The following is a 144179-nucleotide window of genomic DNA, read 5'->3' on the forward strand; positions in this document are numbered from 1 at the left end:
AGTTTACAAGTGAAAAGAAACTTTGTGTTCCCAACAACCAATGTGAAGGCGGCTTTCACACACAATTATCTCTCAGAACTGATCATGTGGAGAGACGTTCTTTCATCTAGCACCAAGATAAAGGTTTGCAGGAGAAACTTTTACTCTGGTTTCTCAGTCTGTTTCCTAGTGCCGGTTTGATGTTCCTGAACTTTTCAGTGTAAACCAGAGTTGGAGCTAGAACCTCCCCTTATATATGTATGGAGTGGAGTTTGCAACTGAAAAGAAACATTGTGTTCCCAACAAGCTAGGTGAAGGACGGCTTTCACAGACACTTATCTCTCAGAACTGAGCATGTGGAGAGACGATCGTTCATATAGCACCAAGGGAACGGTTTGCAGGAGAAATTTTACTCTGGGTTCTCAGGATGTTTCATAGTGCCGGACGGAAATTCCTGCAGATTTCACTGTAAAATCGAGTTGGGGCTTGTTCCTCCCCATATATAAGTATGGAGTGGAGTTGGCAACTGAAAAGATACTTTGTGTTCCCAACAAACTACGTGAAGGACGGGTTTCACACATACTTATCTCTGAGAACTGAGCATGTGGAGAGACGTTCGTTCATCTAGCACAAAGGGAACTGGTTGCAGGAGAAATATTTCCTCTGGTTTCTCAGTCTGTTTCATAGTGCCGGTATGAAGTTCCTGCAGTTTTCACTCTAAAAACGAGATGGAGCTTGTACCACACCATATATATGTATGGATTGGATTTTGCAACTGAAAAGATTCTTTCTGTTCCAAACAAGCTTGTTGAAGGACGGCTTTCACACACACTTATCTCTCTGAACTGAGCATGTGGAGAGACGTTCGTTCATCTAGCACCAAGGGAACGGTTTGCAGGAGAAACTTTTACTCTATTTTCTCAGTCTGTTTCCTAGTGCCGGTTTGAAGTTCCTGCAGTTTTCACTGTAAAACCGAGTTGGAGCTTGTACCTCCCCATATATATGTATAGAGTGGTGTTTTCAACAGAAAAGAATCTTTCTCTTCCCAACAAGCTAGGTGAAGTCCGGCTTTCACACACAATTATCTCTCAGAACTGAGCATGTGGAGAGACGTTCGTTCATCTAGCACCTAGGGAACGGGTTGCAGGAGAAACTTTTACTTTAATTTCTCAGACAGTTTCCTAGAGCCGGTTTGAAGTTCCTGCAGTTTTCACTGTAAAACCGAGTTGGAGCTATACCACCCCATATATATGTATGGTGAGGAGTTTGCAACTGAAAAGAAACTTTGTGTTCCCAATAAGCTAGGTGAAGGAAGGCTTTCACACACCCTTATCTCTCGGATCTGAACATGTGCAGAGACGTTCTTTCACCTAGCAACAATGGAACGGTTTGCAGGAGAAACTTTTACTCTGGTTTCTCAGTATGATTCCTAGTACTGGTTTGAAGTTCCTGCCGTTTTCACTGTATAACCGAGTTGGAGCTAGAACTTCCCCATACATATGTATGGAGTGGCGTTTCCAACTGAAAATAATCATTGTGTTCCCAACAAGCAATGTGAAGGACGGCTTTCACATACACTTATATCTCAGAAATGAGCATGTGGAGATAATTTCGTTCAAATAGCAGAAAAGAACGAGTTGCAGGAGAAACTTTTACTCTGGTTTCTCAGTCTGTTTCATAGTGCCGGTTTGAAGTTCCTGCAGTTTTCACTGTAAAATCCAGTTGGAGCTAGTACCTCCCCATATACATGTATGGAGTAGAGTTTCAACTGAAAGGAACTTTGTGTTCCCAACAATCTTGGTGAAGGACGACTTTCAAACACACTTATCTCTCAGAACTGAGCATGTGGAGAGACGTTCGTTCATCTAGCACCAAGGGAACGGGTTGCAGGAGAAACTTTTACTCTGGTTTCTCAGTCTGTTTCCTAGTGCCGGTTGGTAGTTCCAGCAATTTACACTGTAAAACAGATTTGGAGCTGGTACCTCCCCATATATATGTATGGAATGGTGTTTGCAAGTGAAAAGAAACTTTGTGTTCCCAACAAACTTGGTGAAGGACGGCTTTCACACACACATATCTCTCAGAACTGAGCATGTGGAGATACGTTCATTCATCTAGCACCAAGGGAACCGGTTGCAGGAGAAACTTTTACTCTGGTTTCTCAGTCTGATTCCTAGTACCGGTTTGAAGTTCCTGCCGTTTTCACTGTAAAACCGAGTTGGAGCTAGAACCTCCCCATACATATGTATGGAGTGGAGTTTCTACTGAAAATAATCATTGTGTTCCCAACAAGCAATATGAAGGACGGCTTTCCCATACACGTATACCTTAGAAATGAGCATGTGGTGATACTTTCATTCAAATAGCAGAACAGAACGAGTTGCAGGAGAAACATTTACTCTGGTTTCTAAGTCTGTTTTAGTGCTGGTTTGAAGTTCCTGCTGTTTTCACTGTAAAAAGAGTTAGAGCTAGTACCTCCCAATATATATTTATGGAGTGGATTTTGCAAGAGAAAAGAAACTTTGTGTTCCCAACAAGCAAGTTGAAGGCGGCTTTCACATACAATTATCTCAGAACTGATCATGTGGAGAGACGTTCTTTCATCTATCACCAATGGAACGGTTTGCAGGAGAAACTTTTACTCTGGTTTCTCAGTCTGTTTCCTAGTGCCGGTTTGAAGTTCCTGCAGTTTACACTGTAAAACCGAGTTGGAGTTTGTACCACCTCAAAAATATGTATGGAATGGAGTTTGCAACTGAAAAGATACTGTGTGTTCCCAACAAGCAAAGTAAAGGACGGCTTTCACAAACACTTATCTCTCAGAACTGAGCATGTGGATAGACGTTCGTTCATCTAACACCAAGTGAACGGTTTGCAGGACAAACTTTTACTCTGATTTCTCAGTCTGTTTCCTAGTGCCGGTTTGATGTTCCTGAAGTTTTCACTGTAAACCAGAGTTGGAGCTAGTAACTTCCCATATAGATGTATGGAGTGGAGTTTGCAACAGAAAAGAAACTTTGTGTTCCCAACAAGCTATGAGATGTACGGCTTTCACACACACTTATCTCTCAGATCTGAGCATGTGGAGAGACGTTCGTTCATCTAGAACCAAAGGAACGGGTTGCAAGGGAAATTTTACTCTTGTTTCTCAGTCTGTTTCATAGTGCCGGTCTGAAGTTCCTGCTTATTTCACTGTAAAACCGAGTTGGAGCTTGTACCTCCCCATATATATGTATGGAGTGGAGTTGGCAACTGAAAAGATACTTTGTGTTCCCAATAAACTACGTGAAGGACGGGTTTCACACATACTTATTTCTGAGAACTGAGCATGTGGAGAGACGGTCGTTCATCTAGCACCAAAGGAAAGGGTTGCAGGAGAAACTTCTACTCTGGTTTCACAGTCTGTTTCCTAGTGCCGGTTTGAAGTTCCTGCAGTGGTCACAGTAAAACAGAGTTGGAGCTAGTACCTCCACATATATATGTATGGAACGGTATTTGCAAGTGAAAAAATTTTTGTGTTTCCAACAAAATTGGTCAAGGACGGCTTTCACACACAATTATCTCTCAGAACTGAGCCTGTGGATAGACGTCCGTTCATCTAGCACCAAGGGAACGAGTTGCAGGGCAAACTTTTACTCTGGTTTCTCAGTCTGTTTCCTAGTGCCGGTTTGAAGTTCCTGCAGTTTTCACTGTAAAACCGTGTTGGAGCTAGTACCTCCCCATATATATGTATGGAGTGGATTTTGCAACTGAAAAGAAACTTTGTGTTCCCAACAAGCTAGGTGAAGGACGGCTTTCACACACACTTATCTCTCAGAACTGAGCATGTGGAGAGACGTTCGTTCACCTAGCATCAAGGGAACGGTTTGCAGGAGAAACTTTTACTCTGGTTTCTCAGTCTGATTCCTAGTGCCGTGTTGAAGTTCCTGCAGTTTTCACTGTAAAACCGAGTTGGAGCTTGTACCTCCCCATATATATGTATAGAGTGGTGTTTTCAACAGAAAAGAAGCTTTCTCTTCCCAACAAGCTAGGTGAAGGCCGGCTTTCACACACAATTATCTCTCAGAATTGAGCATATGGAGAGATGTTCTTTCATTTAGTACCAAGGGAACGGGTTGCAGGAGAAACTTTTACTCTAATTTCTCAGACTGTTTCCTAGAGTCGGTTTGAAGTTCCTGCAGTTTTCACTGCAAAACCGAGTTGGAGCTATACCACCCCATATATATGTATGGAGAGGAGTCTGCAACTGAAAAGAACTTTGTGTTCCCAATAAGCTAGGTGAAGGAAGGCTTTCACACACACTTATCTCTCGGAACTGAACATGTGCAGAGACGTTCGTTCACCTAGCAACAATGGAACGGTTTGCAGGAGAAACTTTTACTCTGGTTTCTCAGTCTGATTCCTAGTACCGGTTTGAAGTTCCTGCCGTTTTCACTGTAAAACCGAGTTGGAGCTAGAACCTCCCCATACATATGTATGGAGTGGAGTTTCAACTGAAAATAATCATTGTGTTCCCAACAAGCAATGTGAAGGACGGCTTTCACATACACGTATATCTCAGAAATGAGCATGTGGAGATACTTTCGTTCAAATAGCACAACAGAACGAGTTGCAGGAGAAACTTTTACTCTGGTTTCTCAGTCTGTTTCCTAGTGCCGGTTTGAAGTTCCTGCTGTTTTCACTATAAAACGAGTTAGAGCTTGTACCTCCCAATATATATTTATGGAGTGGAGTTTGCAAGAGAAAAGAAACTTTGTGTTCCCAACAAGCAAGTTGAAGGCGGCTTTCACATACAATTATCTCTCAGAACTGATCATGTGGAGAGACGTTCTTTCATCTATCACCAATGGAACGGTTTGCAGGAGAAACTTTTACTCTGGTTTCTCAGTCTGTTTCCTAGTGCCGGTTTGAAGTTCCTGCAGTTTACACTGTAAAACCGAGTTGGAGTTTGTACCTCCTCAAAAATATGTATGGAATGGAGTTTGCAACTGAAAAGAAACTGTGTGTTCCCAACAAGCAAAATAAAGGACGGCTTTCACAAACACTTATCTCTCAGAACTGAGCATGTGGATAGACGTTCGTTCATCTAACACCAAGGGAACGGTTTGCAGGACAAATTTTTACTCTGGTTTCTCAGTCTGTTTCCTAGTGCTGGTTTGATGTTCCTGAAGTTTTCACTGTAAACCAGAGTTGGAGCTAGTAACTTCCCATATAGATGTATGGAGTGGAGTTTGCAACAGAAAAGAAACTTTGTGTTCCCAACAAGCTATGAGAAGTACGGCTTTCACACACACTTATCTCTCAGATCTGAGCATGTGGAGAGACGTTCGTTCATCTAGAACCAAAGGAACGGTTTGCAAGGGAACTTTTACTCTGGTTTCTCAGTCTGTTTCATAGTGCCTGTCTGAAGTTCCTGCTTATTTCACTGTAAAACCGAGTTGGAGCTTGTACTTCCCCATATATATGTATGGAGTGGAGTTGGCAACTGAAAAGATACTTTGTGTTCCCAACAAACTACGTGAAGGACGGGTTTCACACATACTTATCTCTGAGATCTGAGCATGTGGAGAGACGGTCGTTCATCTAGCACCAAAGGAAAGGGTTGCAGGAGAAACTTTTACTTTGGTTTCTCAGTCTGTTTCCTAGTGCTGGTTGGAAGTTCCTGCATTTTTCACTGTAAAACCGAGTTGGAGCTAGTACCCACTCATATATATATATATAGTATATTTTGCAAGTGAATAGAATCTTTGTGTTCCCAACAAGCTTGTGAAGGACGGCTTTCACACACACTTATCTCTCAGAAATGAGCATGCGGAGAGACGTTCGTTCATATATCACAAAGAGAATGGTTTGCAGGACAAACTTTTACTCTGGTTTCACAGTCTGTTTCCTAGTGCCGGTTTGAAGTTCCTGCAGTTGTCACAGTAAAACAGAGTTGGAGCTAGTACCTCCCCATATATATGAATGGAACGGTGTTTGCAAGTGAAAAAATTTTTGTGTTTCCAACAAAATTGGTGAAGGACGGCTTTCACACACAATTATCTCTCAGAACTGAGCCTGTGGATAGACGTCCGTTCATCTAGCACCAAGGGAACGGGTTGCAGGGCAAACTTTTACTCTGGTTTCTCAGTCTGTTTCCTAGTGCCGGTTTGAATTTCCTGCAGTTTTCACTGTAAAACCGTGTTGGAGCTAGTACTTCCCAATATATATGTATAGAGTGGTGTTTTCAACAGAAAAGAAGCTTTCTCTTCCCAACAAGCTAGGTGAAGGCCGGCTTTCACACACAATTATCTCTCAGATCTGAGCAGGTGGGGAGACTTTTTTTCATCTAGCACCAAGGGAACGGGTTGCAGGAGAAACTTTTACTCTAATTTCTCAGACAGTTTCCTAGAGCCGGTTTGAAGTTCCTGCAGTTTTCACTGTAAAATCGAGTTGGAGCTATACCTCCCCATATATATGTATGGTGAGGAGTTTGCAACTGAAAAGAAACTTTGTGTTCCCAATAAGCAAGGTGAAGGAAGGCTTTCACAGACACTTATCTCTCGGAACTGAACATGTGCAGAGACGTTCGTTCACCTAGCAACAATGGAACGGTTTGCAGGAGAAACTTTTACTCTGGTTTCTCAGTCTGTTTCCTAGTGCCGGTTTGAAGTTCCTGCAGTTTACACTGTAAAAGCGAGTTGGAGTTTGTACCTCCTCAAAAATATGTATGGAATGGAGTTTGCAACTGAAAAGAAACTGTGTGTTCCCAACAAGCAAAATAAAGGACGGCTTTCACAAACACTTATCTCTCAGAACTGAGCATGTGGATAGACGTTCGTTCATCTAACAACAAGGGAACGGTTTGCAGGACAAATTTTTACTCTGGTTTCTCAGTCTGTTTCCTAGTGCCGGTTTGAAGTTCCTGCTGTTTTCACTATAAAACGAGTTAGAGCTTGTACCTCCCAATATATATTTATGGAGTGGAGTTTGCAAGAGAAAAGAAACTTTGTGTTCCCAACAAGCAAGTTGAAGGCGGCTTTCACATACAATTATCTCTCAGAACTGATCATGTGGAGAGACGTTCTTTCATCTATCACCAATGGAACGGTTTGCAGGAGAAACTTTTACTCTGGTTTCTCAGTCTGTTTCCTAGTGCCGGTTTGAAGTTCCTGCAGTTTACACTGTAAAACCGAGTTGGAGTTTGTACCTCCTCAAAAATATGTATGGAATGGAGTTTGCAACTGAAAAGAAACTGTGTGTTCCCAACAAGCAAAATAAAGGACGGCTTTCACAAACACTTATCTCTCAGAACTGAGCATGTGGATAGACATTCGTTCATCTAACACCAAGGGAACGGTTTGCAGGACAAATTTTTACTCTGGTTTCTCAGTCTGTTTCCTAGTGCCGGTTTGATGTTCCTGAAGTTTTCACTGTAAACCAGAGTTGGAGCTAGTAACTTCCCATATAGATGTATGGAGTGGAGTTTGCAACAGAAAAGAAACTTTGTGTTCCCAACAAGCTATGAGAAGTACGGCTTTCACACACACTTATCTCTCAGATCTGAGCATGTGGAGAGACGTTCGTTCATCTAGAACCAAAGGAACGGTTTGCAAGGGAACTTTTACTCTGGTTTCTCAGTCTGTTTCATAGTGCCTGTCTGAAGTTCCTGCTTATTTCACTGTAAAACCGAGTTGGAGCTTGTACTTCCCCATATATATGTATGGAGTGGAGTTGGCAACTGAAAAGATACTTTGTGTTCCCAACAAACTACGTGAAGGACGGGTTTCACACATACTTATCTCTGAGATCTGAGCATGTGGAGAGACGGTCGTTCATCTAGCACCAAAGGAAAGGGTTGCAGGAGAAACTTTTACTTTGGTTTCTCAGTCTGTTTCCTAGTGCTGGTTGGAAGTTCCTGCATTTTTCACTGTAAAACCGAGTTGGAGCTAGTACCCACTCATATATATATATATAGTATATTTTGCAAGTGAATAGAATCTTTGTGTTCCCAACAAGCTTGTGAAGGACGGCTTTCACACACACTTATCTCTCAGAAATGAGCATGTGGAGAGACGTTCGTTCATATATCACAAAGAGAACGGTTTGCAGGACAAACTTTTACTCTGGTTTCACAGTCTGTTTCCTAGTGCCGGTTTGAAGTTCCTGCAGTTGTCACAGTAAAACAGAGTTGGAGCTAGTACCTCCCCATATATATGAATGGAACGGTGTTTGCAAGTGAAAAAATTTTTGTGTTTCCAACAAAATTGGTGAAGGACGGCTTTCACACACAATTATCTCTCAGAACTGAGCCTGTGGATAGACGTCCGTTCATCTAGCACCAAGGGAACGGGTTGCAGGGCAAACTTTTACTCTGGTTTCTCAGTCTGTTTCCTAGTGCCGGTTTGAATTTCCTGCAGTTTTCACTGTAAAACCGTGTTGGAGCTAGTACTTCCCAATATATATGTATAGAGTGGTGTTTTCAACAGAAAAGAAGCTTTCTCTTCCCAACAAGCTAGGTGAAGGCCGGCTTTCACACACAATTATCTCTCAGATCTGAGCAGGTGGGGAGACTTTTGTTCATCTAGCACCAAGGGAACGGGTTGCAGGAGAAACTTTTACTCTAATTTCTCAGACAGTTTCCTAGAGCCGGTTTGAAGTTCCTGCAGTTTTCACTGTAAAACCGAGTTGGAGCTATACCTCCCCATATATATGTATGGTGAGGAGTTTGCAACTGAAAAGAAACTTTGTGTTCCCAATAAGCAAGGTGAAGGAAGGCTTTCACAGACACTTATCTCTCGGAACTGAACATGTGCAGAGACGTTCGTTCACCTAGCAACAATGGAACGGTTTGCAGGAGAAACTTTTACTCTGGTTTCTCAGTCTGATTCCTAGTACCGGTTTGAAGTTCCTGCCGTTTTCACTGTAAAACCGAGTTGGAGCTAGAACCTCCCCATACATATGTAGGGAGTGGAGTTTCCAACTGAAAATAATCATTGTGTTCCCAACAAGCAATGTGAAGGACGGCTTTCACATACACTTATATCTCAGAAATGAGCATGTGGAGATACTTTCGTTCAAATAGCAGAAAAGAACGAGTTGCAGGAGAAACTTTTACTCTGGTTCCTCAGTCTGTTTCCTAGTGCCGGTTTGAAGTTCCTGCAGTTTTCACTGTAAAACCCTGTTGGAGCTAGTACCTCCCCATATATATGTACGGAGTAGAGTTGCAACTGAAAAGGAACTTTGTGTTCCCAACAAGCTTGGTGAAGGACGACTTTCAAACACACTTATCTCTCAGAACTGAGCATGTGGAGAGACGTTCATTCATCTTGCACCAAGGGAACGTTATGCAGGAGAAATTTTTACTCTGGTTTCTCAGTCTGTTTCCTAGTGCCGGTTTGAAGTTCCTGCAATTTACACTGTAAAACAGATTTGGAGCTAGTACCTCCCCATATATATGTATGGAATGGTGTTTGCAAGTGAAAAGAAACTTTGTGTTCCCAACAAACTTGGTGAAGGACGGCTTTCACACACACTTATCTCTCAGAACTGAGCATGTGGAGATACGTTCATTCATCTAGCACCAAGGGAACCGGTTGCAGGAGAAACTTTTACTCTGGTTTCTCAGTCTGTTTCCTAGTGCCGGTTTGAAATTCCTGCAGTTTTCATTGTAAAATCGAATTTTAGCTAGTACCTTCCAATATATATGTATGGAGAGGAGTTTGCAACTGAAAAGAAACTTTGTGTTCCCAGCAAGTTTTGGGAAGTTCGGCTTTCACACACACATATCTCTCAGAACTGAGCATGTGGAGAGACCTTCGTTCAACTAGCTCCAAGGGAACGGGTTGCAGTTGAAACTTTTACTCTGGATTCTCTGTCTGTTTCCTAGTGCCGGGTTGAAGTTCCTGCAATTTACACTGTAAAACAGATTTGGAGCTAGTACCTCCCCATATATATGTATGGAATGGTGTTTGCAAGTGAAAAGAACCTTTGTGTTCCCAACAAACTTGGTGAAGGGCGGCTTTAACACACACTTATCTCTCAGAACTGAGCATGTGGAGATACGTTCGTTCATCTAGCATCAAGGGAACCGGTTGCAGGAGAAACTTTTACTCTGGTATCTCAGTCTGTTTCCTAGTGCCGGCTTGAAGTTCCTGCATTTTTCACTGTAAAACCGAGTTGGAGCTAGTACCTCCCCACATATATATTATGGAGTATAGTTTGCAAGTGAAAAACATTTTTGTGTTCCCAACAAGCTTCGGAAGGACGGCTTTCACACACACTTATTTCTCAGAACTGAGCATGTGGAGAGACGTTCGTTCATCAAGCACCAAGGGAACGGGTTGCAGTTGAAATTTTTACTCTGGATTCTCAGTGTGTTTCCTAGTGCCGGTTTGAAGTCCCTGCAATTTACATTGTAAAACAGAGTTGGAGCTAGTACCTCCCCATATACATGTATGGAATGGTGTTTGCAAGAGAAAAAAACTTTGGGATCCCGACAAACTAGGTGATGGACGGCTTTCACACAAACTTATCTCTCAGAACTGAGCATTTGGAGAGACGTTCGTTCATCTAGCACCAAGGGAACGGGTTGCAGGAGAAACTTTTACTCTGGTTTCTCAGTCTGTTTCCTAGTGCCGGTTTGAATTTCCTGCCGTTTTCACTGTAAAACCGAGTTGGAGCTAGAACCTCCCCATACATATGTATGGAGTGGAGTTTCCAAATGAAAATAATCACTGTTTTCCCAACAAGCAATATGAAGGACGGCTTTCACATACACGTATATCTCAGAAATGAGCATGTGGAGAGACTTTCGTTCAAATAGCAGAAAGGGAACGGGTTGCAGGAGAAACTTTTTCTCTGGTTTCTCAGTCTGTTTCCTAGTGCCGGTTTGAAGTTCCTGCAGTTTTCATTGTAAAATCGAATTTTAGCTAGTACCTTCCAATATATATGTATGGAGAGGTGTTTGCAACTGAAAAGAAACTTTGTGTTCCCAGCAAGCTTTGTGAAGGACGGCTTTCACACACACAATTCTCTCAGAACTGAGCATGTGGAGAGAGCTTCGTTCATCTAGCTCCAAGGGAACGGGTTGCAGTTGAAACTTTTACTCTGGATTCTCAGTCTGTTTCCTAGTGCCTGGTTGAAGTTCCTGCAATTTACACTGTAAAACAGATTTGGAGCTAGTACCTCCCCATATATATGTATGGAATGGTGTTTGCAAGTGAAAAGAAACTTTGTGTTCCCAACAAACTTGGTGAAGGACTGCTTTAACACACACTTATCTCTCAGAACTGAGCATGTTGAGACACGTTCTTTCATCTAGCACCAAGGGAACCGGATGCAGGAGAAACTTTTACTCTGGTATCCCAGTCTGTTTCCTAGTGCTGGCTTGAAGTTCATGCAGTTTTCAATGTAAAACCGTGTTGGAGCTAGTACCTCCCCATATATATGTATGGAACGGTGTTTGCAAGTGAAAAAATTTTTGTGTTTCCAACAAAATTGGTGAAGGACGGCTTTCACACACAATTATCACTCAGAAATGAGCCTGTGGATAGACGTCCGTTCATCTAGCACCATGGGAACGGGTTGCAGTGCAAACTTTTACTCTGGATTCTCAGTCTGTTTCCTAGTGCCGGTTTGAAGTTCCTGCAGTTTTCACTGTAAAACCGTGTTGGAGCTAGTACCTCCCAATATATATGTATGGAGTGGAGTTTACAAGTGAAAAGAAACTTTGTGTTCCCAACAAGCAATGTGAAGGCGGCTTTAACACACAATTCTCTCTCAGAACTGATCATGTGGAGAGACGTTCTTTCATCTAGCACCAAGGGAAAGGTTTGCAGGAGAAACTTTTACTCTGGTATCTCAGTCTGTTTCCTAGTGCCTGTTTGATGTTCCTGAACTTTTCACTGTAAACCCGAGTTGGAGCTAGAACCTCCCCGTATATATGTATGGAGTGGAGTTTGCAACTGAAAAGAAACATTGTGCTCCCAACAAGCTAGGTGAAGGACGGCTTTCACAGACACTTACCTCTCAGAACTGAGCATGTGGAGAGACGATCGTTCATCTAGCACCAAGGGAACGGTTTGCAGGAGAAACTTTTACTCTGGGTTCTCAGTCTGTTTCATAGTGCCGGACGGAAATTCCTGCAGATTTCACTGTAAAACCGAGTTGGGGCTTGTACCTCCCCATATATATGTATGGAGTGGAGTTGGCAACTGAAAAGATACTTTGTTTTCCCAACAAAATACGTGAAGGACGGGTTTCACACATACTTATCTCTGAGAACTGAGCATGTGGAGAGACGTTCGTTCATCTAGCACCAAGGGAACTGGTTGCAGGAGAAATATTTCCTCTGGTTTCTCAGTCTGTTTCCTAGTGCCGGTATGATGTTCCTGCAGTTTTCACTCTAAAAACGAGATGGAGCTTGTACCACACCATATATATTTATGGATTGGATTTTGCAACTGAAAAGATTCTTTCTGTTCCAAACAAGCTTGGTGAAGGACGGCTTTCACACACACTTATCTCTCAGAACTGAGCATGTGGAGAGACGTTCGTTCATCTAGCACCAAGGGAACGGTTTGCAGGAGAAACTTTTACTCTGGTTTCTCAGTCTGTTTCCTAGTGCCGGTTTGAAGTTCCTGCATTTTTCACTGTAAAACCGGGTTGGAGCTAGTACCTCCCAATATATATGTATGGAGTGGAGTTTGCAAGTGAAAAGAATCTTTGTGTTCCCAATAAGCTTGTGAAGGATGGCTTTCAGACACACTTATCTCTCAGAACTGAGCATGTGGAGAGACGTTCGTTCATCTAGCACCAAGGGAACGGGTTGCAGGTGAAACTTTTACTCTGGTTTATCAGTCTGTTTCCTAGTGCCGGTATGAAGTTCCTGCAGTTTTCACTGTAAAATCGAGTTGGAGCTCGTAACTCCCTATATATATGTATGGAGAGGAGTTTGCAACGGAAAAGAATCTTTGTGTTCCCAAAAAGCAAGGTGAAGTAAGGCTTTCACACACACTTATCTCTCAGAACTGAGCATGTGGAGAGACGTTCGTTCACCTAGCATCAAGGGAACGGTTTCCAGGAGAAACTTTTACTCTGGTTTCTCAGTCTGATTCCTAATGCCGGTTTGAAGTTCCTGCAGTTTTCACTCTAAAACCGAGTTGGAGCTAGTACCTCCCCATACATATGTATGGAGTGGAGTTTGCAAATGAGAATAATCATTGTGTTCCCAACAAGCAATGTGAAGGACGGCTTTCACATACACGTATATCTCAGAAATGAGCATGTGGAGATACTTTCGTTCAAATAGCACAACAGAACGAGTTGCAGGAGAAACTTTTACTCTGGTTTCTCAGTCTGTTTCCTAGTGCCGGTTTGAAGTTCCTGCTGTTTTCACTATAAAACGAGTTAGAGATTGTACCTCCCAATATATATTTATGGAGTGGAGTTTGCAAGAGAAAAAAACTTTGTGTTCCCTACAAGCAAGTTGAAGGCGGCTTTCACATACAATTATCTCTCAGAACTGATCATGTGGAGAGACGTTCTTTCATCTATCACCAATGGAACGGTTTGCAGGAGAAACTTTTACTCTGGTTTCTCAGTCTGTTTCCTAGTGCCGGTTTGAAGTTCCTGCAGTTTACACTGTAAAACCGAGTTGGAGTTTGTACCTCCTCAAAAATATGTATGGAATGGAGTTTGCAACTGAAAAGAAACTGTGTGTTCCCAACAAGCAAAATAAAGGACGGCTTTCACAAACACTTATCTCTCAGAACTGAGCATGTGGATAGACGTTCGTTCATCTAACACCAAGGGAACGGTTTGCAGGACAAATTTTTACTCTTGTTTCTCAGTCTGTTTCCTAGTGCCGGTTTGATGTTCCTGAAGTTTTCACTGTAAACCAGAGTTGGAGCTAGTAACTTCCCATATAGATGTATGGAGTGGAGTTTGCAACAGAAAAGAAACTTTGTGTTCCCAACAAGCTATGAGAAGTACGGCTTTCACACACACTTATCTCTCAGATCTGAGCATGTGGAGAGACGTTCGTTCATCTAGAACCAAAGGAACGGTTTGCAAGGGAACTTTTACTCTGGTTTCTCAGTCTGTTTCATAGTGCCTGTCTGAAGTTCCTGCTTATTTCACTGTAAAACCGAGTTGGAGCTTGTACTTCCCCATATATATGTATGGAGTGGAGTGGCAACTGAAAAGATACTTTGTGTTCCCAACAAACTACGTGAAGGACGGGTTTCACACATACTTATCTCTGAGAACTGAGCATGTGGAGAGACGGTCGTTCATCTAGCACCAAAGGAAAGGGTTGCAGGAGAAACTTTTACTTTGGTTTCTCAGTCTGTTTCCTAGTGCTGGTTGGAAGTTCCTGCATTTTTCACTGTAAAACCGAGTTGGAGCTAGTACCCCCTCATATATATGTATGGAGTATATTTTGCAAGTGAATAGAATCTTTGTGTTCCCAACAAGCTTGTGAAGGACGGCTTTCACACACACTTATCTCTCAGAAATGAGCATGTGGAGACACGTTCGTTCATATATCACAAAGAGAATGGTTTGCAGGACAAACTTTTACTCTGGTTTCACAGTCTGTTTCCTAGTGCCGGTTTGAAGTTCCTGCAGTTGTCACAGTAAAACAGAGTTGGAGCTAGTACCTCCCCATATATATGTATGGAACGGTGTTTGCAAGTGTAAAAATTTTTGTGTTTCCAACAAAATTGTTGAAGGACGGCTTTCACACACAATTATCTCTCAGAACTGAGCCTGTGGAGAGACGTCCGTTCATCTAGCACCAAGGGAACGGGTTGCAGGGCAAACTTTTACTCTGGTTTCTCAGTCTGTTTTCTAGTGCCGGTTTGAATTTCCTGCAGTTTTCACTGTAAAACCGTGTTGGAGCTAGTACTTCCCAATATATATGTATAGAGTGGTGTTTTCAACAGAAAAGAAGCTTACTCTTCCCAACAAGCTAGGTGAAGGCCGGCTTTCACACACAATTATCTCTCAGATCTGAGCATGTGGAGAGACTTTTGTTCATCTAGCACCAAGGGAACGGGTTGCAGGAGAAACTTTTACTCTAATTTCTCAGACAGTTTCCTAGAGCCGGTTTGAAGTTCCTGCAGTTTTCACTGTAAAACCGAGTTGGAGCTATACCTCCCCAAATATATGTATGGTGAGGAGTTTGCAACTGAAAAGAAACTTTGTGTTCCCAATAAGCTAGGTGAATGAAGGCTTTCACAGACACTTATCTCTCGGAACTGAACATGTGCAGAGACGTTCGTTCACCTAGCAACAATGGAACGGTTTGCAGGAGAAACTTTTACTCTGGTTTCTCAGCCTGATGCCTAGTACCGGTTTGAAGTTCCTGCCGTTTTCACTGTAAAACCGAGTTGGAGCTAGAACCTCCCCATACATAAGTAGGGAGTGGTGTTTCCAACTGAAAATAATCATTGTGTTCCCAACAAGCAATGTGAAGGACGGCTTTCACATACACTTATATCTCAGAAATGAGCATGTGGAGATACTTTCGTTCAAATAGCAGAAAAGAACGAGTTGCAGGAGAAACTTTTACTCTGGTTCCTCAGTCTGTTTCCTAGTGCCGGTTTGAAGTTCCTGCAGTTTTCACTGTAAAACCCTGTTGGAGCTAGTACCTCCCCATAAATATGTATGGAGTAGAGTTGCAACTGAAAAGGAACTTTGTGTTCCCAACAAGCTTGGTGAAGGACGACTTTCAAACACACTTATCTCTCAGAACTGAGCATGTGGAGAGACGTTCATTCATCTTGCACCAAGGGAACGTTTTGCAGGAGAAACTTTTACTCTGGTTTCTCAGTCTGTTTCCTAGTGCCGGCTTGAAGTTCCTGCAATTTACACTGTAAAACAGAGTTGGAGCTTGTACCTCCCCATATACATGTATGGAATGGTGTTTGCAAGTGAAATAAACTTTGTGTTCCCGACAAAATTGGTGATGGACGGCTTTCACACAAACTTATCTCTCAGAACTGAGCATTTGGAGAGACGTTCGTTCATCTAGCACCAAGGGAACGGGTTGCAGGAGAAACTTTTACTCTGGTTTCTCAGTCTGTTTCCTAGTGCCGGTTTGAATTTCCTGCCGTTTTCTCTGTAAAACCGAGTTGGAGCTAGAACCTCCCCATACATATGTATGGAGTGGAGTTTCCAACTGAAAATAATCACTGTTTTCCCAACAAGCAATATGAAGGACGGCTTTCACATACACGTATATCTCAGAAATGAGCATGTGGAGAGACTTTCGTTCAAATAGCAGAAAGGGAACGGGTTGCAGGAGAAACTTTTTCTCTGGTTTCTCAGTCTGTTTCCTAGTGCCGGTTTGAAGTTCCTGCAGTTTTCATTGTAAAATCGAATTTTAGCTAGTACCTTCCAATATATATGTATGGAGAGGTGTTTGCAACTGAAAAGAAACTTTGTGTTCCCAGCAAGCTTTGTGAAGGACGGCTTTCACACACACAATTCTCTCAGAACTGAGCATGTGGAGAGACCTTCGTTCATCTAGCTCCAAGGGAACGGGTTGCAGTTGAAACTTTTACTCTGGATTCTCAGTCTGTTTCCTAGTGCCTGGTTGAAGTTCCTGCAATTTACACTGTAAAACAGATTTGGAGCTAGTACCTCCCCATATATATGTATGGAATGGTGTTTGCAAGTGAAAAGAAACTTTGTGTTCCCAACAAACTTGGTGAAGGACGGCTTTAACACACACTTATCTCTCAGAACTGAGCATGCGGAGATACGTTCGTTCATCTAGCACCAAGGGAACGGTTTGCAGGAGAAACTTTTACTCTGGGTTCTCAGTCTGTTTCATAGTGCCGGACGGAAATTCCTGCAGATTTCACTGTAAAACCGAGTTGGGGCTTGTACCTCCCCATATATATGTATGGAGTGGAGTTGGCAACTGAAAAGATACTTTGTGTTCCCAACAAACTACGTGAAGGACGGGTTTCACACATACTTATCTCTGAGAACTGAGCATGTGGAGAGACGTTCGTTCATCTAGCACAAAGGGAACTGGTTGCAGGAGAAATATTTCCTCTGGTTTCTCAGTCTGTTTCCTAGTGCCGGTATGAAGTTCCTGCAGTTTTCACTCTAAAAACGAGATGGAGCTTGTACCACACCATATATATTTATGGATTGGATTTTGCAACTGAAAAGATTCTTTCTGTTCCAAACAAGCTTGGTGAAGGACGGCTTTCACACACACTTATCTCTCAGAACTGAGCATGTGGAGAGACGTTCGTTCATCTAGCACCAAGGGAACGGTTTGCAGGAGAAACTTTTACTCTGGTTTCTCAGTCTGTTTCCTAGTGCCGGTTTGAAGTTCCTGCATTTTTCACTGTAAAACCGAGTTGGAGCTAGTACCTCCCCATACATATGTATGGAGTGGAGTTTGCAAATGCGAATAATCATTGTGTTCCCAACAAGAAATGTGAAGTACGGCTTTCACACACACTTATCTCTCAAAACTGAGCATGTGGAGAGACGTTCGTTCATCTAGCACCAAGGGAACGGGTTGCAGGAGAAACTTTTACTCTGGTTTCTCAGTCTGTTTCCTAGTGCCGGGTTGAAGTTCCTGCAGTTTTCACTGTAAAACCGAGTTGGAGCTTGTACCTCCCCATATATATGTATAGAGTGGTGTTTTCAATAGAAAAGAAGCTTTCTCTTCAAAACAAGCTAGGTGAAGGCCGGCTTTCACACACAATTATCTCTCAGAACTGAGCATGTGGAGAGACGTTCGTTCATCTAGCACCAAGGGAACGGGTTGCAGGAGAAACTTTTACTCTGGTTTCTCAGTCTGTTTCCTAGTCCTGGTTTGAAGTTCCAGCAGTTTTCACTGCAAAACCGAGTTGGAGCTATACCACCCCATATATATGTATGGAGAGGAGTCTGCAACTGAAAAGAAACTTTGTGTTCCCTGTAAGCTAGGTGAAGGAAGGCTTTCACACACACTTATATCTCAGAACTGAACATGTGCAGAGACGTTCGTTCACCTAGCAACAATGGAATGGTTGCAGGAGAAACTTTTACTCTGGTTTCTCAGTCTGATTCCTAGTACCGGGTTGAAGTTCCTGCCGTTTTCACTGTAAAACCGAGTTGAAGCTAGAACCTCCCCATACATATGTATTGAGTGGAGTTTCTACTGAAAATAATCATTGTGTTCCCAACAAGCAATATGAAGGACGGCTTTCACATACACGTATATCTCAGAAATGAGCTTGTGGAGATACTTTCGTTCAAATAGCAGAACAGAACGAGTTGCAGGAGAAACTTTTACTCTGGTTTCTCAGTCTGTTTCCTAGTGCCGGTTTGAAGTTCCTGCATTTTTCACTGTAAAACCGAGTTGGAGCTAGTACCCCCTCATATATATGTTTGGAGTATATTTTGCAAGTGAATAGAATCTTTGTGTTCCCAACAAGCTTGTGAAGGACGGCTTTCACACACACTTATCTCTCAGAAATGAGCATGTGGAGAGACTTTCGTTCATATAGCACATAGAGAATGGTTTGCAGGAGAAACTTTTACTCTGGTTTCTCAGTCTGTTTCCTAGTGCCGGTTTGAAGTTCCTGCAGTTGTCACAGTAAAACAGAGTTGGAGCTAGTACCTCCCCATATATATGTATGGAACGGTGTTTGCAAGTGAAAAAATTTTTGTGTTTCCAACAAAATTGGTGAAGGACGGCTTTCACACACAATTATGTCTCAGAACTGAGCCTGTGGATAGACGTTCGTTCATCTAGCACCAGGGAACGTGTTCAGGGCAAACTTTTACTCTGGTTTCTCAGTCTGTTTCCTTGTCCCGGTTTGAAGTTCCTGCAGTTTTCACTGTAAAACCGTGTTGGAGCTAGTACCTCCCAATATATATGTATGGAGTGGAGTTTACAAGTGAAAAGAAACTTTGTGTTCCCAACAAGCAAGGTGAAGGCGGCTTTCACACACAATTATCTCTCAGAACTGATCATGTGGAGAGACGTTCTTTCATCTAGCACCAAGGGAAAGGTTTGCAGGAGAAACTTTTACTCTGGTTTCTCAGTCTGTTTCCTAGTTCCGGTTTGATGTTCCTGAACTTTTCACTGTAAACCCGAGTTGGAGCTAGAACCTCCCCTTATATATGTATGGAGTGGAGTTTGCAACTGAAAAGAAACATTGTGTTCCCAACAAGCTAGGTGAAGGACGGCTTTCACAGACACTTATCTCTCAGAACTGAGCATGTGGAGAGACGATCGTTCATCTAGCACCAAGGGAACGGTTTGCAGGAGAAATTTTACTCTGGGTTCTCAGGCTGTTTCATAGTGCCGGACGGAAATTCCTGCAGATTTCACTGTAAAACCGAGTTGGGGCTTGTACCTCCCCATATATAAGTATGGAGTGGAGTTGGCAACTGAAAAGATACTTTGTGTTCCCAACAAAATACGTGAAGGACGGGTTTCACACATACTTATCTCTGAGAACTGAGCATGTGGAGAGACGTTCGTTCATCTAGCACAAAGGGAACTGGTTCCAGGAGAAATATTTCCTCTGGTTTCTCAGTCTGTTTCCTAGTGCCGGTATGAAGTTCCTGCAGTTTTCACTCTAAAAACGAGATGGAGCTTGTACCACACCATATATATGTATGGATTGGATTTTGCAACTGAAAAGATTCTTTCTGTTCCAAACAAGCTTGTTGAAGGACGGCTTTCACACACACTTATCTCTCTGAACTGAGCATGTGGAGAGACGTTCGTTCATCTAGCACCAAGGGAACGGTTTGCAGGAGAAACTTTTACTCTATTTTCTCAGTCTGTTTCCTAGTGCCGGTTTGAAGTTCCTTCAGTTTTCACTGTATAACCGAGTTGGAGCTAGAACTTCCCCATACATATGTATGGAGTGGCGTTTCCAACTGAAAATAATCATTGTGTTCCCAACAAACAATTTGAAGGACGGCTTTCACATACACTTATATCTCAGAAATGAGCATGTGGAGATAATTTCGTTCAAATAGCAGAAAAGAACGAGTTGCAGGAGAAACTTTTACTCTGGTTTCTCAGTCTGTTTCCTAGTGCCGGTTTGAAGTTCCTGCAGTTTTCACTGTAAAATCCAGTTGGAGCTAGTACCTCCCCATATACATGTATGGAGTAGAGTTGCAACTGAAAAGGAACTTTGTGTTCCCAACAAGCTTGGTGAAGGACGACTTTCAAACACACTTATCTCTCAGAACTGAGCATGTGGAGAGACGTTCGTTCATCTAGCACCAAGGGAACGGGTTGCAGGAGAAACTTTTACTCTGGTTTCTCAGTCTGTTTCCTAGTGCCGGTTGGAAGTTCCAGCAATTTACACTGTAAAACAGATTTGGAGCTTGTACCTCCCCATATATATGTATGGAATGGTGTTTGCAAGTGAAAAGAAACTTTGTGTTCCCAACAAACTTGGTGAAGGACGGCTTTCACACACACATATCTCTCAGAACTGAGCATATGGAGATATGTTCATTCATCTAGCACCAAGGGAACCGGTTGCAGGAGAAACTTTTACTCTGGTTTCTCAGTCTGTTTCCTAGTGCCAGTTTGAAGTTCCTGCAGTTTACACTGTAAAACCGAGTTGGAGTTTGTACCTCCTCAAAAATATTTATGGAATGGAGTTTGCAACTGAAAAGAAACTGTGTGTTCCCAACAAGCAAAGTAAAGGACGGCTTTCACAAACACTTACCTCTCAGAACTGAGCATGTGGATAGACGTTCGTTCATATAACACCAAGGGAACGGTTTGCAGGACAAACTTTTACTCTGGTTTCTCAGTCTGTTTCCTAGTGCCGGTTTGATGTTCCTGAAGTTTTCACTGTAAACCAGAGGTGGAGCTAGTAACTTCCCATATAGATGTATGGAGTGGTGTTTGCAACAGAAAAGAAACTTTGTGTTCCCAACAAGCTATGAGAAGTACGGCTTTCACACACACTTATCTCTCAGATCTGAGCATGTGGAGAGACGTTCGTTCATCTAGAACCAAAGGAACGGGTTGCAGGAGAAACTTTTACTCTGGTTTCTCAGTCTGTTTCATAGTGCCGGTCTGAAGTTCCTGCAGTTTTCACTGTAAAATCCAGTTGGAGCTAGTACCTCCCCATATACATGTATGGAGTAGAGTTGCAACTGAAAAGGAACTTTGTGTTCCCAACAAGCTTGGTGAAGGACGACTTTCAAACACACTTATCTCTCAGAACTGAGCATGTGGAGAGACGTTCGTTCATCTAGCACCAAGGGAACGGTTTGCAGGAGAAACTTTTACTCTGGTTTCTCAGTCTGTTTCCTAGTGCCGGTTTGAAGTTCCTGCAGTTTTCACTGTAAAATCCAGTTGGAGCTAGTACCTCCCCATATACTTGTATGGAGTAGAGTTGCAACTGAAAAGAAACTTTGTGTTCCCTGTAAGCTAGGTGAAGGAAGGCTTTCACACACACTTATCTCTCAGAACTGAACATGTGGAGATACGTTCGTTCATCTAGCATCAAGGGAACCGGTTGCAGGAGAAACTTTTACTCTGTTATCTCAATCTGTTTCCTAGTGCCGGCTTGAAGTTCCTGCATTTTTCACTGTAAAACCGAGTTGGAGCTAGTACCTTCCCATATATATATTTATGGAGTATAGTTTGCAAGTGAAAAAAATTTTTGTGTTCCCAACAAGCTTGGGAAGGACGGCTTTCACACACACTTATTTCTCAGATCTGAGCATGTGGAGAGACTTTCGTTCATCAAGCACCAAGGGAACGGGTTGCAGTTGAAATTTTTACTCTGGATTCTCAGTCTGTTTCCTAGTGCCGGTTAGACGTTCCTGCAGTTTTCACTGTAAAACCGAATTTTAGCTAGTACCTCCCAATATATATGTATGGAGTGGAGTTTGAAAGTGAAAAGAAACTTTGTGTTCCCAACAAGAAAGTTGAAGGACGGCTTTCTCACACAATTATCTCTCAGAACTGATCATGTGGAGAGACGTTCGTTCATCAAGCACAAATAGAACGGGTTGCAGGAGAAACTTTTACTCTGGTTTCTCAGTCTGTTTCCTAGTGCCGTTATGAAGTTCCTGCAGTTTTCACTGTAAAACAGATTTGGACTTAGTACATCCTCATATAAATGTATGGAGTGGAGTTTGCAAGTGAAAAGAAACTTTGTGTTCCCAACAAGCAAGGAGAAGGACGGCTTTCACACACATTTATCTCTCAGAACTGAGAATGTGGAGAGACGTTCATTCACCTAGCAGGAAGGGAACGGGTTGCAGGAGAAACTTTTTCTCTCGTTTCTCAGTCTGTTTCCTAGTGCCGGTTTGAAGTTCCAGCAGTTTTCACTGTAAAACCGAGTTGGAGCTAGTACCTCCCCAAAAATTTGTATGGAATGGAGTTTGCAACTGAAAAGAAACTGTGTGTTCCCAACAAGCAAAATGAAGGACGGCTTTCACACACACATATCTCTCAGAACTGAGCATATGGAGAGAAGTTCGTTCATTAAGCACCAAGGGAACGGTTTGCAGGAGAAACTTTTACTCTGGTTTCTCAGTCTGTTTCCTAGTGCCGGTTTGATGTTCCTGAATTATCACTGTAAACCCGAGTTGGAGCTAGTACCTCCCCATATATATGTATGGAGTGGAGTTTGCAACTTAAAAGAAACTGTGTGTTCCCAACAAGCAAAATGAAGGACGGCTTTCACACACACATATCTCTCAGAACTGAGCATGTGGAGAGACGTTCTTTCATCTAGCACCAAGGGAACGGGTTGCAGGAGAAACTTTTTTTCTAACTTCTCAGTCTGTTTCCTAGTGCCGGATTGAAGTTCCTGCCGTTTTCACTGTAAAACCGATTTGGGGCTAGTACCTCCCCATACATATGTAGGGAGTGGAGTTTCCAACTGAAAATAATCATTGGGATCCCAACAAGCAAGGTGAAGTACGGCTTTCACTCACACTTATCTCTCAGAACTGACCATGTGGAGAGACTTTCGTTCATCTAGAACCAAGGGAACGGGTTGCATGAGAAACTTTTACTTTGGTTTCTCAGTCTGGTTCGTAGTGCAGGTTTGAAGTTCCTGCAATTTACACTTTAAAACAAAGTTGGAGCTAGTACCTCCCCATATATATGTATGGAATGGTGTTTGCAAGTGAAAAGGAACTTTGTGTTCCAAACAAACTTGGTGAAGGGCGGCTTTCACACACAATTATCTCTCAGAACTGAGCATGTGGAAAGACGTTCGTTCATCTAGCAGCAACGGAACGGGTTGCAGGAGAAACTTTTACTCTGGTTTCTCAGTCTGTTTCCTAGTGCCGGTTAGACGTTCCTGCAGTTTTCACTGTAAAACCGAATTTTAGCTAGTACCTCCCAATATATATGTATGGAGTGGAGTTTGAAAGTGAAAAGAAACTTTGTGTTCCCAACAAGAAAGTTGAAGGACGGCTTTCTCACACAATTATCTCTCAGAACTGATCATGTGGAGAGACGTTCGTTCATCAAGCACAAATAGAACGGGTTGCAGGAGAAACTTTTACTCTGGTTTCTCAGTCTGTTTCCTAGTGCCGTTATGAAGTTCCTGCAGTTTTCACTGTAAAACAGATTTGGACTTAGTACATCCTCATATAAATGTATGGAGTGGAGTTTGCAAGTGAAAAGAAACTTTGTGTTCCCAACAAGCAAGGAGAAGGACGGCTTTCACACACATTTATCTCTCAGAACTGAGAATGTGGAGAGACGTTCATTCACCTAGCAGGAAGGGAACGGGTTGCAGGAGAAACTTTTTCTCTCGTTTCTCAGTCTGTTTCCTAGTGCCGGTTTGAAGTTCCAGCAGTTTTCACTGTAAAACCGAGTTGGAGCTAGTACCTCCCCAAAAATTTGTATGGAATGGAGTTTGCAACTGAAAAGAAACTGTGTGTTCCCAACAAGCAAAATGAAGGACGGCTTTCACACACACATATCTCTCAGAACTGAGCATATGGAGAGAAGTTCGTTCATTAAGCACCAAGGGAACGGTTTGCAGGAGAAACTTTTACTCTGGTTTCTCAGTCTGTTTCCTAGTGCCGGTTTGATGTTCCTGAATTATCACTGTAAACCCGAGTTGGAGCTAGTACCTCCCCATATATATGTATGGAGTGGAGTTTGCAACTTAAAAGAAACTTTGTGTTCCCAACAAGCTAGGTGAAGGACGGATTTCACACACATTTATCTCTCAGAACTTAGCATGTGGAGAGACGTTTGTTCATCTAGAACCAGGGGAACGGGTTGCAATAGGAACTTTTACACTGGTTTCTCAGTCTGTTTCCTAGTGCAGGTCTGAAGTTCCTGCAGATTTCACAGTAAAACCGAGTTGGAGCTTGTACCTCCCCATATATATATATGGAGTGGAATTTGCAACTGAAAAGGAACTTTGTCTTCCCAACAAGCTAGGTGAAGGACGGCTTTCACACACACATATCTCTCAGAACTGAGCATGTGGAGAGACGTTCGTTCACCTAGCACAAATGGAACAGTTTGCAGGAAAAAGTTTTACTCTGGTTTCTCATTCTGATTCCTAGTTCCGGTTTGAAGTTCCTGCCGTTTTCACTGTAACACCGAGTTGGAGCTAGTACCTCCCCTTACATATTTATGGATTGGAGTTTCCAACTGAAAATACTCATTGTGTTCCCAAAATGCAAGTTGAAGGACGGCTTTCACACACACTTATCTCTCAGAACTGAGCATGTGGAGAGACTTTCGTTCAAATAGCACAAAGGGAACGGTTGCAGGAGAAACTTTTACTCTGGTTTCTCAGTCTGTTTCCTTGTGCCGGTTTGAAGTTCCTTCAGTTTTCACTGTAAAACAGAGTGGGAGCTTGTACCTCCCCATATATATGTATGGAGTAGAGTTTGCAAATGAAAAGGAACTTTGTGTTCCCAACAAGCTTGGTGAAGGACGACTTTTAAACACAATTATCTCTCAGAACTGAGCATGTGGAGAGACCTTCGTTCATCTAGCACCAAGGGAACGGTTGGCAGGAGAAACTTTTTCTCTGGATTCTCAGTCTGTTTCCTACTGCCGGTTTGACGTTCCTGTAGTTTTCAAGGTAAAACCGAATTTTAGCTAGTACCTCCCAATATATATGTATGAAGAGGAGTTTGCAAGTGAAAAGAAACTTTGTGTTCCCAACAAGAAAGTTGAAGGACGGCTTTCTCACACAATTATCTCTCAGAACTGATCATGTGGAGAGACGTTCGTTCATCAAGCACAAATAGAACGGGTTGCAGGAGAAACTTTTACTCTGGTTTCTCAGTCTGTTTCCTAGTGCCGTTATGAAGTTCCTGCAGTTTTCACTGTAAAACAGATTTGGACTTAGTACATCCTCATATAAATGTATGGAGTGGAGTTTGCAAGTGAAAAGAAACTTTGTGTTCCCAACAAGCAAGGAGAAGGACGGCTTTCACACACATTTATCTCTCAGAACTGAGAATGTGGAGAGACGTTCATTCACCTAGCAGGAAGGGAACGGGTTGCAGGAGAAACTTTTTCTCTCGTTTCTCAGTCTGTTTCCTAGTGCCGGTTTGAAGTTCCAGCAGTTTTCACTGTAAAACCGAGTTGGAGCTAGTACCTCCCCAAAAATTTGTATGGAATGGAGTTTGCAACTGAAAAGAAACTGTGTGTTCCCAACAAGCAAAATGAAGGACGGCTTTCACACACACATATCTCTCAGAACTGAGCATATGGAGAGAAGTTCGTTCATTAAGCACCAAGGGAACGGTTTGCAGGAGAAACTTTTACTCTGGTTTCTCAGTCTGTTTCCTAGTGCCGGTTTGATGTTCCTGAATTATCACTGTAAACCCGAGTTGGAGCTAGTACCTCCCCATATATATGTATGGAGTGGAGTTTGCAACTTAAAAGAAACTGTGTGTTCCCAACAAGCAAAATGAAGGACGGCTTTCACACACACATATCTCTCAGAACTGAGCATGTGGAGAGACGTTCTTTCATCTAGCACCAAGGGAACGGGTTGCAGGAGAAACTTTTTTTCTAACTTCTCAGTCTGTTTCCTAGTGCCGGATTGAAGTTCCTGCCGTTTTCACTGTAAAACCGAATTGGGGCTAGTACCTCCCCATACATATGTAGGGAGTGGAGTTTCCAACTGAAAATAATCATTGGGATCCCAACAAGCAAGGTGAAGTACGGCTTTCACTCACACTTATCTCTCAGAACTGACCATGTGGAGAGACTTTCGTTCATCTAGAACCAAGGGAACGGGTTGCATGAGAAACTTTTACTTTGGTTTCTCAGTCTGGTTCGTAGTGCAGGTTTGAAGTTCCTGCAATTTACACTTTAAAACAAAGTTGGAGCTAGTACCTCCCCATATATATGTATGGAATGGTGTTTGCAAGTGAAAAGGAACTTTGTGTTCCAAACAAACTTGGTGAAGGGCGGCTTTCACACACAATTATCTCTCAGAACTGAGCATGTGGAAAGACGTTCGTTCATCTAGCAGCAACGGAACGGGTTGCAGGAGAAACTTTTACTCTGGTTTCTCAGTCTGTTTCCTAGTGCCGGTTAGACGTTCCTGCAGTTTTCACTGTAAAACCGAATTTTAGCTAGTACCTCCCAATATATATGTATGGAGTGGAGTTTGAAAGTGAAAAGAAACTTTGTGTTCCCAACAAGAAAGTTGAAGGACGGCTTTCTCACACAATTATCTCTCAGAACTGATCATGTGGAGAGACGTTCGTTCATCAAGCACAAATAGAACGGGTTGCAGGAGAAACTTTTACTCTGGTTTCTCAGTCTGTTTCCTAGTGCCGTTATGAAGTTCCTGCAGTTTTCACTGTAAAACAGATTTGGACTTAGTACATCCTCATATAAATGTATGGAGTGGAGTTTGCAAGTGAAAAGAAACTTTGTGTTCCCAACAAGCAAGGAGAAGGACGGCTTTCACACACATTTATCTCTCAGAACTGAGAATGTGGAGAGACGTTCATTCACCTAGCAGGAAGGGAACGGGTTGCAGGAGAAACTTTTTCTCTCGTTTCTCAGTCTGTTTCCTAGTGCCGGTTTGAAGTTCCAGCAGTTTTCACTGTAAAACCGAGTTGGAGCTAGTACCTCCCCAAAAATTTGTATGGAATGGAGTTTGCAACTGAAAAGAAACTGTGTGTTCCCAACAAGCAAAATGAAGGACGGCTTTCACACACACATATCTCTCAGAACTGAGCATATGGAGAGAAGTTCGTTCATTAAGCACCAAGGGAACGGTTTGCAGGAGAAACTTTTACTCTGGTTTCTCAGTCTGTTTCCTAGTGCCGGTTTGATGTTCCTGAATTATCACTGTAAACCCGAGTTGGAGCTAGTACCTCCCCATATATATGTATGGAGTGGAGTTTGCAACTTAAAAGAAACTTTGTGTTCCCAACAAGCTAGGTGAAGGACGGATTTCACACACATTTATCTCTCAGAACTTAGCATGTGGAGAGACGTTTGTTCATCTAGAACCAGGGGAACGGGTTGCAATAGGAACTTTTACACTGGTTTCTCAGTCTGTTTCCTAGTGCAGGTCTGAAGTTCCTGCAGATTTCACAGTAAAACCGAGTTGGAGCTTGTACCTCCCCATATATATATATGGAGTGGAATTTGCAACTGAAAAGGAACTTTGTCTTCCCAACAAGCTAGGTGAAGGACGGCTTTCACACACACATATCTCTCAGAACTGAGCATGTGGAGAGACGTTCGTTCACCTAGCACAAATGGAACAGTTTGCAGGAAAAAGTTTTACTCTGGTTTCTCATTCTGATTCCTAGTTCCGGTTTGAAGTTCCTGCCGTTTTCACTGTAACACCGAGTTGGAGCTAGTACCTCCCCTTACATATTTATGGATTGGAGTTTCCAACTGAAAATACTCATTGTGTTCCCAAAATGCAAGTTGAAGGACGGCTTTCACACACACTTATCTCTCAGAACTGAGCATGTGGAGAGACTTTCGTTCAAATAGCACAAAGGGAACGGTTGCAGGAGAAACTTTTACTCTGGTTTCTCAGTCTGTTTCCTTGTGCCGGTTTGAAGTTCCTTCAGTTTTCACTGTAAAACAGAGTGGGAGCTTGTACCTCCCCATATATATGTATGGAGTAGAGTTTGCAAATGAAAAGGAACTTTGTGTTCCCAACAAGCTTGGTGAAGGACGACTTTTAAACACAATTATCTCTCAGAACTGAGCATGTGGAGAGACCTTCGTTCATCTAGCACCAAGGGAACGGTTGGCAGGAGAAACTTTTTCTCTGGATTCTCAGTCTGTTTCCTACTGCCGGTTTGACGTTCCTGTAGTTTTCAAGGTAAAACCGAATTTTAGCTAGTACCTCCCAATATATATGTATGAAGAGGAGTTTGCAAGTGAAAAGAAACTTTGTGTTCCCAACAAGAAAGTTGAAGGACGGCTTTCTCACACAATTATCTCTCAGAACTGATCATGTGGAGAGACGTTCGTTCATCAAGCACAAATAGAACGGGTTGCAGGAGAAACTTTTACTCTGGTTTCTCAGTCTGTTTCCTAGTGCCGTTATGAAGTTCCTGCAGTTTTCACTGTAAAACAGATTTGGACTTAGTACATCCTCATATAAATGTATGGAGTGGAGTTTGCAAGTGAAAAGAAACTTTGTGTTCCCAACAAGCAAGGAGAAGGACGGCTTTCACACACATTTATCTCTCAGAACTGAGAATGTGGAGAGACGTTCATTCACCTAGCAGGAAGGGAACGGGTTGCAGGAGAAACTTTTTCTCTCGTTTCTCAGTCTGTTTCCTAGTGCCGGTTTGAAGTTCCAGCAGTTTTCACTGTAAAACCGAGTTGGAGCTAGTACCTCCCCAAAAATTTGTATGGAATGGAGTTTGCAACTGAAAAGAAACTGTGTGTTCCCAACAAGCAAAATGAAGGACGGCTTTCACACACACATATCTCTCAGAACTGAGCATATGGAGAGAAGTTCGTTCATTAAGCACCAAGGGAACGGTTTGCAGGAGAAACTTTTACTCTGGTTTCTCAGTCTGTTTCCTAGTGCCGGTTTGATGTTCCTGAATTATCACTGTAAACCCGAGTTGGAGCTAGTACCTCCCCATATATATGTATGGAGTGGAGTTTGCAACTTAAAAGAAACTGTGTGTTCCCAACAAGCAAAATGAAGGACGGCTTTCACACACACATATCTCTCAGAACTGAGCATGTGGAGAGACGTTCTTTCATCTAGCACCAAGGGAACGGGTTGCAGGAGAAACTTTTTTTCTAACTTCTCAGTCTGTTTCCTAGTGCCGGATTGAAGTTCCTGCCGTTTTCACTGTAAAACCGAATTGGGGCTAGTACCTCCCCATACATATGTAGGGAGTGGAGTTTCCAACTGAAAATAATCATTGGGATCCCAACAAGCAAGGTGAAGTACGGCTTTCACTCACACTTATCTCTCAGAACTGACCATGTGGAGAGACTTTCGTTCATCTAGAACCAAGGGAACGGGTTGCATGAGAAACTTTTACTTTGGTTTCTCAGTCTGGTTCGTAGTGCAGGTTTGAAGTTCCTGCAATTTACACTTTAAAACAAAGTTGGAGCTAGTACCTCCCCATATATATGTATGGAATGGTGTTTGCAAGTGAAAAGGAACTTTGTGTTCCAAACAAACTTGGTGAAGGGCGGCTTTCACACACAATTATCTCTCAGAACTGAGCATGTGGAAAGACGTTCGTTCATCTAGCAGCAACGGAACGGGTTGCAGGAGAAACTTTTACTCTGGTTTCTCAGTCTGTTTCCTAGTGCCGGTTAGACGTTCCTGCAGTTTTCACTGTAAAACCGAATTTTAGCTAGTACCTCCCAATATATATGTATGGAGTGGAGTTTGAAAGTGAAAAGAAACTTTGTGTTCCCAACAAGAAAGTTGAAGGACGGCTTTCTCACACAATTATCTCTCAGAACTGATCATGTGGAGAGACGTTCGTTCATCAAGCACAAATAGAACGGGTTGCAGGAGAAACTTTTACTCTGGTTTCTCAGTCTGTTTCCTAGTGCCGTTATGAAGTTCCTGCAGTTTTCACTGTAAAACAGATTTGGACTTAGTACATCCTCATATAAATGTATGGAGTGGAGTTTGCAAGTGAAAAGAAACTTTGTGTTCCCAACAAGCAAGGAGAAGGACGGCTTTCACACACATTTATCTCTCAGAACTGAGAATGTGGAGAGACGTTCATTCACCTAGCAGGAAGGGAACGGGTTGCAGGAGAAACTTTTTCTCTCGTTTCTCAGTCTGTTTCCTAGTGCCGGTTTGAAGTTCCAGCAGTTTTCACTGTAAAACCGAGTTGGAGCTAGTACCTCCCCAAAAATTTGTATGGAATGGAGTTTGCAACTGAAAAGAAACTGTGTGTTCCCAACAAGCAAAATGAAGGACGGCTTTCACACACACATATCTCTCAGAACTGAGCATATGGAGAGAAGTTCGTTCATTAAGCACCAAGGGAACGGTTTGCAGGAGAAACTTTTACTCTGGTTTCTCAGTCTGTTTCCTAGTGCCGGTTTGATGTTCCTGAATTATCACTGTAAACCCGAGTTGGAGCTAGTACCTCCCCATATATATGTATGGAGTGGAGTTTGCAACTTAAAAGAAACTTTGTGTTCCCAACAAGCTAGGTGAAGGACGGATTTCACACACATTTATCTCTCAGAACTTAGCATGTGGAGAGACGTTTGTTCATCTAGAACCAGGGGAACGGGTTGCAATAGGAACTTTTACACTGGTTTCTCAGTCTGTTTCCTAGTGCAGGTCTGAAGTTCCTGCAGATTTCACAGTAAAACCGAGTTGGAGCTTGTACCTCCCCATATATATATATGGAGTGGAATTTGCAACTGAAAAGGAACTTTGTCTTCCCAACAAGCTAGGTGAAGGACGGCTTTCACACACACATATCTCTCAGAACTGAGCATGTGGAGAGACGTTCGTTCACCTAGCACAAATGGAACAGTTTGCAGGAAAAAGTTTTACTCTGGTTTCTCATTCTGATTCCTAGTTCCGGTTTGAAGTTCCTGCCGTTTTCACTGTAACACCGAGTTGGAGCTAGTACCTCCCCTTACATATTTATGGATTGGAGTTTCCAACTGAAAATACTCATTGTGTTCCCAAAATGCAAGTTGAAGGACGGCTTTCACACACACTTATCTCTCAGAACTGAGCATGTGGAGAGACTTTCGTTCAAATAGCACAAAGGGAACGGTTGCAGGAGAAACTTTTACTCTGGTTTCTCAGTCTGTTTCCTTGTGCCGGTTTGAAGTTCCTTCAGTTTTCACTGTAAAACAGAGTGGGAGCTTGTACCTCCCCATATATATGTATGGAGTAGAGTTTGCAAATGAAAAGGAACTTTGTGTTCCCAACAAGCTTGGTGAAGGACGACTTTTAAACACAATTATCTCTCAGAACTGAGCATGTGGAGAGACCTTCGTTCATCTAGCACCAAGGGAACGGTTGGCAGGAGAAACTTTTTCTCTGGATTCTCAGTCTGTTTCCTACTGCCGGTTTGACGTTCCTGTAGTTTTCAAGGTAAAACCGAATTTTAGCTAGTACCTCCCAATATATATGTATGAAGAGGAGTTTGCAAGTGAAAAGAAACTTTGTGTTCCCAACAAGCAAGTTGAAGGACGGCTTTCACACACAAATATCTCTCAGAACTGATCATGTGAAGAGGCGTTCTTTCATCTAGCACAAATGGAACGGGTTGCAGGAGAAACTTTTACTCTGGTTTCTCAGTCTGTTTCCTAGTGCCGTTATGAAATTCCTGCAGTTTTCACTGTAAAAAAGATTTTGACCTAGTACATCCCCATATAAATGTATGGAGTGGAGTTTGCAAATGAAAAGAACCTTTGTGTTCCCAAAAAGCTTGGTGAAGTACGGCTTTCACACACACTTATCTCTCAGAACTGAGCATGTGGAGAGACGTTCGTTCATCTAGCACCAAGGGAACGGGTTGCAGGAGAAACTTTTAGTCTGGTTTCTCAGTCTGTTTCCTAGTGTCGGTTTGAAGTTCCTGTATTTTTCACTGTAAAACCGAGTTGGAGCTAGTACCTCCCCAAAAATATGTATGGAATGGAGTTTGCAACTGAAAAGAAACTGTGTGTTCCCAACAAGCAAAGTGAAGGACGGCTTTCACAAACACTTATCTCTCAAAACTGAGCATGTGGAGAGACGTTCGTTCATCTAGCATAAAGGGAACTGGTTGCAGGAGAAACTTTTACTCTGCTTTCTCAGTCTGTTTCCTAGTGCCGGTTTGAAGTTCATGCAGTTTTCACTGTAAAACCGAGCTGGAGGTAGTACCTCCCCATATATATGTATGGAGTGGAGTTTGCAACTGAAAAGAAACTTTGTGTTCCCAACAAGCAAATTGAAGGACGCCTTTCACACACACATATCTCTCAGAACTGAGCATGTGGAGAGACGTTCGTTCATCTAGCACCAAGGGAACTAGTTGCAGGTGAAACTTTTATTCTAGTTTCTCAGTCTGTTTCCTAGTGCTGGATTGAAGTTCCTGCCGTTTTAAGTGTAAAACCGAATTGGGGCTAGTACCTCCCCATACATATGTATGGAGTGGAGTTTCCAACTGAAAATAATCATTGGGATCCCAACAAGCAAGTTGAAGTACGGCTTTCACTCACACTTATCTCTCAGAACTGAGCATGTGGAGAGAATTTCGTTCAAATAGCACAAAGGAAACGGGTTGCAGGAGAAACTTTTACTCTGGTTTCTCAGTCTGTTTCCTAGTGCTGGTTTGCAGTCCCTGCAGTTTTCACTGTAAAACAGAGTTGGAGCTAGTACCTCCCCGTATATATGTATGGAGTAGAGTTTGCAACTGAAAAGTAACTTTTTGTTCCCAACAAGCTTGGTGAAGGACGACTTTCACACACACTTATACCTCAGAACTGAGCATGTGGAGAGACTTTCGTTCATCTGGCACCAATGAAACGGGTTGCAGGAGAAACTTTTTCTCTGGTTTCCCAGTATGTTTCCTAGTGCCGGTGTGAAGATCCTGCAATTTAAACTGTAAAACAATGTTGGAGCTATTACCTCCCCAAATATATGTATGGAATGGTGTTTGCAAGTGAAAAGAAACTTTGTGTTCCCAACAAACTTGTTGAAGGACGGCTTTCACACACACTTATCTCTCAGAACTGAGTCTGTGGAGAGACGTTCGTTCATCTAGCACCAATGGAACGGGTTGCAGGAGAAATTTTTACTCTGGATTCCCAGTCTGTATCCTAGTGCCGGTTTGAAGTTCCTGCAGTTTTCACTGTAAAACCGAATTTTAACAAGTACCACCCAATATATATGTATGGAGTGGAGATTGCAAGTGAAAAGTAACTTTGTTTTCCCAACAAGCAAGTTGAAGGACGGCTTTCACACACAATTATCTCTCAGAACTGATCATGTGAAGAAACGTTCGTTCATCTAGCATAAATGGAACGGTTTGCAGGAGATACTTTTACTCTGGATTCTCAGTCTGTTTCCTAGAGTCGGTTTGAATTCCTGCAATTTACACTGTAAAACAGAGTTGAAGCTAGTACCTCCCCATACATATGTAAGAAACGGTGTTTGCAAGTGAAAAAAACTTTGTGTTCCCAACAAACTTGGTGAAGGACCGCTTTCACACAAAATTATCTCTCAGAACTGAGCATGTGGAGAGACGTTCTTTCATCTAGCACCAAGGGAACGGGTTGCAGGGGAAACTATTACTCTGGATTCTCAGTCTGTTTCCTAGTGCCGGTTTGAAGTTCCTGCAATTTTCACTGTAAAACGAGTTGGAGCTAGTACCTCCCAATATATATGTATGGAGTTGAGTTTGCAAGTGAAAACAAACTTTGTGTTCCCAACAAGCAAGTTGAAGGCGGCTTTCACACACAATTATCTCTAAGAACTGATCATGTGGAGAGACGTTCTTTCATCTAGCACCAAGGGAACGGGTTGCAGGAGAAACTTTTATTCTAGTTTCTCAGTCTGTTTCCTAGTGCCGGATTGATGTTCCTGCCGTTTTCACTGTAAAAACGAATTGGGGCTAGTACCTCCCCATACATATGTATGGAGTGGAGTTTCCAACTGAAAATAGTCATTGGGATCACAACAAGCAAGGTGAAGTACGGCTTTCACTCACACTTATCTCTCAGAACTGAGCATGTGGAGAGAATTTCGTTCAAATAGCACAAAGGGAACGGGTTGAAGGAGAAATTTTTACTCTGGATTCTCAGTCTGTATCCTAGTGCCGGTTTGAAGTTCCTGCAGTTTTCACTGTAAAACCGAATTTTAGCAAGTACCTCCCAATATATATGTATGGAGTGGAGATTGCAAGTGAAAAGTAACTTTGTTTTCCCAACAAGCAAGTTGAAGAACGGCTTTCACACACAATTATCTCTCAGAAATTTTCATGTGAAGAAACGTTCGTTCATCTAGCATAAATGGAACGGTTTGCAGGAGAAACTTTTACTCTGGTTTCTCAGTCTGTTTCCTAGTGCCGTTATGAAGTTCCTGCAGTTTTCACTGTAAAACAGATTTGGACTTAGTACATCCTCATATAAATGTATGGAGTGGAGTTTGCAAGTGAAAAGAAACTTTGTGTTCCCAACAAGCAAGGAGAAGGACGGCTTTCACACACATTTATCTCTCAGAACTGAGAATGTGGAGAGACGTTCATTCACCTAGCAGGAAGGGAACGGATTGCAGGAGAAACTTTTTCTCTCGTTTCTCAGTCTGTTTCCTAGTGCCGGTTTGAAGTTCCAGCAGTTTTCACTGTAAAACCGAGTTGGAGCTAGTACCTCCCCAAAAATTTGTATGGAATGGAGTTTGCAACTGAAAAGAAACTGTGTGTTCCCAACAAGCAAAATGAAGGACGGCTTTCACACACACATATCTCTCAGAACTGAGCATATGGAGAGAAGTTCGTTCATTAAGCACCAAGGGAACGGTTTGCAGGAGAAACTTTTACTCTGGTTTCTCAGTCTGTTTCCTAGTGTCGGTTTGAAGTTCCTGTATTTTTCACTGTAAAACCGAGTTGGAGCTAGTACCTCCCCAAAAATATGTATGGAATGGAGTTTGCAACTGAAAAGAAACTGTGTGTTCCCAACAAGCAAAGTGAAGGACGGCTTTCACAAACACTTATCTCTCAAAACTGAGCATGTGGAGAGACGTTCGTTCATCTAGCATAAAGGGAACTGGTTGCAGGAGAAACTTTTACTCTGGTTTCTCAGTCTGTTTCCTAGTGCCGGTTTGAAGTTCATGCAGTTTTCACTGTAAAACCGAGCTGGAGGTAGTACCTCCCCATATATATGTATGGAGTGGAGTTTGCAACTGAAAAGAAACTTTGTGTTCCCAACAAGCAAATTGAAGGACGCCTTTCACACACACATATCTCTCAGAACTGAGCATGTGGAGAGACGTTCGTTCATCTAGCACCAAGGGAACTAGTTGCAGGTGAAACTTTTATTCTAGTTTCTCAGTCTGTTTCCTAGTGCCGGATTGAAGTTCCTGCCGTTTTAAGTGTAAAACCGAATTGGGGCTAGTACCTCCCCATACATATGTATGGAGTGGAGTTTCCAACTGAAAATAATCATTGGGATCCCAACAAGCAAGTTGAAGTACGGCTTTCACTCACACTTATCTCTCAGAACTGAGCATGTGGAGAGAATTTCGTTCAAATAGCACAAAGGGAACGGGTTGCAGGAGAAACTTTTACTCTGGTTTCTCAGTCTGTTTCCTAGTGCTGGTTTGCAGTCCCTGCAGTTTTCACTGTAAAACAGAGTTGGAGCTAGTACCTCCCCGTATATATGTATGGAGTAGAGTTTGCAACTGAAAAGTAACTTTTTGTTCCCAACAAGCTTGGTGAAGGACGACTTTCACACACACTTATACCTCAGAACTGAGCATGTGGAGAGACTTTCGTTCATCTGGCACCAATGAAACGGGTTGCAGGAGAAACTTTTTCTCTGGTTTCCCAGTATGTTTCCTAGTGCCGGTGTGAAGATCCTGCAATTTAAACTGTAAAACAATGTTGGAGCTATTACCTCCCCAAATATATGTATGGAATGGTGTTTGCAAGTGAAAAGAAACTTTGTGTTCCCAACAAACTTGTTGAAGGACGGCTTTCACACACACTTATCTCTCAGAACTGAGCCTGTGGAGAGACGTTCATTCATCTAGCACCAATGGAACGGGTTGCAGGAGAAATTTTTACTCTGGTTTCCCAGTCTGTATCCTAGTGCCGGTTTGAAGTTCCTGCAGTTTTCACTGTAAAACCGAATTTTAACAAGTACCTCCCAATATATATGTATGGAGTGGAGATTGCAAGTGAAAAGTAACTTTGTTTTCCGAACAAGCAAGTTGAAGGACGTCTTTCACACACAATTATCTCTCAGAACTGATCATGTGAAGAAACGTTCGTTCATCTAGCATAAATGGAACGGTTTGCAGGAGATACTTTTACTCTGGATTCTCAGTCTGTTTCCTAGAGTCGGTTTGAATTCCTGCAATTTACACTGTAAAACAGAGTTGAAGCTAGTACCTCCCCATACATATGTAAGAAACGGTGTTTGCAAGTGAAAAAAACTTTGTGTTCCCAACAAACTTGGTGAAGGACCGCTTTCACACAAAATTATCTCTCAGAACTGAGCATGTGGAGAGACGTTCTTTCATCTAGCACCAAGGGAACGGGTTGCAGGGGAAACTATTACTCTGGATTCTCAGTCTGTTTCCTAGTGCCGGTTTGAAGTTCCTGCAATTTTCACTGTAAAACGAGTTGGAGCTAGTACCTCCCAATATATATGTATGGAGTTGAGTTTGCAAGTGAAAACAAACTTTGTGTTCCCAACAAGCAAGTTGAAGGCGGCTTTCACACACAATTATCTCTAAGAACTGATCATGTGGAGAGACGTTCTTTCATCTAGCACCAAGGGAACGGGTTGCAGGAGAAACTTTTATTCTAGTTTCTCAGTCTGTTTCCTAGTGCCGGATTGATGTTCCTGCCGTTTTCACTGTAAAAACGAATTGGGGCTAGTACCTCCCCATACATATGTATGGAGTGGAGTTTCCAACTGAAAATAGTCATTGGGATCACAACAAGCAAGGTGAAGTACGGCTTTCACTCACACTTATCTCTCAGAACTGAGCATGTGGAGAGAATTTCGTTCAAATAGCACAAAGGGAACGGGTTGAAGGAGAAATTTTTACTCTGGATTCTCAGTCTGTATCCTAGTGCCGGTTTGAAGTTCCTGCAGTTTTCACTGTAAAACCGAATTTTAGCAAGTACCTCCCAATATATATGTATGGAGTGGAGATTGCAAGTGAAAAGTAACTTTGTTTTCCCAACAAGCAAGTTGAAGAACGGCTTTCACACACAATTATCTCTCAGAAATGTTCATGTGAAGAAACGTTCGTTCATCTAGCATAAATGGAACGGTTTGCAGGAGAAACTTTTACTCTGGTTTCTCAGTCTGTTTCCTAGTGCCGTTATGAAGTTCCTGCAGTTTTCACTGTAAAACAGATTTGGACTTAGTACATCCTCATATAAATGTATGGAGTGGAGTTTGCAAGTGAAAAGAAACTTTGTGTTCCCAACAAGCAAGGAGAAGGACGGCTTTCACACACATTTATCTCTCAGAACTGAGAATGTGGAGAGACGTTCATTCACCTAGCAGGAAGGGAACGGGTTGCAGGAGAAACTTTTTCTCTCGTTTCTCAGACTGTTTCCTAGTGCCGGTTTGAAGTTCCAGCAGTTTTCACTGTAAAACAGAGTTGGAGCTAGTACCTCCCCAAAAATTTGTATGGAATGGAGTTTGCAACTGAAAAGAAACTGTGTGTTCCCAACAAGCAAAATGAAGGACGGCTTTCACACACACATATCTCTCAGAACTGAGCATATGGAGAGAAGTTCGTTCATTAAGCACCAAGGGAACGGTTTGCAGGAGAAACTTTTACTCTGGTTTCTCAGTCTGTTTCCTAGTGCCGGTTTGATGTTCCTGAATTATCACTGTAAACCCGAGTTGGAGCTAGTACCTCCCCATATATATGTATGGAGTGGAGTTTGCAACTTAAAAGAAACTTTGTGTTCCCAACAAGCTAGGTGAAGGGCGGATTTCACACACATTTATCTCTCAGAACTTAGCATGTGGAGAGACGTTTGTTCATCTAGAACCAGGGGAATGGGTTGCAATAGGAACTTTTACACTGGTTTCTCAGTCTGTTTCCTAGTGCAGGTCTGAAGTTCCTGCAGATTTCACAGTAAAACCGAGTTGGAGCTTGTACCTCCCCATATATATATATGGAGTGGAATTTGCAACTGAAAAGGAACTTTGTCTTCCCAACAAGCTAGGTGAAGGACGGCTTTCACACACACATATCTCTCAGAACTGAGCATGTGGAGAGACGTTCGTTCACCTAGCACAAATGGAACAGTTTGCAGGAAAAAGTTTTACTCTGGTTTCTCATTCTGATTCCTAGTTCCGGTTTGAAGTTCCTGCCGTTTTCACTGTAAAACCGAGTTGGAGCTAGTACCTCCCCTTACATATTTATGGATTGGAGTTTCCAACTGAAAATACTCATTGTGTTCCCAAAATGCAAGTTGAAGGACGGCTTTCACAAACACTTATCTCTCAGAACTGAGCATGTGGAGAGACTTTCGTTCAAATAGCACAAAGGGAACGGTTGCAGGAGAAACTTTTACTCTGGTTTCTCAGTCTGTTTCCTTGTGCCGGTTTGAAGTTCCTTCAGTTTTCACTGTAAAACAGAGTAGGAGCTTGTACCTCCCCATATATATGTATGGAGTAGAGTTTGCAAATGAAAAGGAACTTTGTGTTCCCAACAAGCTTGGTGAAGGACGACTTTTAAACACAATTATCTCTCAGAACTGAGCATGTGGAGAGACCTTCGTTCATCTAGCACCAAGGGAACGGTTGGCAGGAGAAACTTTTTCTCTGGATTCTCAGTCTGTTTCCTACTGCCGGTTTGACGTTCCTGCAGTTTTCAAGGTAAAACCGAATTTTAGCTAGTACCTCCCAATATATATGTATGAAGAGGAGTTTGCAAGTGAAAAGAAACTTTGTGTTCCCAACAAGCAAGTTGAAGGACGGCTTTCACACACAAATATCTCTCAGAACTGATCATGTGAAGAGGCGTTCTTTCATCTAGCACAAATGGAACGGGTTGCAGGAGAAACTTTTACTCTGGTTTCTCAGTCTGTTTCCTAGTGCCGTTATGAAATTCCTGCAGTTTTCACTGTAAAACAGATTTTGACCTAGTACATCCCCATATAAATGTATGGAGTGGAGTTTGCAAATGAAAAGAACCTTTGTGTTCCCAAAAAGCTTGGTGAAGTACGGCTTTCACACACACTTATCTCTCAGAACTGAGCATGTGGAGAGACGTTCGTTCATCTAGCACCAAGGGAACGGGTTGCAGGAGAAACTTTTAGTCTGGTTTCTCAGTCTGTTTCCTAGTGTCGGTTTGAAGTTCCTGTATTTTTCACTGTAAAACCGAGTTGGAGCTAGTACCTCCCCAAAAATATGTATGGAATGGAGTTTGCAACTGAAAAGAAACTGTGTGTTCCCAACAAGCAAAGTGAAGGACGGCTTTCACAAACACTTATCTCTCAAAACTGAGCATGTGGAGAGACATTCGTTCATCTAGCATAAAGGGAACTGGTTGCAGGAGAAACTTTTACTCTGGTTTCTCAGTCTGTTTCCTAGTGCCGGTTTGAAGTTCATGCAGTTTTCACTGTAAAACCGAGCTGGAGGTAGTACCTCCCCATATATATGTATGGAGTGGAGTTTGCAACTGAAAAGAAACTTTGTGTTCCCAACAAGCAAATTGAAGGACGCCTTTCACACACACATATCTCTCAGAACTGAGCATGTGGAGAGACATTCGTTCATCTAGCACCAAGGGAACTAGTTGCAGGTGAAACTTTTATTCTAGTTTCTCAGTCTGTTTCCTAGTGCCGGATTGAAGTTCCTGCCGTTTTAAGTGTAAAACCGAATTGGGGCTAGTACCTCCCCATACATATGTATGGAGTGGAGTTTCCAACTGAAAATAATCATTGGGATCCCAACAAGCAAGTTGAAGTACGGCTTTCACTCACACTTATCTCTCAGAACTGAGCATGTGGAGAGAATTTCGTTCAAATAGCACAAAGGGAACGGGTTGCAGGAGAAACTTTTACTCTGGTTTCTCAGTCTGTTTCCTAGTGCTGGTTTGCAGTCCCTGCAGTTTTCACTGTAAAACAGAGTTGGAGCTAGTACCTCCCCGTATATATGTATGGAGTAGAGTTTGCAACTGAAAAGTAACTTTTTGTTCCCAACAATCTTGGTGAAGGACGACTTTCACACACACTTATACCTCAGAACTGAGCATGTGGAGAGACTTTCGTTCATCTGGCACCAATGAAACGGGTTGCAGGAGAAACTATTTCTCTGGTTTCCCAGTATGTTTCCTAGTGCCGGTGTGAAGATCCTGCAATTTAAACTGTAAAACAATGTTGGAGCTATTACCTCCCCAAATATATGTATGGAATGGTGTTTGCAAGTGAAAAGAAACTTTGTGTTCCCAACAAACTTGTTGAAGGACGGCTTTCACACACACTTATCTCTCAGAACTGAGCCTGTGGAGAGACGTTCGTTCATCTAGCACCAATGGAACGGGTTGCAGGAAAAATTTTTACTCTGGTTTCCCAGTCTGTATCCTAGTGCCAGTTTGAAGTTCCTGCAGTTTTCACTGTAAAACCGAATTTTAACAAGTACCTCCCAATATATATGTATGGAGTGGAGATTGCAAGTGAAAAGTAACTTTGTTTTCCCAACAAGCAAGTTGAAGGACGGCTTTCACACACAATTATCTCTCAGAACTGATCATGTGAAGAAACGTTCGTTCATCTAGCATAAATGGAACGGTTTGCAGGAGATACTTTTACTCTGGATTCTCAGTCTGTTTCCTAGAGTCGGTTTGAATTCCTGCAATTTACACTGTAAAACAGAGTTGAAGCTAGTACCTCCCCATACATATGTAAGAAACGGTGTTTGCAAGTGAAAAAAACTTTGTGTTCCCAACAAACTTGGTGAAGGACCGCTTTCACACAAAATTATCTCTCAGAACTGAGCATGTGGAGAGACGTTCTTTCATCTAGCACCAAGGGAACGGGTTGCAGGGGAAACTATTACTCTGGATTCTCAGTCTGTTTCCTAGTGCCGGTTTGAAGTTCCTGCAATTTTCACTGTAATACGAGTTGGAGCTAGTACCTCCCAATATATATGTATGGAGTTGAGTTTGCAAGTGAAAACAAACTTTGTGTTCCCAACAAGCAAGTTGAAGGCGGCTTTCACACACAATTATCTCTAAGAACTGATCATGTGGAGAGACGTTCTTTCATCTAGCACCAAGGGAACGGGTTGCAGGAGAAACTTTTATTCTAGTTTCTCAGTCTGTTTCCTAGTGCCGGATTGATGTTCCTGCCGTTTTCACTGTAAAAACGAATTGGGGCTAGTACCTCCCCATACATATGTATGGAGTGGAGTTTCCAACTGAAAATAGTCATTGGGATCACAACAAGCAAGGTGAAGTACGGCTTTCACTCACACTTATCACTCAGAACTGAGCATGTGGAGAGAATTTCGTTCAAATAGCCCAAAGGGAACGGGTTGAAGGAGAAATTTTTCCTCTGGATTCTCAGTCTGTATCCTAGTGCCGGTTTGAAGTTCCTGCAGTTTTCACTGTAAAACCGAATTTTAGCAAGTACCTCCCAATATATATGTATGGAGTGGAGATTGCAAGTGAAAAGTAACTTTGTTTTCCCAACAAGCAAGTTGAAGAACGGCTTTCACACACAATTATCTCTCAGAAATGTTCATGTGAAGAAACGTTCGTTCATCTAGCATAAATGGAACGGTTTGCAGGAGAAACTTTTACTCTGGATTCTCAGTCTGTTTCCTAGTGCCGGTTTGAAGTTCCTGCAATTTACACTGTAAAACAGAGTTGAAGCTTGTACCTCCCCATACATATGTATGGAACGGTGTTTGCAAGTGAAAAAAATTTTTGTTCCAAACAAACTTGGTGAAGGACCAGTTTCACACAAATTTATCTCTGAGAACTGAGCATGTGGAGAGACGTTCGTTCATCTAGCACCAAGGGAACGGGTTGCAGGAGAAATATTTCCTCTGCTTTCTCAGTCTGTTTCCTAGTGCCGGTATGAAGTTCCTGCTTTTTTCACTCTAAAACGAGATGGAGCTTGTACCACACCATATATATTTATGGATTGGATTTTGCAACTGAAAAATTCTTTGTGTTCCCAACAAGCTTGGTGAAGGACGGTTTTCAAACACACTTATCTCTCAGAACTGAGCATGTGGACAGACTTTCTTTCATCTAGCACCAAGGGAACGGGTTGCAGGAGAAACTTTTACTCTGCTTTCACAGTCTGTTTCCTAGTGCCGGTTTGAAGATCCTGCAATTTACACTGTAAAACATTGTTGGAGCTAGTACCTTCCCATATATATGTATGGAGTGGAGTTGGCAACTGAAAAGATACTATGTGTTCACAACAAACTACGTGAAGGACGGGTTTCACACATACTTATCTCTGAGAACTGAGCATGTGGAGAGACGTTCTTTCATCTAGCACCAAGGGAACGTGTTGCAGGAGAAAATTTTACTCTGGTTTCTCAGTCTGTTTCCTAGTGCCTGTTTGAAGTTCCTGCATTTTTCACTGTAAAACCGATTTGGAGATAGTACCCCCTCATATATATGTATGGAGTATATTTTGCAAGTGAATAGAATCTTTGTGTTCCCAACAAGATTGTGAAGGACGGCTTTCACACACACTTATCTCTCAGAAATGAGCATGTGGAGAGACGTTCGTTCATCTAGCACAAAGAGAATGGTTTGCAGGAGAAACTTTTACTCTGGTTTCTCAGTCTGTTTCCTAGTGCCGGTTTGAAGTTCCTGCATTTTTCACTGTAAAACCGATTTGGAGCTAGTACCTCCCAATATATATTTATGGAGTGGAGTTTGCAAGTGAAAAAAATCTTTGTGTTCCCAACAAGCTTGTGAAGGATGGCTTTCAGACACACTTATCTCTCAGAACTGAGCATGTGGAGAGACGTTCGTTCATCTAGCACCAAGGGAACGGGTTGCAGGAGAAACTTTTACTCTGGTTTATCAGTCTGTTTCTTATTGCCGGTTGGAAGTTCCTGCAGTTTTCACTGTAAAATCGAGTTGGAGCTAGTACCTCCCTATATATATGTATGGAGAGGAGTTTGCAACTGAAAAGAAACTTTGTGTTCCCAAAAAGCAAGGTGAACTAAGGCTTTCACACACACTTATCTCTCAGAACTGAGCATGTGGAGAGACGTTCGTTCACCTAGCATCAAGGGAACGGTTTGCAGGAGAAACTTTTACTCTGGTTTCTCAGTCTGATTCCTAATGCCGGTTTGAAGTTCCTGCAGTTTTCACTCTAAAACCGAGTAGGAGCTAGTACCTCCCCATACATATGTATGGAGTGGAGTTTGCAAATGACAATAATCATTGTGTTCCCAACAAGAAATGTGAAGTACGGCTTTCACACACACTTATCTCTCAGAACTGAGCATGTGGAGAGACGTTCGTTCATCTAGCACCAAGGGAACGGGTTGCAGGAGAATCTTTTACTCTGGTTTCTCAGTCTGTTTCCTAGTGCCGGGTTGAAGTTCCTGCAGTTTTCACTGTAAAACCGAGTTGGAGCTTGTACCTCCCCATATATATGTACAGAGTGGTGTTTTCAACAGAAAGAAGCTTTCTCTTCCCAACAAGCTAGGTGAAGGCCGGCTTTCACACACAATTATCTCTCAGAACTGAGCATGTGGAGAGACGTTCTTTCATCTAGCACCAAGGAAACGGGATACAGGAGAAACTTTTACTCTAATTTCTCAGACTGTTTCCTAGAGCCGGTTTGAAGTTCCTGCAGTTTTCAATGCAAAACTGAGTTGGAGCTATACCACCCCATATATATGTATGGAGAGGAGTCTGCAACTGAAAAGAAACTTTGTGTTCCCAATAAGCTAGGTGAAGGAAGGCTTTCACACACACTTATCTCTCAGAACTGAACATGTGCAGAGACGTTCGTTCACCTAGCAACAATGGAACGGTTTGCAGGAGAAACTATTACTCTGGTTTCTCAGTCTGATTCCTAGTACCGGTTTGAAGTTCCTGCCGTTTTCACTGTAAAACCGAGTTGGAGCTTGAACCTCCACATACATATGTATGGAGTGGAGTTTCAACTGAAAATAATCATTGTGTTCCCAACAAGCAATGTGAAGGACGGCTTTCACATACACGTATATCTCAGAAATGAGCATGTGGTGATACTTTCATTCAAATAGCAGAACAGAACGAGTTGCAGGAGAAACATTTACTCTGGTTTCTCAGTCTGTTTCCTAGTGCCAGTTTGAAGTTCCTGCATTTTTCACTGTAAAACCGAGTTGAAGCTGGTACCCACTCATATATATGTATGGAGTATATTTTGCAAGTGAATAGAATCTTTGTGTTCCCAACAATCTTGTGAAGGACGGCTTTCACACACACTTATCTCTCAGAAATGAGCATGTGGAGAGACGTTCGTTCATATAGCACAAAGAGAATACATTGCAGGAGAAACTTTTACTCTGGTTTCTCAGTCAGTTTCCTAGTGCCGGTTTGAAGTTCCTGCTGTTGTCACAGTAAAACAGATTTGGAGCTAGTACCTCCCCATATATATGTATGGAACGGTGTTTGCAAGTGAAAAAATTTTTGTGTTTCCAACAAAATTGGTGAAGGACGGCTTTCACACACAATTATCACTCAGAACTGAGCCAGTGGATAGACGTCCGTTCATCTAGCACCAAGGGAACGGGTTGCAGGGCAAACTTTTACTCTGATTTCTCAGTCTGTTTCCTAGTGCCGGTTTGAAGTTCCTGCAGTTCTCACTGTAAAACCGTGTTGGAGCTAGTACCTCCCAATATATATGTATGGAGTGGAGTTTACAAATGAAAAGAAACTTTGTGTTCCCAACAAGCAATGTGAAGGCGGCTTTCACACACAATTATCTCTCAGAACTGATCATGTGGAGAGACGTTCTTTCATCTAGCACCAAGGGAAAGGTTTGCAGGAGAAACATTTACTCTGGTTTCTCAGTCTGTTTCCTAGTGCCGGTTTGATGTTCCTGAACTTTTCACTCTAAACCCGAGTTGGAGCTAGAACCTCCCCGTATATATGTATGGAGTGGAGATTGCAACTGAAAAGAATCATTGTGTTCCCCACAAGCTAGGTGAAGGACGGCTTTCACAGACACTTACCTCTCAGAACTGAGCATGTGGAGAGACGATCGTTCATCTAGCACCAAGGGAACGGTTTGCAGGAGAAATTTTTACTCTGGGTTCTCAGTCTGTTTCACAGTGCCGGAAGGAAATTCCTGCAGATATCACTGTAAAACGGAGTTGGGGCTTGTACCTCCCCATATATATGTATGGAGTGGAGTTGGCAACTGAAAAGATACTTTGTGTTCCCAACAAACTACGTGAAGGACGGGTTTCACACATACTTATCTCTGAGAACTGAGCATGTGGAGAGACGTTCTTTCATCTAGCACCAAGGGAACGTGTTGCAGGAGAAAATTTTACTCTGGTTTCTCAGTCTGTTTCCTAGTGCCTGTTTGAAGTTCCTGCATTTTTCACTGTAAAACCGATTTGGAGATAGTACCCCCTCATATATATGTATGGAGTATATTTTGCAAGTGAATAGAATCTTTGTGTTCCCAACAAGATTGTGAAGGACGGCTTTCACACACACTTATCTCTCAGAAATGAGCATGTGGAGAGACGTTCGTTCATCTAGCACAAAGAGAATGGTTTGCAGGAGAAACTTTTACTCTGGTTTCTCAGTCTGTTTCCTAGTGCCGGTTTGAAGTTCCTGCATTTTTCACTGTAAAACCGATTTGGAGCTAGTACCTCCCAATATATATTTATGGAGTGGAGTTTGCAAGTGAAAAAAATCTTTGTGTTCCCAACAAGCTTGTGAAGGATGGCTTTCAGACACACTTATCTCTCAGAACTGAGCATGTGGAGAGACGTTCGTTCATCTAGCACCAAGGGAACGGGTTGCAGGAGAAACTTTTACTCTGGTTTATCAGTCTGTTTCTTATTGCCGGTTGGAAGTTCCTGCAGTTTTCACTGTAAAATCGAGTTGGAGCTAGTACCTCCCTATATATATGTATGGAGAGGAGTTTGCAACTGAAAAGAAACTTTGTGTTCCCAAAAAGCAAGGTGAACTAAGGCTTTCACACACACTTATCTCTCAGAACTGAGCATGTGGAGAGACGTTCGTTCACCTAGCATCAAGGGAACGGTTTGCAGGAGAAACTTTTACTCTGGTTTCTCAGTCTGATTCCTAATGCCGGTTTGAAGTTCCTGCAGTTTTCACTCTAAAACCGAGTAGGAGCTAGTACCTCCCCATACATATGTATGGAGTGGAGTTTGCAAATGACAATAATCATTGTGTTCCCAACAAGAAATGTGAAGTACGGCTTTCACACACACTTATCTCTCAGAACTGAGCATGTGGAGAGACGTTCGTTCATCTAGCACCAAGGGAACGGGTTGCAGGAGAATCTTTTACTCTGGTTTCTCAGTCTGTTTCCTAGTGCCGGGTTGAAGTTCCTGCAGTTTTCACTGTAAAACCGAGTTGGAGCTTGTACCTCCCCATATATATGTACAGAGTGGTGTTTTCAACAGAAAGAAGCTTTCTCTTCCCAACAAGCTAGGTGAAGGCCGGCTTTCACACACAATTATCTCTCAGAACTGAGCATGTGGAGAGACGTTCTTTCATCTAGCACCAAGGAAACGGGATACAGGAGAAACTTTTACTCTAATTTCTCAGACTGTTTCCTAGAGCCGGTTTGAAGTTCCTGCAGTTTTCAATGCAAAACTGAGTTGGAGCTATACCACCCCATATATATGTATGGAGAGGAGTCTGCAACTGAAAAGAAACTTTGTGTTCCCAATAAGCTAGGTGAAGGAAGGCTTTCACACACACTTATCTCTCAGAACTGAACATGTGCAGAGACGTTCGTTCACCTAGCAACAATGGAACGGTTTGCAGGAGAAACTATTACTCTGGTTTCTCAGTCTGATTCCTAGTACCGGTTTGAAGTTCCTGCCGTTTTCACTGTAAAACCGAGTTGGAGCTTGAACCTCCACATACATATGTATGGAGTGGAGTTTCAACTGAAAATAATCATTGTGTTCCCAACAAGCAATGTGAAGGACGGCTTTCACATACACGTATATCTCAGAAATGAGCATGTGGTGATACTTTCATTCAAATAGCAGAACAGAACGAGTTGCAGGAGAAACATTTACTCTGGTTTCTCAGTCTGTTTCCTAGTGCCAGTTTGAAGTTCCTGCATTTTTCACTGTAAAACCGAGTTGAAGCTGGTACCCACTCATATATATGTATGGAGTATATTTTGCAAGTGAATAGAATCTTTGTGTTCCCAACAATCTTGTGAAGGACGGCTTTCACACACACTTATCTCTCAGAAATGAGCATGTGGAGAGACGTTCGTTCATATAGCACAAAGAGAATACATTGCAGGAGAAACTTTTACTCTGGTTTCTCAGTCAGTTTCCTAGTGCCGGTTTGAAGTTCCTGCTGTTGTCACAGTAAAACAGATTTGGAGCTAGTACCTCCCCATATATATGTATGGAACGGTGTTTGCAAGTGAAAAAATTTTTGTGTTTCCAACAAAATTGGTGAAGGACGGCTTTCACACACAATTATCACTCAGAACTGAGCCAGTGGATAGACGTCCGTTCATCTAGCACCAAGGGAACGGGTTGCAGGGCAAACTTTTACTCTGATTTCTCAGTCTGTTTCCTAGTGCCGGTTTGAAGTTCCTGCAGTTCTCACTGTAAAACCGTGTTGGAGCTAGTACCTCCCAATATATATGTATGGAGTGGAGTTTACAAATGAAAAGAAACTTTGTGTTCCCAACAAGCAATGTGAAGGCGGCTTTCACACACAATTATCTCTCAGAACTGATCATGTGGAGAGACGTTCTTTCATCTAGCACCAAGGGAAAGGTTTGCAGGAGAAACATTTACTCTGGTTTCTCAGTCTGTTTCCTAGTGCCGGTTTGATGTTCCTGAACTTTTCACTCTAAACCCGAGTTGGAGCTAGAACCTCCCCGTATATATGTATGGAGTGGAGATTGCAACTGAAAAGAATCATTGTGTTCCCCACAAGCTAGGTGAAGGACGGCTTTCACAGACACTTACCTCTCAGAACTGAGCATGTGGAGAGACGATCGTTCATCTAGCACCAAGGGAACGGTTTGCAGGAGAAATTTTTACTCTGGGTTCTCAGTCTGTTTCACAGTGCCGGAAGGAAATTCCTGCAGATATCACTGTAAAACGGAGTTGGGGCTTGTACCTCCCCATATATATGTATGGAGTGGAGTTGGCAACTGAAAAGATACTTTGTGTTCCCAACAAACTACGTGAAGGACGGGTTTCACACATACTTATCTCTGAGAACTGAGCATGTGGATAGACGTTCGTTCATCTAGCACAAAGGGAACTGGTTGCAGGAGATATATTTCCTCTGGTTTCTCAGTCTGTTTCCTAGTGCCGGTATGAATTTCCTGCAGTTTTCACTCTAAAAACGAGTTGGAGCTTGTACCACACCATATATATGTATGGATTGGATTTTGCAACTGAAAAGATTCATTCTGTTGCAAACAAGATTGGTGAAGGACGGCTTTCACACACACTTATCTCTCAGAACTGAGCATGTGGAGAGACGTTTGTTCATCTAGCACCAAGGGAACGGTTTGCAGGAGAAACATTTACTCTGGTTTCTCAGTCTGTTTCCTAGTGCCGGTTTGAAGTTCCTGCATTTTTCACTGTAAAACCGGGTTGGAGCTAGTACCTCCCAATATATATGTATGGAGTGGAGTTTGCAAGTGAAAAGAATCTTTGTGTTCCCAACAAGCTTGTGAAGGATGGCTTTCAGACACACTTATCTCTCAGAACTGAGCATGTGGAGAGACGTTCGTTCACCTAGCACCAAGGGATCGGGTTGCAGGAGAAACTTTTACTCTGGTTTATCAGTCTGTTTCCTAGTGCCGGAATGAAGTTCCTGCAGTTTTCACTGTAAAATCGAGTTGGAGCTCGTACCTCCCTATATATATGTATGGAGAGGAGTTTGCAACGGAAAAGAATCTTTGTGTTCCCAAAAAGCAAGGTGAAGTAAGGCTTTCAAACACACTTATCTCTCAGAACTGAGCATGTGGAGAGACGTTCGTTCACCTAGCATCAAGGGAACGTTTTTCAGGAGAAACTTTTACTCTGGTTTCTCAGTCTGATTCCTAATGCCGGTTTGAAGTTCCTGCAGTTTTCACTCTAAAACCGAGTTGCAGCTAGTACCTCCCCATACATATGTATGGAGTGGAGTTTGCAAATGTCAATAATCATTTTGTTCCCAACAAGAAATGTGAAGAACGGCTTTCACACACACTTATCTCTCAAAACTGAGCATGTAGAGAGACGTTCGTTCATCTAGCACCAAGGGAACCGGTTGCAGGAGAAACTTTTACTCTGGTTTGTCAGTCTGTTTCCTAGTGCCGGGTTGAAGTTCCTGCAGTTTTCACTGTAAAACCGAGTTGGAACTTGTACCTCCCCATATATATGTATAGAGTGGTGTTTTCAACAGAAAAGAAGCTTTCTCTTCCCAACAAGCTAGGTGAAGGCCAGCTTTCACACACAATTGTCTCTCAGAACTGAGCATGTGGAGAGACGTTCTTTCATCTAGCACCAAGGGAACGGGTTGCAGGAGAAACTTTTACTCTAATTTCTCAGACTGTTTCCTAGAGTCGGTTTGAAGTTCCTGAAGTTTTCACTGCAAAACCGAGTTGGAGCTATACCACCCCGTATATATTTATGGAGAGGAGTCTGCAACTGAAAAGAAACTTTGTGTTCCCAATAAGCTAGGTGAAGGAAGGCTTTCACACACACTTATCTCTCAGAACTGAACATGTGCAGAGACGTTCGTTCACCTAGCAACAATGGAACGGTTTGCAGGAGAAACTTTTACTCTGGTTTCTCAGTCTGATCCCTAGTACCGGTTTGAAGTTCCTGCCGTTTTCACTGTAAAACCGAGTTGGAGCTAGAACCTCCCCATACATATGTATGGAGTGGAGTTTCAACTGAAAATAATCATTGTGTTCCCAACAAGCAATATGAAGGACGGCTTTCCCATACACGTATACCTTAGAAATGAGCATGTGGTGATACATTCATTCAAATAGCAGAACAGAACGAGTTGCAGGAGAAACATTTACTCTGGTTTCTAAGTCTGTTTTAGTGCTGGTTTGAAGTTCCTGCTGTTTTCACTGTAAAAAGAGTTAGAGCTAGTACCTCCCAATATATATTTATGGAGTGGATTTTGCAAGAGAAAAGAAACTTTGTGTTCCCAACAAGCAAGTTGAAGGCGGCTTTCACATACAATTATCTCAGAACTGATCATGTGGAGAGACGTTCTTTCATCTATCACCAATGGAACGGTTTGCAGGAGAAACTTTTACTCTGGTTTCTCAGTCTGTTTCCTAGTGCCGGTTTGAAGTTCCTGCAGTTTACACTGTAAAACCGAGTTTGAGTTTGTACCACCTCAAAAATATGTATGGAATGGAGTTTGCAACTGAAAAGATACTGTGTGTTCCCAACAAGCAAAGTAAAGGACGGCTTTCACAAACACTTATCTCTCAGAACTGAGCATGTGGATAGACGTTCGTTCATCTAACACCAAGGGAACGGTTTGCAGGACAAACTTTTACTCTGATTTCTCAGTCTGTTTCCTAGTGCCGGTTTGATGTTCCTGAAGTTTTCACTGTAAACCAGAGTTGGAGCTAGTAACTTCCCATATAGATGTATGGAGTGGAGTTTGCAACAGAAAAGAAACTTTGTGTTCCCAACAAGCTATGAGATGTACGGCTTTCACACACACTTATCTCTCAGATCTGAGCATGTGGAGAGACGTTCGTTCATCTAGAACCAAAGGAACGGGTTGCAAGGGAAATTTTACTCTTGTTTCTCAGTCTGTTTCATAGTGCCGGTCTGAAGTTCCTGCTTATTTCACTGTAAAACCGAGTTGGAGCTTGTACCTCCCCATATATATGTATGGAGTGGAGTTGGCAACTGAAAAGATACTTTGTGTTCCCAATAAACTACGTGAAGGACGGGTTTCACACATACTTATTTCTGAGAACTGAGCATGTGGAGAGACGGTCGTTCATCTAGCACCAAAGGAAAGGGTTGCAGGAGAAACTTCTACTCTGGTTTCACAGTCTGTTTCCTAGTGCCGGTTTGAAGTTCCTGCAGTGGTCACAGTAAAACAGAGTTGGAGCTAGTACCTCCACATATATATGTATGGAACGGTATTTGCAAGTGAAAAAATTTTTGTGTTTCCAACAAAATTGGTCAAGGACGGCTTTCACACACAATTATCTCTCAGAACTGAGCCTGTGGATAGACGTCCGTTCATCTAGCACCAAGGGAACGAGTTGCAGGGCAAACTTTTACTCTGGTTTCTCAGTCTGTTTCCTAGTGCCGGTTTGAAGTTCCTGCAGTTTTCACTGTAAAACCGTGTTGGAGCTAGTACCTCCCCATATATATGTATGGAGTGGATTTTGCAACTGAAAAGAAACTTTGTGTTCCCAACAAGCTAGGTGAAGGACGGCTTTCACACACACTTATCTCTCAGAACTGAGCATGTGGAGAGACGTTCGTTCACCTAGCATCAAGGGAACGGTTTGCAGGAGAAACTTTTACTCTGGTTTCTCAGTCTGATTCCTAGTGCCGTGTTGAAGTTCCTGCAGATTTCACTGTAAAACCGAGTTGGAGCTTGTACCTCCCCATATATATGTATAGAGTGGTGTTTTCAACAGAAAAGAAGCTTTCTCTTCCCAACAAGCTAGGTGAAGGCCGGCTTTCACACACAATTATCTCTCAGAATTGAGCATATGGAGAGATGTTCTTTCATTTAGTACCAAGGGAACGGGTTGCAGGAGAAACTTTTACTCTAATTTCTCAGACTGTTTCCTAGAGTCGGTTTGAAGTTCCTGCAGTTTTCACTGCAAAACCGAGTTGGAGCTATACCACCCCATATATATGTATGGAGAGGAGTCTGCAACTGAAAAGAACTTTGTGTTCCCAATAAGCTAGGTGAAGGAAGGCTTTCACACACACTTATCTCTCGGAACTGAACATGTGCAGAGACGTTCGTTCACCTAGCAACAATGGAACGGTTTGCAGGAGAAACTTTTACTCTGGTTTCTCAGTCTGATTCCTAGTACCGGTTTGAAGTTCCTGCCGTTTTCACTGTAAAACCGAGTTGGAGCTAGAACCTCCCCATACATATGTATGGAGTGGAGTTTCAACTGAAAATAATCATTGTGTTCCCAACAAGCAATGTGAAGGACGGCTTTCACATACACGTATATCTCAGAAATGAGCATGTGGAGATACTTTCGTTCAAATAGCACAACAGAACGAGTTGCAGGAGAAACTTTTACTCTGGTTTCTCAGTCTGTTTCCTAGTGCCGGTTTGAAGTTCCTGCTGTTTTCACTATAAAACGAGTTAGAGCTTGTACCTCCCAATATATATTTATGGAGTGGAGTTTGCAAGAGAAAAGAAACTTTGTGTTCCCAACAAGCAAGTTGAAGGCGGCTTTCACATACAATTATCTCTCAGAACTGATCATGTGGAGAGACGTTCTTTCATCTATCACCAATGGAACGGTTTGCAGGAGAAACTTTTACTCTGGTTTCTCAGTCTGTTTCCTAGTGCCGGTTTGAAGTTCCTGCAGTTTACACTGTAAAACCGAGTTGGAGTTTGTACCTCCTCAAAAATATGTATGGAATGGAGTTTGCAACTGAAAAGAAACTGTGTGTTCCCAACAAGCAAAATAAAGGACGGCTTTCACAAACACTTATCTCTCAGAACTGAGCATGTGGATAGACGTTCGTTCATCTAACACCAAGGGAACGGTTTGCAGGACAAATTTTTACTCTGGTTTCTCAGTCTGTTTCCTAGTGCTGGTTTGATGTTCCTGAAGTTTTCACTGTAAACCAGAGTTGGAGCTAGTAACTTCCCATATAGATGTATGGAGTGGAGTTTGCAACAGAAAAGAAACTTTGTGTTCCCAACAAGCTATGAGAAGTACGGCTTTCACACACACTTATCTCTCAGATCTGAGCATGTGGAGAGACGTTCGTTCATCTAGAACCAAAGGAACGGTTTGCAAGGGAACTTTTACTCTGGTTTCTCAGTCTGTTTCATAGTGCCTGTCTGAAGTTCCTGCTTATTTCACTGTAAAACCGAGTTGGAGCTTGTACTTCCCCATATATATGTATGGAGTGGAGTTGGCAACTGAAAAGATACTTTGTGTTCCCAACAAACTACGTGAAGGACGGGTTTCACACATACTTATCTCTGAGATCTGAGCATGTGGAGAGACGGTCGTTCATCTAGCACCAAAGGAAAGGGTTGCAGGAGAAACTTTTACTTTGGTTTCTCAGTCTGTTTCCTAGTGCTGGTTGGAAGTTCCTGCATTTTTCACTGTAAAACCGAGTTGGAGCTAGTACCCACTCATATATATATATATAGTATATTTTGCAAGTGAATAGAATCTTTGTGTTCCCAACAAGCTTGTGAAGGACGGCTTTCACACACACTTAACTCTCAGAAATGAGCATGTGGAGAGACGTTCGTTCATATATCACAAAGAGAATGGTTTGCAGGACAAACTTTTACTCTGGTTTCACAGTCTGTTTCCTAGTGCCGGTTTGAAGTTCCTGCAGTTGTCACAGTAAAACAGAGTTGGAGCTAGTACCTTCCCATATATATGAATGGAACGGTGTTTGCAAGTGAAAAAATTTTTGTGTTTCCAACAAAATTGGTGAAGGACGGCTTTCACACACAATTATCTCTCAGAACTGAGCCTGTGGATAGACGTCCGTTCATCTAGCACCAAGGGAACGGGTTGCAGGGCAAACTTTTACTCTGGTTTCTCAGTCTGTTTCCTAGTGCCGGTTTGAATTTCCTGCAGTTTTCACTGTAAAACCGTGTTGGAGCTAGTACTTCCCAATATATATGTATAGAGTGGTGTTTTCAACAGAAAAGAAGCTTTCTCTTCCCAACAAGCTAGGTGAAGGCCGGCTTTCACACACAATTATCTCTCAGATCTGAGCAGGTGGGGAGACTTTTGTTCATCTAGCACCAAGGGAACGGGTTGCAGGAGAAACTTTTACTCTAATTTCTCAGACAGTTTCCTAGAGCCGGTTTGAAGTTCCTGCAGTTTTCACTGTAAAACCGAGTTGGAGCTATACCTCCCCATATATATGTATGGTGAGGAGTTTGCAACTGAAAAGAAACTTTGTGTTCCCAATAAGCAAGGTGAAGGAAGGCTTTCACAGACACTTATCTCTCGGAACTGAACATGTGCAGAGACGTTCGTTCACCTAGCAACAATGGAACGGTTTGCAGGAGAAACTTTTACTCTGGTTTCTCAGTCTGTTTCCTAGTGCCGGTTTGAAGTTCCTGCAGTTTACACTGTAAAACCGAGTTGGAGTTTGTACCTCCTCAAAAATATGTATGGAATGGAGTTTGCAACTGAAAAGAAACTGTGTGTTCCCAACAAGCAAAATAAAGGACGGCTTTCACAAACACTTATCTCTCAGAACTGAGCATGTGGATAGACGTTCGTTCATCTAACACCAAGGGAACGGTTTGCAGGACAAAATTTTACTCTGGTTTCTCAGTCTGTTTCCTAGTGCCGGTTTGAAGTTCCTGCTGTTTTCACTATAAAACGAGTTAGAGCTTGTACCTCCCAATATATATTTATGGAGTGGAGTTTGCAAGAGAAAAGAAACTTTGTGTTCCCAACAAGCAAGTTGAAGGCGGCTTTCACATACAATTATCTCTCAGAACTGATCATGTGGAGAGACGTTCTTTCATCTATCACCAATGGAACGGATTGCAGGAGAAACTTTTACTCTGGTTTCTCAGTCTGTTTCCTAGTGCCGGTTTGAAGTTCCTGCAGTTTACACTGTAAAACCGAGTTGGAGTTTGTACCTCCTCAAAAATATGTATGGAATGGAGTTTGCAACTGAAAAGAAACTGTGTGTTCCCAACAAGCAAAATAAAGGACGGCTTTCACAAACACTTATCTCTCAGAACTGAGCATGTGGATAGACGTTCGTTCATCTAACACCAAGGGAACGGTTTGCAGGACAAATTTTTACTCTGGTTTCTCAGTCTGTTTCCTAGTGCCGGTTTGATGTTCCTGAAGTTTTCACTGTAAACCAGAGTTGGAGCTAGTAACTTCCCATATAGATGTATGGAGTGGAGTTTGCAACAGAAAAGAAACTTTGTGTTCCCAACAAGCTATGAGAAGTACGGCTTTCACACACACTTATCTCTCAGATCTGAGCATGTGGAGAGACGTTCGTTCATCTAGAACCAAAGGAACGGTTTGCAAGGGAACTTTTACTCTGGTTTCTCAGTCTGTTTCATAGTGCCTGTCTGAAGTTCCTGCTTATTTCACTGTAAAACCGAGTTGGAGCTTGTACTTCCCCATATATATGTATGGAGTGGAGTTGGCAACTGAAAAGATACTTTGTGTTCCCAACAAACTACGTGAAGGACGGGTTTCACACATACTTATCTCTGAGATCTGAGCATGTGGAGAGACGGTCGTTCATCTAGCACCAAAGGAAAGGGTTGCAGGAGAAACTTTTACTTTGGTTTCTCAGTCTGTTTCCTAGTGCTGGTTGGAAGTTCCTGCATTTTTCACTGTAAAACCGAGTTGGAGCTAGTACCCACTCATATATATATATATAGTATATTTTGCAAGTGAATAGAATCTTTGTGTTCCCAACAAGCTTGTGAAGGACGGCTTTCACACACACTTATCTCTCAGAAATGAGCATGTGGAGAGACGTTCGTTCATATATCACAAAGAGAACGGTTTGCAGGACAAACTTTTACTCTGGTTTCACAGTCTGTTTCCTAGTGCCGGTTTGAAGTTCCTGCAGTTGTCACAGTAAAACAGAGTTGGAGCTAGTACCTCCCCATATATATGAATGGAACGGTGTTTGCAATTGAAAAAATTTTTGTGTTTCCAACAAAATTGGTGAAGGACGGCTTTCACACACAATTATCTCTCAGAACTGAGCCTGTGGATAGACGTCCGTTCATCTAGCACCAAGGGAACGGGTTGCAGGGCAAACTTTTACTCTGGTTTCTCAGTCTGTTTCCTAGTGCCGGTTTGAATTTCCTGCAGTTTTCACTGTAAAACCGTGTTGGAGCTAGTACTTCCCAATATATATGTATAGAGTGGTGTTTTCAACAGAAAAGAAGCTTTCTCTTCCCAACAAGCTAGGTGAAGGCCGGCTTTCACACACAATTATCTCTCAGATCTGAGCAGGTGGGGAGACTTTTGTTCATCTAGCACCAAGGGAACGGGTTGCAGGAGAAACTTTTACTCTAATTTCTCAGACAGTTTCCTAGAGCCGGTTTGAAGTTCCTGCAGTTTTCACTGTAAAACCGAGTTGGAGCTATACCTCCCCATATATATGTATGGTGAGGAGTTTGCAACTGAAAAGAAACTTTGTGTTCCCAATAAGCAAGGTGAAGGAAGGCTTTCACAGACACTTATCTCTCGGAACTGAACATGTGCAGAGACGTTCGTTCACCTAGCAACAATGGAACGGTTTGCAGGAGAAACTTTTACTCTGGTTTCTCAGTCTGATTCCTAGTACCGGTTTGAAGTTCCTGCCGTTTTCACTGTAAAACCGAGTTGGAGCTAGAACCTCCCCATACATATGTAGGGAGTGGAGTTTCCAACTGAAAATAATCATTGTGTTCCCAACAAGCAATGTGAAGGACGGCTTTCACATACACTTATATCTCAGAAATGAGCATGTGGAGATACTTTCGTTCAAATAGCAGAAAAGAACGAGTTGCAGGAGAAACTTTTACTCTGGTTCCTCAGTCTGTTTCCTAGTGCCGGTTTGAAGTTCCTGCAGTTTTCACTGTAAAACCCTGTTGGAGCTAGTACCTCCCCATATATATGTACGGAGTAGAGTTGCAACTGAAAAGGAACTTTGTGTTCCCAACAAGCTTGGTGAAGGACGACTTTCAAACACACTTATCTCTCAGAACTGAGCATGTGGAGAGACGTTCATTCATCTTGCACCAAGGGAACGTTATGCAGGAGAAATTTTTACTCTGGTTTCTCAGTCTGTTTCCTAGTGCCGGTTTGAAGTTCCTGCAATTTACACTGTAAAACAGATTTGGAGCTAGTACCTCCGCATATATATGTATGGAATGGTGTTTGCAAGTGAAAAGAAACTTTGTGTTCCCAACAAACTTGGTGAAGGACGGCTTTCACACACACTTATCTCTCAGAACTGAGCATGTGGAGATACGTTCATTCATCTAGCACCAAGGGAACCGGTTGCAGGAGAAACTTTTACTCTGGTTTCTCAGTCTGTTTCCTAGTGCCGGTTTGAAATTCCTGCAGTTTTCATTGTAAAATCGAATTTTAGCTAGTACCTTCCAATATATATGTATGGAGAGGAGTTTGCAACTGAAAAGAAACTTTGTGTTCCCAGCAAGTTTTGGGAAGTTCGGCTTTCACACACACATATCTCTCAGAACTGAGCATGTGGAGAGACCTTCGTTCAACTAGCTCCAAGGGAACGGGTTGCAGTTGAAACTTTTACTCTGGATTCTCTGTCTGTTTCCTAGTGCCGGGTTGAAGTTCCTGCAATTTACACTGTAAAACAGATTTGGAGCTAGTACCTCCCCATATATATGTATGGAATGGTGTTTGCAAGTGAAAAGAACCTTTGTGTTCCCAACAAACTTGGTGAAGGACGGCTTTAACACACACTTATCTCTCAGAACTGAGCATGTGGAGATACGTTCGTTCATCTAGCATCAAGGGAACCGGTTGCAGGAGAAACTTTTACTCTGGTATCTCAGTCTGTTTCCTAGTGCCGGCTTGAAGTTCCTGCATTTTTCACTGTAAAACCGAGTTGGAGCTAGTACCTCCCCACATATATATTATGGAGTATAGTTTGCAAGTGAAAAACATTTTTGTGTTCCCAACAAGCTTCGGAAGGACGGCTTTCACACACACTTATTTCTCAGAACTGAGCATGTGGAGAGACGTTCGTTCATCAAGCACCAAGGGAACGGGTTGCAGTTGAAATTTTTACTCTGGATTCTCAGTGTGTTTCCTAGTGCCGGTTTGAAGTCCCTGCAATTTACATTGTAAAACAGAGTTGGAGCTAGTACCTCCCCATATACATGTATGGAATGGTGTTTGCAAGAGAAAAAAACTTTGGGATCCCGACAAACTAGGTGATGGACGGCTTTCACACAAACTTATCTCTCAGAACTGAGCATTTGGAGAGACGTTCGTTCATCTAGCACCAAGGGAACGGGTTGCAGGAGAAACTTTTACTCTGGTTTCTCAGTCTGTTTCCTAGTGCCGGTTTGAATTTCCTGCCGTTTTCACTGTAAAACCGAGTTGGAGCTAGAACCTCCCCATACATATGTATGGAGTGGAGTTTCCAAATGAAAATAATCACTGTTTTCCCAACAAGCAATATGAAGGACGGCTTTCACATACACGTATATCTCAGAAATGAGCATGTGGAGAGACTTTCGTTCAAATAGCAGAAAGGGAACGGGTTGCAGGAGAAACTTTTTCTCTGGTTTCTCAGTCTGTTTCCTAGTGCCGGTTTGAAGTTCCTGCAGTTTTCATTGTAAAATCGAATTTTAGCTAGTACCTTCCAATATATATGTATGGAGAGGTGTTTGCAACTGTAAAGAAACTTTGTGTTCCCAGCAAGCTTTGTGAAGGACGGCTTTCACACACACAATTCTCTCAGAACTGAGCATGTGGAGAGAGCTTCGTTCATCTAGCTCCAAGGGAACGGGTTGCAGTTGAAACTTTTACTCTGGATTCTCAGTCTGTTTCCTAGTGCCTGGCTGAAGTTCCTGCAATTTACACTGTAAAACAGATTTGGAGCTAGTACCTCCCCATATATATGTATGGAATGGTGTTTGCAAGTGAAAAGAAACTTTGTGTTCCCAACAAACTTGGTGAAGGACTGCTTTAACACACACTTATCTCTCAGAACTGAGCATGTTGAGACACGTTCTTTCATCTAGCACCAAGGGAACCGGATGCAGGAGAAACTTTTACTCTGGTATCCCAGTCTGTTTCCTAGTGCTGGCTTGAAGTTCATGCAGTTTTCAATGTAAAACCGTGTTGGAGCTAGTACCTCCCCATATATATGTATGGAACGGTGTTTGCAAGTGAAAAAATTTTTGTGTTTCCAACAAAATTGGTGAAGGACGGCTTTCACACACAATTATCACTCAGAACTGAGCCTGTGGATAGACGTCCGTTCATCTAGCACCATGGGAACGGGTTGCAGTGCAAACTTTTACTCTGGATTCTCAGTCTGTTTCCTAGTGCCGGTTTGAAGTTCCTGCAGTTTTCACTGTAAAACCGTGTTGGAGCTAGTACCTCCCAATATATATGTATGGAGTGGAGTTTACAAGTGAAAAGAAACTTTGTGTTCCCAACAAGCAATGTGAAGGCGGCTTTCACACACAATTCTCTCTCAGAACTGATCATGTGGAGAGACGTTCTTTCATCTAGCACCAAGGGAAAGGTTTGCAGGAGAAACTTTTACTCTGGTATCTCAGTCTGTTTCCTAGTGCCTGTTTGATGTTCCTGAACTTTTCACTGTAAACCCGAGTTGGAGCTAGAACCTCCCCGTATATATGTATGGAGTGGAGTTTGCAACTGAAAAGAAACATTGTGCTCCCAACAAGCTAGGTGAAGGACGGCTTTCACAGACACTTACCTCTCAGAACTGAGCATGTGGAGAGACGATCGTTCATCTAGCACCAAGGGAACGGTTTGCAGGAGAAACTTTTACTCTGGGTTCTCAGTCTGTTTCATAGTGCCGGACGGAAATTCCTGCAGATTTCACTGTAAAACCGAGTTGGGGCTTGTACCTCCCCATATATATGTATGGAGTGGAGTTGGCAACTGAAAAGATACTTTGTTTTCCCAACAAAATACGTGAAGGACGGGTTTCACACATACTTATCTCTGAGAACTGAGCATGTGGAGAGACGTTCGTTCATCTAGCACCAAGGGAACTGGTTGCAGGAGAAATATTTCCTCTGGTTTCTCAGTCTGTTTCCTAGTGCCGGTATGATGTTCCTGCAGTTTTCACTCTAAAAACGAGATGGAGCTTGTACCACACCATATATATTTATGGATTGGATTTTGCAACTGAAAAGATTCTTTCTGTTCCAAACAAGCTTGGTGAAGGACGGCTTTCACACACACTTATCTCTCAGAACTGAGCATGTGGAGAGACGTTCGTTCATCTAGCACCAAGGGAACGGTTTGCAGGAGAAACTTTTACTCTGGTTTCTCAGTCTGTTTCCTAGTGCCGGTTTGAAGTTCCTGCATTTTTCACTGTAAAACCGGGTTGGAGCTAGTACCTCCCAATATATATGTATGGAGTGGAGTTTGCAAGTGAAAAGAATCTTTGTGTTCCCAATAAGCTTGTGAAGGATGGCATTCAGACACACTTATCTCTCAGAACTGAGCATGTGGAGAGACGTTCGTTCATCTAGCACCAAGGGAACGGGTTGCAGGTGAAACTTTTACTCTGGTTTATCAGTCTGTTTCCTAGTGCCGGTATGAAGTTCCTGCAGTTTTCACTGTAAAATCGAGTTGGAGCTCGTAACTCCCTATATATATGTATGGAGAGGAGTTTGCAACGGAAAAGAATCTTTGTGTTCCCAAAAAGCAAGGTGAAGTAAGGCTTTCACACACACTTATCTCTCAGAACTGAGCATGTGGAGAGACGTTCGTTCACCTAGCATCAAGGGAACGGTTTGCAGGAGAAACTTTTACTCTGGTTTCTCAGTCTGATTCCTAATGCCGGTTTGAAGTTCCTGCAGTTTTCACTCTAAAACCGAGTTGGAGCTAGTACCTCCCCATACATATGTATGGAGTGGAGTTTGCAAATGAGAATAATCATTGTGTTCCCAACAAGCAATGTGAAGGACGGCTTTCACATACACGTATATCTCAGAAATGAGCATGTGGAGATACTTTCGTTCAAATAGCACAACAGAACGAGTTGCAGGAGAAACTTTTACTCTGGTTTCTCAGTCTGTTTCCTAGTGCCGGTTTGAAGTTCCTGCTGTTTTCACTATAAAACGAGTTAGAGATTGTACCTCCCAATATATATTTATGGAGTGGAGTTTGCAAGAGAAAAAAACTTTGTGTTCCCAACAAGCAAGTTGAAGGCGGCTTTCACATACAATTATCTCTCAGAACTGATCATGTGGAGAGACGTTCTTTCATCTATCACCAATGGAACGGTTTGCAGGAGAAACTTTTACTCTGGTTTCTCAGTCTGTTTCCTAGTGCCGGTTTGAAGATCCTGCAGTTTACACTGTAAAACCGAGTTGGAGTTTGTACCTCCTCAAAAATATGTATGGAATGGAGTTTGCAACTGAAAAGAAACTGTGTGTTCCCAACAAGCAAAATAAAGGACGGCTTTCACAAACACTTATCTCTCAGAACTGAGCATGTGGATAGACGTTCGTTCATCTAACACCAAGGGAACGGTTTGCAGGACAAATTTTTACTCTGGTTTCTCAGTCTGTTTCCTAGTGCCGGTTTGATGTTCCTGAAGTTTTCACTGTAAACCAGAGTTGGAGCTAGTAACTTCCCATATAGATGTATGGAGTGGAGTTTGCAACAGAAAAGAAACTTTGTGTTCCCAACAAGCTATGAGAAGTACGGCTTTCACACACACTTATCTCTCAGATCTGAGCATGTGGAGAGACGTTCGTTCATCTAGAACCAAAGGAACGGTTTGCAAGGGAACTTTTACTCTGGTTTCTCAGTCTGTTTCATAGTGCCTGTCTGAAGTTCCTGCTTATTTCACTGTAAAACCGAGTTGGAGCTTGTACTTCCCCATATATATGTATGGAGTGGAGTGGCAACTGAAAAGATACTTTGTGTTCCCAACAAACTACGTGAAGGACGGGTTTCACACATACTTATCTCTGAGAACTGAGCATGTGGAGAGACGGTCGTTCATCTAGCACCAAAGGAAAGGGTTGCAGGAGAAACTTTTACTTTGGTTTCTCAGTCTGTTTCCTAGTGCTGGTTGGAAGTTCCTGCATTTTTCACTGTAAAACCGAGTTGGAGCTAGTACCCCTCATATATATGTATGGAGTATATTTTGCAAGTGAATAGAATCTTTGTGTTCCCAACAAGCTTGTGAAGGACGGCTTTCACACACACTTATCTCTCAGAAATGAGAATGTGGAGACACGTTCGTTCATATATCACAAAGAGAATGGTTTGCAGGACAAACTTTTACTCTGGTTTCACAGTCTGTTTCCTAGTGCCGGTTTGAAGTTCCTGCAGTTGTCACAGTAAAACAGAGTTGGAGCTAGTACCTCCCCATATATATGTATGGAACGGTGTTTGCAAGTGTAAAAATTTTTGTGTTTCCAACAAAATTGTTGAAGGACGGCTTTCACACACAATTATCTCTCAGAACTGAGCCTGTGGATAGACGTCCGTTCATCTAGCACCAAGGGAACGGGTTGCAGGGCAAACTTTTACTCTGGTTTCTCAGTCTGTTTTCTAGTGCCGGTTTGAATTTCCTGCAGTTTTCACTGTAAAACCGTGTTGGAGCTAGTACTTCCCAATATATATGTATAGAGTGGTGTTTTCAACAGAAAAGAAGCTTACTCTTCCCAACAAGCTAGGTGAAGGCCGGCTTTCACACACAATTATCTCTCAGATCTGAGCATGTGGAGAGACTTTTGTTCATCTAGCACCAAGGGAACGGGTTGCAGGAGAAACTTTTACTCTAATTTCTCAGACAGTTTCCTAGAGCCGGTTTGAAGTTCCTGCAGTTTTCACTGTAAAACCGAGTTGGAGCTATACCTCCCCAAATATATGTATGGTGAGGAGTTTGCAACTGAAAAGAAACTTTGTGTTCCCAATAAGCTAGGTGAATGAAGGCTTTCACAGACACTTATCTCTCGGAACTGAACATGTGCAGAGACGTTCGTTCACCTAGCAACAATGGAACGGTTTGCAGGAGAAACTTTTACTCTGGTTTCTCAGCCTGATTCCTAGTACCGGTTTGAAGTTCCTGCCGTTTTCACTGTAAAACCGTGTTGGAGCTAGAACCTCCCCATACATAAGTAGGGAGTGGTGTTTCCAACTGAAAATAATCATTGTGTTCCCAACAAGCAATGTGAAGGACGGCTTTCACATACACTTATATCTCAGAAATGAGCATGTGGAGATACTTTCGTTCAAATAGCAGAAAAGAACGAGTTGCAGGAGAAACTTTTACTCTGGTTCCTCAGTCTGTTTCCTAGTGCCGGTTTGAAGTTCCTGCAGTTTTCACTGTAAAACCCTGTTGGAGCTAGTACCTCCCCATAAATATGTATGGAGTAGAGTTGCAACTGAAAAGGAACTTTGTGTTCCCAACAAGCTTGGTGAAGGACGACTTTCAAACACACTTATCTCTCAGAACTGAGCATGTGGAGAGACGTTCATTCATCTTGCACCAAGGGAACGTTTTGCAGGAGAAACTTTTACTCTGGTTTCTCAGTCTGTTTCCTAGTGCCGGGTTGAAGTTCCTGCAATTTACACTGTAAAACAGATTTGGAGCTAGTACCTCCGCATATATATGTATGGAATGGTGTTTGCAAGTGAAAAGAAACTTTGTGTTCCCAACAAACTTGGTGAAGGACGGCTTTCACACACACTTATCTCTCAGAACTGAGCATGTGGAGAGACCTTCGTTCATCTAGCTCCAAGGGAACGGGTTGCAGTTGAAACTTTTACTCTGGATTCTCTGTCTGTTTCCTAGTGCCGGGTTGAAGTTCCTGCAATTTACACTGTAAAACAGATTTGGAGCTAGTACCTCCCCATATATATGTATGGAATGGTGTTTGCAAGTGAAAAGAACCTTTGTGTTCCCAACAAACTTGGTGAAGGACGGCTTTAACACACACTTATCTCTCAGAACTGAGCATGTGGAGATACGTTCGTTCATCTAGCATCAAGGGAACCGGTTGCAGGAGAAACTTTTACTCTGGTATCTCAGTCTGTTTCCTAGTGCCGGCTTGAAGTTCCTGCATTTTTCACTGTAAAACCGAGTTGGAGCTAGTACCTCCCCACATATATATTATGGAGTATAGTTTGCAAGTGAAAAACATTTTTGTGTTCCCAACAAGCTTCGGAAGGACGGCTTTCACACACACTTATTTCTCAGAAATGAGCATGTGGAGAGACGTTCGTTCATCAAGCACCAAGGGAACGGGTTGCAGTTGAAATTTTTACTCTGGATTCTCAGTCTGTTTCCTAGTGCCGGTTTGAAGTCCCTGAAATTTACATTGTAAAACAGAGTTGGAGCTAGTACCTCCCCATATACATGTATGGAATGGTGTTTGCAAGTGAAAAAAACTTTGGGTTCCCGACAAACTTGGTGATGGACGGCTTTCACACAAACTTATCTCTCAGAACTGAGCATTTGGAGAGACGTTCGTTCATCTAGCACCAAGGGAACGGGTTGCAGGAGAAACTTTTACTCTGGTTTCTCAGTCTGTTTCCTAGTGCCGGTTTGAATTTCCTGCCGTTTTCACTGTAAAACCGAGTTGGAGCTAGAACCTCCCCATACATATGTATGGAGTGGAGTTTCCAACTGAAAATAATCACTGTTTTCCCAACAAGCAATATGAAGGACGGCTTTCACATACACGTATATCTCAGAAATGAGCATGTGGAGAGACTTTCGTTCAAATAGCAGAAAGGGAACGGGTTGCAGGAGAAACTTTTTCTCTGGTTTCTCAGTCTGTTTCCTAGTGCCAGTTTGAAGTTCCTGCAGTTTTCATTGTAAAATCGAATTTTAGCTAGTACCTTCCAATATATATGTATGGAGAGGTGTTTGCAACTGAAAAGAAACTTTGTGTTCCCAACAAACTTGGTGAAGGACGGCTTTAACACACACTTATCTCTCAGAACTGAGCATGTTGAGACACGTTCGTTCATCTAGCACCAAGGGAACCGGTTGCAGGAGAAACTTTTACTCTGGTATCTCAGTCTGTTTCCTAGTGCTGGCTTGAAGTTCATGCAGTTTTCAATGTAAAACCGTGTTGGAGCTAGTACCTCCCCATATATATGTATGGAACGGTGTTTGCAAGTGAAAAAATTTTTGTGTTTCCAACAAAATTGGTGAAGGACGGCTTTCACACACAATTATCACTCAGAACTGAGCCTGTGGATAGACGTCCGTTCATCTAGCACCAAGGGAACGGGTTGCAGGGCAAACTTTTACTCTGGTTTCTCAGTCTGTTTCCTAGTGCCGGTTTGATGTTCCTGAACTTTTCACTGTAAACCCGAGTTGGAGCTAGTACCTCCCCGTATATATGTATGGAGTGGAGTTTGCAACTGAAAAGAAACATTGTGCTCCCAACAAGCTAGGTGAAGGACGGCTTTCACAGACACTTACCTCTCAGAACTGAGCATGTGGAGAGACGATCGTTCATCTAGCACCAAGGGAACGGTTTGCAGGAGAAACTTTTACTCTGGGTTCTCAGTCTGTTTCATAGTGCCAGACGGAAATTCCTGCAGATTTCACTGTAAAACCGAGTTGGGGCTTGTACCTCCCCATATATATGTATGGAGTCGAGTTGGCAACTGAAAAGATATTTTGTGTTCCCAACAAACTACGTGAAGGACGGGTTTCACACAAATACTTATCTCTGAGAACTGAGCATGTGGAGAGACGTTCGTTCATCTAGCACCAAGGGAACTGGTTGCAGGAGAAATATTTCCTCTGGTTTCACAGTCTGTTTCCTAGTGCCGGTATGATGTTCCTGCAGTTTTCACTCTAAAAACGAGATGGAGCTTGTACCACACCATATATATGTATGGATTGGATTTTGCAACTGAAAAGATTCTTTCTGTTCCAAACAAGCTTGGTGAAGGACGGCTTTCACACACACTTATCTCTCAGAACTGAGCATGTGGAGAGACGTTCGTTCATCAAGCACCAAGGGAACGGTTTGCAGGAGAAACTTTTACTCTGGTTTCTCAGTCTGTTTCCTAGTGCCGGTTTGAAGTTCCTGCATTTTTCACTGTAAAACCGGGTTGGAGCTAGTACCTCCCAATATATATGTATGGAGTGGAGTTTGCAAGTGAAAAGAATCTTTGTGTTCCCAATAAGCTTGTGAAGGATGGCTTTCAGACACACTTATCTCTCAGAACTGAGCATGTGGAGAGACGTTCGTTCATCTAGCACCAAGGGAACGGGTTGCAGGTGAAACTTTTACTCTGGTTTATCAGTCTGTTTCCTAGTGCCGGTATGAAGTTCCTGCAGTTTTCACTGTAAAATCGAGTTGGAGCTCGTAACTCCCTATATATATGTATGGAGAGGAGTTTGCAACGGAAAAGAATCTTTGTGTTCCCAAAAAGCAAGGTGAAGTAAGGCTTTCACACACACTTATCTCTCAGAACTGAGCATGTGGAGAGACGTTCGTTCACCTAGCATCAAGGGAACGGTTTGCAGGAGAAACTTTTACTCTGGTTTCTCAGTCTGATTCCTAATGCCGGTTTGAAGTTCCTGCAGTTTTCACTCTAAAACCGAGTTGGAGCTAGTACCTCCCCATACATATGTATGGAGTGGAGTTTGCAAATGAGAATAATCATTGTGTTCCCAACAAGCAATGTGAAGGACGGCTTTCACATACACGTATATCTCAGAAATGAGCATGTGGAGATACTTTCGTTCAAATAGCACAACAGAACGAGTTGCAGGAGAAACTTTTACTCTGGTTTCTCAGTCTGTTTCCTAGTGCCGGTTTGAAGTTCCTGCTGTTTTCACTATAAAACGAGTTAGAGATTGTACCTCCCAATATATATTTATGGAGTGGAGTTTGCAAGAGAAAAAAACTTTGTGTTCCCAACAAGCAAGTTGAAGGCGGCTTTCACATACAATTATCTCTCAGAACTGATCATGTGGAGAGACGTTCTTTCATCTATCACCAATGGAACGGTTTGCAGGAGAAACTTTTACTCTGGTTTCTCAGTCTGTTTCCTAGTGCCGGTTTGAAGATCCTGCAGTTTACACTGTAAAACCGAGTTGGAGTTTGTACCTCCTCAAAAATATGTATGGAATGGAGTTTGCAACTGAAAAGAAACTGTGTGTTCCCAACAAGCAAAATAAAGGACGGCTTTCACAAACACTTATCTCTCAGAACTGAGCATGTGGATAGACGTTCGTTCATCTAACACCAAGGGAACGGTTTGCAGGACAAATTTTTACTCTGGTTTCTCAGTCTGTTTCCTAGTGCCGGTTTGATGTTCCTGAAGTTTTCACTGTAAACCAGAGTTGGAGCTAGTAACTTCCCATATAGATGTATGGAGTGGAGTTTGCAACAGAAAAGAAACTTTGTGTTCCCAACAAGCTATGAGAAGTACGGCTTTCACACACACTTATCTCTCAGATCTGAGCATGTGGAGAGACGTTCGTTCATCTAGAACCAAAGGAACGGTTTGCAAGGGAACTTTTACTCTGGTTTCTCAGTCTGTTTCATAGTGCCTGTCTGAAGTTCCTGCTTATTTCACTGTAAAACCGAGTTGGAGCTTGTACTTCCCCATATATATGTATGGAGTGGAGTGGCAACTGAAAAGATACTTTGTGTTCCCAACAAACTACGTGAAGGACGGGTTTCACACATACTTATCTCTGAGAACTGAGCATGTGGAGAGACGGTCGTTCATCTAGCACCAAAGGAAAGGGTTGCAGGAGAAACTTTTACTTTGGTTTCTCAGTCTGTTTCCTAGTGCTGGTTGGAAGTTCCTGCATTTTTCACTGTAAAACCGAGTTGGAGCTAGTACCCCTCATATATATGTATGGAGTATATTTTGCAAGTGAATAGAATCTTTGTGTTCCCAACAAGCTTGTGAAGGACGGCTTTCACACACACTTATCTCTCAGAAATGAGCATGTGGAGACACGTTCGTTCATATATCACAAAGAGAATGGTTTGCAGGACAAACTTTTACTCTGGTTTCACAGTCTGTTTCCTAGTGCCGGTTTGAAGTTCCTGCAGTTGTCACAGTAAAACAGAGTTGGAGCTAGTACCTCCCCATATATATGTATGGAACGGTGTTTGCAAGTGTAAAAATTTTTGTGTTTCCAACAAAATTGTTGAAGGACGGCTTTCACACACAATTATCTCTCAGAACTGAGCCTGTGGATAGACGTCCGTTCATCTAGCACCAAGGGAACGGGTTGCAGGGCAAACTTTTACTCTGGTTTCTCAGTCTGTTTTCTAGTGCCGGTTTGAATTTCCTGCAGTTTTCACTGTAAAACCGTGTTGGAGCTAGTACTTCCCAATATATATGTATAGAGTGGTGTTTTCAACAGAAAAGAAGCTTACTCTTCCCAACAAGCTAGGTGAAGGCCGGCTTTCACACACAATTATCTCTCAGATCTGAGCATGTGGAGAGACTTTTGTTCATCTAGCACCAAGGGAACGGGTTGCAGGAGAAACTTTTACTCTAATTTCTCAGACAGTTTCCTAGAGCCGGTTTGAAGTTCCTGCAGTTTTCACTGTAAAACCGAGTTGGAGCTATACCTCCCCAAATATATGTATGGTGAGGAGTTTGCAACTGAAAAGAAACTTTGTGTTCCCAATAAGCTAGGTGAATGAAGGCTTTCACAGACACTTATCTCTCGGAACTGAACATGTGCAGAGACGTTCGTTCACCTAGCAACAATGGAACGGTTTGCAGGAGAAACTTTTACTCTGGTTTCTCAGCCTGATTCCTAGTACCGGTTTGAAGTTCCTGCCGTTTTCACTGTAAAACCGAGTTGGAGCTAGAACCTCCCCATACATAAGTAGGGAGTGGTGTTTCCAACTGAAAATAATCATTGTGTTCCCAACAAGCAATGTGAAGGACGGCTTTCACATACACTTATATCTCAGAAATGAGCATGTGGAGATACTTTCGTTCAAATAGCAGAAAAGAACGAGTTGCAGGAGAAACTTTTACTCTGGTTCCTCAGTCTGTTTCCTAGTGCCGGTTTGAAGTTCCTGCAGTTTTCACTGTAAAACCCTGTTGGAGCTAGTACCTCCCCATAAATATGTATGGAGTAGAGTTGCAACTGAAAAGGAACTTTGTGTTCCCAACAAGCTTGGTGAAGGACGACTTTCAAACACACTTATCTCTCAGAACTGAGCATGTGGAGAGACGTTCATTCATCTTGCACCAAGGGAACGTTTTGCAGGAGAAACTTTTACTCTGGTTTCTCAGTCTGTTTCCTAGTGCCGGGTTGAAGTTCCTGCAATTTACACTGTAAAACAGATTTGGAGCTAGTACCTCCGCATATATATGTATGGAATGGTGTTTGCAAGTGAAAAGAAACTTTGTGTTCCCAACAAACTTGGTGAAGGACGGCTTTCACACACACTTATCTCTCAGAACTGAGCATGTGGAGAGACCTTCGTTCATCTAGCTCCAAGGGAACGGGTTGCAGTTGAAACTTTTACTCTGGATTCTCTGTCTGTTTCCTAGTGCCGGGTTGAAGTTCCTGCAATTTACACTGTAAAACAGATTTGGAGCTAGTACCTCCCCATATATATGTATGGAATGGTGTTTGCAAGTGAAAAGAACCTTTGTGTTCCCAACAAACTTGGTGAAGGACGGCTTTAACACACACTTATCTCTCAGAACTGAGCATGTGGAGATACGTTCGTTCATCTAGCATCAAGGGAACCGGTTGCAGGAGAAACTTTTACTCTGGTATCTCAGTCTGTTTCCTAGTGCCGGCTTGAAGTTCCTGCATTTTTCACTGTAAAACCGAGTTGGAGCTAGTACCTCCCCACATATATATTATGGAGTATAGTTTGCAAGTGAAAAACATTTTTGTGTTCCCAACAAGCATCGGAAGGACGGCTTTCACACACACTTATTTCTCAGAAATGAGCATGTGGAGAGACGTTCGTTCATCAAGCACCAAGGGAACGGGTTGCAGTTGAAATTTTTACTCTGGATTCTCAGTCTGTTTCCTAGTGCCGGTTTGAAGTCCCTGAAATTTACATTGTAAAACAGAGTTGGAGCTAGTACCTCCCCATATACATGTATGGAATGGTGTTTGCAAGTGAAAAAAACTTTGGGTTCCCGACAAACTTGGTGATGGACGGCTTTCACACAAACTTATCTCTCAGAACTGAGCATTTGGAGAGACGTTCGTTCATCTAGCACCAAGGGAACGGGTTGCAGGAGAAACTTTTACTCTGGTTTCTCAGTCTGTTTCCTAGTGCCGGTTTGAATTTCCTGCCGTTTTCACTGTAAAACCGAGTTGGAGCTAGAACCTCCCCATACATATGTATGGAGTGGAGTTTCCAACTGAAAATAATCACTGTTTTCCCAACAAGCAATATGAAGGACGGCTTTCACATACACGTATATCTCAGAAATGAGCATGTGGAGAGACTTTCGTTCAAATAGCAGAAAGGGAACGGGTTGCAGGAGAAACTTTTTCTCTGGTTTCTCAGTCTGTTTCCTAGTGCCAGTTTGAAGTTCCTGCAGTTTTCATTGTAAAATCGAATTTTAGCTAGTACCTTCCAATATATATGTATGGAGAGGTGTTTGCAACTGAAAAGAAACTTTGTGTTCCCAACAAACTTGGTGAAGGACGGCTTTAACACACACTTATCTCTCAGAACTGAGCATGTTGAGACACGTTCGTTCATCTAGCACCAAGGGAACCGGTTGCAGGAGAAACTTTTACTCTGGTATCTCAGTCTGTTTCCTAGTGCTGGCTTGAAGTTCATGCAGTTTTCAATGTAAAACCGTGTTGGAGCTAGTACCTCCCCATATATATGTATGGAACGGTGTTTGCAAGTGAAAAAATTTTTGTGTTTCCAACAAAATTGGTGAAGGACGGCTTTCACACACAATTATCACTCAGAACTGAGCCTGTGGATAGACGTCCGTTCATCTAGCACCAAGGGAACGGGTTGCAGGGCAAACTTTTACTCTGGTTTCTCAGTCTGTTTCCTAGTGCCGGTTTGAAGTTCCTGCAGTTTTCACTGTAAAACCGTGTTGGAGCTAGTACCTCCCAATATATATGTATGGAGTGGAATTTACAAGTGAAAAGAAACTTTGTGTTCCCAACAAGCAATGTGAAGGCGGCTTTCACACACAATTCTCTCTCAGAAATTATCATGTGGAGAGACGTTCTTTCATCTAGCACCAAGGGAAAGGTTTGCAGGAGAAACTTTTACTCTGGTATCTCAGTCTGTTTCCTAGTGCCGGTTTGATGTTCCTGAACTTTTCACTGTAAACCCGAGTTGGAGCTAGTACCTCCCCGTATATATGTATGGAGTGGAGTTTGCAACTGAAAAGAAACATTGTGCTCCCAACAAGCTAGGTGAAGGACGGCTTTCACAGACACTTACCTCTCAGAACTGAGCATGTGGAGAGACGATCGTTCATCTAGCACCAAGGGAACGGTTTGCAGGAGAAACTTTTACTCTGGGTTCTCAGTCTGTTTCATAGTGCCAGACGGAAATTCCTGCAGATTTCACTGTAAAACCGAGTTGGGGCTTGTACCTCCCCATATATATGTATGGAGTCGAGTTGGCAACTGAAAAGATATTTTGTGTTCCCAACAAACTACGTGAAGGACGGGTTTCACACAAATACTTATCTCTGAGAACTGAGCATGTGGAGAGACGTTCGTTCATCTAGCACCAAGGGAACTGGTTGCAGGAGAAATATTTCCTCTGGTTTCACAGTCTGTTTCCTAATGCCGGTATGAAGTTCCTGCAGTTTTCACTCTAAAAACGAGATGGAGCTTGTACCACACCATATATATGTATGGATTGGATTTTGCAACTGAAAAGATTCTTTCTGTTCCAAACAAGCTTGGTGAAGGACGGCTTTCACACACACTTATCTCTCAGAACTGAGCATGTGGAGAGACGTTCGTTCATCAAGCACCAAGGGAACGGTTTGCAGGAGAAACTTTTACTCTGGTTTCTCAGTCTGTTTCCTAGTGCCGGTTTGAAGTTCCTGCATTTTTCACTGTAAAACCGGGTTGTAGCTAGTACCTCCCAATATATAGGTATGGAGTGGAGTTTGCAAGTGAAAAGAATCTTTGTGTTCCCAACAAGCTTGTGAAGGATGGCTTTCAGACACACTTATCTCTCAGAACTGAGCATGTGGAGAGACGTTCGTTCATCTAGCACCAAGGGAACGGGTTGCAGGTGAAACTTTTACTCTGGTTTATCAGTCTGTTTCCTAGTGCCGGTATGAAGTTCCTGCAGTTTTCACTGTAAAATCGAGTTGGAGCTCGTAACTCCCTATATATATGTATGGAGAGGAGTTTGCAACGGAAAAGAATCTTTGTGTTCCCAAAAAGCAAGGTGAAGTAAGGCTTTCACACACACTTATCTCTCAGAACTGAGCATGTGGAGAGACGTTCGTTCACCTAGCATCAAGGGAACGGTTTGCAGGAGAAACTTTTACTCTGGTTTCTCAGTCTGATTCCTAATGCCGGTTTGAAGTTCCTGCAGTTTTCACTCTAAAACCGAGTTGGAGCTAGTACCTCCCCATACATATGTATGGAGTGGAGTTTGCAAATGAGAATAATCATTGTGTTCCCAACAAGAAATGTGAAGTACGGCTTTCACACACACTTATCTCTCAAAACTGAGCATGTGGAGAGACGTTCGTTCATCTAGCACCTAGGGAACGGGTTGCAGGAGAAACTTTTACTCTGGTTTCTCAGTCTGTTTCCTTGTGCCGGGTTGAAGTTCCTGCAGTTTTCACTGTAAAACCGAGTTGGAGCTTGTACCTCCCCATATATATGTATAGAGTGGTGTTTTCAACAGAAAAGAAGCTTTCTCTTCAAAACAAGCTAGGTGAAGGCCGGCTTTCACACACAATTATCTCTCAGAACTGAGCATGTGGAGAGACGTTCTTTCATCTAGCACCAAGGGAACGGGTTGCAGGAGAAACTTTTACTCTAATTTCTCAGACTGTTTCCTAGAGCCGGTTTGAAGTTCCTGCAGTTTTCACTGCAAAATCGAGTTGGAGCTATACCACCCCATATATATGTATGGAGAGGGGTCTGCAACTGAAAAGAAACTTTGTGTTCCCTGTAAGCTAGGTGAAGGAAGGCTTTCACACACACTTATCTCTCAGAACTGAACATGTGGAGATACGTTCGTTCATCTAGCATCAAGGGAACCGGTTGCAGGAGAAACTTTTACTCTGTTATCTCAGTCTGTTTCCTAGTGCCGGCTTGAAGTTCCTGCATTTTTCACTGTAAAACCGAGTTGGAGCTAGTACCTTCCCATATATATATTTATGGAGTATAGTTTGCAAGTGAAAATAATTTTTGTGTTCCCAACAAGCTTGGGAAGGACGGCTTTCACACACACTTATTTCTCAGATCTGAGCATGTGGAGAGACGTTCGTTCATCAAGCACCAAGGGAACGGGTTGCAGTTGAAATTTTTACTCTGGATTCTCAGTCTGTTTCCTAGTGCCGGTTTGAAGTTCCTGCAATTTACACTGTAAAACAGAGTTGGAGCTTGTACCTCCCCATATACATGTATGGAATGGTGTTTGCAAGTGAAATAAACTTTGTGTTCCCGACAAAATTGGTGATGGACGGCTTTCACACAAACTTATCTCTCAGAACTGAGCATTTGGAGAGACGTTCGTTCATCTAGCACCAAGGGAACGGGTTGCAGGAGAAACTTTTACTCTGGTTTCTCAGTCTGTTTCCTAGTGCCGGTTTGAATTTCCTGCCGTTTTCTCTGTAAAACCGAGTTGGAGCTAGAACCTCCCCATACATATGTATGGAGTGGAGTTTCCAACTGAAAATAATCACTGTTTTCCCAACAAGCAATATGAAGGACGGCTTTCACATACACGTATATCTCAGAAATGAGCATGTGGAGAGACTTTCGTTCAAATAGCAGAAAGGGAACGGGTTGCAGGAGAAACTTTTTCTCTGGTTTCTCAGTCTGTTTCCTAGTGCCGGTTTGAAGTTCCTGCAGTTTTCATTGTAAAATCGAATTTTAGCTAGTACCTTCCAATATATATGTATGGAGAGGTGTTTGCAACTGAAAAGAAACTTTGTGTTCCCAGCAAGCTTTGTGAAGGACGGCTTTCACACACACAATTCTCTCAGAACTGAGCATGTGGAGAGAACTTCGTTCATCTAGCTCCAAGGGAACGGGTTGCAGTTGAAACTTTTACTCTGGATTCTCAGTCTGTTTCCTAGTGCCTGGTTGAAGTTCCTGCAATTTACACTGTAAAACAGATTTGGAGCTAGTACCTCCCCATATATATGTATGGAATGGTGTTTGCAAGTGAAAAGAAACTTTGTGTTCCCAACAAACTTGGTGAAGGACTGCTTTAACACACACTTATCTCTCAGAACTGAGCATGTTGAGACACGTTCGTTCATCTAGCACCAAGGGAACCGGTTGCAGGAGAAACTTTTACTCTGGTATCCCAGTCTGTTTCCTAGTGCCGGCTTGAAGTTCATGCAGTTTTCAATGTAAAACCGAGTTGGAGCTAGTACCTCCCCATATATATGTATGGAACGGTGTTTGCAAGTGAAAAAATTTTTGTGTTTCCAACAAAATTGGTGAAGGACGGCTTTCACACACAATTATCACTCAGAACTGAGCCTGTGGATAGACGTCCGTTCATCTAGCACCAAGGGAACGGGTTGCAGGGCAAACTTTTACTCTGGTTTCTCAGTCTGTTTCCTAGTGCCGGTTTGAAGTTCCTGCCGTTTTCACTGTAAAACCGTGTTGGAGCTAGTACCTCCCAATATATATGTATGGAGTGGAGTTTACAAGTGAAAAGAAACTTTGTGTTCCCAACAAGCAATGTGAAGGCGGCTTTCACACACAATTCTCTCTCAGAACTGATCATGTGGAGAGACGTTCTTTCATCTAGCACCAAGGGAAAGGTTTGCAGGAGAAACTTTTACTCTGGTATCTCAGTCTGTTTCCTAGTGCCGGTTTGATGTTCCTGAACTTTTCACTGTAAACCCGAGTTGGAGCTAGAACCTCCCCGTATATATGTATGGAGTGGAGTTTGCAACTGAAAAGAAACATTGTGCTCCCAACAAGCTAGGTGAAGGACGGCTTTCACAGACACTTACCTCTCAGAACTGAGCATGTGGAGAGACGATCGTTCATCTAGCACCAAGGGAACGGTTTGCAGGAGAAACTTTTACTCTGGGTTCTCAGTCTGTTTCATAGTGCCGGACGGAAATTCCTGCAGATTTCACTGTAAAACCGAGTTGGGTCTTGTACCTCCCCATATATATGTATGGAGTGGAGTTGGCAACTGAAAAGATACTTTGTGTTCCCAACAAACTACGTGAAGGACGGGTTTCACACATACTTATCTCTGAGAACTGAGCATGTGGAGAGACGTTCGTTCATCTAGCACAAAGGGAACTGGTTGCAGGAGAAATATTTCCTCTGGTTTCTCAGTCTGTTTCCTAGTGCCGGTATGAAGTTCCTGCAGTTTTCACTCTAAAAACGAGATGGAGCTTGTACCACACCATATATATTTATGGATTGGATTTTGCAACTGAAAAGATTCTTTCTGTTCCAAACAAGCTTGGTGAAGGACGGCTTTCACACACACTTATCTCTCAGAACTGAGCATGTGGAGAGACGTTCGTTCATCTAGCACCAAGGGAACGGTTTGCAGGAGAAACTTTTACTCTGGTTTCTCAGTCTGTTTCCTAGTGCCGGTTTGAAGTTCCTGCATTTTTCACTGTAAAACCGAGTTGGAGCTAGTACCTCCCCATACATATGTATGGAGTGGAGTTTGCAAATGCGAATAATCATTGTGTTCCCAACAAGCTTGTGAAGGATGGCTTTCAGACACACTTATCTCTCAGAACTGAGCATGTGGAGAGACGTTCGTTCATCTAGCACCAAGGGAACGGGTTGCAGGAGAAACTTTTACTCTGGTTTCTCAGTCTGTTTCCTAGTGCCGGGTTGAAGTTCCTGCAGTTTTCACTGTAAAACCGAGTTGGAGCTTGTACCTCCCCATATATATGTATAGAGTGGTGTTTTCAATAGAAAAGAAGCTTTCTCTTCAAAACAAGCTAGGTGAAGGCCGGCTTTCACACACAATTATCTCTCAGAACTGAGCATGTGGAGAGACGTTCGTTCATCTAGCACCAAGCGAACGGGTTGCAGGAGAAACTTTTACTCTGGTTTCTCAGTCTGTTTCCTAGTCCTGGTTTGAAGTTCCAGCAGTTTTCACTGCAAAACCGAGTTGGAGCTATACCACCCCATATATATGTATGGAGAGGAGTCTGCAACTGAAAAGAAACTTTGTGTTCCCTGTAAGCTAGGTGAAGGAAGGCTTTCACACACACTTATATCTCAGAACTGAACATGTGCAGAGACGTTCGTTCACCTAGCAACAATGGAATGGTTGCAGGAGAAACTTTTACTCTGGTTTCTCAGTCTGATTCCTAGTACCGGGTTGAAGTTCCTGCCGTTTTCACTGTAAAACCGAGTTGAAGCTAGAACCTCCCCATACATATGTATTGAGTGGAGTTTCTACTGAAAATAATCATTGTGTTCCCAACAAGCAATATGAAGGACGGCTTTCACATACACGTATATCTCAGAAATGAGCTTGTGGAGATACTTTCGTTCAAATAGCAGAACAGAACGAGTTGCAGGAGAAACTTTTACTCTGGTTTCTCAGTCTGTTTCCTAGTGCCGGTTTGAAGTTCCTGCATTTTTCACTGTAAAACCGAGTTGGAGCTAGTACCCCCTCATATATATGTTTGGAGTATATTTTGCAAGTGAATAGAATCTTTGTGTTCCCAACAAGCTTGTGAAGGACGGCTTTCACACACACTTATCTCTCAGAAATGAGCATGTGGAGAGACTTTCGTTCATATAGCACATAGAGAATGGTTTGCAGGAGAAACTTTTACTCTGGTTTCTCAGTCTGTTTCCTAGTGCCGGTTTGAATTTCCTGCAGTTGTCACAGTAAAACAGAGTTGGAGCTAGTACCTCCCCATATATATGTATGGAACGGTGTTTGCAAGTGAAAAAATTTTTGTGTTTCCAACAAAATTGGTGAAGGACGGCTTTCACACACAATTATGTCACAGAACTGAGCCTGTGGATAGACGTTCGTTCATCTAGCACCAGGGAACGTGTTCAGGGCAAACTTTTACTCTGGTTTCTCAGTCTGTTTCCTTGTCCCGGTTTGAAGTTCCTGCAGTTTTCACTGTAAAACCGTGTTGGAGCTAGTACCTCCCAATATATATGTATGGAGTGGAGTTTACAAGTGAAAAGAAACTTTGTGTTCCCAACAAGCAAGGTGAAGGCGGCTTTCACACACAATTATCTCTCAGAACTGATCATGTGGAGAGACGTTCTTTCATCTAGCACCAAGGGAAAGGTTTGCAGGAGAAACTTTTACTCTGGTTTCTCAGTCTGTTTCCTAGTTCCGGTTTGATGTTCCTGAACTTTTCACTGTAAACCCGAGTTGGAGCTAGAACCTCCCCTTATATATGTATGGAGTGGAGTTTGCAACTGAAAAGAAACATTGTGTTCCCAACAAGCTAGGTGAAGGACGGCTTTCACAGACACTTATCTCTCAGAACTGAGCATGTGGAGAGACGATCGTTCATCTAGCACCAAGGGAACGGTTTGCAGGAGAAATTTTACTCTGGGTTCTCAGGCTGTTTCATAGTGCCGGACGGAAATTCCTGCAGATTTCACTGTAAAACCGAGTTGGGGCTTGTACCTCCCCATATATAAGTATGGAGTGGAGTTGGCAACTGAAAAGATACTTTGTGTTCCCAACAAAATACGTGAAGGACGGGTTTCACACATACTTATCTCTGAGAACTGAGCATGTGGAGAGACGTTCGTTCATCTAGCACAAAGGGAACTGGTTCCAGGAGAAATATTTCCTCTGGTTTCTCAGTCTGTTTCCTAGTGCCGGTATGAAGTTCCTGCAGTTTTCACTCTAAAAACGAGATGGAGCTTGTACCACACCATATATATGTATGGATTGGATTTTGCAACTGAAAAGATTCTTTCTGTTCCAAACAAGCTTGTTGAAGGACGGCTTTCACACACACTTATCTCTCTGAACTGAGCATGTGGAGAGACGTTCGTTCATCTAGCACCAAGGGAACGGTTTGCAGGAGAAACTTTTACTCTATTTTCTCAGTCTGTTTCCTAGTGCCGGTTTGAAGTTCCTTCAGTTTTCACTGTATAACCGAGTTGGAGCTAGAACTTCCCCATACATATGTATGGAGTGGCGTTTCCAACTGAAAATAATCATTGTGTTCCCAACAAACAATTTGAAGGACGGCTTTCACATACACTTATATCTCAGAAATGAGCATGTGGAGATAATTTCGTTCAAATAGCAGAAAAGAACGAGTTGCAGGAGAAACTTTTACTCTGGTTTCTCAGTCTGTTTCCTAGTGCCGGTTTGAAGTTCCTGCAGTTTTCACTGTAAAATCCAGTTGGAGCTAGTACCTCCCCATATACATGTATGGAGTAGAGTTGCAACTGAAAAGGAACTTTGTGTTCCCAACAAGCTTGGTGAAGGACGACTTTCAAACACACTTATCTCTCAGAACTGAGCATGTGGAGAGACGTTCGTTCACCTAGCATCAAGGGAACGGTTTGCAGGAGAAACTTTTACTCTGGTTTCTCAGTCTGATTCCTAATGCCGGTTTGAAGTTCCTGCAGTTTTCACTCTAAAACCGAGTTGGAGCTAGTACCTCCCCATACATATGTATGGAGTGGAGTTTGCAAATGAGAATAATCATTGTGTTCCCAACAAGAAATGTGAAGTACGGCTTTCACACACACTTATCTCTCAAAACTGAGCATGTGGAGAGACGTTCGTTCATCTAGCACCTAGGGAACGGGTTGCAGGAGAAACTTTTACTCTGGTTTCTCAGTCTGTTTCCTTGTGCCGGGTTGAAGTTCCTGCAGTTTTCACTGTAAAACCGAGTTGGAGCTTGTACCTCCCCATATATATGTATAGAGTGGTGTTTTCAACAGAAAAGAAGCTTTCTCTTCAAAACAAGCTAGGTGAAGGCCGGCTTTCACACACAATTATCTCTCAGAACTGAGCATGTGGAGAGACGTTCTTTCATCTAGCACCAAGGGAACGGGTTGCAGGAGAAACTTTTACTCTAATTTCTCAGACTGTTTCCTAGAGCCGGTTTGAAGTTCCTGCAGTTTTCACTGCAAAATCGAGTTGGAGCTATACCACCCCATATATATGTATGGAGAGGGGTCTGCAACTGAAAAGAAACTTTGTGTTCCCTGTAAGCTAGGTGAAGGAAGGCTTTCACACACACTTATCTCTCAGAACTGAACATGTGGAGATACGTTCGTTCATCTAGCATCAAGGGAACCGGTTGCAGGAGAAACTTTTACTCTGTTATCTCAGTCTGTTTCCTAGTGCCGGCTTGAAGTTCCTGCATTTTTCACTGTAAAACCGAGTTGGAGCTAGTACCTTCCCATATATATATTTATGGAGTATAGTTTGCAAGTGAAAATAATTTTTGTGTTCCCAACAAGCTTGGGAAGGACGGCTTTCACACACACTTATTTCTCAGATCTGAGCATGTGGAGAGACGTTCGTTCATCAAGCACCAAGGGAACGGGTTGCAGTTGAAATTTTTACTCTGGATTCTCAGTCTGTTTCCTAGTGCCGGTTTGAAGTTCCTGCAATTTACACTGTAAAACAGAGTTGGAGCTTGTACCTCCCCATATACATGTATGGAATGGTGTTTGCAAGTGAAATAAACTTTGTGTTCCCGACAAAATTGGTGATGGACGGCTTTCACACAAACTTATCTCTCAGAACTGAGCATTTGGAGAGACGTTCGTTCATCTAGCACCAAGGGAACGGGTTGCAGGAGAAACTTTTACTCTGGTTTCTCAGTCTGTTTCCTAGTGCCGGTTTGAATTTCCTGCCGTTTTCTCTGTAAAACCGAGTTGGAGCTAGAACCTCCCCATACATATGTATGGAGTGGAGTTTCCAACTGAAAATAATCACTGTTTTCCCAACAAGCAATATGAAGGACGGCTTTCACATACACGTATATCTCAGAAATGAGCATGTGGAGAGACTTTCGTTCAAATAGCAGAAAGGGAACGGGTTGCAGGAGAAACTTTTTCTCTGGTTTCTCAGTCTGTTTCCTAGTGCCGGTTTGAAGTTCCTGCAGTTTTCATTGTAAAATCGAATTTTAGCTAGTACCTTCCAATATATATGTATGGAGAGGTGTTTGCAACTGAAAAGAAACTTTGTGTTCCCAGCAAGCTTTGTGAAGGACGGCTTTCACACACACAATTCTCTCAGAACTGAGCATGTGGAGAGAACTTCGTTCATCTAGCTCCAAGGGAACGGGTTGCAGTTGAAACTTTTACTCTGGATTCTCAGTCTGTTTCCTAGTGCCTGGTTGAAGTTCCTGCAATTTACACTGTAAAACAGATTTGGAGCTAGTACCTCCCCATATATATGTATGGAATGGTGTTTGCAAGTGAAAAGAAACTTTGTGTTCCCAACAAACTTGGTGAAGGACTGCTTTAACACACACTTATCTCTCAGAACTGAGCATGTTGAGACACGTTCGTTCATCTAGCACCAAGGGAACCGGTTGCAGGAGAAACTTTTACTCTGGTATCCCAGTCTGTTTCCTAGTGCCGGCTTGAAGTTCATGCAGTTTTCAATGTAAAACCGAGTTGGAGCTAGTACCTCCCCATATATATGTATGGAACGGTGTTTGCAAGTGAAAAAATTTTTGTGTTTCCAACAAAATTGGTGAAGGACGGCTTTCACACACAATTATCACTCAGAACTGAGCCTGTGGATAGACGTCCGTTCATCTAGCACCAAGGGAACGGGTTGCAGGGCAAACTTTTACTCTGGTTTCTCAGTCTGTTTCCTAGTGCCGGTTTGAAGTTCCTGCCGTTTTCACTGTAAAACCGTGTTGGAGCTAGTACCTCCCAATATATATGTATGGAGTGGAGTTTACAAGTGAAAAGAAACTTTGTGTTCCCAACAAGCAATGTGAAGGCGGCTTTCACACACAATTCTCTCTCAGAACTGATCATGTGGAGAGACGTTCTTTCATCTAGCACCAAGGGAAAGGTTTGCAGGAGAAACTTTTACTCTGGTATCTCAGTCTGTTTCCTAGTGCCGGTTTGATGTTCCTGAACTTTTCACTGTAAACCCGAGTTGGAGCTAGAACCTCCCCGTATATATGTATGGAGTGGAGTTTGCAACTGAAAAGAAACATTGTGCTCCCAACAAGCTAGGTGAAGGACGGCTTTCACAGACACTTACCTCTCAGAACTGAGCATGTGGAGAGACGATCGTTCATCTAGCACCAAGGGAACGGTTTGCAGGAGAAACTTTTACTCTGGGTTCTCAGTCTGTTTCATAGTGCCGGACGGAAATTCCTGCAGATTTCACTGTAAAACAGAGTTGGGTCTTGTACCTCCCCATATATATGTATGGAGTGGAGTTGGCAACTGAAAAGATACTTTGTGTTCCCAACAAACTACGTGAAGGACGGGTTTCACACATACTTATCTCTGAGAACTGAGCATGTGGAGAGACGTTCGTTCATCTAGCACAAAGGGAACTGGTTGCAGGAGAAATATTTCCTCTGGTTTCTCAGTCTGTTTCCTAGTGCCGGTATGAAGTTCCTGCAGTTTTCACTCTAAAAACGAGATGGAGCTTGTACCACACCATATATATTTATGGATTGGATTTTGCAACTGAAAAGATTCTTTCTGTTCCAAACAAGCTTGGTGAAGGACGGCTTTCACACACACTTATCTCTCAGAACTGAGCATGTGGAGAGACGTTCGTTCATCTAGCACCAAGGGAACGGTTTGCAGGAGAAACTTTTACTCTGGTTTCTCAGTCTGTTTCCTAGTGCCGGTTTGAAGTTCCTGCATTTTTCACTGTAAAACCGAGTTGGAGCTAGTACCTCCCCATACATATGTATGGAGTGGAGTTTGCAAATGCGAATAATCATTGTGTTCCCAACAAGCTTGTGAAGGATGGCTTTCAGACACACTTATCTCTCAGAACTGAGCATGTGGAGAGACGTTCGTTCATCTAGCACCAAGGGAACGGGTTGCAGGAGAAACTTTTACTCTGGTTTCTCAGTCTGTTTCCTAGTGCCGGGTTGAAGTTCCTGCAGTTTTCACTGTAAAACCGAGTTGGAGCTTGTACCTCCCCATATATATGTATAGAGTGGTGTTTTCAATAGAAAAGAAGCTTTCTCTTCAAAACAAGCTAGGTGAAGGCCGGCTTTCACACACAATTATCTCTCAGAACTGAGCATGTGGAGAGACGTTCGTTCATCTAGCACCAAGCGAACGGGTTGCAGGAGAAACTTTTACTCTGGTTTCTCAGTCTGTTTCCTAGTCCTGGTTTGAAGTTCCAGCAGTTTTCACTGCAAAACCGAGTTGGAGCTATACCACCCCATATATATGTATGGAGAGGAGTCTGCAACTGAAAAGAAACTTTGTGTTCCCTGTAAGCTAGGTGAAGGAAGGCTTTCACACACACTTATATCTCAGAACTGAACATGTGCAGAGACGTTCGTTCACCTAGCAACAATGGAATGGTTGCAGGAGAAACTTTTACTCTGGTTTCTCAGTCTGATTCCTAGTACCGGGTTGAAGTTCCTGCCGTTTTCACTGTAAAACCGAGTTGAAGCTAGAACCTCCCCATACATATGTATTGAGTGGAGTTTCTACTGAAAATAATCATTGTGTTCCCAACAAGCAATATGAAGGACGGCTTTCACATACACGTATATCTCAGAAATGAGCTTGTGGAGATACTTTCGTTCAAATAGCAGAACAGAACGAGTTGCAGGAGAAACTTTTACTCTGGTTTCTCAGTCTGTTTCCTAGTGCCGGTTTGAAGTTCCTGCATTTTTCACTGTAAAACCGAGTTGGAGCTAGTACCCCCTCATATATATGTTTGGAGTATATTTTGCAAGTGAATAGAATCTTTGTGTTCCCAACAAGCTTGTGAAGGACGGCTTTCACACACACTTATCTCTCAGAAATGAGCATGTGGAGAGACTTTCGTTCATATAGCACATAGAGAATGGTTTGCAGGAGAAACTTTTACTCTGGTTTCTCAGTCTGTTTCCTAGTGCCGGTTTGAATTTCCTGCAGTTGTCACAGTAAAACAGAGTTGGAGCTAGTACCTCCCCATATATATGTATGGAACGGTGTTTGCAAGTGAAAAAATTTTTGTGTTTCCAACAAAATTGGTGAAGGACGGCTTTCACACACAATTATGTCACAGAACTGAGCCTGTGGATAGACGTTCGTTCATCTAGCACCAGGGAACGTGTTCAGGGCAAACTTTTACTCTGGTTTCTCAGTCTGTTTCCTTGTCCCGGTTTGAAGTTCCTGCAGTTTTCACTGTAAAACCGTGTTGGAGCTAGTACCTCCCAATATATATGTATGGAGTGGAGTTTACAAGTGAAAAGAAACTTTGTGTTCCCAACAAGCAAGGTGAAGGCGGCTTTCACACACAATTATCTCTCAGAACTGATCATGTGGAGAGACGTTCTTTCATCTAGCACCAAGGGAAAGGTTTGCAGGAGAAACTTTTACTCTGGTTTCTCAGTCTGTTTCCTAGTTCCGGTTTGATGTTCCTGAACTTTTCACTGTAAACCCGAGTTGGAGCTAGAACCTCCCCTTATATATGTATGGAGTGGAGTTTGCAACTGAAAAGAAACATTGTGTTCCCAACAAGCTAGGTGAAGGACGGCTTTCACAGACACTTATCTCTCAGAACTGAGCATGTGGAGAGACGATCGTTCATCTAGCACCAAGGGAACGGTTTGCAGGAGAAATTTTACTCTGGGTTCTCAGGCTGTTTCATAGTGCCGGACGGAAATTCCTGCAGATTTCACTGTAAAACCGAGTTGGGGCTTGTACCTCCCCATATATAAGTATGGAGTGGAGTTGGCAACTGAAAAGATACTTTGTGTTCCCAACAAAATACGTGAAGGACGGGTTTCACACATACTTATCTCTGAGAACTGAGCATGTGGAGAGACGTTCGTTCATCTAGCACAAAGGGAACTGGTTCCAGGAGAAATATTTCCTCTGGTTTCTCAGTCTGTTTCCTAGTGCCGGTATGAAGTTCCTGCAGTTTTCACTCTAAAAACGAGATGGAGCTTGTACCACACCATATATATGTATGGATTGGATTTTGCAACTGAAAAGATTCTTTCTGTTCCAAACAAGCTTGTTGAAGGACGGCTTTCACACACACTTATCTCTCTGAACTGAGCATGTGGAGAGACGTTCGTTCATCTAGCACCAAGGGAACGGTTTGCAGGAGAAACTTTTACTCTATTTTCTCAGTCTGTTTCCTAGTGCCGGTTTGAAGTTCCTTCAGTTTTCACTGTATAACCGAGTTGGAGCTAGAACTTCCCCATACATATGTATGGAGTGGCGTTTCCAACTGAAAATAATCATTGTGTTCCCAACAAACAATTTGAAGGACGGCTTTCACATACACTTATATCTCAGAAATGAGCATGTGGAGATAATTTCGTTCAAATAGCAGAAAAGAACGAGTTGCAGGAGAAACTTTTACTCTGGTTTCTCAGTCTGTTTCCTAGTGCCGGTTTGAAGTTCCTGCAGTTTTCACTGTAAAATCCAGTTGGAGCTAGTACCTCCCCATATACATGTATGGAGTAGAGTTGCAACTGAAAAGGAACTTTGTGTTCCCAACAAGCTTGGTGAAGGACGACTTTCAAACACACTTATCTCTCAGAACTGAGCATGTGGAGAGACGTTCGTTCATCTAGCACCAAGGGAACGGGTTGCAGGAGAAACTTTTACTCTGGTTTCTCAGTCTGTTTCCTAGTGCCGGTTGGAAGTTCCAGCAATTTACACTGTAAAACAGATTTGGAGCTTGTACCTCCCCATATATATGTATGGAATGGTGTTTGCAAGTGAAAAGAAACTTTGTGTTCCCAACAAACTTGGTGAAGGACGGCTTTCACACACACATATCTCTCAGAACTGAGCATGTGGAGATACGTTCATTCATCTAGCACCAAGGGAACCGGTTGCAGGAGAAACTTTTACTCTGGTTTCTCAGTCTGTTTCCTAGTGCCAGTTTGAAGTTCCTGCAGTTTACACTGTAAAACCGAGTTGGAGTTTGTACCTCCTCAAAAATATTTATGGAATGGAGTTTGCAACTGAAAAGAAACTGTGTGTTCCCAACAAGCAAAGTAAAGGACGGCTTTCACAAACACTTATCTCTCAGAACTGAGCATGTGGATAGACGTTCGTTCATATAACACCAAGGGAACGGTTTGCAGGACAAACTTTTACTCTAGTTTCTCAGTCTGTTTCCTAGTGCCGGTTTGATGTTCCTGAAGTTTTCACTGTAAACCAGAGGTGGAGCTAGTAACTTCCCATATAGATGTATGGAGTGGTGTTTGCAACAGAAAAGAAACTTTGTGTTCCCAACAAGCTATGAGAAGTACGGCTTTCACACACACTTATCTCTCAGATCTGAGCATGTGGAGAGACGTTCGTTCATCTAGAACCAAAGGAACGGGTTGCAGGAGAAACTTTTACTCTGGTTTCTCAGTCTGTTTCATAGTGCCGGTCTGAAGTTCCTGCAGTTTTCACTGTAAAATCCAGTTGGAGCTAGTACCTCCCCATATACATGTATGGAGTAGAGTTGCAACTGAAAAGGAACTTTGTGTTCCCAACAAGCTTGGTGAAGGACGACTTTCAAACACACTTATCTCTCAGAACTGAGCATGTGGAGAGACGTTCGTTCATCTAGCACCAAGGGAACGGTTTGCAGGAGAAACTTTTACTCTGGTTTCTCAGTCTGTTTCCTAGTGCCGGTTTGAAGTTCCTGCAGTTTTCACTGTAAAATCCAGTTGGAGCTAGTACCTCCCCATATACATGTATGGAGTAGAGTTGCAACTGAAAAGAAACTTTGTGTTCCCTGTAAGCTAGGTGAAGGAAGGCTTTCACACACACTTATCTCTCAGAACTGAACATGTGGAGATACGTTCGTTCATCTAGCATCAAGGGAACCGGTTGCAGGAGAAACTTTTACTCTGTTATCTCAATCTGTTTCCTAGTGCCGGCTTGAAGTTCCTGCATTTTTCACTGTAAAACCGAGTTGGAGCTAGTACCTTCCCATATATATATTTATGGAGTATAGTTTGCAAGTGAAAAAAATTTTTGTGTTCCCAACAAGCTTGGGAAGGACGGCTTTCACACACACTTATTTCTCAGATCTGAGCATGTGGAGAGACTTTCGTTCATCAAGCACCAAGGGAACGGGTTGCAGTTGAAATTTTTACTCTGGATTCTCAGTCTGTTTCCTAGTGCCGGTTTGAAGTTCCTGCAATTTACACTGTAAAACAGAGTTGGAGCTAGTACCTCCCCATATACATGTATGGAATGGTGTTTGCAAGTGAAAAAAACTTTGTGTTCCCGACAAACTTGGTGATGGACGGCTTTCACACAAACTTATCTCTCAGAACTGAGCATTTGGAGAGACGTTCGTTCATCTAGCACCAAGGGAACGGGTTGCAGGAGAAACTTTTACTCTGGTTTCTCAGTCTGTTTCCTAGTGCCGGTTTGAATTTCCTGCCGTTTTCACTGTAAAACCGAGTTGGAGCTAGAACCTCCCCATACATATGTATGGAGTGGAGTTTCCAACTGAAAATAATCACTGTTTTCCCAACAAGCAATATGAAGGACGGCTTTCACATACACTTATATCTCAGAAATGAGCATGTGGAGAGACTTTCGTTCAAATAGCAGAAAGGGAACGGGTTGCAGGAGAAACTTTTTCTCTGGTTTCTCAGTCTGTTTCCTAGTGCCGGTTTGAAGTTCCTGCCGTTTTCACTGTAAAACCGTGTTGGAGCTAGTACCTCCCAATATATATGTATGGAGTGGAGTTTACAAGTGAAAAGAAACTTTGTGTTCCCAACAAGCAATGTGAAGGCGGCTTTCACACACAATTCTCTCTCAGAACTGATCATGTGGAGAGACGTTCTTTCATCTAGCACCAAGGGAAAGGTTTGCAGGAGAAACTTTTACTCTGGTATCTCAGTCTGTTTCCTAGTGCCGGTTTGATGTTCCTGAACTTTTCACTGTAAACCCGAGTTGGAGCTAGAACCTCCCCGTATATATGTATGGAGTGGAGTTTGCAACTGAAAAGAAACATTGTGCTCCCAACAAGCTAGGTGAAGGACGGCTTTCACAGACACTTACCTCTCAGAACTGAGCATGTGGAGAGACGATCGTTCATCTAGCACCATGGGAACGGTTTGCAGGAGAAACTTTTACTCTGGGTTCTCAGTCTGTTTCATAGTGCCGGACGGAAATTCCTGCAGATTTAACTGTAAAACCGAGTTGGGGCTTGTACCTCCCCATATATATGTATGGAGTGGAGTTGGCAACTGAAAAGATACTTTGTGTTCCCAACAAACTACGTGAAGGACGGGTTTCACACATACTTATTTCTGAGAACTGAGCATGTGGAGAGACGTTCGTTCATCTAGCACAAAGGGAACTGGTTGCAGGAGAAATATTTCCTCTGGTTTCTCAGTCTGTTTCCTAGTGCCGGTATGAAGTTCCTGCAGTTTTCACTCTAAAAACGAGATGGAGCTTGTACCACACCATATATATTTATGGATTGGATTTTGCAACTGAAAAGATTCTTTCTGTTCCAAACAAGCTTGGTGAAGGAAGGCTTTCACACACACTTATCTCTCAGAACTGAGCATGTGGAGATACGTTCGTTCATCTAGCATCAAGGGAACCGGTTGCAGGAGAAACTTTTACTCTGGTATCTCAGTCTGTTTCCTAGTGCCGGCTTGAAGTTCCTGCATTTTTCACTGTAAAACCGAGTTGGAGCTAGTACCTCCCCACATATATATTATGGAGTATAGTTTGCAAGTGAAAAACATTTTTGTGTTCCCAACAAGCTTCGGAAGGACGGCTTTCACACACACTTATTTCTCAGAAATGAGCATGTGGAGAGACGTTCGTTCATCAAGCACCAAGGGAACGGGTTGCAGTTGAAATTTTTACTCTGGATTCTCAGTCTGTTTCCTAGTGCCGGTTTGAAGTCCCTGAAATTTACATTGTAAAACAGAGTTGGAGCTAGTACCTCCCCATATACATGTATGGAATGGTGTTTGCAAGTGAAAAAAACTTTGGGTTCCCGACAAACTTGGTGATGGACGGCTTTCACACAAACTTATCTCTCAGAACTGAGCATTTGGAGAGACGTTCGTTCATCTAGCACCAAGGGAACGGGTTGCAGGAGAAACTTTTACTCTGGTTTCTCAGTCTGTTTCCTAGTGCCGGTTTGAATTTCCTGCCGTTTTCACTGTAAAACCGAGTTGGAGCTAGAACCTCCCCATACATATGTATGGAGTGGAGTTTCCAACTGAAAATAATCACTGTTTTCCCAACAAGCAATATGAAGGACGGCTTTCACATACACGTATATCTCAGAAATGAGCATGTGGAGAGACTTTCGTTCAAATAGCAGAAAGGGAACGGGTTGCAGGAGAAACTTTTTCTCTGGTTTCTCAGTCTGTTTCCTAGTGCCAGTTTGAAGTTCCTGCAGTTTTCATTGTAAAATCGAATTTTAGCTAGTACCTTCCAATATATATGTATGGAGAGGTGTTTGCAACTGAAAAGAAACTTTGTGTTCCCAGCAAGCTTTGTGAAGGACGGCTTTCACACACACAATTCTCTCAGAACTGAGCATGTGGAGAGACCTTCGTTCATCTAGCTCCAAGGGAACGGGTTGCAGTTGAAACTTTTACTCTGGATTCTCAGTCTGTTTCCTAGTGCCTGGTTGAAGTTCCTGCAATTTACACTGTAAAACAGATTTGGAGCTAGTACCTCCCCATATATATGTATGGAATGGTGTTTGCAAGTGAAAAGAAACTTTGTGTTCCCAACAAACTTGGTGAAGGACGGCTTTAACACACACTTATCTCTCAGAACTGAGCATGTTGAGACACGTTCGTTCATCTAGCACCAAGGGAACCGGTTGCAGGAGAAACTTTTACTCTGGTATCTCAGTCTGTTTCCTAGTGCTGGCTTGAAGTTCATGCAGTTTTCAATGTAAAACCGTGTTGGAGCTAGTACCTCCCCATATATATGTATGGAACGGTGTTTGCAAGTGAAAAAATTTTTGTGTTTCCAACAAAATTGGTGAAGGACGGCTTTCACACACAATTATCACTCAGAACTGAGCCTGTGGATAGACGTCCGTTCATCTAGCACCAAGGGAACGGGTTGCAGGGCAAACTTTTACTCTGGTTTCTCAGTCTGTTTCCTAGTGCCGGTTTGAAGTTCCTGCCGTTTTCACTGTAAAACCGTGTTGGAGCTAGTACCTCCCAATATATATGTATGGAGTGGAGTTTACAAGTGAAAAGAAACTTTTTGTTCCCAACAAGCAATGTGAAGGCGGCTTTCACACACAATTCTCTCTCAGAACTGATCATGTGGAGAGACGTTCTTTCATCTAGCACCAAGGGAAAGGTTTGCAGGAGAAACTTTTACTCTGGTATCTCAGTCTGTTTCCTAGTGCCGGTTTGATGTTCCTGAACTTTTCACTCTAAACCCGAGTTGGAGCTAGAACCTCCCCGTATATATGTATGGAGTGGAGTTTGCAACTGAAAAGAAACATTGTGCTCCCAACAAGCTAGGTGAAGGACGGCTTTCACAGACACTTACCTCTCAGAACTGAGCATGTGGAGAGACGATCGTTCATCTAGCACCAAGGGAACGGTTTGCAGGAGAAACTTTTACTCTGGGTTCTCAGTCTGTTTCATAGTGCCAGACGGAAATTCCTGCAGATTTCACTGTAAAACCGAGTTGGGGCTTGTACCTCCCCATATATATGTATGGAGTGGAGTTGGCAACTGAAAAGATACTTTGTGTTCCCAACAAACTACGTGAAGGACGGGTTTCACATATACTTATCTCTGAGAACTGAGCATGTGGAGAGACGTTCGTTCATCTAGCACCAAGGGAACTGGTTGCAGGAGAAATATTTCCTCTGGTTTCTCAGTCTGTTTCATAGTGCCGGTATGAAGTTCCTGCAGTTTTCACTCTAAAAACGAGATGGAGCTTGTACCACACCATATATATGTATGGATTGGATTTTGCAACTGAAAAGATTCTTTCTGTTCCAAACAAGCTTGGTGAAGGACGGCTTTCACACACACTTATCTCTCAGAACTGAGCATGTGGAGAGACGTTCGTTCATCAAGCACCAAGGGAACGGTTTGCAGGAGAAACTTTTACTCTGGTTTCTCAGTCTGTTTCCTAGTGCCGGTTTGAAGTTCCTGCATTTTTCACTGTAAAACCGGGTTGTAGCTAGTACCTCCCAATATATATGTATGGAGTGGAGTTTGCAAGTGAAAAGAATCTTTGTGTTCCCAACAAGCTTGTGAAGGATGGCTTTCAGACACACTTATCTCTCAGAACTGAGCATGTGGAGAGACGTTCGTTCATCTAGCACCAAGGGAACGGGTTGCAGGTGAAACTTTTACTCTGGTTTATCAGTCTGTTTCCTAGTGCCGGTATGAAGTTCCTGCAGTTTTCACTGTAAAATCGAGTTGGAGCTCGTAACTCCCTATATATATGTATGGAGAGGAGTTTGCAACGGAAAAGAATCTTTGTGTTCCCAAAAAGCAAGGTGAAGTAAGGCTTTCACACACACTTATCTCTCAGAACTGAGCATGTGGAGAGACGTTCGTTCACCTAGCATCAAGGGAACGGTTTGCAGGAGAAACTTTTACTCTGGTTTCTCAGTCTGATTCCTAATGCCGGTTTGAAGTTCCTGCAGTTTTCACTCTAAAACCGAGTTGGAGCTAGTACCTCCCCATACATATGTATGGAGTGGAGTTTGCAAATGAGAATAATCATTGTGTTCCCAACAAGAAATGTGAAGTACGGCTTTCACACACACTTATCTCTCAAAACTGAGCATGTGGAGAGACGTTCATTCATCTAGCACCTAGGGAACGGGTTGCAGGAGAAACTTTTACTCTGGTTTCTCAGTCTGTTTCCTAGTGCCGGGTTGAAGTTCCTGCAGTTTTCACTGTAAAACCGAGTTGGAGCTAGAACCTCCCCATACATATGTATGGAGTGGAGTTTCCAACTGAAAATAATCACTGTTTTCCCAACAAGCAATATGAAGGACGGCTTTCACATACACTTATATCTCAGAAATGAGCATGTGGAGAGACTTTCGTTCAAATAGCAGAAAGGGAACGGGTTGCAGGAGAAACTTTTTCTCTGGTTTCTCAGTCTGTTTCCTAGTGCCGGTTTGAAGTTCCTGCCGTTTTCACTGTAAAACCGTGTTGGAGCTAGTACCTCCCAATATATATGTATGGAGTGGAGTTTACAAGTGAAAAGAAACTTTGTGTTCCCAACAAGCAATGTGAAGGCGGCTTTCACACACAATTCTCTCTCAGAACTGATCATGTGGAGAGACGTTCTTTCATCTAGCACCAAGGGAAAGGTTTGCAGGAGAAACTTTTACTCTGGTATCTCAGTCTGTTTCCTAGTGCCGGTTTGATGTTCCTGAACTTTTCACTGTAAACCCGAGTTGGAGCTAGAACCTCCCCGTATATATGTATGGAGTGGAGTTTGCAACTGAAAAGAAACATTGTGCTCCCAACAAGCTAGGTGAAGGACGGCTTTCACAGACACTTACCTCTCAGAACTGAGCATGTGGAGAGACGATCGTTCATCTAGCACCATGGGAACGGTTTGCAGGAGAAACTTTTACTCTGGGTTCTCAGTCTGTTTCATAGTGCCGGACGGAAATTCCTGCAGATTTAACTGTAAAACCGAGTTGGGGCTTGTACCTCCCCATATATATGTATGGAGTGGAGTTGGCAACTGAAAAGATACTTTGTGTTCCCAACAAACTACGTGAAGGACGGGTTTCACACATACTTATTTCTGAGAACTGAGCATGTGGAGAGACGTTCGTTCATCTAGCACAAAGGGAACTGGTTGCAGGAGAAATATTTCCTCTGGTTTCTCAGTCTGTTTCCTAGTGCCGGTATGAAGTTCCTGCAGTTTTCACTCTAAAAACGAGATGGAGCTTGTACCACACCATATATATTTATGGATTGGATTTTGCAACTGAAAAGATTCTTTCTGTTCCAAACAAGCTTGGTGAAGGAAGGCTTTCACACACACTTATCTCTCAGAACTGAGCATGTGGAGATACGTTCGTTCATCTAGCATCAAGGGAACCGGTTGCAGGAGAAACTTTTACTCTGGTATCTCAGTCTGTTTCCTAGTGCCGGCTTGAAGTTCCTGCATTTTTCACTGTAAAACCGAGTTGGAGCTAGTACCTCCCCACATATATATTATGGAGTATAGTTTGCAAGTGAAAAACATTTTTGTGTTCCCAACAAGCTTCGGAAGGACGGCTTTCACACACACTTATTTCTCAGAAATGAGCATGTGGAGAGACGTTCGTTCATCAAGCACCAAGGGAACGGGTTGCAGTTGAAATTTTTACTCTGGATTCTCAGTCTGTTTCCTAGTGCCGGTTTGAAGTCCCTGAAATTTACATTGTAAAACAGAGTTGGAGCTAGTACCTCCCCATATACATGTATGGAATGGTGTTTGCAAGTGAAAAAAACTTTGGGTTCCCGACAAACTTGGTGATGGACGGCTTTCACACAAACTTATCTCTCAGAACTGAGCATTTGGAGAGACGTTCGTTCATCTAGCACCAAGGGAACGGGTTGCAGGAGAAACTTTTACTCTGGTTTCTCAGTCTGTTTCCTAGTGCCGGTTTGAATTTCCTGCCGTTTTCACTGTAAAACCGAGTTGGAGCTAGAACCTCCCCATACATATGTATGGAGTGGAGTTTCCAACTGAAAATAATCACTGTTTTCCCAACAAGCAATATGAAGGACGGCTTTCACATACACGTATATCTCAGAAATGAGCATGTGGAGAGACTTTCGTTCAAATAGCAGAAAGGGAACGGGTTGCAGGAGAAACTTTTTCTCTGGTTTCTCAGTCTGTTTCCTAGTGCCAGTTTGAAGTTCCTGCAGTTTTCATTGTAAAATCGAATTTTAGCTAGTACCTTCCAATATATATGTATGGAGAGGTGTTTGCAACTGAAAAGAAACTTTGTGTTCCCAGCAAGCTTTGTGAAGGACGGCTTTCACACACACAATTCTCTCAGAACTGAGCATGTGGAGAGACCTTCGTTCATCTAGCTCCAAGGGAACGGGTTGCAGTTGAAACTTTTACTCTGGATTCTCAGTCTGTTTCCTAGTGCCTGGTTGAAGTTCCTGCAATTTACACTGTAAAACAGATTTGGAGCTAGTACCTCCCCATATATATGTATGGAATGGTGTTTGCAAGTGAAAAGAAACTTTGTGTTCCCAACAAACTTGGTGAAGGACGGCTTTAACACACACTTATCTCTCAGAACTGAGCATGTTGAGACACGTTCGTTCATCTAGCACCAAGGGAACCGGTTGCAGGAGAAACTTTTACTCTGGTATCTCAGTCTGTTTCCTAGTGCTGGCTTGAAGTTCATGCAGTTTTCAATGTAAAACCGTGTTGGAGCTAGTACCTCCCCATATATATGTATGGAACGGTGTTTGCAAGTGAAAAAATTTTTGTGTTTCCAACAAAATTGGTGAAGGACGGCTTTCACACACAATTATCACTCAGAACTGAGCCTGTGGATAGACGTCCGTTCATCTAGCACCAAGGGAACGGGTTGCAGGGCAAACTTTTACTCTGGTTTCTCAGTCTGTTTCCTAGTGCCGGTTTGAAGTTCCTGCCGTTTTCACTGTAAAACCGTGTTGGAGCTAGTACCTCCCAATATATATGTATGGAGTGGAGTTTACAAGTGAAAAGAAACTTTTTGTTCCCAACAAGCAATGTGAAGGCGGCTTTCACACACAATTCTCTCTCAGAACTGATCATGTGGAGAGACGTTCTTTCATCTAGCACCAAGGGAAAGGTTTGCAGGAGAAACTTTTACTCTGGTATCTCAGTCTGTTTCCTAGTGCCGGTTTGATGTTCCTGAACTTTTCACTCTAAACCCGAGTTGGAGCTAGAACCTCCCCGTATATATGTATGGAGTGGAGTTTGCAACTGAAAAGAAACATTGTGCTCCCAACAAGCTAGGTGAAGGACGGCTTTCACAGACACTTACCTCTCAGAACTGAGCATGTGGAGAGACGATCGTTCATCTAGCACCAAGGGAACGGTTTGCAGGAGAAACTTTTACTCTGGGTTCTCAGTCTGTTTCATAGTGCCAGACGGAAATTCCTGCAGATTTCACTGTAAAACCGAGTTGGGGCTTGTACCTCCCCATATATATGTATGGAGTGGAGTTGGCAACTGAAAAGATACTTTGTGTTCCCAACAAACTACGTGAAGGACGGGTTTCACATATACTTATCTCTGAGAACTGAGCATGTGGAGAGACGTTCGTTCATCTAGCACCAAGGGAACTGGTTGCAGGAGAAATATTTCCTCTGGTTTCTCAGTCTGTTTCATAGTGCCGGTATGAAGTTCCTGCAGTTTTCACTCTAAAAACGAGATGGAGCTTGTACCACACCATATATATGTATGGATTGGATTTTGCAACTGAAAAGATTCTTTCTGTTCCAAACAAGCTTGGTGAAGGACGGCTTTCACACACACTTATCTCTCAGAACTGAGCATGTGGAGAGACGTTCGTTCATCAAGCACCAAGGGAACGGTTTGCAGGAGAAACTTTTACTCTGGTTTCTCAGTCTGTTTCCTAGTGCCGGTTTGAAGTTCCTGCATTTTTCACTGTAAAACCGGGTTGTAGCTAGTACCTCCCAATATATATGTATGGAGTGGAGTTTGCAAGTGAAAAGAATCTTTGTGTTCCCAACAAGCTTGTGAAGGATGGCTTTCAGACACACTTATCTCTCAGAACTGAGCATGTGGAGAGACGTTCGTTCATCTAGCACCAAGGGAACGGGTTGCAGGTGAAACTTTTACTCTGGTTTATCAGTCTGTTTCCTAGTGCCGGTATGAAGTTCCTGCAGTTTTCACTGTAAAATCGAGTTGGAGCTCGTAACTCCCTATATATATGTATGGAGAGGAGTTTGCAACGGAAAAGAATCTTTGTGTTCCCAAAAAGCAAGGTGAAGTAAGGCTTTCACACACACTTATCTCTCAGAACTGAGCATGTGGAGAGACGTTCGTTCACCTAGCATCAAGGGAACGGTTTGCAGGAGAAACTTTTACTCTGGTTTCTCAGTCTGATTCCTAATGCCGGTTTGAAGTTCCTGCAGTTTTCACTCTAAAACCGAGTTGGAGCTAGTACCTCCCCATACATATGTATGGAGTGGAGTTTGCAAATGAGAATAATCATTGTGTTCCCAACAAGAAATGTGAAGTACGGCTTTCACACACACTTATCTCTCAAAACTGAGCATGTGGAGAGACGTTCATTCATCTAGCACCTAGGGAACGGGTTGCAGGAGAAACTTTTACTCTGGTTTCTCAGTCTGTTTCCTAGTGCCGGTTTGAAGTTCCTGCAGTTTTCACTGTAAAACCGAGTTGGAGCTTGTACCTCCCCATATATATGTATAGAGTGGTGTTTTCAACAGAAAAGAAGCTTTCTCTTCAAAACAAGCTAGGTGAAGGCCGGCTTTCACACACAATTATCTCTCAGAACTGAGCATGTGGAGAGACGTTCTTTCATCTAGCACCAAGGGAACGGGTTGCAGGAGAAACTTTTACTCTGGTTTCTCAGTCTGTTTCCTAGTCCCGGTTTGAAGTTCCTGCAGTTTTCACTGCAAAACCGAGTTGGAGCTATACCACCCCATATATATGTATGGAGAGGAGTCTGCAACTGAAAAGAAACTTTGTGTTCCCTGTAAGCTAGGTGAAGGAAGGCTTTCACACACACTTATATCTCAGAACTGAACATGTGCAGAGACGTTCGTTCACCTAGCAACAATGGAATGGTTTGCAGGAGAAACTTTTACTCTGGTTTCTCAGTCTGATTCCTAGTACCGGGTTGAAGTTCCTGCCGTTTTCACTGTAAAACCGAGTTGAAGCTAGAACCTCCCCATACATATGTATTGAGTGGAGTTTCTACTGAAAATAATCATTGTGTTCCCAACAAGCAATGTGAAGGACGGCTTTCACATACACGTATATCTCAGAAATGAGCTTGTGGAGATACTTTCGTTCAAATAGCAGAACAGAACGAGTTGCAGGAGAAACTTTACTCTGGTTTCTCAGTCTGTTTCCTAGTGCCGGTTTGAAGTTCCTGCATTTTTCACTGTAAAACCGAGTTGGAGCTAGTACCCCCTCATATATATGTATGGAGTATATTTTGCAAGTGAATAGAATCTTTGTGTTCCCAACAAGCTTGTGAAGGACGGCTTTCACACACACTTATCTCTCAGAAATGAGCATGTGGAGAGACTTTCGTTCATATAGCACATAGAGAATGGTTTGCAGGAGAAACTTTTACTCTGGTTTCTCAGTCTGTTTCCTAGTGCCAGTTTGAAGTTCCTGCAGTTGTCACAGTAAAACAGAGTTGGAGCTAGTACCTCCCCATATATATGTATGGAACGGTGTTTGCAAGTGAAAAAATTTTTGTGTTTCCAACAAAATTGGTGAAGGACGGCTTTCACACACAATTATGTCTCAGAACTGAGCCTGTGGATAGACGTTCGTTCATCTAGCACCAGGGAAAGTGTTCAGGGCAAACTTTTACTCTGGTTTCTCAGTCTGTTTCCTTGTCCCGGTTTGAAGTTCCTGCAGTTTTCACTGTAAAACCGTGTTGGAGCTAGTACCTCCCAATATATATGTATGGAGTGGAGTTTACAAGTGAAAAGAAACTTTGTGTTCCCAACAAGCAATGTGAAGGCGGCTTTCACACACAATTCTCTCTCAGAACTGATCATGTGGAGAGACGTTCTTTCATCTAGCACCAAGGGAAAGGTTTGCAGGAGAAACTTTTACTCTGGTTTCTCAGTCTGTTTCCTACTGCCGGTTTGATGTTCCTGAACTTTTCACTGTAAACCCGAGTTGGAGCTAGAACCTCCCCTTATATATGTATGGAGTGGAGTTTGCAACTGAAAAGAAACATTTTGCTCCCAACAAGCTAGGTGAAGGACGGCTTTCACAGACACTTATCTCTCAGAACTGAGCATGTGGAGAGACGATCGTTCATCTAGCACCAAGGGAACGGTTTGCAGGAGAAACTTTTACTCTATTTTCTCAGTCTGTTTCCTAGTGCCGGTTTGAAGTTCCTGCAGTTTTCACTGTATAACCGAGTTGGAGCTAGAACTTCCCCATACATATGTATGGAGTGGCGTTTCCAACTGAAAATAATCATTGTGTTCCCAACAAGCAATGTGAAGGACGGCTTTCACATACACTTATATCTCAGAAATGAGCATGTGGAGATAATTTCGTTCAAATAGCAGAAAAGAACGAGTTGCAGGAGAAACTTTTACTCTGGTTTCTCAGTCTGTTTCCTAGTGCCGGTTTGAAGTTCCTGCAGTTTTCACTGTAAAATCCAGTTGGAGCTAGTACCTCCCCATATACATGTATGGAGTAGAGTTGCAACTGAAAAGGAACTTTGTGTTCCCAACAAGCTTGGTGAAGGACGACTTTCAAACACACTTATCTCTCAGAACTGAGCATGTGGAGAGACGTTCGTTCATCTAGCACCAAGGGAACGGGTTGCAGGAGAAACTTTTACTCTGGTTTCTCAGTCTGTTTCCTAATGCCTGTTGGAAGTTCCAGCAATTTACACTGTAAAACAGATTTGGAGCTTGTACCTCCCCATATATATGTATGGAATGGTGTTTGCAAGTGAAAAGAAACTTTGTGTTCCCAACAAACTTGGTGAAGGACGGCTTTCACACACACATATCTCTCAGAACTGAGCATGTGGAGATACGTTCATTCATCTAGCACCAAGGGAACCGGTTGCAGGAGAAACTTTTACTGTGGTTTCTCAGTCTGTTTCCTAGTGCCGGTTTGAAGTTCCTGCTGTTTTCACTGTAAAACGAGTTAGAGCTTGTACCTCCCAATATATATTTATGGAGTGGAGTTTGCAAGAGAAAAGAAACTTTGTGTTCCCAACAAGCAAGGTGAAGGCGGCTTTCACATACAATTATCTCTCAGAACTGATCATGTGGAGAGACGTTCTTTCATCTATCACCAATGGAACGGTATGCAGGAGAAACTTTTACTCTGGTTTCTCAGTCTGTTTCCTAGTGCCAGTTTGAAGTTCCTGCAGTTTACACTGTAAAACCGAGTTGGAGTTTGTACCTCCTCAAAAATATTTATGGAATGGAGTTTGCAACTGAAAAGAAACTGTGTGTTCCCAACAAGCAAAGTAAAGGACGGCTTTCACAAACACTTATCTCTCAGAACTGAGCATGTGGATAGACGTTCGTTCATCTAACACCAAGGGAACGGTTTGCAGGACAAACTTTTACTCTGGTTTCTCAGTCTGTTTCCTAGTGCCGGATTGATGTTCCTGAAGTTTTCACTGTAAACCAGAGGTGGAGCTAGTAACTTCCCATATAGATGTATGGAGTGGTGTTTGCAACAGAAAAGAAACTTTGTGTTCCCAACAAGCTATGAGAAGTACGGCTTTCACACACACATATCTCTCAGATCTGAGCATGTGGAGAGACGTTCGTTCATCTAGAACCAAAGGAACGGTTTGCAGGAGAAACTTTTACTCTGGTTTCTCAGTCTGTTTCATAGTGCCGGTCTGAAGTTCCTGCAGTTTTCACTGTAAAATCCAGTTGGAGCTAGTACCTCCCCATATACATGTATGGAGTAGAGTTGCAACTGAAAAGGAACTTTGTGTTCCCAACAAGCTTGGTGAAGGACGACTTTCAAACACACTTATCTCTCAGAACTGAGCATGTGGAGAGACGTTCGTTCATCTAGCACCAAGGGAACGGTTTGCAGGAGAAACTTTTACTCTGGTTTCTCAGTCTGTTTCCTAGTGCCGGTTTGAAGTTCCTGCAGATTTCACTGTAAAATCCAGTTGGAGCTAGTACCTCCCCATATACATGTATGGAGTAGAGTTGCAACTGAAAAGGAACTTTGTGTTCCCAACAAGCTTGGTGAAGGACGACTTTCAAACACAATTATCTCTCAGAGCTGAGCATGTGGAGAGACGTTCTTTCATGTAGCACCAAGGGAACGGGTTGCAGGAGAAACTTTTACTCTAATTTCTCAGACTGTTTCCTAGAGCCGGTTTGAAGTTCCTGCAGTTTTCACTGCAAAACCGAGTTGGAGCTATACCACCCCATATATATGTATGGAGAGGAGTCTGCAACTGAAAAGAAACTTTGTGTTCCCTGTAAGCTAGGTGAAGGAAGGCTTTCACACACACTTATCTCTCAGAACTGAACATGGGCAGAGACGTTCGTTCACCTAGCAACAATGGAATGGTTTGCAGGAGAAACTTTTACTCTGGTTTCTCAGTCTGATTCCTAGTACCGGGTTGAAGTTCCTGCCGTTTTCACTGTAAAACCGAGTTGAAGCTAGAACCTCCCCATACATATGTATTGAGTGGAGTTTCTACTGAAAATAATCATTGTGTTCCCAACAAGCAATGTGAAGCACGGCTTTCACATACACGTATATCTCAGAAATGAGCTTGTGGAGATACTTTCGTTCAAATAGCAGAACAGAACGAGTTGCAGGAGAAACTTTTACTCTGGTTTCTCAGTCTGTTTCCTAGTGCCGGTTTGAAGTTCCTGCATTTTTCACTGTAAAACCGAGTTGGAGCTAGTACCCCCTCATATATATGTATGGAGTATATTTTGCAAGTGAATAGAATCTTTGTGTTCCCAACAAGCTTGTGAAGGACGGCTTTCACACACACTTACCTCTCAGAAATGAGCATGTGGAGAGACTTTCGTTCATATAGCACATAGAGAATGGTTTGCAGGAGAAACTTTTACTCTGGTTTCTCAGTCTGTTTCCTAGTGCCGGTTTGAAGTTCCTGCAGTTGTCACAGTAAAACAGAGTTGGAGCTAGTACCTCCCCATATATATGTATGGAACGGTGTTTGCAAGTGAAAAAATTTTTGTGTTTCCAACAAAATTGGTGAAGGACGGCTTTCACACACAATTATGTCTCAGAACTGAGCCTGTGGATAGACGTTCGTTCATCTAGCACCAGGGAACGTGTTCAGGGCAAACTTTTACTCTGGTTTCTCAGTCTGTTTCCTTGTCCCGGTTTGAAGTTCCTGCAGTTTTCACTGTAAAACCGTGTTGGAGCTAGTACCTCCCAATATATATGTATGGAGTGGAGTTTACAAGTGAAAAGAAACTTTGTGTTCCCAACAAGCAATGTGAAGGCGGCTTTCACACACAATTATCTCTCAGAACTGATCATGTGGAGAGACGTTCTTTCATCTAGCACCAAGATAAAGGTTTGCAGGAGAAACTTTTACTCTGGTTTCTCAGTCTGTTTCCTAGTGCCGGTTTGATGTTCCTGAACTTTTCAGTGTAAACCCGAGTTGGAGCTAGAACCTCCCCTTATATATGTATGGAGTGGAGTTTGCAACTGAAAAGAAACATTGTGTTCCCAACAAGCTAGGTGAAGGACGGCTTTCACAGACACTTATCTCTCAGAACTGAGCATGTGGAGAGACGATCATTCATATAGCACCAAGGGAACGGTTTGCAGGAGAAATTTTACTCTGGGTTCTCAGGATGTTTCATAGTGCCGGACGGAAATTCCTGCAGATTTCACTGTAAAATCGAGTTGGGGCTTGTTCCTCCCCATATATAAGTATGGAGTGAAGTTGGCATCTGAAAAGATACTTTGTGTTCCCAACAAACTACGTGAAGGACGGGTTTCACACATACTTATCTCTGAGAACTGAGCATGTGGAGAGACGTTCGTTCATCTAGCACAAAGGGAACTGGTTGCAGGAGAAATATTTCCTCTGGTTTCTCAGTCTGTTTCATAGTGCCGGTATGAAGTTCCTGCATTTTTCACTCTAAAAACGAGATGGAGCTTGTACCACACCATATATATGTATGGATTGGATTTTGCAACTGAAAAGATTCTTTCTGTTCCAAACAAGCTTGTTGAAGGACGGCTTTCACACACACTTATCTCTCTGAACTGAGCATGTGGAGAGACGTTCGTTCATCTAGCACCAAGGGAACGGTTTGCAGGAGAAACTTTTACTCTATTTTCTCAGTCTGTTTCCTAGTGCCGGTTTGAAGTTCCTGCAGTTTTCACTGTAAAACCGAGTTGGAGCTTGTACCTCCCCATATATATGTATAGAGTGGTGTTTTCAACAGAAAAGAATCTTTCTCTTCCCAACAAGCTAGGTGAAGTCCGGCTTTCACACACAATTATCTCTCAGAACTGAGCATGTGGAGAGACGTTCGTTCATCTAGCACCTAGGGAACGGGTTGCAGGAGAAACTTTTACTTTAATTTCTCAGACAGTTTCCTAGAGCCGGTTTGAAGTTCCTGCAGTTTTCACTGTAAAACCGAGTTGGAGCTATACCACCCCATATATATGTATGGTGAGGAGTTTGCAACTGAAAAGAAACTTTGTGTTCCCAATAAGCTAGGTGAAGGAAGGCTTTCACACACCCTTATCTCTCGGATCTGAACATGTGCAGAGACGTTCTTTCACCTAGCAACAATGGAACGGTTTGCAGGAGAAACTTTTACTCTGGTTTCTCAGTATGATTCCTAGTACTGGTTTGAAGTTCCTGCCGTTTTCACTGTATAACCGAGTTGGAGCTAGAACTTCCCCATACATATGTATGGAGTGGCGTTTCCAACTGAAAATAATCATTGTGTTCCCAACAAGCAATGTGAAGGACGGCTTTCACATACACTTATATCTCAGAAATGAGCATGTGGAGATAATTTCGTTCAAATAGCAGAAAAGAACGAGTTGCAGGAGAAACTTTTACTCTGGTTTCTCAGTCTGTTTCATAGTGCCGGTTTGAAGTTCCTGCAGTTTTCACTGTAAAATCCAGTTGGAGCTAGTACCTCCCCATATACATGTATGGAGTAGAGTTTCAACTGAAAAGGAACTTTGTGTTCCCAACAATCTTGGTGAAGGACGACTTTCAAACACACTTATCTCTCAGAACTGAGCATGTGGAGAGACGTTCGTTCATCTAGCACCAAGGGAACGGGTTGCAGGAGAAACTTTTACTCTGGTTTCTCAGTCTGTTTCCTAGTGCCGGTTGGAAGTTCCAGCAATTTACACTGTAAAACAGATTTGGAGCTGGTACCTCCCCATATATATGTATGGAATGGTGTTTGCAAGTGAAAAGAATCTTTGTGTTCCCAACAAACTTGGTGAAGGACGGCTTTCACACACACATATCTCTCAGAACTGAGCATGTGGAGATACGTTCATTCATCTAGCACCAAGGGAACCGGTTGCAGGAGAAACTTTTACTCTGGTTTCTCAGTCTGTTTCCTAGTGCCGGTTTGAAGTTCCTGCTGTTTTCACTGTAAAACGAGTTAGAGCCAGTACCTCCCAATATATATTTATGGAGTGGAGTTTGCAAGAGAAAGAAACTTTGTGTTCCCAACAAGCAAGGTGAAGGCGGCTTTCACATACAATTATCTCTCAGAACTGATCATGTGGAGAGACGTTCTTTCATCTATCACCAATGGAACGGTATGCAGGAGAAACTTTTACTCTGGTTTCTCAGTCTGTTTCCTAGTGCCAGTTTGAAGTTCCTGCAGTTTACACTGTAAAACCGATTTGGAGTTTGTACCTCCTCAAAAATATGTATGGAATGGAGTTTGCAACTGAAAAGAAACTGTGTGTTCCCAACAAGCAAAGTAAAGGACGGCTTTCACAAACACTTATCTCTCAGAACTGAGCATGTGGATAGACGTTCGTTCATCTAACACCAAGGGAACGGTTTGCAGGACAAACTTTTACTCTGGTTTCTCAGTCTGTTTCCTAGTGCCGGATTGATGTTCCTGAAGTTTTCACTGTAAACCAGAGGTGGAGCTAGTAACTTCCTATATAGATGTATGGAGTGGTGTTTGCAACAGAAAAGAAACTTTGTGTTCCCAACAAGCTATGAGAAGTACGGCTTTCACACACACATATCTCTCAGATCTGAGCATGTGGAGAGACGTTCGTTCATCTAGAACCAAAGGAACGGTTTGCAGGAGAAACTTTTACTCTGGTTTCTCAGTCTGTTTCATAGTGCCGGTCTGAAGTTCCTGCAGTTTTCACTGTAAAATCCAGTTGGAGCTAGTACCTCCCCATATACATGTATGGAGTAGAGTTGCAACTGAAAAGGAACTTTGTGTTCCCAACAAGCTTGGTGAAGGACGACTTTCAAACACACTTATCTCTCAGAACTGAGCATGTGGAGAGACGTTCGTTCATCTAGCACCAAGGGAACGGTTTGCAGGAGAAACTTTTACTCTGGTTTCTCAGTCTGTTTCCTAGTGCCGGTTTGAAGTTCCTGCAGATTTCACTGTAAAATCCAGTTGGAGCTAGTACCTCCCCATATACATGTATGGAGTAGAGTTGCAACTGAAAAGGAACTTTGTGTTCCCAACAAGCTTGGTGAAGGACGACTTTCAAACACAATTATCTCTCAGAGCTGAGCATGTGGAGAGACGTTCTTTCATGTAGCACCAAGGGAACGGGTTGCCGGAGAAACTTTTACTCTAATTTCTCAGACTGTTTCCTAGAGCCGGTTTGAAGTTCCTGCAGTTTTCACTGCAAAACCGAGTTGGAGCTATACCACCCCATATATATGTATGGAGAGGAGTCTGCAACTGAAAAGAAACTTTGTGTTCCCTGTAAGCTAGGTGAAGGAAGGCTTTCACACACACTTATCTCTCAGAACTGAACATGTGCAGAGACGTTCGTTCACCTAGCAACAATGGAATGGTTTGCAGGAGAAACTTTTACTCTGGTTTCTCAGTCTGATTCCTAGTACCGGGTTGAAGTTCCTGCCGTTTTCACTGTAAAACCGAGTTGAAGCTAGAACCTCCCCATACATATGTATTGAGTGGAGTTTCTACTGAAAATAATCATTGTGTTCCCAACAAGCAATGTGAAGCACGGCTTTCACATACACGTATATCTCAGAAATGAGCTTGTGGAGATACTTTCGTTCAAATAGCAGAACAGAACGAGTTGCAGGAGAAACTTTTACTCTGGTTTCTCAGTCTGTTTCCTAGTGCCGGTTTGAAGTTCCTGCATTTTTCACTGTAAAACCGAGTTGGAGCTAGTACCCCCTCATATATATGTATGGAGTATATTTTGCAAGTGAATAGAATCTTTGTGTTCCCAACAAGCTTGTGAAGGACGGCTTTCACACACACTTACCTCTCAGAAATGAGCATGTGGAGAGACTTTCGTTCATATAGCACATAGAGAATGGTTTGCAGGAGAAACTTTTACTCTGGTTTCTCAGACTGTTTCCTAGTGCCGGTTTGAAGTTCCTGCAGTTGTCACAGTAAAACAGAGTTGGAGCTAGTACCTCCCCATATATATGTATGGAACGGTGTTTGCAAGTGAAAAAATTTTTGTGTTTCCAACAAAATTGGTGAAGGACGGCTTTCACACACAATTATGTCTCAGAACTGAGCCTGTGGATAGACGTTCGTTCATCTAGCACCAGGGAACGTGTTCAGGGCAAACTTTTACTCTGGTTTCTCAGTCTGTTTCCTTGTCCCGGTTTGAAGTTCCTGCAGTTTTCACTGTAAAACCGTGTTGGAGCTAGTACCTCCCAATATATATGTATGGAGTGGAGTTTACAAGTGAAAAGAAACTTTGTGTTCCCAACAAGCAATGTGAAGGCGGCTTTCACACACAATTATCTCTCAGAACTGATCATGTGGAGAGACGTTCTTTCATCTAGCACCAAGATAAAGGTTTGCAGGAGAAACTTTTACTCTGGTTTCTCAGTCTGTTTCCTAGTGCCGGTTTGATGTTCCTGAACTTTTCAGTGTAAACCCGAGTTGGAGCTAGAACCTCCCCTTATATATGTATGGAGTGGAGTTTGCAACTGAAAAGAAACATTGTGTTCCCAACAAGCTAGGTGAAGGACGGCTTTCACAGACACTTATCTCTCAGAACTGAGCATGTGGAGAGACGATCGTTCATATAGCACCAAGGGAACGGTTTGCAGGAGAAATTTTACTCTGGGTTCTCAGGATGTTTCATAGTGCCGGACGGAAATTCCTGCAGATTTCACTGTAAAATCGAGTTGGGGCTTGTTCCTCCCCATATATAAGTATGGAGTGGAGTTGGCAACTGAAAAGATACTTTGTGTTCCCAACAAACTACGTGAAGGACGGGTTTCACACATACTTATCTCTGAGAACTGAGCATGTGGAGAGACGTTCGTTCATCTAGCACAAAGGGAACTGGTTGCAGGAGAAATATTTCCTCTGGTTTCTCAGTCTGTTTCATAGTGCCGGTATGAAGTTCCTGCAGTTTTCACTCTAAAAACGAGATGGAGCTTGTACCACACCATATATATGTATGGATTGGATTTTGCAACTGAAAAGATTCTTTCTGTTCCAAACAAGCTTGTTGAAGGACGGCTTTCACACACACTTATCTCTCTGAACTGAGCATGTGGAGAGACGTTCGTTCATCTAGCACCAAGGGAACGGTTTGCAGGAGAAACTTTTACTCTATTTTCTCAGTCTGTTTCCTAGTGCCGGTTTGAAGTTCCTGCAGTTTTCACTGTAAAACCGAGTTGGAGCTTGTACCTCCCCATATATATGTATAGAGTGGTGTTTTCAACAGAAAAGAATCTTTCTCTTCCCAACAAGCTAGGTGAAGTCCGGCTTTCACACACAATTATCTCTCAGAACTGAGCATGTGGAGAGACGTTCGTTCATCTAGCACCTAGGGAACGGGTTGCAGGAGAAACTTTTACTTTAATTTCTCAGACAGTTTCCTAGAGCCGGTTTGAAGTTCCTGCAGTTTTCACTGTAAAACCGAGTTGGAGCTATACCACCCCATATATATGTATGGTGAGGAGTTTGCAACTGAAAAGAAACTTTGTGTTCCCAATAAGCTAGGTGAAGGAAGGCTTTCACACACCCTTATCTCTCGGATCTGAACATGTGCAGACACGTTCTTTCACCTAGCAACAATGGAACGGTTTGCAGGAGAAACTTTTACTCTGGTTTCTCAGTATGATTCCTAGTACTGGTTTGAAGTTCCTGCCGTTTTCACTGTATAACCGAGTTGGAGCTAGAACTTCCCCATACATATGTATGGAGTGGCGTTTCCAACTGAAAATAATCATTGTGTTCCCAACAAGCAATGTGAAGGACGGCTTTCACATACACTTATATCTCAGAAATGAGCATGTGGAGATAATTTCGTTCAAATAGCAGAAAAGAACGAGTTGCAGGAGAAACTTTTACTCTGGTTTCTCAGTCTGTTTCATAGTGCCGGTTTGAAGTTCCTGCAGTTTTCACTGTAAAATCCAGTTGGAGCTAGTACCTCCCCATATACATGTATGGAGTAGAGTTTCAACTGAAAAGGAACTTTGTGTTCCCAACAATCTTGGTGAAGGACGACTTTCAAACACACTTATCTCTCAGAACTGAGCATGTGGAGAGACGTTCGTTCATCTAGCACCAAGGGAACGGGTTGCAGGAGAAACTTTTACTCTGGTTTCTCAGTCTGTTTCCTAGTGCCGGTTGGAAGTTCCAGCAATTTACACTGTAAAACAGATTTGGAGCTGGTACCTCCCCATATATATGTATGGAATGGTGTTTGCAAGTGAAAAGAAACTTTGTGTTCCCAACAAACTTGGTGAAGGACGGCTTTCACACACACATATCTCTCAGAACTGAGCATGTGGAGATACGTTCATTCATCTAGCACCAAGGGAACCGGTTGCAGGAGAAACTTTTACTCTGGTTTCTCAGTCTGTTTCCTAGTGCCGGTTTGAAGTTCCTGCTGTTTTCACTGTAAAACGAGTTAGAGCCAGTACCTCCCAATATATATTTATGGAGTGGAGTTTGCAAGAGAAAGAAACTTTGTGTTCCCAACAAGCAAGGTGAAGGCGGCTTTCACATACAATTATCTCTCAGAACTGATCATGTGGAGAGACGTTCTTTCATCTATCACCAATGGAACGGTATGCAGGAGAAACTTTTTCTCTGGTTTCTCAGTCTGTTTCCTAGTGCCAGTTTGAAGTTCCTGCAGTTTACACTGTAAAACCGATTTGGAGTTTGTACCTCCTCAAAAATATGTATGGAATGGAGTTTGCAACTGAAAAGAAACTGTGTGTTCCCAACAAGCAAAGTAAAGGACGGCTTTCACAAACACTTATCTCTCAGAACTGAGCATGTGGATAGACGTTCGTTCATCTAACACCAAGGGAACGGTTTGCAGGACAAACTTTTACTCTGGTTTCTCAGTCTGTTTCCTAGTGCCGGTTTGATGTTCCTGAAGTTTTCACTGTAAACCAGAGGTGGAGCTAGTAACTTCCCATATAGATGTATGGAGTGGTGTTTGCAACAGAAAAGAAACTTTGTGTTCCCAACAAGCTATGAGAAGTACGGCTTTCACACACACTTATCTCTCAGATCTGAGCATGTGGAGAGACGTTCGTTCAACTAGAACCAAAGGAACGGGTTGCAAAGGAACTTTTACTCTGGTTTCTCAGTCTGTTTCATAGTGCCGGTCTGAAGTTCCTGCTTATTTCACTGTAAAACCGAGTTGGAGCTTGTACCTCCCCATATATATGTATGGAGTGGAGTTGGCAACTGAAAAGATACTTTGTGTTCCCAACAAACTACGTGAAGGGCGGGTTTCACACATACTTATCTCTGAGAACTGAGCATGTGGAGAGACGGTCGTTCATCTAGCACCAAAGGAAAGGGTTGCAGGAGAAACTTGTACTCTGGTTTCTCAGTCTGTTTCCTAGTGCCAGTTTGAAGTTCCTGCATTTTTCACTGTAAAGACGAGTTGGAGCTAGTACCCCCTCATATATATGTATGGAGCATATTTTGCAAGTGAATATAATCTTTGTGTTCCCAACAAGCTTGTGAAGGACGGCTTTCACACACACTTATCTCTCAGAAATGAGCATGTGGAGAGACGTTCGTTCATATAGCACAAAGAGAATGGTTTGCAGGAGAAACATTTACTCTGGTTTCTCAGTCTGTTTCCTAGTGCCGGTTTGAAGTTCCTGCAGTTGTCACAGTAAAACAGAGTTGGTGCTAGTACCTCCCCATATATATGTATGGAACGGTGTTTGCAAGTGAAAAAATTTTTGTGTTTCCAACAAAATTGGTGAAGGACGGCTTTCACACACAATTATCTCTCAGAACTGAGCCTGTGGACAGACGTCCGTTCATCTAGCACCAAGGGAACGGTTTGCAGGGCAAACTTTTACTCTGGTTTCTCAGTCTGTTTCCTTGTGCCGGTTTGAAGTTCCTGCAGTTTTCACTGTAAAACCGTGTTGGAGCTAGTATCTCCCAATATATATGTATGGAGTGGAGATTACAAGTGAAAAGAAACTTTGTGTTCCCAACAAGCAATGTGAAGGCGGCTTTCACACACAAATATTTCTCAGAACTGAGCATGTGGAGAGACGTTCGTTCATCTAGCACAAAGGGAACTGGTTGCAGGAGAAATATTTCCTCTGGTTTCTCAGTCTGTTTCCTAGTGCCGGTATGAAGTTCCTGCAGTTTTCACTCTAAAAACGAGATGGAGCTTGTACCACACCATATATATGTATGGATTGGATTTTGCAACTGAAAAGATTCTTTCTGTTCCAAACAAGCTTGGTGAAGGACGGCTTTCACACACACTTATCTCTCAGAACTGAGCATGTGGAGAGACGTTCTTTCATCTAGCACCAAGGGAACGGTTTGCAGGAGAAACTTTTACTCTAGTTTCTCAGTCTGTTTCCTAGTGCCGGTTTGAAGTCCCTGCAGTTTTCACTGTAAAACCGAGTTGGAGCTTGTACCTCCCCATATATATGTATAGAGTGTTGTTTTCAACAGAAAAGAAGCTTTCTCTTCCCAACAAGCTAGGTGAAGGCCGGCTTTCACACACAATTATCTCTCAGAACTGAGCATGTGGAGAGACGTTCGTTCATCTAGCACCAATTGAACGGGTTCCAGGAGAAACTTTTACTCTAATTTCTCAGACAGTTTCCTAGAGCCGGTTTGAAGTTCCTGCAGTTTTCACTGTAAAACCGAGTTGGAGCTATACCTCCCCATATATATGTATGGTGAGGAGTTTGCAACTGAAAAGAAACTTTGTGTTCCCAATAAGCTAGGTGAAGGAAGGCTTTCACACACACTTATCTCTCGGAACTGAACATGTGCAGAGACGTTCGTTCGCCTAGCAACAATGGAACGGTTTGCAGGAGAAACTTTTACTCTGGTTTCTCAGTCTGATTCCTAGTACCGGTTTGAAGTTCCTGCCGTTTTCACTGTAAAACCGAGTTGGAGCTAGAACCTACCCATACATATGTATGGAGTGGAGTTTCAAACTGAAAATAATCATTGTGTTCCCAACAAGCAATGTGAAGGACGGCTTTCACATACACTTATATCTCAGAAATGAGCATGTGGAGATACTTTCGTTCAAATAGCAGAAAAGAACGAGTTGCAGGAGAAATTTTACTCTGGTTTCTCAGTCTGTTTCCTAGTGCCGGTTTGAAGTTCCTGCAGTTTTCACTGTAAAATCCAGTTGGAGCTAGTACCTCCCCATATATATGTATGGAGTAGAGTTGCAACTGAAAAGGAACTTTGTGTTCCCAACAAGCTTGGTGAAGGACGACTTTCAAACACACATATCTCTCAGAACTGAGCATGTGGAGAGACGTTCGTTCATCTAGCACCAAGGGAACGGGTTGTAGGAGAAACTTTTACTCTGGTTTCTCAGTCTGTTTCCTAGTGCCGGTTGGAAGTTCATGCAATTTACACTGTAAAACAGATTTGGAGCTAGTACTTCCCCATATATATGTATGGAATGGTGTTTGCAAGTGAAAAGAAACTTTGTGTTCCCAACAAACTTGGTGAAGGACGGCTTTCACACACACATATCTCTCAGAACTGAGCATCTGGAGATACGTTCATTCATCTAGCACCAAGGGAACCGGTTGCAGGAGAAACTTTTACTCTGGTTTCTCAGTCTGTTTCCTAGTGCCGGTTTGAAGTTCCTGCAGTTTTCACTGTAAAATCCAGTTGGAGCTAGTACCTCCCCATATATATGTATGGAGTAGAGTTGCAACTGAAAAGGAACTTTGTGTTCCCAACAAGCTTGGTGAAGGACGACTTTCATACACACTTATCTCTCAGAACTGAGCATGTGGAGAGACGATCGTTCATCTAGCACCAAGGGAACGGGTTGCAGGAGAAACTTTTACTCTGGTTTCTCAGTCTGTTTCCTAGTGCCGGTTGGAAGTTCCTGCAATTTTCACTGTAAAACAGATTTGGAGCTAGTACCTCCCAATATATATGTATGGAATGGTGTTTGAAAGTGAAAAGAAACTTTGTGTTCCCAACAAACTTGGTGAAGTACGGCTTTCACACACACATATCTCTCAGAACTGAGTATGTGGAGATACGTTCATTCATCTAGCACCAAGGGAACCGGTTGCAGGAGAAACTTTTACTCTGGTTTCTCAGTCTGTTTCCTAGTGCCGGCTTGAAGTTCCTGCAGTTTTCATTGTAAAATCGAGTTTTAGCAAGTACCTTCCAATATATATGTATGGAGAGGAGTTTGCAACTGAAAAGAAACTTTGTGTTCCCAACAAGCTTTGTGAAGCACGGCTTTCACACACACATATCTCTCAGAACTGAGCATGTGGAGAGACCTTCGTTCATCTAGCTCCAAGGGAACGGGTTGCAGTTGAAATTTTTACTCTGGTTTCTCAGTCTGTTTCCTAGTGCCGGTTTGAAGTTCCTGCAATTTACACTGTAAAACAGATTTGGAGCTAGTACCTCCCCATATATATGTATGGATGGTGTTTGCAAGTGAAAAGAAACTTTGTGTTCCCAACAAACTTGGTGAAGGACGGCTTTAACACACAATTCTCTCTCAGAACTGAGCATGTGGAGATACGTTCATTCATCTAGCACCAAGGGAACCGGTTGCAGGAGAAACTTTTACTCTGGTATCTCAGTCTGTTTCCTAGTGCCGGCTTGAAGTTCCTGCAGTTTTCACTGTAAAACCGAGTTGGAGCTAGTACTTCCCCATATATATATATGGAGTATAGTTTGCAAGTGAAAAAAATTTTTGTGTTCCCAACAAGCTTGGGAAGGACGGCTTTCACACACACTTATTTCTCAGATCTGAGCATGTGGAGAGACGTTCGTTCATCAAGCACCAAGGGAACGGGTTGCAGTTGAAATTTTTACTCTGGATTCTCAGTCTATTTCCTAGTGCCGGTTTGAAGTTCCTGCAATTTACACTGTAAACAGATTTGGAGCTATTACCACCCAATATACATGTATGGAATGGTGTTTGCAAGTGAAAAAAACTTTGTGTTCCCGACAAACTTGGTGAAGGACGGCTTTCACACACACTTATCTCTCAGAACTGAGCATGTGGAGATACGTTCATTCATCTAGCACCAAGGGAACCGGTTGCAGGAGAAACTTTTACTCTGGTATCTCAGTCTGTTTCCTAGTGCCGGCTTGAAGTTCCTGCAGTTTTCACTGTAAAACCGAGTTGGAGCTAGTACTTCCCCATATATATATATGGAGTATAGTTTGCAAGTGAAAAAAATTTTTGTGTTCCCAACAAGCTTGGGAAGGACGGCTTTCACACACACTTATTTCTCAGATCTGAGCATGTGGAGAGACGTTCGTTCATCAAGCACCAAGGGAACGGGTTGCAGTTGAAATTTTTACTCTGGATTCTCAGTCTATTTCCTAGGGCCGGTTTGAAGTTCCTGCAATTTACACTGTAAAACAGAGTTGGAGCTAGTACCACCCAATATACATGTATGGAATGGTGTTTGCAAGTGAAAAAAACTTTGTGTTCCCGACAAACTTGGTGAAGGACGGCTTTCACACACACTTATCTCTCAGAACTGAGCATTTGGAGAGACGTTCGTTCATCTAGCACCAAGGGAACGGGTTGCAGGAGAAACTTTTACTCTGGTTTCTCAGTCTGTTTCCTAGTGCCGGATTGAATTTCCTGCTGTTTTCCCTGTAAAACCGAGTTGGAGATAGAACCTTCCCATACATATGTATGGAATGTAGTTTCCAACTGAAAATAATCATTGTGTTCCCAACAAGCAATATGAAGGACGGCTTTCACATACACTTATATCTCAGAAATGAGCATGTGGAGAGACTTTCGTTCAAATAGCAGAAAGGGAACGGGTTGCAGGAGAAACATTTTCTCTGGTATCTCAGTCTGTTTCCTAGTGCCGTTATGAAGTTCCTGCAGTTTTCACTGTAAAACAGATTTGGACCTAGTACCTCCCCATATAAATGTATGAAGTGGAGTTTGCAACTGAAAAGAAACTTTGTGTTCCCAACAAGCTATGTGAAGGACGGCTTTCACACACATTTATCTCTCAGAACTGAGAATGTGGAAAGACGTTCGTTCACCTAGCACCAAGGGAATGGGTTGCAGGAGAAACTTTTACTCTGGTTTCTCAGTATGATTCCTAGTGCCGCTTTGAAGTTCCTGCAGTTTTCACTGTAAAACCGAGTTGGAGCTAGAACCTCCCCAAAAATTTGTATGGAATGGAGTTTGTAACTGAAAAGAAACTGTGTGTTCCCAACAAGCAAAATGAAGGACGGCTTTAACACACACTTATCTCTCAGAACTGAGCATGTGGAGAGACGTTTGTTCATCTAGCACCAAGGAACTAGTTGCAGGAGAAACATTTCCTCTGGTTTCTCAGTCTGTCTCCTAGTGCCGGTTTGAAGTTCCTACAGTTTTCACTGTAAAACAGAGTTGGAGCTAGTACCTCCCAATATATATGTATGGAGTGGAGTTTGCAAGTGAAAAGAAACTTTGTGTTCCCAACAAGCAAGGTGAAGTACGGCATTCACACACATTTATCTCTCAGAACTGAGCATGTGGAGAGACGTTCGTTCATCTAGAACCAATGGAACGGTTTGCAGTAGAAACTTTTACTCTGGTTTCTCAGTATGATTCCTAGTACCGGTTTGAAGTTCCTGACGTTTTCACTGTAAAACCGAGTTGGAGCTAGTACCTCCCCATACATATGTATGGAGTGGAGTTTCCAACTGAAAATTATCATTGTGTTCCCAACAAGCAAGGTGAAGGACGGCTTTCACACACACATATCTCTCAGAACTGAGCATGTGGAGAGACTTTCGTTCAAATAGCACAAAGGGAACGGTTTGCAGGAGAAACTTTTACTCTGGTTTCTCAGTCTGTTCCCTAGTGCCGGTTTGAAGTTCCTGCAGTTTTCACTGTAAAAAATTGTTGGAGATAGTACCTCCCCATATATATGTATGGAGTAGAGTTTGCAATTGAAAAAGAACTTTGTGTTCCCAACAAGCTTGGTGAAGGACGACTTTCACACACATTTATCTGTCAGAACTGAGCATGTGCAGAGACTTTCGTTCATCTAGAACCAAGGGAACGGGTTGCAAGTGAAACTTTTACTTTGGTTTCTCAGTCTGTTTCGTAGTGCCGGTTTGAAATTCCTGCAATTTACACTTTAAAACAAAGTTGGAGCTAGTACCTCCCCATATATATGTATGGAATGGTGTTTGCAAGTGAAAAGGAACATTGTTTTCCCAACAAACTTGGTGAAGGGCGGCTTTCACACACACTTATCTCTCACAACTGAGCATGTGGAGAGACATTCGTTCATCTAGCACCAAGGGAACGGGTGGCAGGAGAAACTTTTACTCTGGTTTCTCAATCTGTTTCCTAGTGCCGGTTTGACGTTCCTGCAGTTTTCACTGTAAAACCGAATTTTAGCTAGTACCTCCCAATATATATGTATGGAGTGGAATTTGCAAGTGAAAAGAAACTTTGTGTTCCCAACAAGAATTGTGAAGGACGGCTTTCACACACAATTATCTCTCAGAACTGATCATGTGGAGAGACGTTCGTTCATCAAGCACAAATGGAACGGGTTGCAGGAGAAACTTTTACTCTGGTTTCTCATTCTGTTTCCTAGTGCCGTTACGAAGTTCCTGCAGTTTTCACTGTAAAACAGATTTGGACCTTGTACATCCTCATATAAATGTATGGAGTGGAGTTTGCAAGTGAAAAGAAACTTTGTGTTCCCAGCAAGCAAGTAGAAGGACGGCTTTCACACACATTTATCTCTCAGAACTGAGAATGTGGAAAGAAGTTCATTCACCTAGCAGCAAGGGAACGGGTTGCAGGAGAAACTTTTACTCTGGTTTCTCAGTATGATTCCTAGTGCCGGTTTGAAGTTCCAGCAGTTTTCACTGTAAAACCGAGTTGGAGCTAGTACCTCCCCAAAAATTTGTATGGAATGGAGTTTGTAACTGAAAAGAAACTGTGTGTTCCCAACAAGCAAAATGAAGGACGGCTTTCACACACACTTATCTCTCAGAACTGAGCATGTGGAGAGACGTTCTTTCATCTAGCACCAAGGGAACGGTTTGCAGGAGAAACTTTTACTCTGGTCTCTCAGTCTGTTTCCTAGTGCCGGTTTGATGTTCCTGAAGTTATCACTGTAAACCCGAGTTGGAGCTAGTACCTCCCAATATATGTATGGAGTTGAGTTTGCAACTTAAAAGAAACTTTGTGTTCCCAACTAGCTAGGTGAAGGACGGCTTTCACACACACTTATCTCTCAGATCTTACCATGTGGAGAGACGTTCGTTCATCTAGAACCAGGGGAACGGGTTGCCATAGGAACTTTTACACTGGTTTCTCAGTGTGTTTCCTAGTGCAGGTCTGAAGTTCCTGCAGATTTCACTGTAAAACCGAGTTGGAGCTTGTACCTCCCCATATATATGTATGGAGTGCAGTTGGCAATTGAAAAGATACTTTCTGTTCCCAACAAACTACGTAAAGGACGGGTTTCACACATAATTATCTCTGAGAACTGAGCATGTGGAGAGACGTTCGTTCATCTAGAACCAATGGAACGGTTTGCAGTAGAAAATTTTACTCTGGTTTCTCAGTCTGTTCCCTAGTGCCGGTTTGAAGTTCCTGCAGTTTTCACTGTAAAAAATTGTTGGAGATAGTACCTCCCCATATATATGTATGGATTAGGGTTTGCAATTGAAAAAGAACTTTGTGTTCCCAACAAGCTTGGTGAAGGACGACTTTCACACACATTTATCTGTCAGAACTGAGCATGTGCAGAGACTTTCGTTCATCTAGAACCAAGGGAACGGGTTGCAAGAGAAACTTTTACTTTGGTTTCTCAGTGTGTTTCGTAGTGCCTGTTTGAAATTCCTGCAATTTACACTTTAAAACAAAGTTGGAGCTAGTACCTCCCCATATATATGTATGGAATGGTGTTTGCAAGTGAAAAGGAACATTGTTTTCCCAACAAACTTGGTGAAGGGCAGCTTTCACACACACTTATCTCTCAGAACTGAGCATTTGGAGAGAGGTTCGTTCATCTAGCACCAAGGGAACGGGTGGCAGGAGAAACTTTTACTCTGGTTTCTCAGTCTGTTTCCTAGTGCCGGCTTGAAGTTCCTGCAGTTTTCATTGTAAAATCGAGTTTTAGCAAGTACCTTCCAATATATATGTATGGAGAGGAGTTTGCAACTGAAAAGAAACTTTGTGTTCCCAACAAGCTTTGTGAAGGACGGCTTTCACACACACATATCTCTCAGAACTGAGCATGTGGAGAGACCTTCGTTCATCTAGCTCCAAGGGAACGGGTTGCAGTTGAAATTTTTACTCTGGTTTCTCAGTCTGTTTCCTAGTGCCGGTTTGAAGTTCCTGCAATTTACACTGTAAAACAGATTTGGAGCTAGTACCTCCCCATATATATGTATGGAATGGTGTTTGCAAGTGAAAAGAATCTTTGTGTTCCCAACAAACTTGGTGAAGGACGGCTTTAACACACAATTATCTCTCAGAACTGAGCATGTGGAGATACGTTCATTCATCTAGCACCAAGGGAACCGGTTGCAGGAGAAACTTTTACTCTGGTATCTCAGTCTGTTTCCTAGTGCCGGCTTGAAGTTCCTGCAGTTTTCACTGTAAAACCGAGTTGGAGCTAGTACTTCCCCATATATATATATGGAGTATAGTTTGCAAGTGAAAAAAATTTTTGTGTTCCCAACAAGCTTGGGAAGGACGGCTTTCACACACACTTATTTCTCAGATCTGAGCATGTGGAGAGACGTTCGTTCATCAAGCAGCAAGGGAACGGGTTGCAGTTGAAATTTTTACTCTGGATTCTCAGTCTATTTCCTAGGGCCGGTTTGAAGTTCCTGCAATTTACACTGTAAAACAGAGTTGGAGCTAGTACCACCCAATATACATGTATGGAATGGTGTTTGCAAGTGAAAAAAACTTTGTGTTCCCGACAAACTTGGTGAAGGACGGCTTTCACACACACTTATCTCTCAGAACTGAGCATTTGGAGAGACGTTCGTTCATCTAGCAACAAGGGAACGGGTTGCAGGAGAAACTTTTACTCTGGTTTCTCAGTCTGTTTCCTAGTGCCGGATTGAATTTCCTGCTGTTTTCCCTGTAAAACCGAGTTGGAGCTAGAACCTTCCCATACATATGTATGAAGTGTAGTTTCCAACTGAAAATAATCATTGTGTTCCCAACAAGCAATATGAAGGACGGCTTTCACATACACTTATATCTCAGAAATGAGCATGTGGAGAGACTTTCGTTCAAATAGCAGAAAGGGAACGGGTTGCAGGAGAAACTTTTTCTCTGGTTTCTCAGTCTGTTTCCTAGTGCCGTTATGAAGTTCCTGCAGTTTTCACTGTAAAACAGATTTGGACCTAGTACCTCCCCATATAAATGTATGAAGTGGAGTTGCAACTGAAAAGAAACTTTGTGTTCCCAACAAGCTATGTGAAGGACGGCTTTCACACACATTTACCTCTCAGAACTGAGAATGTGGAAAGACGTTCGTTCACCTAGCACCAAGGGAATGGGTTGCAGGAGAAACTTTTACTCTGGATTCTCAGTATGATTCCTAGTGCCGCTTTGAAGTTCCTGCAGTTTTCACTGTAAAACCGAGTTGGAGCTAGAACCTCCCCAAAAATTTGTATGGAATGGAGTTTGTAACTGAAAAGAAACTGTGTGTTCCCCACAAGCAAAATGAAGGACGGCTTTAACACACACTTATCTCTCAGAACTGAGCATGTGGAGAGACTTTCGTTCAAATAGCACAAAGGGAACGGGTTGCAGGAGAAACTTTTACTCTGGTTTCTCAGTCTGTTCCCTAGTGCCGGTTTGAAGTTCCTGCAGTTTTCACTGTAAAAAATTTTTGGAGATAGTACCTCCCCATATATATGTATGGAATAGAGTTTGCAATTGAAAAACAACTTTGTGTTCCCAACAAGCTTGGTGAAGGACGACTTTCACACACATTTATCTGTCAGAACTGAGCATGTGCAGGGACTTTCGTTCATCTAGAACCAAGGGAACGGGTTGCAAGTGAAACTTTTACTTTGGTTTCTCAGTGTGTTTCGTAGTGCCGGTTTGAAATTCCTGCAATTTACACTTTAAAACAAAGTTGGAGCTAGTACCTCCCCATATATATGTATGGAATGGTGTTTGCAAGTGAAAAGGAACATTGTTTTCCCAACAAACTTGGTGAAGGGCGGCTTTCACACACACTTATCTCTCACAACTGAGCATGTGGAGAGACATTCGTTCATCTAGCACCAAGGGAACGGGTGGCAGGAGAAACTTTTACTCTGGTTTCTCAATCTGTTTCCTAGTGCCGGTTTGACGTTCCTGCAGTTTTCACTGTAAAACCGAATTTTAGCTAGTACCTCCCAATATATATGTATGGAGTGGAATTTGCAAGTGAAAAGAAACTTTGTGTTCCCAACAAGAAATGTGAAGGACGGCTTTCACACACAATTATCTCTCAGAACTGATCATGTGGAGAGACGTTCGTTCATCAAGCACAAATGGAACGGGTTGCAGGAGAAACTTTTACTCTGGTTTCTCATTCTGTTTCCTAGTGCCGTTACGAAGTTCCTGCAGTTTTCACTGTAAAACAGATTTGGACCTAGTACATCCTCATATAAATGTATGGAGTGGAGTTTGCAAGTGAAAAGAAACTTTGAGTTCCCAACAAGCAAGGAGAAGGACGGCTTTAACACACATTTATCTCTCAGAACTGAGAATGTGGAAAGACGTTCATTCACCTAGCAGCAAGGGAACGGGTTGCAGGAGAAACTTTTACTCTGGTTTCTCAGTATGATTCCTAGTGCCGGTTTGAAGTTCCAGCAGTTTTCACTGTAAAACCGAGTTGGAGCTATTACCTCCCAAAAATTTGTATGGAATGGAGTTTGTAACTGAAAAGAAACTGTGTGTTCCCAACAAGCAAAATGAAGGACGGCTTTCACACACACTTATCTCTCAGAACTGAGCATGTGGAGAGACGTTCTTTCATCTAGCACCAAGGGAACGGTTTGCAGGAGAAACTTTTACTCTGGTCTCTCAGTCTGTTTCCTAGTGCCGGTTTGATGTTCCTGAAGTTATCACTGTAAACCCGAGTTGGAGCTAGTACCTCCCAATATATGTATGGAGTTGAGTTTGCAACTTAAAAGAAACTTTGTGTTCCCAACTAGCTAGGTGAAGGACGGCTTTCACACACACTTATCTCTCAGATCTTACCATGTGGAGAGACGTTCGTTCATCTAGAACCAGGGGAACGGGTTGCAATAGGAACTTTTACACTGGTTTCTCAGTGTGTTCCTAGTGCAGGTCTGAAGTTCCTGCAGATTTCACTGTAAAACCGAGTTGGAGCTTGTACCTCCCCATATATATGTATGGAGTGCAGTTGGCAATTGAAAAGATACTTTCTGTTCCCAACAAACTACGTAAAGGACGGGTTTCACACATAATTATCTCTGAGAACTGAGCATGTGGACAGACGTTCGTTCATCTAGCACCAAGGAACTAGTTGCAGGAGAAACATTTCCTCTGGTTTCTCAGTCTGTCTCCTAGTGCCGGTTTGAAGTTCCTGCAGTTTTCACTGTAAAACAGAGTTGGAGCTAGTACCTCCCAATATATATGTATGGAGTGGAGTTTGCAAGTGAAAAGAAACTTTGTGTTCCCAACAAGCAAGGTGAAGTACGGCATTCACACACATTTATCTCTCAGAACTGAGCATGTGGAGAGACGTTCGTTCATCTAGAACCAATGGAACGGTTTGCAGTAGAAACTTTTACTCTGGTTTCTCAGTATGATTCCTAGTACCGGTTTGAAGTTCCTGACGTTTTCACTGTAAAACCGAGTTGGAGCTAGTACCTCCCCATACATATGTATGGAGTGGAGTTTCCAACTGAAAATTATCATTGTGTTCCCAACAAGCAAGGTGAAGGACGGCTTTCACACACACATATCTCTCAGAACTGAGCATGTGGAGAGACTTTCGTTCAAATAGCACAAAGGGAACGGGTTGCAGGAGAAACTTTTACTCTGGTTTCTCAGTCTGTTCCCTAGTGCCGGTTTGAAGTTCCTGCAGTTTTCACTGTAAAAAATTGTTGGAGATAGTACCTCCCCATATATATGTATGGAGTAGGGTTTGCAATTGAAAAAGAACTTTGTGTTCCCAACAAGCTTGGTGAAGGACGACTTTCACACACATTTATCTGTCAGAACTGAGCATGTGCAGAGACTTTCGTTCATCTAGAACCAAGGGAACGGGTTGCAAGAGCAAATTTTACTTTGGTTTCTCAGTCTGTTTCGTAGTGCCGGTTTGAAATTCCTGCAATTTACACTTTAAAACAAAGTTGGAGCTAGTACCTCCCCATATATATGTATGGAATGGTGTTTGCAAGTGAAAAGGTACATTGTTTTCCCAACAAACTTGGTGAAGGGCGGCTTTCACACACACATATCTCTCAGAACTGAGCATTTGGAGAGACGTTCGTTCATCTAGCACCAAGGGAACGGGTTGCAGGAGAAACTTTTACTCTGGTTTCTCGGTCTGTTTCCTAGTGCCGGCTTGAAGTTCCTGCGGTTTTCATTGTAAAATCGAGTTTTAGCAAGTACCTTCCAATATATATGTATGGAGAGGAGTTTGCAACTGAAAAGAAACTTTGTGTTCCCAACAAGCTTTGTGAAGGACGGCTTTCACACACACATATCTCTCAGAACTGAGCATGTGGAGAGACCTTCGTTCATCTAGCTCCAAGGGAACGGGTTGCAGTTGAAATTTTTACTCTGGTTTCTCAGTCTGTTTCCTAGTGCCGGTTTGAAGTTCCTGCAATTTACACTGTAAAACAGATTTGGAGCTAGTACCTCCCCATATATATGTATGGAATGGTGTTTGCTAGTGAAAAGAAACTTTTTGTTCCCAACAAACTTGGTGAAGGATGGCTTTAACACACAATTATCTCTCAGAACTGAGCATGTGGAGATACGTTCATTCATCTAGCACCAAGGGAACCGGTTGCAGGAGAAACTTTTACTCTGGTATCTCAGTCTGTTTCCTAGTGCCGGCTTGAAGTTCCTGCAGTTTTCACTGTAAAACCGAGTTGGAGCTAGTACTTCCCCATATATATATATGGAGTATAGTTTGCAAGTGAAAAAAATTTTTGTGTTCCCAACAAGCTTGGGAAGGACGGCTTTCACACACACTTATTTCTCAGATCTGAGCATGTGGAGAGACGTTCGTTCATCAAGCAGCAAGGGAACAGGTTGCAGTTGAAATTTTTACTCTGGATTCTCAGTCTATTTCCTAGGGCCGGTTTGAAGTTCCTGCAATTTACACTGTAAAACAGAGTTGGAGCTAGTACCACCCAATATACATGTATGGAATGGTGTTTGCAAGTGAAAAAAACTTTGTGTTCCCGACAAACTTGGTGAAGGACGGCTTTCACACACACTTATCTCTCAGAACTGAGCATTTGGAGAGACGTTCGTTCATCTAGCACCAAGGGAACGGGTTGCAGGAGAAACTTTTACTCTGGTTTCTCAGTCTGTTTCCTAGTGCCGTTATGAAGTTCCTGCAGTTTTCACTGTAAAACAGATTTGGACCTAGTACCTCCGCATATAAATGTATGAAGTGGAGTTTGCAACTGAAAAGAAACTTTGTGTTCCCAACAAGCTATGTGAAGGACGGCTTTCACACACATTTATCTCTCAAAACTGAGAATGTGGAAAGACGTTCTTTCACCTATCACCAAGGGAATGGGTTGCAGGGGAAACTTTTACTCTGGATTCTCAGTATGATTCCTAGTGCCGCTTTGAAGTTCCTGCAGTTTTCACTGTAAAACCGAGTTGGAGCTAGAACCTCCCCAAAAATTTGTATGGAATGGAGTTTGTAACTGAAAAGAAACTGTGTGTTCCCAACAAGCAAAATGAAGGACGGCTTAACACACACTTATCTCTCAGAACTGAGCATGTGGAGAGACTTTCGTTCAAATAGCACAAAGGGAACGGGTTGCAGGAGAAACTTTTACTCTGGTTTCTCAGTCTGTTCCCTAGTGCCGGTTTGAAGTTCCTGCAGTTTTCACTGTAAAAAATTTTTGGAGATAGTACCTCCCCATATATATGTATGGAGTAGAGTTTGCAATTGAAAAAGAACTTTGTGTTCCCAACAAGCTTGGTGAAGGACGACTTTCACACACATTTATCTGTCAGAACTGAGCATGTGCAGAGACTTTCGTTCAACTAGAACCAAGGGAACGGGTTGCAAGAGAAACTTTTACTTTGGTTTCTCAATGTGTTTCGTAGTGCCGGTTTGAAATTCCTGCAATTTACACTTTAAAACAAAGTTGGAGCTAGTACCTCCCCATATAAATGTATGGAATGGTGTTTGCAAGTGAAAAGGAACATTGTTTTCCCAACAAACTTGGTGAAGGGCGGCTTTCACACACACTTATCTCTCACAACTGAGCATGTGGAGAGACATTCGTTCATCTAGCACCACGGGAACGGGTGGCAGGAGAAACTTTTACTCTGGTTTCTCAATCTGTTTCCTAGTGCCGGTTTGACGTTCCTGCAGTTTTCACTGTAAAACCGAATTTTAGCTAGTACCTCCCAATATATATGTATGGAGTGGAATTTGCAAGTGAAAAGAAACTTTGTGTTCCCAACAAGAAATGTGAAGGACGGCTTTCACACACAATTATCTCTCAGAACTGATCATGTGGAGAGACGTTCGTTCATCAAGCACAAATGGAACGGGTTGCAGGAGAAACTTTTACTCTGGTTTCTCATTCTGTTTCCTAGTGCCGTTACGAAGTTCCTGCAGTTTTCACTGTAAAACAGATTTGGACCTAGTACATCCTCATATAAATGTATGGAGTGGAGTTTGCAAGTGAAAAGAAACTTTGTGTTCCCAACAAGCAAGGAGAAGGACGGCTTTCACACACATTTATCTCTCAGAACTGAGAATGTGGAGAGACGTTCATTCACCTAGCAGCAAGGGAACGGGTTGCAGGAGAAACTTTTACTCTGGTTTCTCAGTATGATTCCTAGTGCCGGTTTGAAGTTCCAGCAGTTTTCACTGTAAAACCGAGTTGGAGCTAGTACCTCCCCAAAAATTTGTATGGAATGGAGTTTGCAACTGAAAAGAAACTGTGTGTTCCCTACAAGCAAAATGAAGGACGGCTTTCACACACACTTATCTCTCAGAACTGAGCATGTGGAGAGACGTTCTTTCATCTAGCACCAAGGGAACGGTTTGCAGGAGAAACTTTTACTCTGGTCTCTCAGTCTGTTTCCTAGTGCCGGTTTGATGTTCCTGAAGTTATCACTGTAAACCCGAGTTGGAGCTAGTACCTCCCAATATATGTATGGAGTTGAGTTTGCAACTTAAAAGAAACTTTGTGTTCCCAACTAGCTAGGTGAAGGACGGCTTTCACACACACTTATCTCTCAGATCTTAGCATGTGGAGAGACGTTCGTTCATCTAGAACCAGGGGAACGGGTTGCAATAGGAACTTTTACACTGGTTTCTCAGTGTGTTCCTAGTGCAGGTCTGAAGTTCCTGCAGATTTCACTGTAAAACCGAGTTGGAGCTTGTACCTCATCATATATATGTATGGAGTGCAGTTGGCAATTGAAAAGATACTTTCTGTTCCCAACAAACTACGTAAAGGACGGGTTTCACACATAATTATCTCTGAGAACTGAGCATGTGGACAGACGTTCGTTCATCTAGCACCAAGGAACTAGTTGCAGGAGAAACATTTCCTCTGGTTTCTCAGTCTGTCTCCTAGTGCCGGTTTGAAGTTCCTGCAGTTTTCACTGTAAAACAGAGTTGGAGCTAGTACCTCCCAATATATATGTATGGAGTGGAGTTTGCAAGTGAAAAGAAACTTTGTGTTCCCAACAAGCAAGGTGAAGTACGGCATTCACACACATTTATCTCTCAGAACTGAGCATGTGGAGAGACGTTCGTTCATCTAGAACCAATGGAACGGTTTGCAGTAGAAACTTTTACTCTGGTTTCTCAGTATGATTCCTAGTACCGGTTTGAAGTTCCTGACGTTTTCATTGTAAAACCGAGTTGTAGCTAGTACCTCCCCATACATATGTATGGAGTGGAGTTTCCAACTGAAAATTATCATTGTGTTCCCAACAAGCAAGGTGAAGGACGGCTTTCACACACACATATCTCTCAGAACTGAGCATGTGGAGAGACTTTCGTTCAAATAGCACAAAGGGAACGGGTTGCAGGAGAAACTTTTACTCTGGTTTCTCAGTCTGTTCCCTAGTGCCGGTTTGAAGTTCCTGCAGTTTTCACTGTAAAAAATTGTTGGAGATAGTACCTCCCCATATATATGTATGGAGTAGGGTTTGCAATTGAAAAAGAACTTTGTGTTCCCAACAAGCTTGGTGAAGGACGACTTTCACACACATTTATCTGTCAGAACTGAGCATGTGCAGAGACTTTCGTTCATCTAGAACCAAGGGAACGGGTTGCAAGAGAAAATTTTACTTTGGTTTCTCAGTCTGTTTCGTAGTGCCGGTTTGAAATTCCTGCAATTTACACTTTAAAACAAAGTTGGAGCTAGTACCTCCCCATATATATGTATGGAATGGTGTTTGCAAGTGAAAAGGAACATTGTTTTCCCAACAAACTTGGTGAAGGGCGGCTTTCACACACACTTATCTCTCACAACTGAGCATGTGGAGAGACATTCGTTCATCTAGCACCAAGGGAACGGGTTGCAGGAGAAACTTTTACTCTGGTTTCTCAATCTGTTTCCTAGTGCTGGTTTGACGTTCCTGCAGTTTTCACTGTAAAACCGAATTTTGCTAGTACCTCCCAATATATATGTATGGAGTGGAATTTGCAAGTGAAAAGAAACTTTGTGTTCCCAACAAGAAATGTGAAGGACGGCTTTCACACACAATTATCTCTCAGAACTGATCATGTGGAGAGACGTTCGTTCATCAAGCACAAATGGAACGGGTTGCAGGAGAAACTTTTACTCTGGTTTCTCATTCTGTTTCCTAGTGCCGTTACGAAGTTCCTGCAGTTTTCACTGTAAAACAGATTTGGACCTAGTACATCCTCATATAAATGTATGGAGTGGAGTTTGCAAGTGAAAAGAAACTTTGTGTTCCCAACAAGCAAGGAGAAGGACGGCTTTCACACACATTTATCTCTCAGAACTGAGAATGTGGAGAGACGTTCATTCACCTAGCAGCAAGGGAACGGGTTGCAGGAGAAACTTTTACTCTGGTTTCTCAGTATGATTCCTAGTGCCGGTTTGAAGTTCCAGCAGTTTTCACTGTAAAACCGAGTTGGAGCTAGTACCTCCCCAAAAATTTGTATGGAATGGAGTTTGCAACTGAAAAGAAACTGTGTGTTCCCTACAAGCAAAATGAAGGACGGCTTTCACACACACTTATCTCTCAGAACTGAGCATGTGGAGAGACGTTCTTTCATCTAGCACCAAGGGAACGGTTTGCAGGAGAAACTTTTACTCTGGTTTCTCAGTCTGTTTCCTAGTGCCGGTTTGATGTTCCTGAATTTATCACTGTAAACCCGAGTTGGAGCTAGTACCTCCCAATATATGTATGGAGTTGAGTTTGCAACTTAAAAGAAACTTTGTGTTCCCAACTAGCTAGGTGAAGGACGGCTTTCACACACACTTATCTCTCAGATCTTAGCATGTGGAGAGACGTTCGTTCATCTAGAACCAGGGGAACGGGTTGCAATAGGAACTTTTACACTGGTTTCTCAGTGTGTTCCTAGTGCAGGTCTGAAGTTCCTGCAGATTTCACTGTAAAACCGAGTTGGAGCTTGTACCTCATCATATATATGTATGGAGTGCAGTTGGCAATTGAAAAGATACTTTCTGTTCCCAACAAACTATGTAAAGGACGGGTTTCACACATAATTATCTCTGAGAACTGAGCATGTGGAGAGACGTTCGTTCATCTAGCACCAAGGAACTAGTTGCAGGAGAAACATTTCCTCTGGTTTCTCAGTCTGTCTCCTAGTGCCGGTTTGAAGTTCCTGCAGTTTTCACTGTAAAACAGAGTTGGAGCTAGTACCTCCCAATATATATGTATGGAGTGGAGTTTGCAAGTGAAAAGAAACTTTGTGTTCCCAACAAGCAAGGTGAAGTACGGCATTCACACACATTTATCTCTCAGAACTGAGCATGTGGAGAGACGTTCGTTCATCTAGAACCAATGGAACGGTTTGCAGTAGAAACTTTTACTCTGGTTTCTCAGTATGATTCCTAGTACCGGTTTGAAGTTCCTGACGTTTTCACTGTAAAACCGAGTTGGAGCTAGTACCTCCCCATACATATGTATGGAGTGGAGTTTCCAACTGAAAATTATCATTGTGTTCCCAACAAGCAAGGTGAAGGACGGCTTTCACACACACATATCTCTCAGAACTGAGCATGTGGAGAGACTTTCGTTCAAATAGCACAAAGGGAACGGGTTGCAGGAGAAACTTTTACTCTGGTTTCTCAGTCTGTTCCCTAGTGCCGGTTTGAAGTTCCTGCAGTTTTCACTGTAAAAAATTGTTGGAGATTGTACCTCCCCATATATATGTATGGAGTAGGGTTTGCAATTGAAAAAGAACTTTGTGTTCCCAACAAGCTTGGTGAAGGACGACTTTCACACACATTTATCTGTCAGAACTGAGCATGTGCAGAGACTTTCGTTCATCTAGAACCAAGGGAACGGGTTGCAAGAGAAACTTTTACTTTGGTTTCTCAGTCTGTTTCGTAGTGCCGGTTTGAAATTCCTGCAATTTACACTTTAAAACAAAGTTGGAGCTAATACCTCCCCATATATATGTATGGAATGGTGTTTGCAAGTGAAAATGAACATTGTTTTCCCAACAAACTTGGTGAAGGGCGGCTTTCACACACACTTATCTCTCACAACTGAGCATGTGGAGAGACATTCGTTCATCTAGCACCAAGGGAACGGGTGGCAGGAGAAACTTTTACTCTGGTTTCTCAATCTGTTTCCTAGTGCCGGTTTGACGTTCCTGCAGTTTTCACTGTAAAACCGAATTTTAGCTAGTACCTCCCAATATATATGTATGGAGTGGAATTTGCAAGTGAAAAGAAACTTTGTGTTCCAACAAGAAATGTGAAGGACGGCTTTCACACACAATTATCTCTCAGAACTGATCATGTGGAGAGACGTTCGTTCATCAAGCACAAATGGAACGGGTTGCAGGAGAAACTTTTACTCTGGTTTCTCATTCTGTTTCCTAGTGCCGTTACGAAGTTCCTGCAGTTTTCACTGTAAAACAGATTTGGACCTAGTACATCCTCATATAAATGTATGGAGTGGAGTTTGCAAGTGAAAAGAAACTTTGTGTTCCCAACAAGCAAGGAGAAGGACGGCTTTCACACACATTTATCTCTCAGAACTGAGAATGTGGAGAGACGTTCATTCACCTAGCAGCAAGGGAACGGGTTGCAGGAGAAACTTTTACTCTGGTTTCTCAGTATGATTCCTAGTGCCGGTTTGAAGTTCCAGCAGTTTTCAGTGTAAAACCGAGTTGGAGCTAGTACCTCCCCAAAAATTTGTATGGAATGGAGTTTGCAACTGAAAAGAAACTGTGTGTTCCCTACAAGCAAAATGAAAGACGGCTTTCACACACACTTATCTCTCAGAACTGAGCATGTGGAGAGACGTTCTTTCATCTAGCACCAAGGGAACGGTTTGCAGGAGAAACTTTTACTCTGGTTTCTCAGTCTGTTTCCTAGTGCCGGTTTGATGTTCCTGAATTTATCACTGTAAACCCGAGTTGGAGCTAGTACCTCCCAATATATGTATGGAGTTGAGTTTGCAACTTAAAAGAAACTTTGTGTTCCCAACTAGCTAGGTGAAGGACGGCTTTCACACACACTTATCTCTCAGATCTTAGCATGTGGAGAGACGTTCGTTCATCTAGAACCAGGGGAACGGGTTGCAATAGGAACTTTTACACTGGTTTCTCAGTGTGTTCCTAGTGCAGGTCTGAAGTTCCTGCAGATTTCACTGTAAAACCGAGTTGGAGCTTGTACCTCCCCATATATATGTATGGAGTGCAGTTGGCAATTGAAAAGATACTTTCTGTTCCCAACAAACTACGTAAAGGACGGGTTTCACACATAATTATCTCTGAGAACTGAGCATGTGGAGAGACGTTCGTTCATCTAGCACCAAGGAACTAGTTGCAGGAGAAACATTTCCTCTGGTTTCTCAGTCTGTCTCCTAGTGCCGGTTTGAAGTTCCTGCAGTTTTCACTGTAAAACAGAGTTGGAGCTAGTACCTCCCAATATATATGTATGGAGTGGAGTTTGCAAGTGAAAAGAAACTTTGTGTTCCCAACAAGCAAGGTGAAGTACGGCATTCACACACATTTATCTCTCAGAACTGAGCATGTGTAGAGACGTTCGTTCATCTAGAACCAATGGAACGGTTTGCAGTAGAAACTTTTACTCTGGTTTCTCAGTATGATTCCTAGTACCGGTTTGAAGTTCCTGACGTTTTCATTGTAAAACCGAGTTGTAGCTAGTACCTCCCCATACATATGTATGGAGTGGAGTTTCCAACTGAAAATTATCATTGTGTTCCCAACAAGCAAGGTGAAGGACGGCTTTCACACACACATATCTCTCAGAACTGAGCATGTGGAGAGACTTTCGTTCAAATAGCACAAAGGGAACGGGTTGCAGGAGAAACTTTTACTCTGGTTTCTCAGTATGATTCCTAGTGCCGGTTTGAAGTTCCAGCAGTTTTCACTGTAAAACCGAGTTGGAGCTAGTACCTCCCCAAAAATTTGTATGGAATGGAGTTTGCAACTGAAAAGAAACTGTGTGTTCCCTACAAGCAAAATGAAGGACGGCTTTCACACACACTTATCTCTCAGAACTGAGCATGTGGAGAGACGTTCTTTCATCTAGCACCAAGGGAACGGTTTGCAGGAGAAACTTTTACTCTGGTCTCTCAGTCTGTTTCCTAGTGCCGGTTTGATGTTCCTGAAGTTATCACTGTAAACCCGAGTTGGAGCTAGTACCTCCCAATATATGTATGGAGTTGAGTTTGCAACTTAAAAGAAACTTTGTGTTCCCAACTAGCTAGGTGAAGGACGGCTTTCACACACACTTATCTCTCAGATCTTAGCATGTGGAGAGACGTTCGTTCATCTAGAACCAGGGGAACGGGTTGCAATAGGAACTTTTACACTGGTTTCTCAGTGTGTTCCTAGTGCAGGTCTGAAGTTCCTGCAGATTTCACTGTAAAACCGAGTTGGAGCTTGTACCTCATCATATATATGTATGGAGTGCAGTTGGCAATTGAAAAGATACTTTCTGTTCCCAACAAACTACGTAAAGGACGGGTTTCACACATAATTATCTCTGAGAACTGAGCATGTGGACAGACGTTCGTTCATCTAGCACCAAGGAACTAGTTGCAGGAGAAACATTTCCTCTGGTTTCTCAGTCTGTCTCCTAGTGCCGGTTTGAAGTTCCTGCAGTTTTCACTGTAAAACAGAGTTGGAGCTAGTACCTCCCAATATATATGTATGGAGTGGAGTTTGCAAGTGAAAAGAAACTTTGTGTTCCCAACAAGCAAGGTGAAGTACGGCATTCACACACATTTATCTCTCAGAACTGAGCATGTGGAGAGACGTTCGTTCATCTAGAACCAATGGAACGGTTTGCAGTAGAAACTTTTACTCTGGTTTCTCAGTATGATTCCTAGTACCGGTTTGAAGTTCCTGACGTTTTCACTGTAAAACCGAGTTGGAGCTAGTACCTCCCCATACATATGTATGGAGTGGAGTTTCCAACTGAAAATTATCATTGTGTTCCCAACAAGCAAGGTGAAGGACGGCTTTCACACACACATATCTCTCAGAACTGAGCATGTGGAGAGACTTTCGTTCAAATAGCACAAAGGGAACGGGTTGCAGGAGAAACTTTTACTCTGGTTTCTCAGTCTGTTCCCTAGTGCCGGTTTGAAGTTCCTGCAGTTTTCACTGTAAAAAATTGTTGGAGATAGTACCTCCCCATATATATGTATGGAGTAGGGTTTGCAATTGAAAAAGAACTTTGTGTTCCCAACAAGCTTGGTGAAGGACGACTTTCACACACATTTATCTGTCAGAACTGAGCATGTGCAGAGACTTTCGTTCATCTAGAACCAAGGGAACGGGTTGCAAGAGAAAATTTTACTTTGGTTTCTCAGTCTGTTTCGTAGTGCCGGTTTGAAATTCCTGCAATTTACACTTTAAAACAAAGTTGGAGCTAGTACCTCCCCATATATATGTATGGAATGGTGTTTGCAAGTGAAAAGGAACATTGTTTTCCCAACAAACTTGGTGAAGGGCGGCTTTCACACACACTTATCTCTCACAACTGAGCATGTGGAGAGACATTCGTTCATCTAGCACCAAGGGAACGGGTTGCAGGAGAAACTTTTACTCTGGTTTCTCAATCTGTTTCCTAGTGCCGGTTTGACGTTCCTGCAGTTTTCACTGTAAAACCGAATTTTGCTAGTACCTCCCAATATATATGTATGGAGTGGAATTTGCAAGTGAAAAGAAACTTTGTGTTCCCAACAAGAAATGTGAAGGACGGCTTTCACACACAATTATCTCTCAGAACTGATCATGTGGAGAGACGTTCGTTCATCAAGCACAAATGGAACGGGTTGCAGGAGAAACTTTTACTCTGGTTTCTCATTCTGTTTCCTAGTGCCGTTACGAAGTTCCTGCAGTTTTCACTGTAAAACAGATTTGGACCTAGTACATCCTCATATAAATGTATGGAGTGGAGTTTGCAAGTGAAAAGAAACTTTGTGTTCCCAACAAGCAAGGAGAAGGACGGCTTTCACACACATTTATCTCTCAGAACTGAGAATGTGGAGAGACGTTCATTCACCTAGCAGCAAGGGAACGGGTTGCAGGAGAAACTTTTACTCTGGTTTCTCAGTATGATTCCTAGTGCCGGTTTGAAGTTCCAGCAGTTTTCACTGTAAAACCGAGTTGGAGCTAGTACCTCCCCAAAAATTTGTATGGAATGGAGTTTGCAACTGAAAAGAAACTGTGTGTTCCCTACAAGCAAAATGAAGGACGGCTTTCACACACACGTATCTCTCAGAACTGAGCATGTGGAGAGACGTTCTTTCATCTAGCACCAAGGGAACGGTTTGCAGGAGAAACTTTTACTCTGGTTTCTCAGTCTGTTTCCTAGTGCCGGTTTGATGTTCCTGAATTTATCACTGTAAACCCGAGTTGGAGCTAGTACCTCCCAATATATGTATGGAGTTGAGTTTGCAACTTAAAAGAAACTTTGTGTTCCCAACTAGCTAGGTGAAGGACGGCTTTCACACACACTTATCTCTCAGATCTTAGCATGTGGAGAGACGTTCGTTCATCTAGAACCAGGGGAACGGGTTGCAATAGGAACTTTTACACTGGTTTCTCAGTGTGTTCCTAGTGCAGGTCTGAAGTTCCTGCAGATTTCACTGTAAAACCGAGTTGGAGCTTGTACCTCATCATATATATGTATGGAGTGCAGTTGGCAATTGAAAAGATACTTTCTGTTCCCAACAAACTATGTAAAGGACGGGTTTCACACATAATTATCTCTGAGAACTGAGCATGTGGAGAGACGTTCGTTCATCTAGCACCAAGGAACTAGTTGCAGGAGAAACATTTCCTCTGGTTTCTCAGTCTGTCTCCTAGTGCCGGTTTGAAGTTCCTGCAGTTTTCACTGTAAAACAGAGTTGGAGCTAGTACCTCCCAATATATATGTATGGAGTGGAGTTTGCAAGTGAAAAGAAACTTTGTGTTCCCAACAAGCAAGGTGAAGTACGGCATTCACACACATTTATCTCTCAGAACTGAGCATGTGGAGAGACGTTCGTTCATCTAGAACCAATGGAACGGTTTGCAGTAGAAACTTTTACTCTGGTTTCTCAGTATGATTCCTAGTACCGGTTTGAAGTTCCTGACGTTTTCACTGTAAAACCGAGTTGGAGCTAGTACCTCCCCATACATATGTATGGAGTGGAGTTTCCAACTGAAAATTATCATTGTGTTCCCAACAAGCAAGGTGAAGGACGGCTTTCACACACACATATCTCTCAGAACTGAGCATGTGGAGAGACTTTCGTTCAAATAGCACAAAGGGAACGGGTTGCAGGAGAAACTTTTACTCTGGTTTCTCAGTCTGTTCCCTAGTGCCGGTTTGAAGTTCCTGCAGTTTTCACTGTAAAAAATTGTTGGAGATTGTACCTCCCCATATATATGTATGGAGTAGGGTTTGCAATTGAAAAAGAACTTTGTGTTCCCAACAAGCTTGGTGAAGGACGACTTTCACACACATTTATCTGTCAGAACTGAGCATGTGCAGAGACTTTCGTTCATCTAGAACCAAGGGAACGGGTTGCAAGAGAAACTTTTACTTTGGTTTCTCAGTCTGTTTCGTAGTGCCGGTTTGAAATTCCTGCAATTTACACTTTAAAACAAAGTTGGAGCTAGTACCTCCCCATATATATGTATGGAATGGTGTTTGCAAGTGAAAATGAACATTGTTTTCCCAACAAACTTGGTGAAGGGCGGCTTTCACACACACTTATCTCTCACAACTGAGCATGTGGAGAGACATTCGTTCATCTAGCACCAAGGGAACGGGTGGCAGGAGAAACTTTTACTCTGGTTTCTCAATCTGTTTCCTAGTGCCGGTTTGACGTTCCTGCAGTTTTCACTGTAAAACCGAATTTTAGCTAGTACCTCCCAATATATATGTATGGAGTGGAATTTGCAAGTGAAAAGAAACTTTGTGTTCCAACAAGAAATGTGAAGGACGGCTTTCACACACAATTATCTCTCAGAACTGATCATGTGGAGAGACGTTCGTTCATCAAGCACAAATGGAACGGGTTGCAGGAGAAACTTTTACTCTGGTTTCTCATTCTGTTTCCTAGTGCCGTTACGAAGTTCCTGCAGTTTTCACTGTAAAACAGATTTGGACCTAGTACATCCTCATATAAATGTATGGAGTGGAGTTTGCAAGTGAAAAGAAACTTTGTGTTCCCAACAAGCAAGGAGAAGGACGGCTTTCACACACATTTATCTCTCATAACTGAGAATGTGGAGAGACGTTCATTCACCTAGCAGCAAGGGAACGGGTTGCAGGAGAAACTTTTACTCTGGTTTCTCAGTATGATTCCTAGTGCCGGTTTGAAGTTCCAGCAGTTTTCACTGTAAAACCGAGTTGGAGCTAGTACCTCCCCAAAAATTTGTATGGAATGGAGTTTGCAACTGAAAAGAAACTGTGTGTTCCCTACAAGCAAAATGAAAGACGGCTTTCACACACACTTATCTCTCAGAACTGAGCATGTGGAGAGACGTTCTTTCATCTAGCACCAAGGGAACGGTTTGCAGGAGAAACTTTTACTCTGGTTTCTCAGTCTGTTTCCTAGTGCCGGTTTGATGTTCCTGAATTTATCACTGTAAACCCGAGTTGGAGCTAGTACCTCCCAATATATGTATGGAGTTGAGTTTGCAACTTAAAAGAAACTTTGTGTTCCCAACTAGCTAGGTGAAGGACGGCTTTCACACACACTTATCTCTCAGATCTTAGCATGTGGAGAGACGTTCGTTCATCTAGAACCAGGGGAACGGGTTGCAATAGGAACTTTTACACTGGTTTCTCAGTGTGTTCCTAGTGCAGGTCTGAAGTTCCTGCAGATTTCACTGTAAAACCGAGTTGGAGCTTGTACCTCCCCATATATATGTATGGAGTGCAGTTGGCAATTGAAAAGATACTTTCTGTTCCCAACAAACTACGTAAAGGACGGGTTTCACACATAATTATCTCTGAGAACTGAGCATGTGGAGAGACGTTCGTTCATCTAGCACCAAGGAACTAGTTGCAGGAGAAACATTTCCTCTGGTTTCTCAGTCTGTCTCCTAGTGCCGGTTTGAAGTTCCTGCAGTTTTCACTGTAAAACAGAGTTGGAGCTAGTACCTCCCAATATATATGTATGGAGTGGAGTTTGCAAGTGAAAAGAAACTTTGTGTTCCCAACAAGCAAGGTGAAGTACGGCATTCACACACATTTATCTCTCAGAACTGAGCATGTGTAGAGACGTTCGTTCATCTAGAACCAATGGAACGGTTTGCAGTAGAAACTTTTACTCTGGTTTCTCAGTATGATTCCTAGTACCGGTTTGAAGTTCCTGACGTTTTCATTGTAAAACCGAGTTGTAGCTAGTACCTCCCCATACATATGTATGGAGTGGAGTTTCCAACTGAAAATTATCATTGTGTTCCCAACAAGCAAGGTGAAGGACGGCTTTCACACACACATATCTCTCAGAACTGAGCATGTGGAGAGACTTTCGTTCAAATAGCACAAAGGGAACGGGTTGCAGGAGAAACTTTTACTCTGGTTTCTCAGTCTGTTCCCTAGTGCCGGTTTGAAGTTCCTGCAGTTTTCACTGTAAAAAATTGTTGGAGATAGTACCTCCCCATATATATGTATGGAGTAGAGTTTGCAATTGAAAAAGAACTATGTGTTCCCAACAAGCTTGGTGAAGGACGACTTTCACACACATTTATCTGTCAGAACTGAGCATGTGCAGAGACTTTCGTTCATCTAGAAACAAGGGAACGGGTTGCAAGAGAAAATTTTACTTTGGTTTCTCAGTCTGTTTCGTAGTGCCGGTTTGAAATTCCTGCAATTTACACTTTAAAACAAAGTTGGAGCTAGTACCTCCCCATATATATGTATGGAATGGTGTTTGCAAGTGAAAAGGAACATTGTTTTCCCAACAAACTTGGTGAAGGGCGGCTTTCACACACACTTATCTCTCACAACTGAGCATGTGGAGAGACATTCGTTCATCTAGCACCAAGGGAACGGGTGGCAGGAGAAACTTTTACTCTGGTTTCTCAATCTGTTTCCTAGTGCCGGTTTGACGTTCCTGCAGTTTTCACTGTAAAACCGAATTTTAGCTAGTACCTCCCAATATATATGTATGGAGTGGAATTTGCAAGTGAAAAGAAACTTTGTGTTCCCAACAAGAAATATGAAGGACGGCTTTCACACACAATTATCTCTCAGAACTGATCATGTGGAGAGACGTTCGTTCATCAAGCACAAATGGAACGGGTTGCAGGAGAAACTTTTACTCTGGTTTCTCATTCTGTTTCCTAGTGCCGTTACGAAGTTCCTGCAGTTTTCACTGTAAAACAGATTTGGACCTAGTACATCCTCATATAAATGTATGGAGTGGAGTTTGCAAGTGAAAAGAAACTTTGTGTTCCCAACAAGCAAGGAGAAGGACGGCTTTCACACACATTTATCTCTCAGAACTGAGAATGTGGAGAGACGTTCATTCACCTAGCAGCAAGGGAACGGGTTGCAGGAGAAACTTTTACTCTGGTTTCTCAGTATGATTCCTAGTGCCGGTTTGAAGTTCCAGCAGTTTTCACTGTAAAACCGAGTTGGAGCTAGTACCTCCCCAAAAATTTGTATGGAATGGAGTTTGCAACTGAAAAGAAACTGTGTGTTCCCTACAAGCAAAATGAAGGACGGCTTTCACACACACTTATCTCTCAGAACTGAGCATGTGGAGAGACGTTCTTTCATCTAGCACCAAGGGAACGGTTTGCAGGAGAAACTTTTACTCTGGTTTCTCAGTCTGTTTCCTAGTGCCGGTTTGATGTTCCTGAATTTATCACTGTAAACCCGAGTTGGAGCTAGTACCTCCCAATATATGTATGGAGTTGAGTTTGCAACTTAAAAGAAACTTTGTGTTCCCAACTAGCTAGGTGAAGGACGGCTTTCACACACACTTATCTCTCAGATCTTAGCATGTGGAGAGACGTTCGTTCATCTAGAACCAGGGGAACGGGTTGCAATAGGAACTTTTACACTGGTTTCTCAGTGTGTTCCTAGTGCAGGTCTGAAGTTCCTGCAGATTTCACTGTAAAACCGAGTTGGAGCTTGTACCTCCCCATATATATGTATGGAGTGCAGTTGGCAATTGAAAAGATACTTTCTGTTCCCAACAAACTACGTAAAGGACGGGTTTCACACATAATTATCTCTGAGAACTGAGCATGTGGAGAGACGTTCGTTCATCTAGCACCAAGGAACTAGTTGCAGGAGAAACATTTCCTCTGGTTTCTCAGTCTGTCTCCTAGTGCCGGTTTGAAGTTCCTGCAGTTTTCACTGTAAAACAGAGTTGGAGCTAGTACCTCCCAATATATATGTATGGAGTGGAGTTTGCAAGTGAAAAGAAACTTTGTGTTCCCAACAAGCAAGGTGAAGTACGGCATTCACACACATTTATCTCTCAGAACTGAGCATGTGGAGAGACGTTCGTTCATCTAGAACCAATGGAAAGGTTTGCAGTAGAAACTTTTACTCTGGTTTCTCAGTATGATTCCTAGTACCGGTTTGAAGTTCCTGACGTTTTCACTGTAAAACCGAGTTGGAGCTAGTACCTCCCCATACATATGTATGGAGTGGAGTTTCCAACTGAAAATTATCATTGTGTTCCCAACAAGCAAGGTGAAGGACGGCTTTCACACACACATATCTCTCAGAACTGAGCATGTGGAGAGACTTTCGTTCAAATAGCACAAAGGGAACGGGTTGCAGGAGAAACTTTTACTCTGGTTTCTCAGTCTGTTCCCTAGTGCCGGTTTGAAGTTCCTGCAGTTTTCACTGTAAAAAATTGTTGGAGATAGTACCTCCCCATTTATATGTATGGAGTAGAGTTTGCAATTGAAAAAGAACTTTGTGTTCCCAACAAGCTTGGTGAAGGACGACTTTCACACACATTTATCTGTCAGAACTGAGCATGTGCAGAGACTTTCGTTCATCTAGAAACAAGGGAACGGGTTGCAAGAGAAACTTTTACTTTGGTTTCTCAGTCTGTTTCGTAGTGCCGGTTTGAAATTCCTGCAATTTACACTTTAAAACAAAGTTGGAGCTAGTACCTCCCCATATATATGTATGGAATGGTGTTTGCAAGTGAAAAGGAACATTGTTTTCCCAACAAACTTGGTGAAGGGCGGCTTTCACACACACTTATCTCTCACAACTGAGCATGTGGAGAGACATTCGTTCATCTAGCACCAAGGGAACGGGTGGCAGGAGAAACTTTTACTCTGGTTTCTCAATCTGTTTCCTAGTGCCGGTTTGACGTTCCTGCAGTTTTCACTGTAAAACCGAATTTTAGCTAGTACCTCCCAATATATATGTATGGAGTGGAATTTGCAAGTGAAAAGAAACTTTGTGTTCCCAACAAGAAATGTGAAGGACGGCTTTCACACACAATTATCTCTCAGAACTGATCATGTGGAGAGACGTTCGTTCATCAAGCACAAATGGAACGGGTTGCAGGAGAAACTTTTACTCTGGTTTCTCATTCTGTTTCCTAGTGCCGTTACGAAGTTCCTGCAGTTTTCACTGTAAAACAGATTTGGACCTAGTACATCCTCATATAAATGTATGGAGTGGAGTTTGCAAGTGAAAAGAAACTTTGTGTTCCCAACAAGCAAGGAGAAGGACGGCTTTCACACACATTTATCTCTCATAACTGAGAATGTGGAGAGACGTTCATTCACCTAGCAGCAAGGGAACGGGTTGCAGGAGAAACTTTTACTCTGGTTTCTCAGTATGATTCCTAGTGCCGGTTTGAAGTTCCAGCAGTTTTCACTGTAAAACCGAGTTGGAGCTAGTACCTCACCAAAAATTTGTATGGAATGGAGTTTGCAACTGAAAAGAAACTGTGTGTTCCCTACAAGCAAAATGAAGGACGGCTTTCACACACACTTATCTCTCAGAACTGAGCATGTGGAGAGACGTTCGTTCATCAAGCACCAAGGGAACGGTTTGCAGGAGAAACTTTTACTCTGGTTTCTCAGTCTGTTTCCTAGTGCCGGTTTGATGTTCCTGAAGTTACCACTGTAAACCCGAGTTGGAGCAAGTACCTCCCCATATATATGTATGGAGTGGAGTTTGCAACTTAAAAGAAACTTTGTGTTCCCAACAAGCTAGGTGAAGGACGGCTTTCACACACATTTATCTTTCAGATCTTAGCATGTGGAGAGACGTTTGTTCATCTAGAACCAGGGGAACGGGTTGCAATTGGAACTTTTACACTGGATTCTCAGTCTGTTTCCTAGTGCAGGTCTGAAGTTCCTGCAGATTTCACTGTAAAACCGAGTTGGAGCTTGTACCTCCCCATATATATGTATGGAGTGGAGTTGGCAACTGAAAAGATACTTTGTGTTCCCAACAATCTACGTTTAGGACGGGTTTCACACATACTTATCTCTGAGAACTGAGCATGTGGAGAGACGTTCGTTTATCTAGCACAAAGGAACTGGTTGCAGGAGAAACATTTCCTCTGGTTTCTCAGTCTGTTCCTAGTGCCGGTTTAAAGTTCCTGCAGTTTTCACTCTAAAACCGAGTTGGAGCTAGTACCTCCCAATATATATGTATGGACTGAAGTTTGCAACTGAAAAGAAACTTTGTTTTCCCAACAAGCTAGGTGAAGGACGGCTTTCACACACACTTATCTCTCAGAACTGAGCATGTGGAGAAACATTCTTTCATCTATCACAAAGGGAACGGGTTGCAGGAGAAACATTTACTCTGATTTCTCAGTCTGTTTCCTAGTGCCGGTTTGAAGTTCCTGCAGTTTTCACTTTATAACCGAGTTGGAAGTAGTTCCTACACATATATATTTATGGATTGGAGTTTGCAATTGAAAAGGAACTTTGTTTTCCCAACAAGCTTGGTGAAGTGCGGCTTTCACACACACTTATCTCTCAGAACTGAGCATGTGGAGAGAATTTCGTTCAAATAGCACAAAGGGAACGGGTTGCAGGAGCAACTTTTACTCTGGTTTCTCAGTCTGTGTCCTAGTGCCGGTTTGAAGTTCCTGCAGTTTTCACTGTAAAACAGAGGTGGAGCTTGTACCTCCCCATATATATGTATGGAGTAGTGTTTGCAACTGAAAAGGAACTTTGTGTTCCCAACAAGCTTGGTGAAGGACGACTTTCACACACAATTATCTCTCAGAACTGAGCATGTGGTGAGACGTTCGTTCATCTAGCACCAAGGGAACGGTTGGCAGGAGAAACTTTTTCTCTGGATTCTCAGTCTGTTTCCTACTGCCGGTTTGACGTTCCTGCAGTTTTCAAGGTAAAACCGAATTTTAGATAGTACCTCCCAATATATATGTATGGAGAGGAGTTTGCAAGTGAAAAGAAACTTTGTATTCCCAACAAGCAAGTTGAAGGACGGCTTTCACACACACTTAACTCTCAGAACTGAGCATGTGGAGAGACGTTCGTTCTTCTAGCACCAAGGAAACGGGTTGCGGGAGAAACTTTTATTCTAATTTCTCAGTCTGTTTCCTAGTGCCGGTTTGAAGTTCCTGCATTTTTCACTGTAAAACCGAGTTGGAGCTAGTATCTCCCCATATATATGTATGGAGTGGAGTTTGCAACTGAAAAGAAACTTTGTGTTCCCTACAAGCTTGGTGAAGGACGGCGTTCACACACACTTATCTCTCAGAACTGATCCTGTGGAGAGACTTTCGTTCATCTAGCACAAAGAGAACGGGTTTCAGGAGAAACTTTTACTCTGGTTTCTCAGTCTGTTTCCTAGTGCTGGTTTGAAGTTCCTGCTGTTTTCACTGTAAAGCAGAGTTGGATCTAGTACCTCCCCATATATATGTATGGAGTGGTGTTTGCAACTGAAAAGAAACTTGTGTTCCCAACAAGCTTGGTGAAGGACGGCTTTCACACACCCTTATCTCTCAGTAGAACATGACTTGATTTGTTTAAACGTTTGTTCTTATAAGATCAGTCATCGCCCTCTGAGATTATGTGTATCCAACAGGGCAGTGTTTACTGTGCTTTCCATCAGGGGAATCTAAATAACCTTACAAATATATGTTCTCTATTATCTAAAATGAAATTAAGTAGGAATTTATTTTATTCCTGTGATTGTTTTTCTATTTAAGCAACCCCCAAGTTAGGTCAAGTCTCTAAAAATATTATTTAAAGGCCACATTTCATAAGCTAGCTCTCATTCCTATGATTGTGTTTCTTGTTTAACTTAAACATTAAAAATCATATTTGACTTATTTCAGATGCGGAAGAAGTTGGAGAATAATATATCTAGAGAATTAAAAGAAGGTATGTTGCCAACATTTCTGAATTAAATTTAGACATTGATTTCCGATCTACACTGTAAACAGTAAATGGCACCTGTTTCTATTGTTTGAATAACATACTATGTTAAATTTTTTCCTTACACATTGCTAATGAAAACTGTCAAAGCTTAATTTCATTCATAATGATAAATACACTGATTCCTCATTTATTCCTCGTGATCCATTGCTTTAAAAAAATCTCAAGAAGTCTGTGTTCTATGTTTTTGGCTGTGCCCTTCCTCTCCTGCTGTCCCCATGGGCCTGTCACCTGTGCACAGACCTGTTCTCAGAAAGCATGGAGGTCATCAGCTTCTCAAGTTTCTGGTAGTGACTGAGGCAAAAAACCCAGACTCAAGCAATCACAGTTCATGTACCTGTCCCCTGGTGGATGACAATTAATTTCCTGTCATTCACTTTGTCACTGGTTAACATTTTGCCCTCAGGAAAAATTCCAAATTCCTTAGCTTGGAAGAAAAACACCCACATCGTTTTGGCTCTTGCCAAAGTCTTCAGCCATATCTCTTTACTCCCCTGCTCTGCCCCTGTGCTCCAGCGGCTGGTCAGACTGCGCCCAGCTCCGTGGGCGCCCTTCCTGCCTCTCCCTCCCACACTTTCTCCTCCTCCAGGTATCTGCATACACATCACGGCCATCAAAAAGGGGACAATATTGACACAAAGCTGGACGTCCCTTCTGAGTGTTCCAACTCTGCCCTCTTTTATACCTGTCATGGCATTTATGTCTCTGTACTGAAACTGCCTGTTCATCTGTTTCTCCAGTTTACGGTACAAGATCTTTCAGGGTGGACTCTGTCATCTTCATCTTGTGGTTCCAGTGCTTGTCACAGTGCCTTAGCACATGGTTGCTGAGTAAGTGAATGAAGAGTGAGAAAACCAGGCACTCTGATCCTTAGCCACAGGAGCAGTTAATTCAACATGCAGCCCTGGGCAAAGTCTAGAGTAGTAATCTTGGGTTTTGTGTTGTAATCGTATATAGGTATTTTTCATTCTTCTTAAAACTTAGAAAAGTCTCAGCTTTTCTTAAAAAATAAACTGACATTTAGTTACCTATGAAGTATTTTAAGAATCTAATTCTTTCACTTTCTTTCCAGCTGCTATTGAACTTGAATCTAAGTCCTACAGACTCTTGTAGGCTTAATGGACAAGTCAAGTCTAAGTCAAGATCTGGTTTCGAAAGCACGTGAAGAACATGTGGAGATGATGAAGAAAAAGTGTCTGATCTACAAGATGAAAAGTAAACATTTACCTGCTGGGTTGTTTGCCTCACATTTTAGTTACTTCCCGTCAAGATATTGACACTGTTTATTAAAGGAAAATATTTTTATATTATATGTGCATGATTAAAATTGATGTAGTATTCTAAACCACATTTCTCTGCATCTCATTAACTTTTAAGCAGAGGGAATAAAACCCAACACTTTGGAGCTTTTGGCAGGACCAGGAGAGGGCAGGCCCAGGTGTGTGCAGACCCAGAAACGGGCAGGCCCAGCCGAGGGCAGGCTAAGGAGAGGGCAGATCGGGATAGTGAAGGCCAACATGAGGGCAGGCCCAGGAGAGGGCAGGACCATGTGAAGGCAAGTCCAGGAAAGGGCAGGCCCAGGATAAGGCAGGACTAGGTGAGGCAGGGGCTGAGGTGGGCAGTCAGCATGGGCCCTGCAGGGCCTTGTACTGGGTGGTTCCTGCCATTTCTTCCCCAAGTCCTGGGGTCGCAGGTCTGCCTGGGGCTGTTGGGCTTCAGGCCGTCCACCAGGCTGAAGGCTCGTGTAGTGCTGTTGAGTGTCTGTGAGTGTATGATTGTGGTGTGTCTTGAGGTGCGTGTGTGTGTATCTGAGCGTGTGGGGGGTTTCTGGGTCTATCTGAGCCTGTTACGATCTCTTCCTCAGCCTAAGATCCTCAGAGAAGTTGTCTCACAAATGCACCCACAAGACAGGGCCAAGCTGTTTCCCCACGCAGCGTCTGCAGGCGATGCCCCGCCCTTCGTGTGACATCAGGGCACCACCCCCGCTGACCCGGGATGTACCCCAGAGGTGGTGCCCCTTCTTGGGAGGGGATGCTCAGTTAAGCTCAGCTCCCTTCTGCTTCCAGAAGCAGCAGTGACTTGGCTCACATTCAACAGCAAGTCCAAATCGCCTCATTCTGGAGGTCATGTGGCCAGGCTTCCTGGGGCCAGCGTGTGACTCAGCTCGAGAAGACTGGGGTGCACCCCGCCCATCACAGCCCTCGGGGCCGGCCACATCGCTCCTCTGCCCACACTGCAGGCGCGCTGGCCCAGCAGGCGGATTCTGTTTCCCAGCTGCCTGGCCCGGCCTCCTCGGGGCGGCTGGTAGCTTTAGTGGAAGCGCAAGCTGGAGAGGGGGAGGTTACAGTCGGGGAGGGGTCACGAGCAGGGTCTTGTCAACGTCATCCTGGTCTTGCCCACCCATGTCACCCAGCTTGGCCCCTCTGGTCAGGCTGGGCGCCTTCCTGTTACCTCACAGCCCTTGGGCAGGAGCCAGCGGCCTGTCTGCACAGGACGCCATGCTTGCCCTGCTGGGTCTGTCCCGCCTCTTGTGGCTTCTGTGCTATCCATTCGCCGCTGTGTGGCATTGGCCAAGTTCCCCAACCTCTCTGTGCCTATTTCTTCATCTGTAAAATGGGTATGATTGGAGGATCAAGCAAGATGCCCAGGACTTGTCAAATGCCCAGCACAGGGCCCAACATGGGCTCTTCCTCCCCAGAGACAGGCTGGTTTGTGCACCTCTTCAGAGGGATCCCGGGGGGATGAGGAGGGGTGACTGGCTGTGGCAGGTGTCCATCTCACAGAGGAAGCTTTTGGGGAGAGCTCTCTCCACATCCTGAATTTTCTTCCTTCTGTGCATTAGCAAGTTGGCACAGAATAGCCAGTGCTTTGTAGACCCTCGTGATAAAGGTTCTGAACTTAAATTGTGGGCTTTGGGGCAGCAATCGAGCAGTCCCTGGGATTCAAGGATAAGGCCCACCTGGTGAGTGGTCAGCCCGACGTGGACAGTTGAGGATTCAGCAGTCTGGAAACAACGGAGAAACAGATGACAGGGAGGAAAGGGGTGTGGACACAGTGGGTGGACACTCAGTGCCCCGGCTCAGGTTGTCACCACGACCGCCTGGCTCACCCCTGTGGCTGCGCAGCCTGGAGTCTGATCTTGCCAAGTAAAGTTTGTGTTGCTCAAAGATCTTTCCCAGGCAGTTCCAGAAACAGGGTCCCAAGCTGTGGGGACCCAGCCCTGCAGGGCCCACCATTCAGGCTCACAGCTGCAGGCTCTGACCAGTGAGCTGGCAGCCTGGGGAAGACGTTCACACTTGGTAACTGCTCTCAGAGGCTGTACTTTACCATCTGAATGTCTTAAAAAGAAAGCCACCCATCCCAATATTTACCATAGGGTGAAGTCCATGACCAGGCAGGGCAGCGGGGACAAGCAGGGCCTGGGCCCATGAGACACAAAGGGACCGAGCTGGGAGGCATCGGGCAAGAGTAGGTGATATTTAGACACTTCAATCCCATGAAGCTCCCTGTCTGCTCACTGTTTAATCACAGGCCTGAAAAGCCCTTTCTCGGCTCTAAAATATGAAAACAAAGCTGCTTTTGGATTTGGGAGCTACTGTCTAGGGACAACTCACAGGTGTTTGGGGGATTTCCTGGGAAAGGTGTGCTCCCCAACATGCCTCCTCTGCAGCCAAGGTTCCTTCTCCTCTCCCCCCAACCACGCCACCCCAGGACCCCACCAAGCCAGGAGGCAGAGAGGCCCTGACTCAGGTGGAGCCCTGCTGACCCATCTCCTCCACTGCCTTCCCACCGAGCCTGCCCAGATGTCCGGAGCAATGCCTGAGATGAGCTGGACACCCCGCACCGACCGCCACAGCCACATGCCTCAGGCTGGGGGCTCAGGGAGTAGGTCCAGCCCAGTGTAGATCCCTGGGGAGGTGCCCCGCCCAGGGAGTGAGGGTGGGGAGTTCACTGGACTTGCTCAGCACTTGCTGGCCTGGTTCACGCATCCCTTTAGGGACCTTTTAGTCACCTCTGAGCCAAGTTTTTCTCAAGCTGCACATTCAAAGCTGACTT

The sequence above is a fragment of the Camelus bactrianus genome, unplaced genomic scaffold (assembly GCF_048773025.1).
Source record: "Camelus bactrianus isolate YW-2024 breed Bactrian camel unplaced genomic scaffold, ASM4877302v1 HiC_scaffold_41, whole genome shotgun sequence".
NCBI classification, from domain to species: domain Eukaryota; kingdom Metazoa; phylum Chordata; class Mammalia; order Artiodactyla; family Camelidae; genus Camelus; species Camelus bactrianus.